Source organism: Lynx rufus, unplaced genomic scaffold, assembly GCF_022079265.1.
Source record: "Lynx rufus isolate CCGP_SWC_20201006 ecotype Redwood Valley unplaced genomic scaffold, mLynRuf1.p SCAF_2, whole genome shotgun sequence".
In the NCBI taxonomy this organism is placed as follows: domain Eukaryota; kingdom Metazoa; phylum Chordata; class Mammalia; order Carnivora; family Felidae; genus Lynx; species Lynx rufus.
Genome location: NW_025814834.1, coordinates 67,516,738 through 67,660,916, shown reverse-complemented (window position 1 = coordinate 67,660,916; position 144,179 = coordinate 67,516,738). Strand labels below are relative to the sequence as shown.

Genomic DNA, 144,179 nt, shown 5'->3' with positions numbered 1-144,179 from the left:
TAAGTTGCAGCTTGGAGTTACTTCTTTGAGGGATCCCTTCTCTGTAGTTCCTTCACTGTAGTTCCTTTGCTCAAAACATGCACCACCTCCAGTGTTTTTACACCCCTTCTTAGTCTTCTCTTTTGTGCAAGGTGTCATAAAAGGAGAGTCCAGTCTAGATTTTGAAATAATTACTCATGCAGTTGTTTGCTTATTATCACCCTCCTTCACCAGTAAAGCTTTTGGACTGTGCATGTGTTGTTTATTGCTTTATGTGCTTAGTAAATATTTTTGAATACATGAATATGGTTACCAGTGTAGGGGCTGTACAGCATTGTTTCCCAGGACTACCTGGCTGTAGTCTTTGCATTTGTGAGACAGAGTGAGAGAGGAGATAAAAGTTCTGATTTGGGTTACTCTTGCATCATGTTTTCTTATCTGAATATGGAGGTGTCAGGATTACTGGGTGTGATGCTTACTCAGCAGGAGTGGCAATCACTCAGAAGATTTAGTGTGACATTGGGAATGGCATGGCAGATACCCTAAAGTGTACTTAACATGTTGGTAACCAGATAGGAGGAACTGAGAAATTCACAGATATGTAGTGGACATTTAAGAACAAAAAGCAAACTATACAGATGGAGAATGACTGACCATGTGAAAATAAGGGCTCCAAATTATTTGGATTCTATTCAGTGACTAGCTGTGAGTCAATGGTATGTTTCTGCCATTTGAAATTTCGATGACTGAAATATGTTAATAGGAGGATAGTATGTAATTACTTCCCATGGTTGTCATTTACTATAATGCATCAGTTCTAGGCCCCTCTCCTTATCATCAAATGGTAAAAGAGAAAAAGATAGACGTAGAGATGAAGAACAGAAATTAATACTGTGAAAACTGTACTTAGAATAATGCAAAGAAGAATATTTAAAAAAGATGTAATCCTTAAAGTTGACTTGATTAAAAAAAAAGTTATTAGGCCTAGAATATCAATCCAACAGTTGTAATTACTACTAAGGAACAAGAGGAAATAGGGTAAATTATCACAGTTGTTAACAAGATCATAAGCATGTGGATAAGGACCACACTGTGTGTTCACTGTTATTGCCTCAATGCCTAACATAGTTTTTGGCAAACAGGAAATGCAGAATTAATGAATAAATGAAAGTAACTGCTGGTTATTTAATGTCTATATGCATGTACTATATGCATTCATAGAAATAATACCAATCAAAATTGTTGATATGTGAGGGTTTATAACGTGAGGCACTGTCCTAAGATGTTTATATGCATTGAATATAATACATAATTGAATATTTGTAACAACTTAAAATGTGGGTTTTATTACTATGCAGGTATGGTGAAGCTAACAGATTAGATGATGGTCATTGATAGGCTAACTTGTTACTCACAGTTCCCAGGAGGAGGGGGGCATACCATGCCACACAGGACCATATGAGGCAGCAGGTCAAGGTCAGTCAGGAGGCAGAGTGGTGAGGGGAAAGCATGGACAATAGCCTTTATTATGGTTTTCACAGTAAGGAATGGGTGAGGCAAGGTAAAGCAGATTGAGCAGGTTTAGGACTGGATAGTTTGAATAATTTCTGTAAGTCCAGGCTATAGGAGTGATTCCTAGTTGTTCAGTACCTGGCCCCACGGTGATTTAAGGCAGACAGATAGTGTCCTAGACTGCAGGAGTCTGATAAAAGGAGGTGGGTGGAGGTATGGATTTGTGATTTGCTAGTTTGCATATCAAAGTTGTGCTCACAGGCAAGTTGTTTGCTATGTCTAAGAATTAACTAGCCCTAGGAGAGTCAGTCCCTTCCTGGGTCCACAAGGTCCCAAGATGTCAAAGTATTATAAAATACAGAAAATGTTTTTAAAAACACAATTAATACAAAACCTCATGAGGTAGGAATTATTATTATACAAACTTGTAGATGAGCATGGAGGCATGGAAAGGCTAAGTAATTTTCCTAAGGGAACACAATTAGTAGATGATGAAGCTGGGTTTCAAACCAGATAGGGAGGCTTCAGAGAGTCAGTTCTTAACTGTCATGCTATATTTCCCATGTGCACAGTGAACAATGATTAAATAAGGCCAAGAAACCTAGATAGTATAAGTATACACAGAACCAAACAACCAAGAACTGAATTAATAAAACCATGAGTATAAATGTATTTAGTTTAGTGATTAAAATCTTGGTGAGACATAGATGGGTCATTAGATTAGGGACAACTTTCCTTCCTTTTGTTATGAGGAAGACTTTATAGATGATGTTAGTTTTTTGTTTTTGTTTTCTTTTGTTTTCTAGAATGAGAAGAAAGATGGGTATCTTTGGGACACAATAAAGGCTATGTTTGTATCTTCTAAAGTATTGCAACTTTTTTTTTTTTTACATGAGTTTCCCACATTAGACACTGGCCATGTATGGCAGAGACTATCTTATTTACCTTAGTATCTACCTAATACCTGCTATATAATAGGCATTGTCCTAGAATGTGTCAAATATGGAAACTCTGGTGATAGAGTAGTCCTATGGGTAGATGATGACATAGGATAGAAATATATATATATATACATATATATACATATATATGTGTGTATGTATATATATATGTGTGTGTGTGTATATATATATACATATATATATATATATATATATATATATATATATATATATATATGTAAATCAATATGAGGTACAGGGCTTTTAAAGACAGTGGCCTGGCATAGATTGCTCTGAACTTCGTGTTCTAAACCTATATTTCTTCCTTATATAATAGTCCAGAAAGTACTATTGGAAGGAAATAAGTACTTAGCCTGAGACTATTTCTTTTATTCAGCAGCCCAACATACTCCCGAGATCATTGTTCCCATGGTCTTTACTCATTAGTTATACAACTGGGAGCTCTTAGAGTGGCCCAGCTGTGCTGAGGCCAAGCTCAAAGAACTTGGAGAGATCATGATGGGAGACAGTTAAATATTTAAAGGTAATAAAAGGAGCAGGGATTAGTATTGCAATAAAATGCCATTAAACATAAAAAAAAATCAAATCAGCATATTTCTGCGTAGGGTTGGTGGTTCATTTCACATCCCTTAATCTGTAGGATGATATTTGTTTCTCATGGGAGAACACGTCACCAAACATATTAGAGTTAATTGCATTTAGCTATTTTAGATTGTGAAATGAATGCGCATTGAATATTAGGCTGTTCCTACCACAGTGTTTTGCAGAAAGTGCAAAGCAAAAGGGCATATTTCCACATGTTTATTTAAATTTTAATTGCATTTTGAAGAAACTCAGGAGCCTGTAGTTAAGATTTGCAGATATGAGAATCTGGGTCATCATAGTCGTGCACAAACTCTATCACTAGGACTTTGTACATCACTGTTTATGAGAAATGACTTAAATAGTTTTTTCTCCTATGCTTAGCCTGTCAATAAAAATACTTCAGAGAATTATTATGCGAGGTAAAATGGATTAATCCTGTTTATCACATTTGATGGATTATTTCTTTTTGGTGTCTGGTTCAGGTGGTTCAAAATGCAGGTTTCATGAATAATTGCTAGAGCTATTAATTGAAAATGTAGACTTTGGAGTCATTTCCTTATATGACCTTGCAGAAGGCTATAGCTTTCGACTCCCTGCTTTATTTCAAGCCAACCCAGTTTGACTGACCATCTTTTTCTTTTATTAATATCTGTGGGGCAAGAAGAGAGCAAAGTCAAAGAAATTTCTTTCTTTTTGTGATCAATGTCAGAACAAACTGGATGTGGCCTATTATTTTTATCATTTATTATTTTTTCAGTATTTCTTTGCTTGTTTTTATTTATTCTCATGCGACTGCTACAGCAGTGGCAGGAGGACAGGAATTTGCCTGAGTCCTGTGTTTACTAAATAATTTTTAGCAGGTGGCCAAACAAAGTTATACTATCAGTTAATTTGTGTTTAAATTTTTGAACTTTTATACTTATTTTCAAAGAAAAATTTCAATAAGAAGCAGGGCATAATAAATTTGATAGCTAAATATACTTTTTAAAGGATTCTTCAAAAATGTTTCTAATTTATACTGTTAATTTAATTCAATTAAATGAAACAATTTTTTGAGTACCCACTATGTGACAGCCATGTACCAATGCTAGGATTACTAATATGAATAACACGTAAGCCTTGCTTCCAAGGAAAGATTGAGTTATTAATTTTATTTTTAGTTGTTGAATTTTATACATGTGAAATAGGCGCTCAGTACAAACTGATGATTATAAAAGTTTGAAAATTTTAGTTGGGTCACATTCCTAGATCTTGTATTTGAATGTTTATGTTTAACTACCTAATACTCCTATTTCTAGAAAATAATAGAAATATCATGTAAAGAAAAGTTTTGTAAAAATAACTTCATCATTTCTAGAGTTTCTTTTTCTGGTCACACCTCCTGACCTGATAAGCTTTTCATTGTCCTTGAAGGTGGATCTAACTTAAGGTAAAACAGCAAGCATTTTTGAGCTGTATGCTGGGGCTGGATTTTAAAGAAGTCCCATCTTATCCTTTGTTGATCAAAGTCATCAAAAGCTGTCTTTGAACAGTGGAAACATAATCTTGATATTTTGGGTGAAGATTTACAGCCTCCCACTCTTAGATCAATGACAGCAAACTTTCAATAAGCAATCCTTAACTCTGTACTGAGTCCTTTATAACCGTTAACACATTTAATCCTCAATACATCCCTAGGAGTTAAACTGCACAGTTTAGGAATTATAAACATACCCTCTGGAGCCAGTTGGTCTGGGTTTGAATCTACTGGTATGTCCCAATAATATCCCACATATAACATTTCACAACCAGAACCTATTGCTTTCGCCCACCAACATGCCCCTGTACCTATATTTGCTATCTTAAACATTGCTAGTGCCATTTTTATCTACTCCCCAACTCTGAAATCTGAAACTCATCTCCAAGCCTGCATTTCTTTTCCTCCTAAATTCTAATACTATTTATTCACAATTCACCCTTATCCACTGTATTCAATGTAGCTAACAGCATGTTTATGGAGGCCCTTCCACTAACCACTTCTTTTGTCTTTTAGTCTTACCCTGGTCCAATCTATGACCGTAGGATATCCCACAAATCTGATTGTGTCAGACCCAGCTCAGAGTCCTTAGATTTCCCCCTTTGCTGTCAGTTCATTTATAGAAAACTTTAGGCAAGTACCTCCATCTACCAGATATTAAGTTAGATGTTGGACCATTCATACACCCGTAGTTTACTATGATAGACATAAAACAATTATAATAATGAAACATAAGTGTAATAAAAGGCATGAATAATATATACAGGTAGGGTATGGCTTATCTGTGAAACCAGTATACAATGTGAGGATTTCGAACTGGGTTTCAAAGATTAGCTGGAGTTTGCCAAGAGGATTGGTCAGGGGACCCTTCCAAGTATATTCTGGGCAAAGGTACTAGAAGGTGCAAATATAGTTTAGACTTTGTTCAGAGCATTCAGAATTCTTCCATCCAAATGATGATCCATCCTAATGATCTCCCAACTCATTCAGCAATTAGTCTTCCATATAGATAGAATGAACCAAGTTTTCTCATATTTTTTTCATTTTCTTAACACTTTTTTTTTGAGAGAGAGGAGTGGGGAGGGAGGAGGGGCAGAAGGAGAGGGAGAGCAGATTCAAGCAGACTCCACACCCAGCGCAGAGCCCAACACAGGGCTCAAACTGACAATGGTGAAATCATGACCTGAGCCAAAATCAGGAGTCGGATGCTTAACCAACGGAGCCACCCAGACGTCCCTCAACACTTTTTTTTTTCTCTGTAATGTTGTGAACCACCTAACAAACTACTACACAACCAGTGGTGTTTCTAAACTCATTTTACTAACTTATTCCTGCTCCCCCACCCCCACCCCAGCCCCTACTCCGAGGCTAAGTTTTTTGTGGCTCCTCTCTGTGTATTGATTTGTTCCAGGGCTAGTTCTGATCTTACAGTGGCTATTTTGCATTTAGGTATAATGCCTAGATACAACTAGGTCTTCCACATGAACTTTTAATAGCTGTGCTTTGCACTCTCTGACCTTGTCCACTCGAATAAGAGAATCAGCATGTCTTTCCTGGAAATGAAATATTTTGAACTATGAGAGGCAGAGGCTGCCATCCCAAAGGGAGATCTACAAGCTTCTGCTCATTACTGGGATGTCGCGGTTTCTCTACTTTCTGAAGCTTGCTTGTTCAACATTTTTTAATTTTATGAGCTACTTCATTATGCTTCTAAATCAATTTCCTTTTTTTCTCTTTTCTTTCTTTCTTTCTTTTTTTTTTTTTTTTTTTTTTTTTTTGCTTAAGCTGTCTAAAATTGATTGCTATTTTCTGCAACTGAAAACAAAAATGAAAAAAGCCCTAGGGGTGCCTTGGTGGCTCAGTCAGTTGAGCACTGACTTTGGCTCAGTTCATGGTCTCATGGTTCTGTGAGTTTGAGCCCCACATGGGGCAGGCAGCGCAGAGCCCACTTTGGATCCTCTGTCCCCTCTCTCTCTGCCCCTCCCCTGTTTACACTCTCTCTCTCAAAATAGATAAATAAATAACCCTTAAATATGACATTCAAACCACATTTCATAAAATGAGTGATTTTCATGTACATGTCCCTTATTCACCTATGAATTCACTGAAGACGGTGATTGGCATGTAATAGGCCCTCAATATTTGCTGAATGAACAAATGAGTGAATTAATGGAATGCACTATTTGGAGTTCAATTCCAATTTTCTGGGAACACATTATTTAAAATTAAGACCCCAAAGCATCAACAACTTAAGATGTATTTATTACTTGGGACTGCACAGTGATCAACAAATGCCATACTATGTCTCCTGCAACACAGACTTGTCATTCTCTGGCCAGATTACTAGCAGCTGGGAAACACCTGCTCTCTGCCAATAGTCTCATTGAGAGGCCCTGGGACTGACTGCACGGTGAAGGCAAAGGAGAGCTTGTGTTATTGGGGATACAAACACTGCAAAGTCAGGGCAGGTGAATTAGGCTCTAGAGAAATGTCTAAGGAAAGATAATTTACCTGGGACCAGAGTGGGGCCCATAGAGAAAAAAATAAAAAGATAAAAAGTGAAAAATGGTGACAGAATATTTTTGACAAAACAGTAAACTTTTGGCCATTTTTGAAATAATTTATGTGATAGTGTACTTAAACTTTCTTGTTATTTTTATTTTTTGGTGTAGTGTTTATAGAGCTGTAAATGCATTTTTAAATGTTGTATGTCATTTTACCTAAATGTGTTTATGTTAAATCTGTTCATATTTTAGCTCTGATGATTTAGTCTTATATCTACCTTTTTATATCTTCTTATACCACCTCGCTGTTATAGCCATTACCCCAGTGAATCAAGAATTCACTCTATTACTTTTTTTTTGAGACAAACTTTAATTTTAAAATGTAGCAATTTTATTTACATTAAAAGTAATATTTTTAATAAGGAGAGTTACACTTTGGGATTTTATTATTTCAGGTGTTACTTCCTTAGATAATCTGAGCTATGTCATTGTTGGATCTATTTAACATTCCCAGGGAACCAAATTCAATTGCCAGTGTCTGTGTATGTACTTGTGGGAAAGTAGATATGAAGGGAGAAAGGACTAATACTTACAATGAGCTCAAAGAAACATCCATGTTATATACAGTAACATTCTTTGTAATTAATATACAGTTACTTTTGAGCACAAATTTATTGCTTTCTTGTAAACATTATTTTTATTTTCATGAAAAAAATGGAAAACTCTTTTTTAAATTCATATAGCTTTTGACCTAAAGCCTTAGGGTCTTTCAGTAAGTACACATTTGAAACAGAGTAGAGGATGTAGTCATGAGAATTTTTAAGGAGCATAAAATATTTAAACGTATGTCATTCCCCATATCTGTGAATGTACCATTAGTGAGAAATATTCTTTACTTGCCAGAAGGAGTAAGAAAATGTATATTTAAAATACTGTTATTTTATCATTTGAAAAACAGTTGACACTCTTCATGCAACCAGAAGAAAAATGTTTTGATAGCATTTCCTATAAGCTCCTCAGAGAAGAAAGACATAACTCCAGTAGTATTTGAATTGGCGTGCACTCATGCATTTGTATTAATATAACTGCATACACACTTGAAGTGTTAATTCTCTTCTCCCTGATTCACTTGAACTGGATACTGTATCTGTTCGCTATGGCAACACTATCTTGATGAAATGCTGCAGGCTCCTTATCAAAATGAGTCATGCTTCTGGTAGTGACAATATGACTCTCTTCCCAGAGCACTGCAGCAACTGATTCTTGTGTTAGGAAAAGAGGGAATGTTTCATGAGTGTGTGGGCTGTAAACAGAACAAAGGGGTTATCTATAATTCAGACTAAAAATAAATTGCAGAGTTAGCAACAGCATTCTCACCAAGGGCCCTGCTCCAGAAAAGCTTTAGATGAAAATTTGTGTTTGAAATTTTTCTAAGGAAGAATCTAAGCATAACACAGAATTGCACCCTTTCTTTTAAAAAAATGTTTTTTTTTTAATGTTTATTTATTTTTGAGGGAGAGAGAGACAGAGCACGATTGCAGGAGGGGCAGAGAGAGAGGGAGACACAGAATCGGAAACAGGCTCCAGGCTCTGAGCTGTCAGCAGAGCCTGATGCATGGCTCAAACCCACGAACTGTGAGACCATGACCTGAGCTGTAGTCAGACACTTAACCGACTGAACCACCCAGGTGCCCTTGGATTGCACCTTTTCTAATATCTTTCCCTAATTACTTATTTTTTCCCCCAAACATCCTATCACTTGTAGTAGTCTTACTTTTGCCATTCACATAATAATAAGATTATAAAAATGTCATAAGGATGTGGTTATAGAGCATTAAGTGTCTGAACCCAGGGAATAAATAGTAAATCCACTCTTCAGGCAGGAACTAACAGTGACGTTTTTCAGGAGACATGCTGTCAACCCAAGAATGACATTGCTATAAATGTGAGGCAGAGGTTTATTATCTAGTTTTCTTGCTCAGTAACAATAGGACAAAACAAAAGATAAAATTTCTTTGTTAGCATCTGAGAACAACTCCATGACATAATATTGTATGTTTCTGAGTATAAACTGTGAAGTCTTTGTCTATAATTAGTATAAAAAGCTTATCAGCAATAAATAGCATTGTAAATAATTAAAAAAGCACTACTCAGGTGTGCCTCTGAAATATGACCATCAGACCATCCTACATTGAATACACTTGTAATTTCTCTTATATGCCATCTGCAGATGATTTTTAATAGGTCTGTTCCTGATTCTTGGCCTATTTCTTTGCTGCCTGGGCCATATGATCTCTTACCTCATAATCAATTTGATGTGTGTGGCATGTGGAATGATGTCTTCTTTTAGAGGAGTGGCTTTCCTATTTTTAATCTCAGGACTCCTTTATACTTTTAAAAATTATTGAAAACCCCAATGTGTTTTTAGTTGTATGGGTTATATAAGTATTACTATTAACTAGATTATAAGTTAAAATTAAGAGGGGCGCCTGGGTGGCTCAGTTGGTTAAGCATCCAACTCTTGATTTCAGCTCAGGTCATGATCTCACAGTTTGTGGGATCAAGCCCCATGTCGGGCTCTGCACTGATATCACACTCTTTCTGCCCCCACCCCTCAAAATTAAAAAAAAATAAACTTAAAGGAAGTTAAAACTAAGAATTTTTTTAAATATGTATTTATTTTAAAATAACAAAAATTTAAGTTACATAGTAACATAAATTGTGTGTGTGTGTGTGTGTGTGTGTGCATGTGTGAAAACAATTCTATTTTCCAGAATGAAGGATATTCAGTGAGAAGAGTGGCACTATTTCAAACTTTCGTAAATCTTTTTAATGCCTGGCTTAATAGAAGAGAGCTAAATTCCCATATCTGCTTCTACATTCAATCTATAGCAGTCTGTTGTTTTGGCTGGAGTGTATGAGGAGTGCAGCCTCACAGAGATAAATTGGAACAGGAAGGAGCATTTTAATAGCTTTTCAGGTAACTGTGGATATTGTTCTTTGATATTACATTAAAACTCAACAGGTGGCTGTTTCTTTTCTTTCCTTTTTTAATGTTTTTAAATGTTCATTCATTTTTGCGAGAGAGAGAGACAGATAGCATGAGTGGGGAAGGGGCAGCGAGAGAGACACACACGCAGAATTTGAAACAGGCTCCAGGCTCTGAGCTGTCAGCACAGGGCCTGATGTGGGGCTGGAACCCATGGACCGCGAGATCATGACCTGAGCCAAAATCAGACCCTCAACCAACTGAGCCACCCGGACACCCCAAGTGGATATTTCTTATGGACTCTTACATGGACTCTGAAGACAAATCAGCAATTTTGGACATTCTCTAACATTTAAAAATGTATTGAACTATCATGCACTTTGAATGGATCTTAACTTTTATGCGACTTTTTTTTTTTTGATGTCATGGATTGGTCAGTTGAAAAATGTTGTTTCACTGAATTAGGCAGATCTTCCCAATGTTAACATTTCATTATTCAATGCAGAAAAATTACATTTCCTAATAGCATCACTGAATTCATCAGAAAACTTTACAAATATTGTGAATCTGTCAAGTTCACCGTGACAGATACAAGTTTTTCAAAAATTTTGTTTCTTGGAAGTTTGAATTTTATCGCTGGCAAAAATAGTGGCAGTCGTTTGACTTGAAGTGACATGCTTATTTCATTTATTTCTAAGAAAATGCCTGTCAAATACCCAAGTCTGAACAGCTATAGCTTGTCTGTCAGTTGTTCTTTCAAGTAAAAATGGTATTCCATGAAAAATGCAGCTAGTGTATCTCCATGCTCAATCACCAATTGCTTTTCGCCAAAATGGCAGGTACAAAGCAGAGGATTTTTTGTGTACTCCCGTTTTGTCACTCAGTACTCAAGATGCATATACACAATGGTCAAGATCCTATAAAATTAATAATTTTTACTGCTTCATCTAGGACATTTTATTTTTATTTATTTTTTTAAAAAAAATTTTAACGTTTATTTTTGAGACAGAGAGAGACAGAGCGTGAACAGGGGAGGGGCAGAGAGAGAGGGAGACACAGAATCTGAAACAGGCTCCAGGCTCTGAGCAGTCAGCACAGAGCCCGACGCAGGGCTCGAACTCACGGACCGTGAGATCATGACCTGAGCCGAAGTCGGACGCTTAACCGACCGAGCCACCCAGGCACCCCCATCTAGGACATTTTAAAGTAATCTTGGATTTTAAAAAAGTTGTGTGGCTGAGTAAAAACATAATGCCTATCATATCGTGTGATGTCACCACCTCGTTTCAGGCTAAGACACCCCCAGTTTTATCTACCAATGCTTTGGTACCATCAGTGCAAATGTCAACATAGTGAAAAAGGCAAATACCGTCTTGTATTATTGGGTGGCTTAGTATTCTTATGAAAATGGTGGGTCCCTGCAGAGGTCTTGTGTGCTACTGTCTAAATCTACCACTTAATAACAGTGTTCTTGTTAGTTGTTGCCATGTAGGACACCACCTAAAAATTAGTGGCTTAAAACAACAATTTATCATTTTCTCTCACAATTCTGCGAATTGATTCAGTTCAGAAGGGAGGTTTTTACTTCAGGTTTCTAAAATAGTTGAGGTCATCATCTGGAGCAGAGTCATGTAAAGACTTTCTCTCTGGGTTAGTCAGGATTCTCCAGAGAAACAGTACCAGTAGGATATGTATAGATATACATAGGAAGAGATTTGTTATAGGAATTGGCTCCCATGTTATGGAGGCTGAGACAGTCTGCCCTCTGTGAGCTGGAGAGCCGGGAAAGCCAGTGTTGAAATTCAGTTGGAATCTGTGAAAATCAGGGGTCTGATGGGATCAATCCCATTGTGAGTTTGAAAGGTCTGAGAATGAGGAACATTGATGGCTGTCTCAGCTCACGTAGAGAGAGAATTCACCTTTCCTCTGCCTTTTTTGCTCTATTTAAGCCCTGAATGGATTGAATGATACCCACTCAAATTAGTGAGGAGACTTTATTACTCAGTCTGCTGATTCCAATCATAATCCATTCCAGAGACATTCTCACAGACACACTGAGAAATAATGTTTTACCAGCTATGTGGTCATCTTTTAGCCCCATCAAGTTGACACATTAAAATTAACCATCACACTTCCTCATATGTCTACTTGAGGTGATTAGACTAGAACAGCTAAGAGACGATTGAGCATATTGCTATCAATGTGGCCTTTCCACTTGCCTAGCTTGGACTTCCTTACAGCAAACTGGGCTTGGGGTGGTTGGTTTTCCTACATGGTGGTTGGCTTTCCCCAGAGAGAGTTTTCTAAGAGGCAGGAACGAGGGCTCCAGTTCAAAAATAGGCACAGTATCACTTCTTCTGTGATCTACTGAGCAAAGCAATCACAGAACCCATACAGATGCATAGACCCACTTTTCAATGGGAGGAGTGAAAGAAATTTATCTCCATCTTTCATTTGCCAGAAACAGTGTGATTTTGGACAAGTCACTTTTTAGATTTTCCAAATCTCATTTTCCTTGTCTGTAAAATGGAGATCACAATCGCTCCTACCTTACGGTGTCTCCACAAAAATTACATAACTCAATTACACAACCCTTAACATGGTGGTCCCCAAGTAGTAGAGTTCATTGAGTGTTAGATATTGTAATCATTTTGCTGTTACTATTTTTATACTGTTATTTCACAATAGGCAAAAATTAGTCAATATTCTCCTTGGTCTCAATTCAGCTTATCCTTTGAAAACTTCACCAGCTTGAGCTTCTCAGAATTAAATGTTTTTTTTTTTTCCTTTGCTTGCCTCTCATAGTCTGTATCATCAGTTTTCTACACCAGTTATTCCAGTGGAGCTAGAGGAGAGCTGGAATGCAGAACAGGCTTCTCTCCAGGCTGCACTCACTATTGGTGACCTTGTATTAACATTTATATAGCAAGTGGATCTCTGTCCAAGAAACTGCCGCCTGGGTCAGGTTCCATGTCATAAACTCTGTTATACATTTGTGGACTAGCAGAGCTTGCATATGATGCCTCTTGCCCTCCTGGACAACCCTCCCAAGAATGCCCTTGGCATTTTTTAATCCTAGTGTTTACTTATTAGCATGCCATTTCACAATGTGATGTTAACATACCACAACTCAGCAGCCTCTTTCTGCTCTTTAATCTTCACTATGAGCTCCAAAATCAAGTGAGACAAAGTCTTGCGCCATATGTGAGTGACAAATCAGAATTGATAAAACATCTTTCCCAAACTGGAAAACATAGGAAACACCGCCATTTAAACTTCCTCTGCTAGACAAGTCACTTTTACTATTTTAGTTCGTGTATTTGAGTACTTTAAGTACGGTTACGTTTGTACTTTTTCTTTCATGAAGAGACAAAAACAGGATATAAATGTTCGTAAAATGTTCAAAACAAAATCTGTGATTCATAAGCAATGAAGAAATTGTGTAGAATAGAAGAATATTACTACCCTTTAAAAATATGCTGCAGTGGGGCGCCTGGGTGGCGCAGTCGGTTAAGCGTCCGACTTCAGCCAGGTCACGATCTCGCGGTCCATGAGTTCGAGCCCCGCGTCGGGCTCTGGGCTGATGGCTCAGAGCCTGGAGCCTGTTTCCGGTTCTGTGTCTCCCTCTCTCTCTGCCCCTCCCCCGTTCGTGCTCTGTCTCTCTCTGTCCCAAAAATAAATAAACGTTGAAAAAAAAATTAAAAAAAAAATTAAAAATATGCTGCAGTGTATCTTTACCAGCCTTGGTCTAAATGGTAGGGATGGGAGTGGCTTAACAGCACCATCCCTCACAGCTCTCATTTAATACCTAATTCCAAGGCTAAAATGTTTGGCTTCTTGCCAACTGGCAAGACAGCACCCAGCCTCTACTTTAAAATTTCCTTTCCTGGAATAGAATTTTAATGGAAATGTCATTTGTATGTATTAGTAGTAGTAATTCTCATTTTCAAATTTGCCCTTATTTAGGTAGTGAAAAACAGCCACAATTGTTGGGAAAACTTCCCATCAGTTAAAGCAACTTTTAAAAATGTTTCCCGGATGTATAATCTTGGTTTCCTTTTTAATAGTTTCACCAGCTATTGCAGTCTTCTGCTATTTGAAGAATAGCTAATATTTTTTTTTCTATTTGGATGTCGACCTTTGAACATTCACAGTCAGAAACCATCTGTAGGCATGCATTCCATCTTTGTCGTCATCTCAAACCCTTGGGTACTTAGGTATTACTAAGCCATCCCTCACATTTGGGAAGTTGCTAATTAGGATAATAGGGGTAAGGAACTTGATCAAATGAAAGAATGCTCTTAGAAGATTGCTTCTACATCCCTAGTAGCTTGTGCATGGATTTAACTATCTTCTAAGAATATGGTTTGATTTCAATTTAAAATGTAACAGAACTTGAGGTGCCTGGGTCACTCAGTTGGTTAAGCGTCCAATTTCGGCTCAGGTCATGATCTTGCGGTTCGTGGGTTTGAGCCCCGCATCGGGCTCTGTGCTGACAGCTTGGAGCCTGGAACCTGCTTCAGATTCTGTGTCTCCCTCTCTCTGCCACTCCCCTGTTCGCATTCTATCTATCTCTCTCAAAAATAAACATTAAAAAAAATTCAACTATTACAGAACTTAGATGACAGTTTCTAAGGCTAGACTAGGTACTTTCAAGCAATCAAATGAAAATCTTGTTTGATTGGCATACTAACCTCACATCTATACACTGTACATATAGGGCAAACCTGATCAAATTGACTTAATCATGATTTAAGTCTTTAGAAATACTAAATTTTATCTTATTTTCCCTTTTAATTAGCATTATCTAAAATACATTCATTAAGATGCAGAGATAAAAGCAGACATTATCTTAGATGGCATAAACTATGCAATTTGAAGCACAATTTGTTTTATTTTATATCTTGTCAAGTTAATTTTGTAGCATTATGAGAAAGCTGAAAGATGCAGATTAGTCTGGTGGTCAAAGCCATGGGCTCAGGAGTCACTTAGCTTTAAATGCCTGCCCTCTATTGGTTATGTGATCTTGGTTCTGTTTCTAAACTCAAGCCTCAGTCTCCACATCTGTGAAGTGGGGATAAAAATATTGCCTTTACCATGTGATTGCTGTGAGAATTAACTAACATAATTCACGCAGAGCACCAAGTATATGGACTTGGGACCTACATGTGAGCTATGCATACTTACAAAAATTAAAACACTAAGGTAATTTTGAAGCTGCAGGTGAAATACCTCTATTTCTATGCACTTATCAGGGGTAGTTTTCCTTTTTTTGTATACAATTATAATAATCATTGTCAGAACAGGAGGCATTTATGTTATTTAGTATAACTAAAACCTTAAACATAAGTACTCTAAATATATTTCTTCTTCAGCAGATTGTTCATCATGATTCATCCATATCAGTGTGTATATTTGAATACATATTCTGTATGCAGGTGTGTTTTAAGGAGCCTCATTATAGGAATTTTTTAAAAATCAAAAATATGAAATAAACATGAAAAAAATAACCATTATAAACCTGTAGGTGCTAATAGTATCAGTTTCCTTTAAACCCTTACCCATAAATATTCTCACATACATGTGTGTTTGTGCTTATGAATGTTTCTATACACAAAGCCATAAATTATTTGTGCATTTGTTTGCTAGACTCTGATCATAAAGTAATGTTATTTTATAACCTGCTTTTTTATTCAATAATATATACTGTCAGGAATTTATGCTACAGATATCCTGCAAAGGAACACCATTGCATATGTACAAGATTAATCGTTGTGGCATTTTTTTGTAATAGGAAAAGATAGCTAATTGTTCTGAATTTAAAATTTCAAAAGTAGGTTTAAAACATAATCTATTAGGATCCTCTCCTCAAGCATAAGCTCTTTTACTGGCTTATCATTCCTTCTTTGGTTGAATTCAAGATCATCTCCCTCTTCATGTGTGTGGCCAGTTTGGTAAGTCACAAATGTCTACTTTTGGCCAGGAATCTGCCAGGCCCTGTAGTATGATATGGTTTGTTCCCTCATGTAGCTTACAGCCTTGCCACCCAGTTAACTCCTATTTGTCCCTCAGGGTCACTTACATATCCCTTGATACAGGAAACTAGTGAAGACTGTCTTAAGCGTCCACTTCTCTGTTCACATAGTGCCCTGTCCAACCCCCTTTACCTAGCTTCCTCAAACAGCACTGGCATTGCTTGTTTGTCTCTGTGCCCCCTGCTAGTCTGTAAACTCCATGAGAGCAGGGACTGTACATTCTTGGCTGACATTTCATCAGCATTTAGCACCATGCTGGGCACAGTATAGCAACATATATGTCAACTGAATCATGCAATATGTATGTTATGCAATATGTTAACTGGACACATGCAATATGTCTGTTAACTGAATCAGTGATCATCTTGCCTGAATTTTGCTTTGATCTTGCCACTGTTCCTATTCGTATTTTTGGTTCATTTTCTAGTGCCTGTGTTTAATTATTTCTTTTGTGTGTATGTCTATCCTGCCTGACCCTAATTGAGTATGACATTGTCTATTTGATCCATTTTTTCCCGTGTCCAAAACAGAACAGTCATGTGATCAAGGCTTTTAACTTAGAACAACTTGTTTTGAAATTAAATTATTTTGGGCTCAAGGGCAGAACAATAGTTTTCTATTCTCTCACGTTTGCCGATTCTCTGCATAACAGTGCATTCAATAAATATTAAGCAACATAACATGTGATTTCAGAGAAAATATTGATTACAGGTATTAGTGGAACAGCTTAACATGTCTAATAGGGCAGTATACTCAGTAGAGCTTGGTTTGGGGGCAGTTTGGCATCAGCCAGTTGGAATTTGAATGTTGGTGCTGCCATTGACTTTGTGATCCTGAGCCTCAGTCTTCTCCATCTTTAAAATAAGGTTAATAAAACTCACTCATTGAGGTCTTATGATGAATAAATAGGATAAAATTTTACAAACATGAAGCACACAGTACAGTGGTCTATCATTGTTGTTTTACTATTTTCTTTCTGGCCAATTTATAGTTTTTATTAGTATGAAATAGGAGATTCTTCACATTCGCATATTATGCCTACATATTTATTGGTTTATTTTCTTCTACAAAAAAGAGATATTAAATACATGTAAAAGCCTCCAGGTTGTTATAATTCTGGGCACAGAGGAGGATGTGCAATAAACAAATGAGTTTTATGTTGCAGCTTCCAGAGATGGAGAAATCCGGAGACTGGACCAGAATGTCAGGAGGATACAACTCTGCAAATAGCCTGTTTTCAGTCAGCTGGCCACTAAGATGTTCCAGTTCCAAAATGAGTTGCAGACTATTTAAGTTAGAGAGAGGCAGACACTTTAAACTGGAATGTAGGATATGTCATTTGATGTTAAAGAAAAGGATTGCTTTAATCATATACTTTTCAAAGCTATGCGATAGAGTTGAAAATGAAGTCTTTTAAAATATGTACTTTCATTTTTTAAAAAGCAGTTCTGAAATCATGTTATTTGGAATGAAGACCTTGAGCTGGAGATGAATTTCCTTAAAACTTACTTCTTGAGCTTTATCATTACATCCCCACGTAAATGAGGAAATTAGACCTCAAAATGATCTTGCGTATAATACACAAACGTGTGCGCACACACACACACACACACACACACACACACAGACACACACACACAACTAGCCCAGTTTTAGTGTTCATATTTCTATGGCATTCTCTGTTTCAGAATTAATTAAAAATAAAATCTTGGAGAGTTAAGTTCTGCTGTTTTGTGCCCCATATGATAACTACAAATTGAAAAATCATTAAATATGTGAAGCTGGGTTAACTTCTTAAAGTACAATTTTAAAATAAAGAGAGGGAAAATTACACCCCGCCCACACACACAGACATTTAAGTTTTGGGGGCCAGATTTACTCTCCTCAGTCACAGACACAGCTGGACAGTTGCAGATCTTCGTAGCTGGAACAAGCCAGCCCACAAGGGTTACTGTAGCTCATAGCAAATCTGACTTTCTCCCTGCAGCAAGATCCAGAAATAGAGCCCAGAAGGTAGAAAGCATGTTTTCATGGTTTCTTCTCTTAAATTCCTATTAGGTAGCTCACTCCTCGCTTGGACAGAGTAAAGAGGTGGGTAGAGCCGGGAAATACTCTTTCCGTATTTTTCCCTCATGTGAAAACATGAAGAGCTTGTGTGTGTGTGCGTGTGTGTGTTACATTGCCTAACACTATTGTGTAATACATATTTTTGTTTAATCTCTGTCTATACACATTATATACATATACATGTGTATGTATATACATACATACCCACGTGTATTTTCTCTTTAATGTTTATTTAAGTATGTTTAAAAGGTATATACATACACACATATACTCCTTATGAGAAAGAAAGAGGATCAAAGAGAATAAACAGAAAATAGAAGGAAATTTTTCAATTGTTTCAAGTTTCAAAGTAAAAAGTTAGAATAGTCATGAGAGTTTAGGAACATCAGCTAATTTGCTGAAGATAAATTACCATCATCATTTCTATTTACCTTGATCTTTTAATGTTAGGATTAATATTATTGTCATAATATGTCACCAAAGTCACGAAGAACTTAAATATTGATCATGACATCATTTTTTAGAAAGTTAGGCAAGTATGAGTTCCCCTAAGAAGCACATTTTGCCTTTTCATATAGAATAAGATCCATTTTTGTATAACAATTATTTGTTTTTGGTTTGTTTTCCATGTTTTTTTTTTCCCAGAAAGAATCAGGGTGGCATTATGTTATAAATTCTTCTATTTATATGCTTGATTGTGCTCTCAGAATCCAGAGGCATAAAGTCTCCAGTGAATAAATATCTGTTTCCTTACTTAAAGGTCAGAAATTCCATTTGTATTATCCATCATGTAAATGTTTTCAAAAACACTGGTAGCTTTAGTGTTGTATATACTTCATGAAAAATATATAAACCAAGGCATTCACAGCATTTTTATATGAGGACTTAAAAAATCCAGGAATACGATTATGTTAATTTTCTTTTGGATTTTTTCTGAGAAGTAGCTTGAAATAATAATTTACATATAAAGTTTTTGTTTATTATTAACTTTTTCATTACATACCTTTTCCCTGTTTTCATTCTCTGGAAAGGATATAGGATGTCAACATAAATTGAAGATGTGACTATAGATTGCTTTAGACAAAGTACCTGTGCTTTGTGTTTGTAAGACTACAGAATAAAAGAAGAGATGTTATTTATGATCATCCTGACAATTGAAACATAAAGAATGCTGTTAAATGCCACTGACTCTCATGTTCACTTTTAATTATCTTTTGAATTCTAGTTGAAATCATTTGCTCTGTGTTATGATACAAATAGGACAGTCTTATAAAATAGAAGGATTCTTTATAAATATTGAAAGATCCCATAATTCTATTTATGCCTGTTTTAGTCATTTTTAATTTTAAGAAATTTGTTAACTTGTGCTTATCTTTCCATACACATTACTGGTATTTAATGAAAGATTTCTGTAACTAAAATGGTACATAACTTTCTTTTTTTAACTTAAATTTTTTTTTAAATGTGTATTTATTATTGAGAGACAGAGATGGAGTGTGAATGGGGGAGGGGCAGAGAGAGGGAGACACAGAATCCAAAGCAGGCTCCAGGCTCTGCTCTGAGCTGTCAGCCCAGAGCCCGACACGGGGCTCGGACTCATAAACTGTGAGATCATGACCTGAGCCAGTCAGAGGATCAACTGACTGAGCCACCCAGGCGCCCTGGTCCATAACTTTCTTGAAGAATTTACATGACATTATAACATTATTTGTTTATTCTTATTTCCAATAACTTTTGTTACTGGAATAGTAGTAGGTTTGCCTTTATTGAACCTTAGAAAAAATAAAGCTTTTCTAAAAACAGCTCTTTGATCTATTTAAATTTTAGCTAAGTAAATAGGTGAGCAAAGAGTATCCTTATTGTCTCTAATATTGTGTTGGATGTGTATGTTGGGGTAGGTGGGAGTGTGGAATTTGTATTCTTTTTTCTTTGTCTCTTTCAGTGGATTAGGCCATAGCCTTGATGTCCACTGCAGGCAGCAAAAGGGCTCACCACTGTGTTCCCTTTCTCGTTCAACCAGCCTGGCTGCCTGTGCTCCAGGGCAGAGGAGGAAGCCTCTTCTGTCTCCATGACAACTGTGTGTCCTCCGGGAAGCTGCTGGTAGCTAAAGACCTTCTGAGAGCTGGGGGAGGGGCCGTTTCTGAGGAAATTCTCACCTCATTTTCCCTCTTTCCCGAGTAATTTGCTTAATTGTGTCTCTTTTTTATTGTGTTTCTACATAATGCTGATACCCAAAAGCCACACACCCAAAACCTTATTTTATAAAACAAAAATGCCCACATAACAAGGATTTTTCTAGCATCTGCTACATAGTTTCACATCCCCCTCACTCCTTTTGTGTTAACTTTAACTTTGTTTCTATTTTCTCCAATTCCCTGAAATGATTTAAATGTTAATGATCATTGGAAAGCCAGACACTGCCTGAACTTGGGAATACTGTTGCTCTTATACATTATGAATATTTGAAAGGAAAAAATGTTCTTTTTTTTACCTTTTGTTTAAACAGCCTTACTAGCATAATTGCAAGTTGTAGCCCCCCATAAAAAAAAAAAAACTGTTTTACATGAGAAAACACAGATGTATGTCATACATTATACAAACCTAAATTTAACAAATTAATTCATTAGGAAGTGTGTATTTGATTTACATTTCCTATAAATTCTCAGCAACATTTAACATACATATTTATTCCTTAAAAAAGGTCTGTTCATAGAAAATAAGATTCCACCCCCGCCCCCTGGCCCCGTGGTTATAGCTGGTAATGGTATAACCAATGAGCTGGTACCACCATTATCTTTCCTCTGTTCTTTATATTTTGTCTCTCAACAGTCTTATAGTTTTGTGGTTTTCAAGTAGCATCTTGAATCAAATGAGTTATAATTGTATCATAATTGTCCCGGACCCTTCTTTAGTAGGGTGCAGTAGCTTTATGCAGAATGAGTTTACATAAGCTGGAACTACGTTTCCCAGAATGCCCCTTTTCACATGGCTTTGTCTCATCATTGCGCAAGAGCCAAACAGAAAGCTGCCATATTACTTTGCTCTGAGGGTGCTGTGTGGCATGGAGCAAGGGGCCAAATTGCGCCTGTTGCCGGTCATCATGCGGGCGTAGAGTAGCGCTAGGGCCTTGGCTCCTTCAGTCCCCGGCAGGTCTCCTTTTTCACCTTCTCCAGGCCCTGGACCAGGCCGATTGTGCATCTCTGTGTGGCAGGGTGCCTGCGTCTCCCACACCTCACCCACCGTCTGCAGCCTCTCTTTTGGCTTCTCCAAATCCTGGGCCAGGTGCGTGTGCAGGAGAAATTTGACCAAATTTAAAAAGAGAAATAGACAAATCCATAATTGCATACGACAGTTTACAATAATTTTCTCTGTAACTAATAGAATAGGCAATCGAAAACTCGGTAAAAACAGAGATGATTAAACACTATGTAGATCACCACCTTATAAGAGCAGAATCAACAATAGCAGAATAGACCTTGTTTTCAAATATATATAGAACATTTACTGAAAATGACTATAGTTGGCCTTCCAACAACTCAAGGCTTTGGGTCGCCCCTCTCACCCCCAGCCAATCTGTGTGTAACTTTGACTCCTCCCAAACTTAACTGCCTATAGCCTACTGTTGATTAGAAGCCTTACTGATAACATAAACTCCCCATTAATACATATTTATGGGTTATATGTATTATGCACTGTATTCTTATAATTAAGCTAGAAAAAAAATGGTATTAAGAAAATCGTAAGGAAGAGAAATGCCTTTGTATATAGTACTGTGCTGTATTTCGGGAGAAAACAATGCATATAGGTGGACTCACACAGTTCAAACCTGTGTTCAAGGGTCAACTGTATATGCCATTTATAAAGTAAGGCTCAACCAAGCTTCATTTGGTTTATTTAGAAATTTGTATTTTACTGTGTTAAGGATAATTAATATGAAATTTGCATACTTAACAAGTTTTTAAGTGTATGATACATTATGGTGGTCTATAGGTACAGAGTTATACAGCAGATCTCTAGCGTTTAACTGAAACCATGCCTGTTCATTAGTAACTCCTCATTTCCCTCCACCCTCAGACCCTGGCAACCACCATTCCAATCTTTGAATCTATGAATTTGATTGTTTTTATATACCTCATATAGGTGGAATTATGCAGTATTTGTCTTTCCGTGACTGGCTTTATTTCATTTAGCATGATATGCTCAAGGTTCACCCATGGTGTCTCACACTGCAGAACCTCATGCCTGAATAGAACACCACTGCATGAATGTAGCACATTTTCTCTATCCATTCATCTGTTGATGGACATCTGGGTTGTTTGCACAATTTGGCTATATTGAATAGTGCTGCACTGAAAATGGCAGTGCTAGTATCTTTAGGATCCTGCTTTAAATTCTATGGGTAAATTCACAGAAGTGGGCTTGATGGATCATATGGTCGTTCTACTTTTAATATTCTGAGGAATCTTCATACTGTTTTCTATAGCAACTGCTCCATTTTGCATTCCCACCAACATTGTGTAGGAGTTCCAGTGTCTCTCTGTTCACCAATACTTGCCTTCTTGGATGTATAGATTAATGTTTTTCATCAAATGTGGGAAGTTTGCAGCCATTGTTTCTTCAAATAAGTTTTCTTTTCTTCTCCTATTTCCTCTCTCCTTTTCACCCTGCCGTTACATGTATGCTGGTGTGCTTAATGATGTCTCACATTTTTCTTCATTTTTCTCTCTGTTCTTCAGTTTGTGCAGTTGCTATTGATTTTTCATTAATTTTGCTGACCTTTTTGTTCTACCAATTCAAATTCACTGCTGAACCCCTCAAATAAATTTTTCAGTGTAGTTTTTGTGCCTTTCAACTCTAGAATTTCTGGTCCCTCCTACCTTTTGAGCTTCTTGTTATTGTTTGTTTCATTGCTTGTTTTTTAATTTTTAAAATTTGTTATTTGGCTGTATGAGGTTTGTAAAGTCTGTTTCCTCTATAGTGTGCGGTCTCTGACTTTCCTGCTCAGATTGTCTTCCCTTATTTTTCTCTCTTAGCCTGGATACCTTGGTGTTGCCGTTGGGTCAGCATTAACTGCTTATTAGTCAAAGGTTGTAATTAAGCCCTCTTATCTGGTTAGAGTTTTGCTCTTTGCCATTGAATGTGTATGTGGCTTGGACACTGTTGTCCCAGTTCAGGGAGTTTGGGGGTTTGGCCTCATGTTCAAACAGGGACTAGTAGCATGGAGTTGTCCTCTCCGCTCCTGAGGGAGTACAACCTTGGACATGCAAACAGTCTTTCAACTGCCAGGAATGATTCTGAATTTATTTTTAGTCTTGGCCTCCTATAAGTTGCCCTTGGGTTCGAATAACTTATTGTTCAGTATTTGGCCAGGGGTTGTATTTAAAAACCCTTATGCAAGTGAACCTTTTGTCCTGTGTTGATGAGTTTGTGTGCATTTTGGGGAGTTCTTTAATGTGTGTCTCATGTCTTGTTCTGATTTTTCCTGAATGGCTGAAAATTTGTGTATGCATATAGCCTTCTTGACCACAGAATTGGCCGTGACCTTAAGAGGGTTCTTTTTGGCCTTCTCTTTCCTTGGTTTACTCTATTAAACTTCTGCCTGTTCTGTTTGTAACATGGAGCTACTAACATCCTCTTAATAGATGTCCACCAAGTTATCTATTTTTTTAAATACCTATTGTTTTCTATAACATTCTTAGACATGGAGTTCTGCACTTTCTGTTCCAAATAAAGCAAACCCCTCAGAAATGTTCCAGATCTCTTTGTGTCCTATGTCCTTCCTTTTCCTCTGGACAGAATTCCCACACTACTGCAACTGAATTGGAGGCAGAGTCCTGCTTTTCCCAAGGTGACACTCTGCTTGAGGAGTGCACACTCTATGGTGAGTGGCAGCCCCTAGTGTAGACTTGCCCCTCCTGGAGAGGAAACTCTGCCCTATGAATAAGCTATAGTGGGGGCTGTTGGGATGCCCATATTTTTGGCCTGCCATGCAAGTAGTAGCACTTCTACTCTGCAGATGGGGCTGGGTTAGGGAATAACTATTTCAGTCCTCTCAGGCCTATTTGGGATAGAATTTCTGCCGTATGTGTCTGGGGATGGGAATGGGGATGAAGATGAGAAATGAAGGCAGCTTATTCCTTCTTTGACTGAGCACTGGGGCAGAGTCAGTCCTGCATTCTTGGAGCACCCAGGATAAAGCTTTTGTAACATGGAACTGTGGCTCACATGCCACAGACCCTCACTTTTCTCACTGCTTTTTAGTGGTTTTTCTTGAAGAAATGTTTCTGTATTCACTATGTACTCTTAAGACAATTTCCAGAACTTATGTAATTGTTGTTAATAATTCTCACCACTTAAATAGTTGCACTTGTGAGAGGGTCCTTTGAGTTTCTTACCTTGCCATTCTAAAAGATGCATCTATTTTGCACTTTTAATATACTGTTGGATTTAATATACTGCTGGATGGATATATATATATGTATCCATATATATATTTATATATCTATCCATATCTGTCTATATCTATATCTATATCTATCTATCTATCTATCTATAATTTGTGTACAATTGTATTTTTCTTTCTGCTACTGTCCTTGTTGAGGTTTTGTATCAAGGTTTGGTTTAGCTTCTAGGATGGGTTTGGGCATGTTTTTTTCAGTTTCTAATCTGTGGAAGAGTTTGTATATGATTATCTTTAACCTGAAATTTATTTACAATTTGAACCATATGTGTCTAGTCTCTTGTATGTTGTGGGGGGTGGGGGTGGGGGGATGGGGCATGATTTTAACTATTAATTAAATTTCTTAAAAATTATAAATTTTATAAAAAATTTGTTACTTTTTTATTTTCAATATTGGTGTGCTAATTTTCTTAGAATGTATTTATTTTGCTTATTTTTAAAAAACTTTTGACATAAAGCAGTCTATTATTGCATTCTATTCTATTATTATTTTTAATCTCAGCAATACCTTTAATTTATATTCCTCATATTGCTTACCTTCTTGGTCAGTCTGCCAGAGATTTAAATATAGGTAGGTAGGTAGGTGGTAGGTAGATTAAAAAACTTAATGAAATTTAAAAAAATGTAATAGAATGAACAAAGAATGAAGCAAGAATATGTGATGGGAAAAAGTTTCTTCAACAAATGATGTTGAGAAAATTGGACACTTATATGCAAAAGGATGAAAGTGGACCACCTTTTTACACTATACACAAAAATAAACTCAAAATGGATTAAAGATCTAAATATGAGACCTGAAACCATAAAATCCTAGAAGAGAGCATAGGCAGTAATTTCTCTGACATTGGCCATAGCAGCATTATTCTAGATACGTTTCCTAAGGCAAGGGAAACACAAGGAAAAATAAACTATTGGGACTACATCAAATAAAAAGATTTTGCACAGCAAAGGAAACAACCAACAAAAGTAAAAGACAACCTACTGAATAGGAAAATATATTTGTAAATGATATATCCAATAAGGGGTTAATATCTAAAATAAATAAAGAATTTATACAACTCAACACCAAAAAAACAAATAATTCAATTAAAAAATTGGCAGAAGAAATGAACAGACATTTCTCCAAAGAAGATACACAGATGGCCAACAGACACATGAAAAGATGCTCAATATCAATAATCCTCAGGGAAATGCAAATCAGAACTACAATGAGATATCACCTCACACCTATTAAAATGGCTAAAATTAACAACTCAGGCAACAACAGATGTTAGTGAAGATGTGGGGAAAGAGGAATCCTCATTTTATTTCTTTTGTTCATTTCTGTTGATCTTCAAGTTCCTTGTCATTTTCTTCTAACATTTTTAATATCCTAGGTTAGATTATGATATCAGATATTGCATTTTTCAATTCTCAAATTTTCTTTTGATTCATTTTATAGTTTCTATTTTTTCTTCTGATATTCCCTCTGTTCCTTCATTATGAGCATATATTCTTTTACAATCCTTGAGTATAACTAAATCACTTTGGAATTCTTGCCTGTTAAATCTAACATTTGGGGCTCTATTGTTTGCCTTTTGTTTTGAATATTGTTAAAGATATCTTGCAGATTCTCTGTCTTCTCTTGTGTTCCTCTAAAAAATATTGGTTGAACTTAACTCCAGACTCTATATTCTTGCAGTGGATCTTAAGTCTTAGCAATGACTACTTTAAATGTACCCCACACATGCAAAGTTCAAGAATCAGCCAAAGAATTCAGTTTATATGCTAAATTTGGGGCTTCCCATCTGTGGTTCTATAACTCTTCAGCTGCTGTGATTGTTTTAAACTCTGTCCTCTGATTTCTTAACAAGTATAGCTGCAGATTTTTTTTATATGAATTTCAGCTCTGTACTGACTGGTCCTGAACTCAGACAAAAGCCATAATAAAGAGAAAGCTTATCTAGTGCCATTTCTTTTCCAGTTTTCTGGCTTTTGGGGGTTACTCTCTAGTGCCTAAAGATAATTGTATTTTGTTCAGGATTTATAGTTGTTACCTATAAGAGCATTGGTCTGATATTAGCTCCCTCACCATTTTCCAGGACAGGAAACTAGAAGCACATTTTTAAGCCCCCAAATATTCCAAAAGTTAGATACCTAATTTCACTGCATGCCAGTCACAGAACATAGTGTTCTCTGCTTGAGTCCAATTCTATGACATTTTTGACACTAGCCTTTTGGCCTTTCATTTAATGCATTTTAATAAATGCAACATGCACATTTGAAAAAAAATCATGCGACTTTTTCAGAATTGCAGAGTTTTTGTGTGTCTAATAGGTGAAGCTATTAATTGTAATCAAAGTTTACATATTCTTTTAGGTTTTTCTATCCATTTGAGCTGTCAATTATTCAAGGAAGTATGTTAAAATCTTTCTTGTGTGATAGATTTGTCTATTTATTCTTGTGATTGAATAGATTTTTTTCATGTGTATTTTAAAGATAAGCTTCATAGGTGTATCCAGTTTAAAATAGTTATATCGTGGTGTTTTAAACCTATTTCGACTCTAATAATAAAAATATGTAAGTATTCATTTTGTTAGTATTTGTCTGGTATTTTTCCAATCCTGTTACTTTTTAACTTTTCTGATTTAGGTTTATTTATTTTAGATAGCTGCAATGTAAAAATCAACTGTATTTGCCTTTTAACTGAACAGTTCAATGTATTTGCTAGTAATTACTGAGATATTATTGATATGTTTTTATAGTTATCACTAATGCCATGGTGTTACATTGGATTATATGTTGGAGTTGTTCTCCAGAGTGTACCATTTTCCTAATACAGTGCGATTTTTCCCGTAGAGTTGTGTAACATAGTCATTCTGGATGTCAAGTTCTAAGATGCAATGATTAAAAGATTGTATCTAGAACCAGATTTCCTGGATCAATATCCCTATTGTTCTTCTTTCTAGCAATGGATTCTGGGCAAGTTAAGAGTATTCCATGTCTCAGTTTCTTCATAGTTCTTATCTTAATGGGGATGATGTGAGGATTATCATGTGAGGTATTTGAAAAATGATTACAACATAATAAGCACTCATAGCAGAATGACTATTATTAATTTTCACCAGGTTATTTGTACTTTTTTCTTATTTTTTCTATTTTTCTCTTCCTTCTTATACTTTTGAGTTTATTAAATGTCAAGGTATTTCATTTTTCTCCTGTACAGTTTTAATCATTTTGTTCTATTTCTTGTCTTTCTATGTATACCCTTGAAATTTTAGTAAGCATTCTAAGTAAAGGTAAAAGTTACTATCTTTATCATGCTGCTGAACAATAAAATTAGAATTCTTGAACTCTCAACAACAAATGTTTTCATTTCTTTTTATTCTTAAAGATATTTTGGAGGCACCCAGGTGGCTCAGTCAGTTAAGCGTCTGACTTTGGCTTAGGTCATCATCTTGCGATTCATGGGTTCAAGCCCCATGTCGGGCTCTGTGCTGACAGCTCAAGCCTGGAGCCTGCTTCAGATTCTGTGTCTCCCTCTCTCTCTGCCCCTCCCCTGCTCACACTCTGTCTGTCAACAATAAATAAATATAAAAAAAATTAATAATAAAAAAAGATATTTTTTCCTGGGCATATATTAATTTTGACAATAATTTGTGGCGTCCATTTTTACTATATACTTTTAAGATTTTTTTCTTATACTTTTTGTTCTGAAATTTTATTAAGATATTCCTGGATATGGTTTTCTTTTATCTTAATTAGGGTTTTTATGATTTTTGAATGTCAGGATTTGTGTCCATTTTCAATAATAAAGAATTTTTAGTCATTTTGTAATCAAATATTGCCTTCCCCCTAATATGTTAATTCTCCTTTTGGAATTGCAGGCATTTTACACCTTCTCACCTATACCAAAATTCTCTTAAGAGTTTCTTACATTTTAGCTTTTTGCCTTTGCTATTTTGCTTGTAAGTTTTTCAGATTCTCAGTCATGACTTCTCTCTTCAGTTCTAAGTAACCTGACATTTAAGTCTTGCACATTGTTTTAATTTCAGTCATTCTTTATTTCTAGAGAAGGCATAGTATGCTTCTTCAAGTATGTCTCATAATGTTTATTTCTTGCCATTATTCATATTTGAATCCCTCTTTTTAAAAGTTATTGAACATACTTATATCCTATATCCAAAGAATTTATGGATATGTTCTCCCTGTGTCATCTGGCAGCTTTGCTTCCTCATTGTTTGTTTTGTTATTTCTCTTATTGTGAGTTCATGTTTCTTGGACTTTGTTTGTGGGAAATCTTTGAGGCCTGGCTTGAGGTGTGTCTTTCAGAAAGGATTTCAGTTAATTTCTAATAGAAGCCTACAACCACTAGCAACTGGTGTCTACTTTAAATTGAATTTTTGGCTTCTACTATTTTGTACTAGACAAATAGTATAAATTTGGGCCATAAACCCAAGTGAATTCTAGGCCAATAGCTATGAGTCTCAAGAAAGACTTTTCTCCATGAACTCAGAACTAAGACAAGACAGAAAATGTGCTTGCTAAGTTGCTTTCCTATTTGCTTTTGTAATAATTGATTTTCAAAAATGCTCTTACTAAGTGTGTAGCTTTTTGAAAAAAAAGTGTATAGATTTTTGTGTGTCTTGAATTTATTCGGGATCTCTGACCCATATTGGATTCAAATCTTTGTCTTCTATTTCTTGTACCTAGGCCTGTTGTTTTTTTCTTCTAAGAGAGAGAGAGAGAACTTGGAAGGGGAGGGGCAGAGGAAGAGGGAGAGAGAGAATTCCAAGCAGCCTCTGCACTGTCCTTTCAGTTCCCACAGAGCTGGATATGGGGCTTGATCTCACAAAATTCTGTATCTAGGCAGTTTAAACCAAGCTCTAGGTCACTGGGATCAATAGAGGCCCACAGAGTATCATCTGACTTAGTGCTTGCTTACCTTTGTCCATCAGCCCCAGGGACTTTCCCTTGCTTTCTTGTAAGCCCAATTATACATTAAAAAGATCTTTTGACAATATTTTATCCTCCATTTTTAGATATTTTTGATAGGAGGGCTTTAGGATAGTATTAGTGTATTATCAGTGTACTCATGAATTGTTTAAGAATATCTAGATTAAAATAGTGAGATAAAACCTGAGTCCCAAAGTCTGTTTTTATCTATGCAAAATATTTCTACTGAAGACAACTCATTAAATTGTTTCACTGATAGAGTTAATGAAATGAAGTTTTTTTGTTTCAGTAGTTTTTGTTAGGTAAAAAACATTATTTGTAGGCATAGTTACTAGCTATATAGTATTTCCAAGATGTTTGTATATATTTCAACTGATTATAAAGGTGGACTGTCTGAATTTAGATGCTAATAAATATGTGAATTGTCCTCCACAAGGACTGAAAAAATTTATTAATATTATTATTTGGCACTTAAATATATTTGTGTGTTCCTGCAAGAATCAGTTCTACTAGCAATGTAACTGAATGCTGATAGTCACATACTCTGCTAGTCACTAAGGAAAGAAGGATGATGAAATTAATGAAACATGTCCCGTACATTGGATGTACTACAATCTATTAAGAAGAGATAAATACAGAGGAGTTAATACAGCACAGTTGAGCCACACCATCATGGATGCACATTAGAAAATCTGAGGAGAAATAATTCTACTTGAGGAACTCTGAGGAAGCTTCCTAAATGTTGATTTTTCTTGAACCAGTTATTGAAAGATAAGCAAATATTTGCCGGGGGGGGGGGGGGGGAAGAGGGAAGGGTGTTTCAGGCAAAGACAGTAGGTGTGCAAGACAGGAGAGATGTCAAAACATTATGTAACTGGCGAGTGTGTGATTCTGAGGGATAAGGGACATGAGTTGTGGAGTGATGGCCAGTGATGGATGATAGCAATGGAATAGGTGAGGGGCAGATTAGGCAGGGATTTATTTGTCTGTTCATTTGTTTCTACTCCATAATTGGAAGGGAAAATTGATTTTTCTGAGCAATGGGGTGCTGTCAGGTTTAGAAGGTTTTTGATATGTACTTCAGTATGTGAACTGGCTGAATTATGGAGAACAGAGAGATTCTAGAGAGAAGAAGACAGAAGAAATACTGCTAACAAAAGAATCCATAGGCGTCAGTAACAACAAAAGTTTTTGAAAAGAATAAAATGTTTTAGATGTTATTGTAGGAAAATGATGTACAGGGGCAGCTGGGTGGCTCAGTTGGTTAAGTGTCTGACTTCAGCTCAGGTCATGATGTCGCAGTTCGTGGGGTTGAGCCCCGTGTTGGGCTCTGTGCTGACAGCTCAGAGCCCGGAGCCTGCTTTGGATTCTGTGCCTCCCTCTCTGCTCCTCCTCCGCTTGCACTCTGTCTCTCTCTCTGTCTCTCTCAAAAATGAATAAACACTAAAAAAAAAAAAATTAAGAAAAGAAGAAAATTACGTGCATCTTTTATTCTTTTGTAATAACAACAGTACTCTAGATAATTTAAGACTGAAGCCCCACTTAAAATTTTGTGGAAAATGTTAATTAATGGCAAAGAAGAAACAAATACACTTGTGGCTCTAGACAATGTTACAGTAAAACTCTAAAGTATTAGTCACTTTGTTTTAATCACTTTTGTTATATATCAGGTGTTGTCTTTTAGAAATCTGTAACACTGGGGTGCCTGGGTGGCTCAGTTGGTTAAGCTTCTGACTCTTGATTTAGGCTCAGGTCATTATCTCATGGTTCATGAGATCAAGCCCCATGTCAGCTCCATGCTGACAGCACAGAGCCTGCTTGGGATTATCTTCCTCTCATTCTGTCCCTACCCCCGCTTGTGCTCTCTCTCAAAATAAATAAACTAAAAAAAAAAAAAAAAAAACACTATAACACTGTAAAGAGGAAATAATAGCCATCCTCTCAGTTATTTAAAGAATCCTTCACTTTGTGGTATGAAATCTTTGAAGACAAGAAAACTTTTTTCTTAATGGGGCTTAAGTGAAAGCCAAATGTGTTTCTGTCTATTTAAGGTTATGTAATCTTTTAAAGGTTTATTAGCAATTCATATTTTCTCATTATTATCCATATAGAAAAAATTACTCAGTTTGACTAGACAATTTGATTTTGAACACAGAATTTTAAAATTAGAGACCTACTATGAGAGACAACAGCCGCATTCAACAGAGGAGGAATCTGAGGGGCCAGAATTTGATCTGCCTGAATTGCATTGCTCATTTGGTACCAGAACTGATACTGAAAGACAAGTGTTAGAACACTTGGTCTGGTCTTTTTGGTATTTTCCATTTTTGCAAAAATGGTCAGTAAGAACGTTGTTTATGATTACTACTGAGTGGTTTGAAATGCACAAAAATGATTTTCATGTTATTTTACTGTATTCTAGTTATTTGAAAACTTGTAAATACCTAATTTACATAGCCATTATCTTTTCCCTGTAATATTTTTAAACTGGAATACCCATTTTTTTTTCCTGCATGCATATGTTCTTCCCTTACTAAAGGGCAGCCATTGGTGGGTTTAAGTTTCTTTAATTTCATAGTTTAATATCTGTGTCTAAGTGGATTATTCCTAATGTATTATTTTAAACAGAATTCTGTCATGAAGTTCAATAACAGAACAGAAGGATTTTTCTTGTGGAATTAGTTATTTTTAAAAAATCTATCAACTTACATTAACAGCTCTATATTCTGAACAGTATTTTCAGAATATCCTTTAGCTAGAGAAGTATATTTTTTAAAGTGTTTGTTTGTTTGTTTGTTTGTTTCAACTGAAGGCTCTTGTGACTATTTTGGAAGATGATCATTTAGATGCAATGCATATCAATTAATAGAATACTTGGTTAAGATTATATGATGGGATGCATAAAAAGGCTATGGGTTTTGCAAGGTAATACTTGACTTCTCTCTTGTATTGGCGAGCTCTGAAAATTGACTTTAGCAGAAAGGAGCCCATGAATTCCAATGAAGTCAGCTTATATCATTTGTGTTGAGGAAATTATGAAATGCATATTTAAATTCACTTCATCTTCAAATAAATATGCCTAACAACTGGGATTTTCCACTAAGACTAAACATTTGGTTTTGACATGACATAAGTCCAAGGGCCCTGAAAAAAATAGTTAACATAAATTCTCAATCATTAATGCTATAATTAATACTACATATATAAATAGGAATTCGTAAGACACATTTAAATAACAATGTATGTAACCTTTGTTAGCTACCAAGAAGTTTGGAGATGGTATAGGGAACACTGAGAAGAACTGAGCCAAGGCAAGGACTTGGAATTGACAACTATTATAGATGATGACTATTAGTGTTATAGAAACCATAAGTTGGAACATGTGGATTTGATCCTTTTGCACACAAAAAAGTTCACAAAAACTGCTTTTCATAGCTTTTATTCTGTAGTACTGTTTGGTAGACTATACATTAGGTTGTTGTAAAATCCATGTGAACTTTTATGTATACAAATGTCAGATCAAGTACAGGTTTCATTAATTATATATATTTTAAACTTCCATCAATAAAAAAAAACAGAGGCCAAGATATTAAATATAAAAAATGAAATATTTATTCTTTTGGCTCAATAATAATGTAGCTCACCATTCTTTTTAGTAATAGCAATTCCCTGCATGCAGTTCATCAGTACACTACAAGTAAATAGTTTTGTAAAAGGTTAACATTAAACTTTTGGTTTGTGCAAAAAACAAAAATTTATATCATATTAGGTAATTGCACAACTTTGCCACTTTGTTCATGGCTAAAAAGGACAGAGCCTGTGTTATTTCTCTAATAGCTATAGTGTAGCAAGAATTAAAAAAATAAGACTAGTCTGCATAAGCAAATACTACAAAAGTTTGAGTAAAAAAAAAAAACTTCCATGAATAACGGGTAATATTGAGGCAACCATAGTTGGTAAAAAATGATCCATGTTTGAATTTTTGACAATGTCTCTCCTATTGGAATGGTAGAAAATATATTATAACAAAGAAATCCACAAAACCCATTGTCTAACTTTTATTTTAGGAAATTATCCATTGAAAAGTCTTATGGATTCAAAAGTTTGGAGTTGTGATTAAAAATAAAAAGCAAAAGCATAAAGTAAAATAAATCGCCATGTCATCAACCTGAAAATAATTTTCTTATGTACAAAATGCAACAAATAAAATTGATCATATTTTTACATTATTTATATTTAAACAAGTTTTAGACATATTTTTAGCAAAAGTTCACAAGGTTTTGACAATAGGCAGTACGCAGTGTGTTTCCTTGAAATATAGAGAGACACCATATGACACTCAAGTTGAATTAAAAATGCAAAAGTAAAGGTACTTTTAAATAACTGCAAGCTATTCTGCTTGACATACTAGATAGAGCTGTTTGAATTCACTCTACCAACATGTGACTGCTAACCAAGGCTTGTGAAGAATGAATTGGGTAGAATAGAGCAGCATAGGCAATATTAACATGCATTAGTGATAGTCTTCAAACTATTTATGTTTAATGAATGGTACAGGATACATCCCTGTTGGAAGATTGCAAAAGACATATACACTGTGGTACATATTTGACTTAACAGAAGTTGTTGATCTGGATATGTGTATCTATATGTATATATATACATTATATATATACATATACATATATATTTCTACCCAAACATGCACCACAGGATAAAATAACTATTTACATAACAGGGGGTGTTGAATTGACATAAAATATCAGCTTTGCTGAGAGTAGAAGATGGCAAAGCAATACTGCAGCAGAAAGTGGGACAACTATTCTAAAGTGACACTTTAGATACACTTTTCTAGATTTTTGTTGTTTTGTTTTTGGAACGCATTCAACCAAATTAAATATAGAGCTCTGGAACTTAGAATAAAATTTGCACTTGCTGAAACAATTGTTGCATAAAAATAATCCTTTAAAAATTAGAGGAGACTTTACAGGCACATAACTGTTCAGATGTAAATAAATGTAACAGACCAAAACACTTTCAAAATTAAAGTCTTCTAGAAAATGGAAGTACCTGAACTTATTGACATTAGAATATTTTTTTTCTGGTTTTAAGCAAGAATTTTATCTCTCAAAACACTTTTGCTCATTGTTTAAGAGATTTATGGAGGAGGAACACAGGGCTCTTATATACTTTTTTCTCAACTTAAACTGCATTTACAAAAATAGTGACATAGTATTATGAATAAACTATGAATTAGGGAGCAAGGAGATCCACCAGAACAAATTTTGTAAAAATATGGCAGATATGGAAGTTAAAAATAGAGTGGATGCAAGTACTGTACTAAAGGTGTTTGGTGTAGTTACAATGATCACTTTGCACAATTATCCCTACAGTCTAGGTAGCCATTGAGTTTCTCTTCAGCAGTGTCAGCTGGTAAGGAAAACAGCAACCTCTTGTCAATCTTGTTGATACCCTGACTCACAGAGTTGTAGTGATGGTGAGGTCACTGTCTTGTTATAGGCACTGACCATAAGTATTTGTTAAAACAGTCAGTTTGGCATAGACCTCCTCTGGGAGTCCAGTTGACACTTAGACTTTACCATCGTAGGCTGTAAACAATTGATCACAAGGATACTTCTTTGTTTCTTTTTTACTTTTGAGTTTCCCTGACCTCTTTCCCTTTGCTTTCTTTTTCTGGTTTGTCTTTCTCAAACTTTTCTTTGTCTGGCTTCGTTACGCTGTCATAGGAAGGAGGAGATGTGGTAGAGGAGCTTCCATCTGTTTTTTCGGGGGTGGAGTTTCCATTTAATTTGTCAATAATCATGTCTTCTTTTATAGGTAGGTCAATCCTTCCTTTAATTGCCTCTTTGTTATATTCACTTGATACTTTTTTTAACCTTTGCCTTAAAAGATAACATCTGAAGTTACGCTGAATGATAGCAGCAGACACCTCCTCTTGCTTGCGTTTCAGAGTGGTTGTGATGGGTTCGTAGGAGACTTTGGAGGGGTTCGATGCCATGAACCGGTCCTCCATCTGTATTCGAAGGGCATCCATCTCTCCACTCTCGCCCAAAACACGCTTTGTGAAGGCAAATAAGATGTCAAGACAATGGATCCGGTCGCCACTGACCATGGGCAGGTCCATGGCAATGAGCTGGACTTTGTTTGGTTTTGCTATGAGGAGAGGAGGATCTAGGGCAGCTGCAAAATCAGAGAGCTTGGAGAACTCTATAAACTGGGTGGCATCAGGATCGAACTTCTCCCAAACCTCATAGAACATCTCAAAGTCATCCTCACTCAGGGGCTCTGCACTTTCCTCAGTAGCGACACTGAAGTTCTCCAGGATGACAGCGATGTACATGTTCACCACAACTAGAAACGATATGATGATGTAACTGACAAAAAAGAAAATCCCCACAGATGGGTTCCCACAGTCTCCCTTAACAGAGCTTCCAGGATGAATTGTGTCAGGATCACAATCAGGGGGTGCACTGTTGAGAATAGGCGCTAGCAATCCATCCCAGCCAGCAGAGGTGGTAATTTGGAACAGGCAGATCATGCTGTTGCCGAAGGTCTCAAAGTTGAACATGTCATCAATTCCAGCTTCCTTTTTAACATAGGCAAAATTGGACATTCCAAAGATGGCGTAGATGAACATGACCAGGAAGAGCAGGAGGCCGATGTTAAACAAGGCGGGAAGGGACATCATCAGAGCAAAGAGCAGCGTGCGGATCCCCTTCGCCCCTTTGATCAGACGCAAGATTCGACCAATCCTGGCGAGACGGATCACTCGGAACAGGGTAGGGGACACGAAGTACTTTTCTATCAGCTCAGCCAGAAACATACCTGTGGAAAATATACAAATGAGCTAAACAGTGAATATCTTATGCTTATATGAATGCTTTATCTTTGCAAGGGGTGGGAAAACAGTAAGATTGTGTATAAACTTTTACTAAATATTTGGGCCCACTCCCTAATGTTAGCAATTAAAGATTACAGAATTTTATTCAATCATTCTATAATGTCATAAGCCAATATAGATTTTTGGAAAATCCAACAAATTAAATAATCTCAGACAGTGTCATGGCAATTTAAGGTTATATATACTCAGTTACTATGAAGAGTTATCCCACACGTGAAATGTGCTAATTACAAACAAAGGTTATTTCTGAAGTCTCCAAGTATATTGTTTTTTTTACTCTTGAATACCAACATTCCTCAGTTAGAGGAAAATGAACAGCAGTGGTAAACGTTAGATTATACACATTATCATTCTCAGATCTAATTTCCATGTTACACAGCTGTCAGACCTTAGGGAACTTTACCTACAACTGTACCCCTCTGTAACTAAACCACTCTTACCTACAATGGAGAGAATCACTACCACAAAATCAAAAATGTTCCAGCCTATGGTGAAGTAGTAGTATCTGAGAGAGACGAGCTTCAGCACAAATTCTCCAGTGAACAGGATAATGAACACAAGGTTGATCCGGGACAAAACTAGAGTCATATATTTGCTCTGGTCGTCAGTTTCCACCATCATGGTGACCATGTTGAGGCAGATGAGGATCATGATGCTGATATCAAAGACTTGCCTGGTTACAAAATCAAAGACCATTCCTTGGAATTTGTTCTAGAAAGAGAGAAGAAGAGAGAGGGTTAATATGCATATTTCATAAATAATGATCCATTAAAATTCCAGGTGAAGTCCTTCCATATATGGCCATGAGATCTACACCCTTTTCACATTACTCCAAATAATTTTTCATGCTACATTTCTCTTCACATTAAAATACAAGAAGGAAATGAAAAAAGTCATATGATAAGAAAAAACATATTTGGTTTATTTAAGTTCCATGGAAAAACAAAACTCAGTAAAACATAAATTGGTGACAATTGGCTATTAATATGTATGGGCTTTGCTTGATTTCAAATAACTATGATAGTTTTTACAAAAAAATCATGACAACTAATAATGAAGATTTAAAAAGTGAGCTGATACAGACAGACTTTTAGATGGATGAATACCCTAATTCATTTATCAGTACTTCAGGAATTTTGGTTTATATCTGATTTCCATCTCTCCCTTCTTAAAAATATTCATTTTCTATTTAATTATACCTCTTCTAACTATGTGTGTCTGTGTGTTCACTATCACTTTCTTCATCTCTTCATGCTTCAACAAAAATGTATGATTTGTTTTTTGTCTTATTATTAACAATCATCTCAGGAGTCACACACTTTTAAAGATTACTTATATGGCCATTAAATATAGTTCTATTAGGGAAATAAATTTTTAATAATTTAGACTAAAAATACAAAATTTCACAGGTTACTGAAAATCAATTTCATGAGTTGACCAAGTTTCCTTTTCTTAAATATAATATTTAAACAAAATATTCAGTAAAGCAGGTTTATGCCCTTCTGTGTATCCTGCCCTACATCTCCCCTTGACTGTCCCCAACCTCAACTCCAAAACTCTTAAAAATATGGTAATGTGAAGTCATTTATAGTATTCACGAGGCCTTGTCAAGTCCCAGTTCTGGCAATTATAAGCTTATGACTTTAGGTACAATATTTTACCTTTTGGGGGGGGCCTCAGTTTCCTTATTCCTTACCCATCTAAGAAGATAGATAAGTTAGAGTACAGCTCTTGAACATAATCCATCACTATTATTATTATGAAGCTCTACAGAATATGCATTCTAAATAAGTCTTTTTCATCTTTATGTATTCGGTGAAACAAACTATTTTGATGACACACTTTTCCTTTCTAAAAAGGTTAAGAATATTTTCTAGTCCTACAAATGGAGAGAACAAATAACATAGAGGGAAGTGATAGGGCAGGATGCAGTTTTCCAGACTCCATATTTTTTTTGTAAATTTTTTAATGTTTTTATTTATTTTTGAGAGGGGGGAGGGGCAGAGAGAGATGGAGATACAGGATCCGAAGCAGGCTCCAGGCTCTGAGATGCCAGCACAGAGCCTGACACAGGGCTGAACTCACTAGGGAGATCATGACCTGAGCTGAAGTCGGATGCTTAACCAAATGAGCCACCCAGGCACCCCTCCAGACTTCATATTTAAATGGCAAAAAGTGCCATATAACAAAATTGGGTGCATTCCTGACAGCAGCGGGTGGCAGCAGGAGTATGAAGGCTGCTTTGGAAGCAGTTATTAGGACCTCCAAGTTGGATGTTTTCAATTGACAAACTGTAAGAACATTATCTCCTTTTTAAGAACTTAGTAACTTTTATTAAGTGTAGTGATTGTGAAATGTATTAAACAATGAACTTTACAATTAGGGCATATTACATATTAGTGATTATCACCCAATATGTTCTCATCCCGAGCACTGCCAATTTCATCATATGGAAATAAGGCTTTAGAATATTAAAGAAGATGAGTAGTTCTTACTGCTGGCCGAGGTATGGGCTTCTGTGGTTTCTTGGATCCAAGTTTCTTCATTGCGTTGTAATACTTTTTCTGTTCCTCTGTCATAAAGATATCTTGACCTCCAAAGTAAAGATAAGTATAAAACTGGTTACAATCCCAACATGTGTTATAACAGCACTTGTATAAAAATATTTCTGACTCTATCTTTTAGTCTTTTCTCAGGTTTTAAATGGAAATTATATATATATATATATATATATATATATATATATATACATGTATATATATGTGTGTATATATATATACGTATATATGTATACACATACACACACACATATATATACACATACATGTATATATATGTGTGTGTGTATGTGTATATATATATGTATATGCTTTCCTCATTTAAATGAAATTCTGAGTACTTTATTATTATATAAAACCTCTAATAACGTAAATCTCTGATTAGTACAGGATCCTAATATGATTATATTATGTTTAGAAGGAAGCTCAGGGATCTCAAATAAATTTCCATGAAAGGAAAAAATGTTTTCTTAGTCTGTTTCACTGTTGACAGTTTTCATTTGTTCAATAATTAGAAGTCATTTCTGTATGCTAGAAAATGTACCTGGTATCAGAATTACATAGGTATATGAGACACAATGTCTTGTTGCCATAGGAGCAGTAGGGAAATGAAAATGGGTGGAAAATGCATAAGGGTATGAAAAAAAAAGTATTACAGAAATCAAAATAAACTCTTAAGACTCAGAAACAGGCTTTATATATGAAGGTGCCATTAAGCTAGGCCTTAAAGGATGACTAGAGTTGTACTAGGCAGAGCGTTCCAGGAAAAGAAAATACCCTATGTAAAGTCGTGTACAAGTCATGTACAAGAGCATGGCTTGTTCAGAAAGGGCAGAATATCCATGTAGCTATGTGTGTAGCATGTGATAGTAGTGATGGTAGGTGTTGACTGAGGAGTAGGGAAGTAGATCCAGAAATGTAGAAATGTGGTGTTGTGGGAGAAAATAAAGCTGGAAAACTGGGTGGAAATAATTCCTGAAAGATCTGTAAGTAAGGGTAAAGCTTTAGAGGAGGTCCCCTGGATGTTCTGAAGCAGTGGTCACATTTATTGTCACAAAGACACTACAGCAACTCTGCAGAGGATGAACCTGGAGAGCAGTCACCAACGAGGCTGGAAACCCTGCAGCTGCACTGACCGTAAAGTGAACTGAGAAGAATAGAAAACTGATGTAAGTCTGTCCTGACCACGAGTATCCTGATGATTTGGATGTACAACAAACAGAACCTCAGAGTGGAGAAAGTTGAGAGCTGAGGAATACTTATCTTCTTTTTCTGTTGGTTGAAGTTATCTATGATTACACCAATGAATAGATTCAGAGTGAAGAATGACCCAAAGATGATAAAGATGACGAAGTATAAATACATATATAGATTTTCTTCATATACAGGCTGAAGTTTTACCTAAATAGTATTGAAAATATTAAATAATATTTAAAAATGTAATAAATACTTTAAATTATTAACAGTTTGGTGAGTGTTGTTACTTAATATAAAGCTATTTTCGCCTTGCGCTAGATACTCTTCTGCAAAAAAAAAGTTCTTTTTACAAACTAGTATGACCTAGGATAATGAAAGTTTGTAATTTTTATGATTGTTCCTGAATCTCTCTTTCCATTGTGGCTTACCTATACACATTTTTAGAATAAATAACTGATAAAACAAGAAACATTTGAACCTATTATTAGTCATATCATTTTTTTTGCAGTACTTTAAATTTGGGTTTGGAGATGTTGGTTCTTTAAGATATGGCTTTAATAATAGAACATCAACTTCTAAAAGGAAAATGCAGTATAAACAGATGCGTTCTGAGAAATTTTTTAATTCCTATTTTCAAAATTGAGTTTCCCTGAAATTTCCTTGCTTTTTTTTGTGATATTTTTGGAAGCTGCTTTACAAACTCTGCTTTATCATACTCTCCAGGGAGAGGGAGAGACAAGTTACTTTCCCATGAGCAACATTTCTAATCTTGAGCCTTATTTATGGATCAGTCTGATGTCTTCTGATCTATGTATATTAGATATATTTACCAGACATATATTAACGAAAATATCATTTTCATTTAAGTACTTTAGCTTACGAGGATCATTTCTGTATGAAATTATAAATGTTCTTATTGCATCTAGTGTAAAATTCTGGGTCATTCACTTAAATTATTGCAAATGTTCACTATAGAAGAATCTAGTATGTATAAATAGTATGAGTGATACTTACATCTCTTGAGTCAACGGCTGCGTACATAATATCCATCCAGCCTTTAAATGTGGCCTGTGAACAATACGTGTTTGAATTCTGCATTAAAAACTTAATCTAAGAATATGGCGTTTCACTATATGAAAATCTGATAGTGTTACTATGAGTAACTTTTTGTATAATATTGTAAAATTTTCTACAAAGAGGTTGAAATGTGAAAAAACAATTTTTTTAAAGGGGCGACTGGGTAGCTCAGTAGGTTAAGTGTCTAACTTCAGCTCAGGTCATGATCTCACAGCTCGTGGGTTCAAGTGCTGCATTAGCCTCTGCTGACAGCTCAGAGCCTGGAGCCTGCTTTGGATTCTGTGTCTCCCTTTCTCCCTGCCCCTCCCCCGCCTCCTCTCTCTGTCTCTCTCTCTCTCTCTGTCTGTCTCAAAAATAAATAAACATTTAAAAAATTAAAAAAAATAGATTGAAGTGAATTGAATGAAGAAATTAAATTGAAATAGAATATGATTTTATTTAGAGTCTGGAACTCATTTTCTTTGTTTCTCTTGGAAGATACTGTATTTTTTTTTCTACACTAAAATTTATCTGGAGGCTTGATTCATAAAATTGCCATCTTAGTCTCAAGTCCTTTTTATACAAAAACATAAGCTCTGCGATTCAAACCTGTGGGGAGTTTAAACACAACTCAATGGTTTTCATTAGCAAATAACTGATTAGTTAATATGTGGTCAACTGAGTCAAAATTATTAAACATTGTACATTTTGAAATCTACCCATAAGATTTGTATTCCCACAAATACTAGAACCATCCTCCTTAGATGTTGGTACAATAAATTTCCTGGCTAATAATTTAATTTAGCACTAAAATATATTTAATTCATCAATAAACTATACATTGTTATTTTAACATATAAAATTGCTCCTTTGGCAATGACTGCCAAAGAAAACTAAAAACAGTATAGTGCAATAGTCCTCAATATATAATAAGAGAAAACCTAGCAGTGTGCCTGGGTGGCTCAGACGGTTAAGTGACCAACTCTTGATTTTGGTTCAAGTCATGATCTCATGGTTCATGAGTTCGAGCCCCACATCAGGCTCTACGCTCACAGCGTGGAGCCTGCTTCAGTTCCTCTGTCTCCCTCTCACTGCCCCTTTCCCGTCTCTCTCTCAATAAATAAACATTAAAAACATTAAAAAGAAAAAAAAAGAAAAAACCTAGGAAACAAATACAAGGCCATATTAAAACATACTAAAAGCAGAACACTGCTGTAAATACATAATAAGTTAACTGCAAAACATCTTAAAATCAAGTTCAGTTGATAATATAGGTGTTATCATCAACTACTTTTATACTGTCAGATATTAATTATTCAATCAAAGACCATCAGAGAAATGATCTTTTGTGAAACATTTTGAAAATGTTTTCAGAACTCATACAGTGGCAACTTACCACTTGAAGCAATGCAAGATAGCCAGCGCCAACGTTATCGAAGTTTACTTTGACGTTTTTCCATCGAGCTTGCTTGCCAAGAGCCTGACAGTCGCTCAGATTGTTGACTTCACTAACTTCAAACATGTTACCCGTTGTCGTGTTAACACAGTGGTAGAACTTGCCAGCAAACAAATTCACACCCATAATGCTAAAGATCAGCCAGAAGATGAGACAAACCAAGAGCACATTCATGATAGAGGGAATTGCTCCAACAAGAGCATTCACAACAACCTAGAAGAGGAAACGAGGGTAAGACGGCCGACAGATCGTTACAATGGAAACCATTCCTTTCATGTACTTATTTAATATTAAAATGGGCGTGAAAAGAGTTAAAAATCTAGGTGAGTAAGTTGTTTCTTGGATGTTTTCTAGGACATGTTTGATAAGGGAAAACAAACAGTGACACAGCTAAAGAGCTAAAGGATTTAAGGAAACCAAAATATGCCAAAGTGTGAAAAGAAATAAAAACCTGATATAGTAAGATGGAGTCAGAAAATGTTTGTATGCTGGGGAGAAAAGAAAAAAAATGCATCAAATACCAACAGAAGAAGTAATCGTCATTCAGCAAAACATTTTCATTTTCAAAAGTGTTAATGAATGACTGATGATTTGAAAACAAGGTTAAACAAATCCTTTACAAATGAAGTATTAATAATGCCTTAAATCTGCATCCACAGATCAAGTCAACTTTTTATGACCATGAAGAATAGAGTTAGGAATTTACAAGGTTCTTTTTTTTTCTCTACTGGTAAATCCCAGTTTAAAAAAGTATATTAAATGAGATGGAATTTATCTCTGGACATAAAAGTACTGAATATGTCCTCATTATTATTCTAAATCTCTCAAATGTTCACTTTGGGGTACATGTTGCTTCATCAACCTACACTGACCTGTTTCATGAAGGAGAAATCAAGTTACCTTTCCTCTTGTTAAATTCAAAAGAGCTTAAGTTGTATTTTGAAATCTCTAGGGAGGTTGACAGTATCTTTTCTTGTCTAATTTAATCTGATTCATATTGGACTATTTTGTTAGGCATGTATATTAAATAAAACTATTGTTTTATTTTAAAATACTGTAAAAGTGGGGCACCTGGGTGGCTCGTTCGGTTGTGTCTGACTTTGGCTGAGGTCATGATCTCACTGTTCATGGGTTCAAGCCCCACATCAGGCTCCATGCTGACAACTCAGAACCTGGAACCTGCTTCGGATTCTGGGTCTCCCTCTCATTCTGCCCCTTCCCCACTTGCTCGCTCTCTCTCTCTCTCTCTCTCTCTCTCTCAAATAAACGTTAAAAAATTTTTAAATACTGCAAATGTTATGTTAGAAATCAACACCAAAAATTTTTTAATTAACATCAAAACCTGAAATTCAAAGTTGTAAAAATTTCATATGCTACTTGTTTTATTTCTTTTAGAAATTAAGTCATATATATTATACTTGCCACATTTCTTTGTTACTAAAATTTGTGTAAAATGACCTGCACAAATTTTCTTATCAAATAAATATATGATACATTTACCATATTTTATAGTGGGAATATTAATTCTGCCATATGGTTGAATTAAAATGCCAAACTATTTTTTCAGATTGGAGCAAATTTATAAGTTTCTTATTTTGTTCAATTGCTATCTCCCCTCAAAGAGGAATTGTTAATATGCAGCTGTGGATTCAAGACGAGGGCTTAAGTCAATAATGGCAAAGATTGGTTTGAAAAGAACTTGAAATTATATAATTTTTATGAATTTTATCTTGTCCTGTGACTTTTTTATCAAGTAGCAACGAAATGAAATTAGAATGTAAAACCAAATATTTCTTTGCTTACAGTGCTTCTGGAAAGTCTGGAGAGTGGTTTCATTCTCCCTGATGAGTGAATCTCAAAGTCAAGGCTGAAGTGTTTTTATTGCTCCAAACAAACCTTCTAACATAAAAGCCCTACGGCCAGGGAGAAATGTAATAGCCATGTGCATTTGCATGCTGGGTTAAACAAAGCTGGCCTTTGCTAAATAGTATTTTGAGGGGCATGACAGGAGATTGTGTAACTAAATAAGTGTGTACTTTACATGTAGGTGCATAAAATATACACTAAAGAAGAGAGCTGGTGAGAATGATACACATGCTATGGAAAAAGAGAACCTCATTCAGAATGCTCTGTTAAAAGAGCAATCTTTAAAACAAACCCCAGGGGTTGCCTGAAATGCCAACTTTATTATTCTAACCCCCTATTTTGGTTGCTTAGGATGTATAGATTTTATCAGAGGCTACAATTTAGTGTTGTTTTCTTGTACAACAAGTGTTTTTTGTTACTCCTGTTAATTGAAGAAGTAAAGCACACAAAAACTCTTTACTTTTCATTCATTACCAGTGATTTCTGAGGAATCAAACTGCCCATTGGGAGGAAGAAACACCCTTACTAAGATGAATGTCAATAGTAAATAATCATTTAAAAATGCATAAGCAATGAAAAGAAATAAATGGCAGCACATTTTTTGGATGTTGTAGAAACATCCTTGAACTGTTATCAGAAGACTTGAATTCTAGTCCTGTTCTGCCACAGTTTCTGAGGACCTGATTGTATAAACCTCAGTTTCATGAGGCTGGCCTTAGTGATCTCTAAGATTCCTGCTCTGAAATTCTGTAACTCTATGAACTAAATATCAGAAGAGTGTGGTACCCCTCTGTATCTAAATGATCACCTACATTTAATTCTGACATGAATCATCAGAGTTTTTTTCTTCTTACCCTCATGCCTTCAAACCGGGATAATGCTCTTAGAGGTCTTAAAGCTCTTAGTGTCCGTAGGGATTTAATGGCACCAAGTTCTGAGTAGCCGAGAGCGTTGGCTACCAAGCTAACCAAAGAAACCTACAAAACAAAAGATATTAATCAGTCCACCAAGAAACAAACTGTTGACTAAAGACATAGGATATGGTGTCTCTTCTTTAGTACCAGCCACATAAAATTCAGACGTATCTTGGCAGCCTTCACCTTCCACATAGTGGGATCATCTTACATTGCCAGGCTCATCTGATGTCACTGCTTTTCTTACCAATGGAAACAGAGTCTTTGCTCATTTTTATAAACATCTGTAAACCCTTCAAGTTAGATATTTCATCCCATGGAACCCCTTTCAACCTGTGTATGTATAACTGATGATTCAGGATTTGATTCAAAAGCCAGATTCTCTGTGGATCTGTGCTTTATATCATTGATTGGAAGTTGTATTTCTCTCCTGAATTTATATAGTGTCTTGGTTATGTGTCCTGGAAGCATTTACCATTTAATAGAGTCAGTTGCTTAGATATCTTCTTTTCCCCTTCCAGGCAGGTCACATAAACTTTTCATGGACTGGCATGAAACATTCTTCTCTTACGGTGCCTAATGCTATCTGGTTGAATATGTTTTGTATAAATAAATAATGGGATAGTTTTACCTGAAAAAAAAATTTATCAAACTGTGTTGTAGTTTCACAATAATGAAGAAATATTTTCCCAAACTTCTGGACTTATAATTTAGTGAAATACATCTTCTGATATTTACACGTAACGAAATTTTAGTTAAATGTATGAAAGGTTAAAGAAGGCATGTCCTTTTTTGAGAGGAAGATACTTTATTTGCTTAGATTTTCTTTCAATATAGTAGCATATATTGAACATTTACTATATGTAAGGTTCTGTTCTTTTTTTAATTTTTTATGTTTATTTATTTTTGAGAGAGAGGCAGAGAGAGACAGAGACAGAGTGCAAGTGGGGGGAGGGGCAGAGAGAGAAGGAGACACAGAATCCAAAGCAGGCTCCAGGCTCTGAGTGGTCATCACAGAGCCCGACACAAGGCTTGAACTCACAAACCGTGAGATCGTGATCTGAGCCGAAGTCAGATGCTTAACCAACTGAGCCACCCAGGTGCACTGCAAGGTTCTGTTCTAAGTGCCTTATGCACATAAATCTCAAGATGTAGATACTATTACTATTGCCTTTTCACTGGTGAGGAGGTTAAGCCCCCCACCTCCCCAAAAGAAAAGAGATGAAGAGGTAATAAGAGGTGGAGTTGGGACTTGAACCCAAGTGATCTGACGTCAAAACCATACCTTATCCTTTTGCACACCTTATCAAAAATTTGTTTCTCGTTTTGTAACAGGAAGAGCTTTAAGACCTCCAAGAAGATATTTGTTTGTCATCTGAGCCACAAAATACAGAAAATAGTTTGAGTGACTATCTTCTCAATTCTCAAGGACTGTACAAGTGCTTTCCTTAATGTGTAGGGAGGGAGGAGTTAATTCATTACATCCGCTGGATGCTTTAAAGGCATGTGAACTTAATTTCTTGTGAGAAAGGCTGTTGAAAATGGATCTGAATGAATCCTCCAACAGTCTTATGAGGTAGAATGGAAACAGTCATCTGCCCAAGAACACATGGTACAAAGCATGACACAAAAAACAGAACTGAGCCTTTAAAGGCAAATGGAACCACTGTTCCCTCGTTGTTTAATTTAGCATACATCTCACAGAATTTAACAGAAAAATAAATGACTAGTGGCAAGATAATTTATTGAGCTATTCATTTCTGTCTAGTGTTTGCTGCTACAGAAGACTGGAAAGATGGGAAAGGTTATTAGAGAACATGCAATCTTCTGTATTCTGGGCTTCTTTGCCTCAGGAAGCATTCACAGTTTCTTTAGTCCTCTGGAGCTGCTTTCAGAAGAGTTCCCTCATGCTCTCCAAGTCTTTTTATTTGAGAACTGGGAGTTTAAAGGGAAGTGGCTGGAAATTCCTCAAGACCTCAAGTAAGGAAGCTTATGCTTTGAGAAGAAAAGAAAGGCAATAGCCAAAATCAGAGAGTACTGGATGGATCGGAAATTCTGGGTTCAAAGACTAGGAGGGACCACTTGCATATAACTACCTCACCATGCCTGACTCTGAGTTATTAGAGAAGTGGGGCACAAGTAACTGAGCTTCCTTTAATGGGCCTCATCCCATTTTATGTAGGATAAAAACTAATTTATTGAGGTAACTAATGTGAAAAACTTCATATACTTTAAGGCAATATTGAAAAAAATAATTTTAAAGATTTGCCATGCACTTAAAATTTGAAGATAATATCCTATATTGATAGCATGCTTTACAACTTACAATGGTCTTTTTTTTACTTATTTACCTGTCTGAGAGTGGTCAAATGACTAGCCCAAGAAAAGGTAGCAAGGGGCAAGCCATGGCAGGAATTTAAGCCTTCTGTTTTCAAGGCCAATGTGTTTTCCACCTCAGCAAATATGTCCCCAACCTTTCAATGTATATTATTTTTGGTTTCATCTCTTTTGTGATAAATACAAAAGGCACTCCTGCTAATGTGTACAAAGTGTAAGAGAAGCCCTGTGACAAAAACTGAATTTTTAGTATAAATTTACATGAATCCAGGTGCCTCACAATACAGCAAATTTATGAACCTGTTTGTGTTACAAGTTTCAGGAGGTTGGTTTAGTTGTCTTCCATACCTTTCCATGTTTCTGTATCAACGAGACTGAGAAAGAGAATTAATGCAGGAGGGATTTGATGATTTTGAAGAAGACCCTGGGAGTTCTGTGAGTGGTTAATGAACCAAGTAATGTGAATGTATTTCTCTTTAAAATAGCTTAAGATGATTTATTAAGTTCAGTATGAGCAAGTTGAAGTAAAAACCACAGTCACCTCCATGCATTCCAATGACACATTTCATTCCAAATACTTGCATGATTTTTGATGGCAAAATCCAGAAGCATTCTCATTAAAGTGGACTAAAAGAATATGCCCACTACCAACATTTTTTTAACACTTTCTGGAAAAAGAAATAAGAGCTATATGCATTAGAAAAGTAGTAGAATTCATTATTTGCTGATATATTATTGTTGACCTCAACAAAACAAAGGAATAAAGTAAAAAACTATTATAAGAAATAATACAATTACTTTAGGTGCTAATATATGTTTTCATATATTTTTTAAAAAGTTGTATAGGAGCCTTTGGAACTATATAAACTTTAAAATATTAACATGAGAAAGTATAAGTATAATTTATTATTGTTTTAAGAACAGAGAGCACTGACCCCACCAGATGTTAAAACCAATTATAAATCTGCAATAATTCAAGTTGTTATGTTAATAGACAAAGAAATGAATGAAATAAATAAAATCCAAATTAGACCTAAGATATGCTGAGATTTACCATGTAGTTAAAGGTAGCGTTTCAAAGGAGAGGTTAAAAAAAGAGAGAGAGAGAGAGAGAGAGAGAGGCAGGCAGAAATCATTTTGAAAAAAATAGTGTTGGATCCTAATCTCACACCTTACACCAAAATAAAAATTAAATGGATGAAGAAACAAACAAAACTCCATCTATAAAACTGGGGAAAAAACATGAAAAAGTGTTTTAATAATCTTTACATAACAGGGTCTTCAGAAGCATGAACAAACCAAGAAGGGGAAAAAATGAGACTGATAAGTTTGACCAAATCAATATGAAACATTTCTACGTGACAAAAAAACAAAGTCAAGAAACAAAAGCCCAAATAGGCAAAACAATCATACCACATGCGACAAAAGATCTTATTTTTATTTTTATTTATTTACATATATTTTAAATGTTTTATTTTATTTTTGAAAGAGACAGGCAGAGACAGAGTATGAACAGGAGAGGGGCAGAGAGAGAGGGAGACACAGAATCTGAAGCAGACTCCAAGCTCTGGGCTGTCAGCACAGTGCCTGATGCGGGGCTCAAACTCACGAACCATGAGATCATGACTTGAGCTGAAGTCAGACGCTCAACCGACTGAGCCACCCAGGAGCCCCCAAAGATCTTATTTTTAGATTTTATTTGTTTATATCTTTACTGTTTGTTCCTTCCTTCCAGAGGGTGTAAGCTCTAACAGAGCTTGATCTGTTCATGTTCACACCTCCTTTGTTTAAAATGGCACGTGGCCCTTTTTAGGTGCTCAGCACGTTTATTAAATAAATGAATGAATGTTAGGAGGTTGGATAGGTAGCCCACTGCAGTCTACATTTACTTTTAGGTAGGGAATTGAAGAGATCACATTTTTACACAGATACATTTTTCAAGGTTTGAAACATGTTCCTTCTGGTTTGAAGTACTTCACTTACACCTCAGATTTTTTTTTAACTTTCTGTGGCTGTTTATTTATTTATCTTTTTAACAGCAATTTACCTGATGGACTGTGAAGCCCTTTTAAGTATGTTTTACTTGTACTTTCAAGAACAGTTTTATCTCTATGTTTACTTTAGCTTAGTGGACCCAGTGGTCTGAGAACAAGTTAACTGAGGTTATATTAATTCACATATTTCAGCCCTAGCTTTGTGAAAGATAGACCCTAGACCCATTTAAGGTAACATAATTTGTCCCAAAGTAGAAGGCTTTAATTACCCAGTTCCAGCCTACTAATTGAGACTCACTAAAAGGGAAGTAATTTTTTTTAGCAACATTTTTTGAAATTAAATTTATTCATTTAGACATTACTCAATAGATACTTATGTATCTATATTAGGTGTCTCTAAGGATACAAACATGATACAAAACCCCTGCTATTGAGAGATTTTAGCATCTTATTTATATTTCCTATATGGGGCAAATATATGGAAATACTTGAAGTACAATGTAGTATTTTAGTAAATGTAAAATTTTTAGTAAATGTAAATATTTCAGTAAATTTCAGAATTCTCTGGATAAGTTCTATCACATTTGTAAATGACCTTCATGCATGACAAGATCTTTCTGAACCAGAGAGGATTCTTAAATGTATTTAAGTGTTCTTCAGGGAGAAGCTGGAGATGATAATAAGTGGTAAATCCCAAAGCCACAGTCTGAAAATACAGTATTACATTTATAACAGATAGGAAACTCATGGGGTAAAGGAGAACTGAATTGAGAATCAGGAAATTTGGACACTAATCTCAGCTTTGTTACTAAGTAGTTGTATTATCTTAGGAAAATTATTTAAACTGAGGCTTCAGTTTCCTAATGTCTAGAATAAATCCTAGATATTCTTTGAGGCCCATTCCACCGCAGATCATAAGAATATTAAACTTCCCTTATGGATAGCTTTTCAGGGTAACATTGAGACTCATTTCTTTTGTCCATTAAAGGCCAACCATGGGAATTAGAAATCATTTCTGGTCCATTGAAGTGATCTGGTAGCAGATTTCTTATCAACTCAAAGGGTTAAACTTACATTGGTTATAGTATTATAAGTTATGCATGCGTGGGAAAAAGGGGAGTAGAATTTAGATAGGCCCACACTTGTCAAAATGATAAAATGAATGCACACATACAGCAATTATTCATTCATATTGGCAAGTGTTAGGGCTAAAAAGTGCTTTCTGATTGCTAAGGAACAGCTAGAGATGGTGCTTGAAGTACCTTGTTTTTTTGGGGAGGCTGTGAAGCTTTGTGCAGTGGAATATCAAAGACTACAAAGAACCAGATGACTGTCATTTTGCTCCAGTGTTTCTTCATCACTTGGAATGAGAATAGGGTGCAAGTCAGACAGATCCTATAACTGGTGATGTTTTTATGACTACTGACCCCAGGGTAGTCAGATTCAGAGCAGGGCTCCTATACCTAACTCTCTGCATGGTGTATGTCTGAAGAGCTACTGGGATATCTACTTACTGATTTAAGAGTGGAAATGTATTTTATTGTCTCTGTGGATATGTGGCTGAATGAATACAATCAATGGGTTATTTTAGCATTATTTAGTAACAGGTAGTCTAGAAAGGAATTAAAATGCAATCTCACAATCTCTGGCCCCAAATCTATCTTAATTTTACCTCCTGGAGATTTTTTTAAAACTGTTAATAATTTAAGAGCTTAGATCTGTCAACTAATAGATTCTTAGCTATTCCTTACCTTGAGGTCCTTAAGTTTCAGAAAAAGAGCTGTCTGCTTATGGCACAGAACACACACTTTCTTTTACATTTATTGTAGGTTTTTTTTTAACTGCATAGTTGTGTCAGCATTAGGGAGAGTAGGTTCTCAAAAGTCAAGGTTTTAATATAGAAATATGTGAAATGTCAAACTTGCCTTTTTAAAAATAATTTCATAAAAATCACTCAGGATACTTACGTCGACAATCAAGAAATCTAGCCAGCACCAGGCATTGGTGAAATATGTTTGAAATCCATAAGCTACCCATTTGAGGAGCATTTCCAGAATGAATATATAAGTGAAGACCTTGTCAGCGTATTCTAGCATGGTTTTGATAGTCTTTCGCTGTTCGATGTATATATCTTCAAAAGCCTGTGAGTCAAAAATACTTTTATTTTACTTGAATTACTTGCTTCCCTCAAATACTTGATAAAATTGCTTAGTATAATATTGGGCACAAAGCAGTAATTTGATAAATATGGGTTAATATCTGACAAACAAATTCTGAAGACTAAAACTAACAGAAAATGTTGGCAAGGAAATGTCAATATCTTTACTGATTTAAATGTTCTTTCTTTCCTGTCTCTCACCCTCAAATCTCTGTCTCAATTACTGCCATAAAGACATGCTTTTAGAGAAGTAATATGAACTCAGGAAATAACTAGAAGTTCTGTTAATGAGGGATCGACTTGGCCTATTCCAACATTACTTTCATTGATTCCCTGAATGATCTGTCTTATTTTGAAAGAATAAACTGATTATACATAAAGAAAACACAATACACTTTTAGTCCATAAATGTTAATATAATTATTAGGGAGAACTGGATGGTATTTGACATAGAAGTTAACGTAGTTACAGAATGTCTCTGTAAGTGGTTGTCTCAGTGAGGAAAACATCTATTAGATAAACACCAGATGAGAAATTCCATCTGGCAGTTCATAGTTTTGATTTATTCTGTGCTGAGTTTTGCATAGTTAAACTCTGGGTGCCAAGCTCTGCAAGGCATAGATATACCTCCTTTTTTGCCTCTTAAACTCAATGTATGTTTGTGGTATTTTCAGAGCATTAGCTATTTCACTAGAACCTGATTCTTACCACTTTGCATTTTACTTACCAAAGCACCACTGCTGAGAAGAATCATGAAGACAATGAAAGTCTCAAACCAGTTGTGTTCAACAATGCTATAGCAGGTTTTCCGAAGATTCCACCAGACCTTTCCTTTGCCCTCTTCTATACTTACTTGACAGAATGGAAATTTTTTAATACATCCTAAAAGATAACATTAAATACAATAAATTAGAAATGTATATATATTTTGTACAAGATATTGATTCAACAATCCCATACATTATTGAGTGTTCACCACAATACGTGTAGTCACAGTCTGTCACATACATAGTTATTACAATATTACTGACTGTGTTCTCAGTGCTATACTTTTCATCTCCATGATTTACTTATTTTATAACTGGAAGTTCATACCTGTTAATCCCATTTTGCCCATCTATTTTGCCCATCTATTTTGCCCATCCCCTTACCCATTCTTCACTTTCCCACCCACCTCCATCATTCCTAGAAAATATATTTTAATCTTAAATAGGAAAAAATTAAACTTTGTTGCTTTCTTCCCATGCCAGTCTCAGATCATCATTTACAGGGGAACTGGCTACTTCATTCCCTAGTTATCTTTAGCATCTTTCCTATAAAATGAATCATTCTCAGACTTATATATTCAGCCAGCCACCTGAAATTCAAGGAATTACTTTATCAAGAGTTGCATGAGTATAAATGTTTTAATACTAGTTAGAATCTCTCTTTGCCTCAAGGCCATTGATGGAAATAGGTTTGGGGGAAAACTGCACTTTCAAATTGTTTATTAACTCCTTGATGTGATCCTGAATTTTTTACTTCCTTCTTTTCATGTACAGAAAAGCCCCCTGTTGTCCTAGGTATCAGCCACTGTCATTTTTCCCAAGCTAATTTATTTTCAGCTTCAGTGCTTTTCTTAGTTACACTATGACTCATCTTGTCAGTTAGTATCTCTGTTCCTTTGTCCTCCCCCTCCTAGTTTTCATGTTATTTCTAATTCTCATCCATTCTTCTGCTCTCTCTGAGCTACTACTCATTGGATTAAATCCAGTCACAGTGAATCAGCAAATCTTTATTGATCTGTGTGCAAGACACTATACTGGTCTCTGTGAGAACAACTACTGTTTTCCCTGTCAAAACTCTACAAAACATCCGCATCCCCTAACAGCTCTGGTCACAGCACAAATTAACCACATTTGAAACTGTGAAGGATGGGGTATAATTATTGTAGCATCTATAAATCAAATCACAACATTGTCAATGAGGTCTGAAGGGACTGCAGTCAGTATCAATAAGATGACATTCCAGAACGCTATTTATCTCATAGGGTTAGCCTCTCCACATTCTGGAGGATGAAACGAAAAACAAAAGACATGTCAAATCACTGCTATTCCACTGTAATCTGGAAATATAGATAAATTAACTTTTCAGAACAAAAGAAAAAAGCAAAGATAAAGTGTCTTTACCATTTCTTTAAAATAGTTCCCTTAAGTGAAGTATTTTCAGCCACTGTAAGAAAAGAAGGGGCATTGCATTTGAATCATATTAGAAATTATTTACCTTCAGTAAAACAAGCTTCTGGTTTAAGGTCTTCCTCAGGCTCCATTTCAGCTTGTTCACCTTCCCGTGGGGGAGCAACATCCACTGTGCTTCCTTCAGATGAGCTGGTTGCATTTAATTTCTGGAAACAAAACCCCATTGCAAATTGTGATTTTTCTCCCCTTTTATTCAGCTAATTTGGAAACTCTTTGTCATGGTGTGAAAAAATGATGGTGATTACATCTGACTCTATTAACGTTACTGACATTAGGTACTAATAATTTAACGTAATTAAAGACCTACTATTTAAAACAATGGAACTGCTGACCTGATTCAGACAGAAGAAAGTAAGACAGCATTCAGCGTGGGTGATTTGGAAATGATGGGTCATACTGATTGTTTTATGATCTCCATTTGTATATGAGTGCCATATGAAAATAGCTTAATGCATTAATACTCAGACCAAATCAAAAATAGTTTGATGAAATTTTGGTATGTTGACATCCACTACTGATTATATTAGTTAAAATGCATCAAATTAGATTATAATTTCCACCTCTTATGATGGAATTTTTCAGAGCAAAGAACATTACCAGTTGTCTCAAACTACTGTCCATGTTTCTGTAATTTTAGAAAGGAAGAGCAGCACATTGACATTAGTCACAGTCATTATATTTCAACTTTGGGCTATATTTTTCCTCTGGCTTACATAATCTTCTTATTTTACTAGCAGAAAGATGATGGATCTCTCTCTGTCTCTCTATCTCTCTCTTTTTGAACTGCTTAAATGACTTCAATACTTGCCAAAGAATCCTAAATCAAATGGAAATTTCTTCATAAATGGCATTGGGCAGAATCTGTATAGACTTTTATTAGGAGCACATTCTGAATTCAACATGTTACCAAGTTGTGAATTTTTCCTGTAAATAAATCATTGTGACATGCCACATGGCTGGGAAGAGCCACTTTAATGTTACAAGAATAAACATTAAATACTTTGAGATCACTTGGGAAGACATTATGGATTTGCAGTGTTTTATGAAAACTGATGCAAAGACATGACATACAACACAGCCTGGCCAATGTAAAGATTTTAGGATGAATAAAACAGCACATGGACATGGTAATGGTTCCAAAGCCCCCCTTAACTTTCGTAGCTAAGTGTTAGGGGTCGCTGTGCCCTAGCCTTCTGAAAGAGTTAATGTGTTACCAAAAAAATCCCCAAATGACTCCCTAAACATTGGTCATATTGGAGGAAATTTGGCTTAGGATTCTTGATTAACTGGAATCATAATGCAAATGTAGTTTAATATTTTATATTGTGAACTAGTTGAAAAGTACTATCCAGATGATACTTCCTGCGATGTTACTTTGAAGGTGAGGTTAATCATGCCCAACTAAATATATTATGAAAATTAAATATATTATGAATATATATTATGAAAAATACTTTAAATCAAAATACAATTCTATAATAAAATACCTCCTTGTCTTGCGTATGCTAAAGAGAGAAACTAGGCCATCATATTCAGCTGATGGTTCTTAGGATCATTATAGTACAAGAATTTTTATCATTAAATTTCTCTACTTTTTGGAGAGCTGAAACACTGAGACATATTTTCTTCCCGCAAGACTTTTCTGCTTCTTATAACCAGAATATCTTTATTCTTTTAAGAAAATCCCAGAAAAGCTACTACTGGATAGAATTGCAACAGCTTCTGATATAACAAAGAAAATACTGGATACTTGTTTGAATTCAGCGACTAACTCTTCCCTTCCAATTTCACTGGTGACTTATGGGTTGAACACTATTATATTTGATGAGTGGCAGTGATAATATCCACTGTATAAATAAAACCAGTAAGAAACCAAATTATTTTGAGGTTAGTTATAAAACATTCCATATTTCTTCTTCCTATTGGCCAAACCAAATTCACCAGTTTCTTCTGAGCCTAGTCATGGATCACCTCTTCCATGAAGCCTTTCTTTCTTACATGATTTCTTTATGCTAAATTTTATAGAATGTTAGGCCATTATACATGATTGCTTTGATCAGATATTCTCATGAATATATATAAATTATGTATGTACATAAAATTTTACATAGGTACAAATTATATATTTATGTATGCATACATAAACGTATATACCAAACACACACACACACACACACACACACATATATATACCAAAAGACCCAAGAACAGAATAAACACTAAATATTTATATCAAATTTAGAGAGTGCCAATAAATGATTGAATGCATTTTGTATTACTTTTATAGAGAGAATTATAGTGTTTAGGTAATTTCATCTCTCCACTTTGATACATAATTCAACAATGGCCTTGATAGAAGTCTATTTAATTGTATTAGAAAATACCTTTTTAATGAATAGGAATTATTTAAAATTAATAATATTTTAGCAATAAAAACCCATGAAATTTCCAAATGTTTTTCTAAGATATTGGCAGACATTCAATAAAGAAATGTTCTTCTAAAATATTGGCAGACATTCAATGAAGGAAGAAAGTAATCAGCATATGTATTTGTATAGATATACAAATACATGTATACTTTCCCATTTGACAACTCTAGAAAACATACTCTTCTCATTTTACCACTGTTAATATAATTGTGAGATGTTCAATTTTTCACATTATAGTTGTCTGCCACATAGTCTACAGATGGTCTTATATTTAAATACAAACACTATACTAACTTAAACCTGAATGACACAAGTAATAGTAGCTGCTAATCTGAATGACAACTGAATCTACCATTGCCAAGTATTGACCATTGGATGTTCTTTTGTTATTAGTACTGTCTTTAGGTTTTAAATGTTTTTGTGAATGTGGTTAACATGTTTGGATATAAATACTTTCAATTTTCTAAATAGTTATGGAAGTTATGCATTGTACATTGTAAAGATTGTAAAATAGAGGGTCAGTAGTGAGTTAGTTTGTCTCTATCTGCCTGGCATTATTATTTTAAAACATGGGTTTTAAAAACAGACAAACCACCCTTCCAAAATTCCACATGTATTCTACTCTTTTCAAACAAGCAGAACCCATTTTACATAGAGAATTGCTTCACAGTTACTCAGGAGTTTTTCTGATTTTAAGTTTTTCTGATTTTAACTTATACCTTAGAAAGTTTCTTAAGGAATATTCAGAGTCTTGTAGACCCTCATGCACCAAAGCTGAAAAGTTAGTTGGTAGGCTAGTGTTCATTTCACTAAGAAGTGTTTTGTGGGAAACTCCTTTCCCTGTGGAAGTTGACATAAGTTAATTCTTCTTAACTTGGAGTATCAGGCTTGTTCTGTTGTAATCTTCATAGGCCACATTTTTTTTGTCATAGGGAAATACATACATTTTCTTCTATGAAGTTACAAAAATCTTGTGTCAACCATATAAAATTTCAAAAGTTGTGAATTTACTTATAAAGTAAAGCTTAGAATGTGCTCTTATTAAGTTACAATTTACTAATTATGATATACTGCCTGATATGCTTTAGTCACTGTATACATAAAGGATTTTACTGCTGTCTTTTTAAAGAATTAATTTGTACCCTAGAAACTTAAATCCTAGAAATTTAAAATCCTGTACGTTGATATAATGCCATCTATGTAATCTAAACATTTTCTAGTTATTTCAATATTTGGCACTCATACTCTGATAGAGCATAGTTTGTGATACATTTTATCATAGCCCTACCAAAATGACTTCCAAATTTATTTAAAAGCATGTAACTGATTTAAAAGCAAGTGACTGATGATAAACACAAAGAATAACTTACTTTCTTTATATTGCCATAGCTGTGATACTACAGTGGTATTAAAAAAAAAAAAGCCAAGAAACCTGAAATGAAATTTTCCATATTAAGGAACTCAATACTATACTAAATAATAAAATTAATACTTTTTTAGAAGTAGTTAGAAAAATATAATTAGGTATATAGGCATAACTGTAGAAAACTTCCATATAAACCATATAGTACAAGTTCAAACTTGTGTTCTTGTACTATTTTCTCCTTACCCCTCCAATATTTTATGGCACTTAAAAGTTCGATTCTTCCATCCCTTGTAGAAACTACTGAATCTACAGAGGGATGATAGCTTATGCTCTACAAATGCACACTGGAAAGCAGGTTTTAAGATGCAACATTCTCCAGGCCTAATTCAGCCACAGAAAACATGCCTGGCTGTAGCAGAAGCCTGGCGCAATACTGTGGAAGCTGCACGCTGATCCAAGAACCATGTTCTCAAAGACATGGTACCTGAATATGTAGTTTTCAAGAAGGTTGACTACAAATACCATTCATAAGAAATGACAGAATCAGCACCCATAAAGGCCATGAGACCATTTTTCCCTCTAATAACATGAACTCATATAGAAATTCTCCTTTGTGATGAATATTGCTCTTGATTTTTATCCAATTAAAACATGAAATTTAACTTTCAGAGATAGAAGAGAATGTTAGCAACTGGCCTACTTCCACTGAAATGCGCTTACATTTCATTTATTTTCAGTCAGCTATCAAATGCTTGACTCTCACAAACTGCTATATGGTTCAAGAGGCAAAAATAAAAGATTCAGCCATTACAGATTGCCTTTAAAATCTAGCCATTTCTCTCATAACTTCTGAGTTTTGTCTTACAAGTAGAAGAGGAAAATTTTTTGATCACACATACTATCAGGGCCTTAGTCTGATCTTTTGGATATGCATATCCATATCTTGACTTACGATCTTTCACTTGAAGAATAGGTAGACACACCAGTAGGCCATTGGGCTGCTTGTCCAAGGCAGGGAGAACAAGATTAAAACCAATAGTTCTCTTTTCTAGGCCACTTATTGAATGGCTAAAAATATAAACCACGTGTATGTGGCTTTGCCTCAACACATTTTAAAAGTGCAACAGCCCTGGTGCTTCTTTAATTTCAAAACAGCGTTAATAAGAACATGATATTTGAAAGTGAAAATAATTATGTGGTAGTTGAAAAGTAAGGTAAAAGGGCATCAAGAAGCCAAAATAAAAAAAAAAAACTGGCTTATCTTGAGAAGGTATACAAAAATTTCCATCTAAACTAGCCTTAATTGGGTTTTATTTCAACAGAAGTACGCTACCACACCAAAACAGTTCTCTAAAGGTCACGATGGGTTTAAAATGGCTATTGACGTACCCATCTGTGCCTCTGAAAGAGTTGCCTCACATTCAGTTTCACAAAGAGAGTGTTTGGAAGACACTGAGAGCAAGACAGAGAAAGCCCAGAGGTACTTTCATTGCTCTCCAGATTCTGAAAACAGAGCACAGTGCCTTTTCCAGAAGAGCATGTGCTTGGGGTCTTCATCAAGTATCTATTTACAGTTTCCATGAAGACTTTGAAATGGAGGGAATACTGTTATAAACATGATGTAAAAGATAATTCTCCAGTACCATTTAATTCTGTCCTGCTTGTGAAGAAAAAATAAATCAGATTTTTTTCACTGGCTAATGTTGGTCATTGAAAGTTAATAGTCATTGTTAAACAAAAATTGTATAAATCAGCAGGGACCTGTATTTTTTCCCTACTTTTCATTAATAATTTTATTTCTGAATTGATTTCATTCTCCAACTAATTCTCAGTTATCCCTAAGGAAGAAGAGAGCAGGTATAAATTAAACCTAGAGACAACTCCATACTCTAGTTAGATTTTTTTTTCACCAAAAGTATTGAAACTGCCAATACTCAAGAACTTTATACTTCTGCTTTGTAATTTCCCTCCCAGAACCCCCTTCTGGCTGAGAGTCCAGCAAGCACTGATATCAACAAGAGAAAGCTGAGTGAAGAAAATAAACTAAAGACTTAGTTATGTACAAACCTGTGGCAGTCTTGGGAGATGCCCTTTACTCCTCATAAAACTATATTTAATAGTAAAAAATAGGACATTTTCTATGTCTCTTTTTTACCTGCTCAGTTTTGGGTAGAGAGGATATTTAGGGAAAATTAATGTAGATAAAGGAATTTTTTTTAAATGGATACACTGGACCAATTATTTAATGATAAAAATACAGTGAACTTTTCCTATCCCATATCACGATGCTTCCTTCTTTATGTTCCAATGAACACTTACGGTTTTGCAGACATATGACTCAACAACTTTCCTAAACTACATAAAAATCCAAGATATGTGGTGCCCAAATACATACAGACTATGGCCCTTCATATCCAAAAACTTATGATCGCCTTGCTTTTGTTTTTCACAGAGCCTTAAAAACAACATGAAAGCAAACATTTCCATCTGGAGCAAATGAATTATAAGGGTTGAAAATTATATTCATGAATCTGAATATAATGATCTGAAAATGGCACTATCAAAAAATCCTGTGAGACTCATTTTAGTATACAATTTACTTATAAGGGCTGAATCAACAACAACAAAGAGTTGTGGTCTTATTTTAATGAAATAAAAGCAGAGAAATAAAAAAATGCATGCTCTCTTAAATTCTTGACTACATTGAACTTTAAACATTCCTATCATATTTTAAAATAGATATAAATCCTATAGAGCATGCAATCATTGCTTTTAAAAGTTTAAAAGGCTATACTGGAAAACTCATTAGCAGAATCAAATATGATGTGGGACTGCCCGTGTCTCCTGACCATGCTGTGATGTGTCACACGATTCAGCAGAGAGCAGCTGGGCACATCTGGCACTTCCTTGCCATGGCAGGGGAAGGAACAGAGCTGAGTAGCATGCAGGCCAGTCAAAATTTACTTAGAAAGTGATTGTACATGTACAACTTGCTTGGGTAACCCGGGTAAAAGTGATGGCACGAGCCTCTGGCTGGTTAAAAAACACCAGAGTTGCATTCTTGATGGCTCCAGCTTGGTTTTACCCCTGTGAGAAGTAAGAATGGTAAGCAGTGAAGGTCAGAGTATGATATTGCTAGATTGTGCTTTGGAATTCAACTTCAAATATGATTCTTAAGAGCATTTATTCTATATCCTCACCTCGGAAGACAATAAAACCTTTTATAAACAAAATTGTAAAAACTCGGTTATATAAATATTCCAAGAAATCATGATTACGTGAACTTTAAAAATATAAAAACAAAATTCTACATTACGATCTTGTCACAAGATTTGTATGATTCCAAGTTTTTCCAATATAAAAAGATCACTGTTTTGAAATCTATACCTTTAATTCTCTTACATTTTTTCATGCAAAGCTTTATATTTGTTTCCATACCATCTCATTTATGTTAGTGACCAAAATATATAGATATAATGGATTTAGATATAGATGTATAAATATATATGTTACAAATATAATAACAGCAATTCATATCTTTATCTCTAACAAGTATTTTAGGGATCATTTCTCCCAATTGTACTTTAGCTCATTATACAATATGACAAATATGAATGTAAGGAGCAGAGTGACTAGAGTTTTCAAATACCATCTAAGTTAATGATTAATTTATTGCTTCTTCTTAAAGCAGAAATATATTGCAGGGATTTTTGTTGTTGTTGTTGTTTTGTTTTTTAGTGAGAAATGTATCACTCTGTTGGTTAGGTTGTATGATTTCTTACTTTGTCAGCAAAAAGAAAGGATATTCTGTGCTCTTCAAAGCATAGCTCAATGTTCTTTTTCTACTTGTGGTCAAAAACTTAGAAGCATGAACCAAAATGTCACTTTATGGATATGTTACTTTTCATTTGTGTGTGTGTATGTGTATGTGTATGTGTGCAATAGTTATTAAGAAAGAATAACCCAGCCAACATAAATATGCATGTCAAATGTGACCTATGTTCAGTGCCAGCAGTTTTGAGAAATTTCAGGTTAAATCTGAACTTTGCTGGAATTTAAACCCACTGTATTATGTTAGAACATGCTAATTTTTTGCTTTTATTTTGAAGAACAATGTACTTTTAATCTTTGTGTGAGCATATATGAGAATTGCCCTATTACTTTTTCAAGGGTTTTTTTTAGTACTAATTTAAAACATCATCCATATAAAATGTGTTGAATTTATTTCTACTTTTTGAAATAATCTGAAATTTTATCCTAGCTTTATAAAAGTTTTTAGTTTTTCTATTTAGTTTGATGAATTTTTCCAGCTATTTTACATAATTTTAATTTCATTACATTCTATTATTGGTTTCCATGTATCCAAAATTTAGCTTGGAAGAGGATAGAATGGTTATAAAAAGAGTCACCAAAAAGGAATTTTTGTTCAGATGATAAAATGTTTTCCAGAACTTAATAATGAAGTCATTGTGTCTCCACACACCAAGTGTATGATTTTCTAGCAATTAAGAAGATATGACAATGAGGTGATATTCTTCTAAGCAACCATTTGAAATATCTGTGGGCACTATAGAGTTTTTGAAATATTCTGGAAATCAACCTTTTGGTAGAAAGAAATTAAGATATTCAATTTCCATAAATCCAATGTGATAAAATTTATGACATTAATGTAGCAAAAGTTTCTCTGCCTCTTTTTTTTTTGTCTTTTGTTTTTTGTTTTTTGGGGTTTTTTTAACCTCTTCTTGACCCCAAGCTACTCTTGTCCCTAATCTTACCTTATTTTCTCTTCATTTTAACTTCATTGGTAAGTTCCTCTATTTTCAGGGAATCAGGTAATTATGAAATCTGCATTATTAAATCTGTTTTTAAACCCTGATTTCTCCTCCAGGGTTTTACTCCCAATACGATCACTTGTAATTCAGGATATTCCAATTGAATTCTTCCTCTTCCTACTTAAACCTGGTAACCTTTCTAAGAAGGCCATTTCAGTGGCATTACTGTTTTTCCAGTTTCCCGGAGTCTTTCTTTACTAGTTTGTCAAACTGCCAGGTCTCAGTGCCCATGCTTATTACCTTAGCCCAGAATTTCATCACCTCATTGCTATCAAATGATTGTTACCACATTCCCCAAGATAAATTCACTGATACCAAACAAACTTGCCTAAAACATCACTTTCCCCTGCTTCAGAACAAATAGCTCCTTATTGACTGTATCGCCAATTCTAAACTTTTCCACTTCAAAGATTTTACATTCTGAAACACCTTACTCACCCAAACATATTTTCCAGTATCTTCTCAGCCAGTACTTTATTCATGCTGATTGTTCCACTGTTACACCTTAATACTAAGCCCATTCTCAACTGTGAGTTTCCTTTGGTAGGGTTTTGCTTTGGCTTCCTGATCATATATTTGACCCAAACTTGGACGCCTATTTCAATTTTATCTCTTCCGTTTAGCAGCTTGCTATGTTCTTGCTGTTTCTCACTATCTCTAATTTTTATATTCAGTCCTGCAGGATAAAACTTTTTAATAGGTCTTGAATGATTTTAAGAATTAATGTTAGCTTCCTCAAAGATGTTGAGATTTCCCAAAAGGGGTTATATTATAGAGTTCTCCTTTAACTCTTCCTTACTCTTAGTAGCCCAGCAGAGTGCTGAATTTACAGAAAGTGCTCAATAAGTGCTCATTAATTAATTGGTGTTTTTTCTTAAATAGGTCTATTTTAGGGATGAAAAATAAAATTAGAATTAAATTCTTATTTTATCAGAATGAGCAATTTGTAAATTAGAATTGAGCTCATTAAGCAGACTTTGAGTGGAATTCCAAGAATATTATACCTCATTTTGCATGTATTTGTACCTCTTCAAAATATTTTCAAATTTGGTATTATAATGTATCTCAGCAGTGCTGAAATGCCTGAAAGAAAGGATCAGGAGCTATGAGTTATGACATTGTCAACTACTTATTACTTATACAAATTCTATTGATACCATTCTTAAAAAGAGAGGTTTTTAAAATATGCTCACAAAATCAGACATCATTGGTCTGATTCCTGTGGTGCTAAATATCATACCCTTAAGCTAAAATCTGTCTTTTATAATTCTGTACTGGACTTACTTCCTACTGGGATGTTAGAAGTCCAAAAATGAATAGTAGTAAAAATTTTAATGTTGTTTTTCACAATGCAAAACTGCAGAATTAATACCATTAAGTGGCTATTGTGGGATCCTATTAATTCTAATCACACAGTAGGAGCAATTCCCTTTCTTCTTTGTTTTATTTTGAACAGCAGTAATATAACAATAAGAGCAGATTTTCAACTTTTACTTCTTAACTGTAATCCTCAAGTGGAGGTTCTCTAAGTAGCTCTTAGCATTTTTCAAGTTAATCTGGAATACCTTATAGATTTGCTCACCCTTGGGAAAAATGTAACCAGTGCTTCTTGCACTGTCCTAATATGTGTAATACTTTCATAAATGAATAACACTCTGTCATAGTCAATAAACCTTCAGAGGTGAACAAAAGCTACACAAAACTTTCACATTAAAAAAATCATAGCAAAACCTAATATAGAAGGTAAGGAGATGACACTTTCACAATGATCAATAAAATACGGTTCACTGATTCATCTAAAGAGCATAACGTAGTGTAGAATAGAATGTGTTAAATAAGGTTGATGTTTTGACAGGCCACAATTTTTAGCCAGATTTTCAAACTGTCAAGAAGATGAATATACTAATTACACAGAATGATGATTTCCTGTGGAAAGTTGGAATTTGCATGAATGGATTTCCCAATAAAGAATATCTCATAATTTTCCAACATTGTCATATATATGACTTTCAGTATACTTTTTAATAATGCATATAAGCACAATGAAAATACTAAATAACCATAATGCATGGTTATTATAGGAAATGCCACAAAAACTTTAAAGGCATTCTTACCTCTTTGCTTTCTTCTAGTTCTGACTCACTGCTAAACTCTTCGGTATTTAAGTTTTCGAAGTCAGACTCTCCAACAGCAATTGGCACTGTTACAGTGAGGCTGGGGTTGTTTATGAATGACATATAATCATTTTCATCGATTACATATTTTTCAACACTGCTTCCGGTACCTACACCACTGGTGGTTCCATTCCCATCTTTAAGATAATTAAGTTCTTTGCTGATTTCTATTCCAGTATTATTGGAGATGCAGCTGTCTATTTTGTTGCCTTCATGGACCTCTATAACTTTTGGCTTTCTAAAAAAGGTTTTTCTGAAACACTCCCGTATCTTACTTTTCACATAATCAATTCCCTTTTGCATCCTTCCTACTGCAATCTGGAGATTGTTCATTTCATTATCATCATCAGTAGCAGCAAGATTGTCTGAGCTAAATGAACTCAACAATAAGGCCAGAAAGAGGTTCAGAACCTAAAAGAAAACAGGAAAATTTGCTACATTAATATGAAGTATTCATAAATTAATAACTTAAACAGGGAATTCATAGATCTTTACTAAAATTAATTCAACGAATGCTTACTGTATTTCAGACGCATGTCTTAATCACACACTATTTAAAGGACCTGAAATCTTCTACCTGCCGTAAGGGTGAAACGATAAAACAAGTGCCTTTTCTTTCGTGAAGAAGGACAATAAGAAAACTTCTAAGACTTTAGTTGTCTACTCAGGGTTGCCAGTGAAGAGACAAAAATCCCAATTTATGGTTTTAGCCAATGAGAAAAAAAGATCATTTTAGTCATTTTATTTCATTTTATTAGTTTGTCTAGAGAATGTGTCTAGCTTTGTGTGTATAAATAATGAATTTATTTATTTGATAGCCTAGTGGTATGTGTTAAACAGTATACTTTTAATATAAATTCCTTCATCCAATGGCCACAAATTTATAACAGCAGAGATTTCTAAATGCAAACATATAAGGTTAACACACTTCCCATCAAAGCAAGAACCCTAGTTTGTTTCCTTATTTCTGTATCAGATTTTGTTCATAATCTAGAGCTTCCTAATATACTATTCTGAAAAAAATGCATGTCTACAGTTATTGCATAAACATTCTTAAATTTTTTTTTAATTTTTATTTATTTTTGAGAGAGAGAGACAGAGTGAGAGCAGGGGAGGGGGAGAGAAAAAGGGAGATACAGAGTCCAAAGCAGGCTCCAGGCTTACAGGCCATGAGATCATGACCTGAGCTGAAGTCAGATGCTTAACTGACTGAGCCACCCAGGCATCCCTCCACAAGCATTCTTTTAAGCAGTCTAACTGGAAATGTACCTCTCAAAGGAAAGGTTCAGTATGATGGCATAAAGAACACTTTGTCCACACATAATTGAGAAACTTATGCATCAAAACACATAAATATGCAAATTGTGCTTTTACATTTGTGCTTTTAGGTCAGAACTGAAAGTAAGCTTTTAAAATCTTGTCAGTGTCCATACATATGAAACCTTAAACTGCAATAACTTATTTTCTTTTAATAAAGTAAATTCAGGGAAGGATATATTTAGACCATTTCCAAGGCATTTGAATAATTACAATACATAGCTACAATACAATAGCCTATTTTATTGAAATTTATCTTCAAAATTTGGTAATGTGCAACTTATGCCTCTGAGTGAGCCAACAATATGAACTATGAATGTGCAAAGATCAATTTCAATATAAAATAGACAGTTATATTTTTAGATTTACTGGAGATCATTTTCTTCTCAAAGTAAAGATAGGATAAAAAAATAATTCAAGCCTTAACAGTAATATGGGGATTAAATTATTCTTCATAAAAGCATTTCTTTGAAAAAGAAAAACAAAGAAAAAAACTAATATTTTTGCTCCCAAACTTTCACAAATGTACCTCAGTTAATCCTCACACCAGCCGTAAGATTTCAGCTCTGTTATTCCAGTGTCAGAGTTGGGAAACTTTGGGCTCAGAGAAGCTAAGGAACTCCCCCAAACTCAGAGTGCTAGTCCTGGGATTTGAGTCTAAGTTACTGAAGATCAAACCAGAGCTGTCTATTGCATCAGGCCACCTTCCTTGCTACAGTTTGATCTTGTTCTTAAATATGAGCATTTGTAATACATACGTACCACAAGGTTTCCAATGACCATGACCAACATGAAAACAATAAGGCACATGGTTTGGCCAGCGACCTCCATACAGTCCCACATGGTTTCTATCCACTCTCCACATAGCACGCGGAACACAATCAGAAAGGAGTGAAAGAAGTCATTCATGTGCCAGCGTGGAAGTTGACAGTCACTGGAGATCTTGCAGACACATTCTTTGTAGCTTTTACCAAACAGCTGCATGCCAACCACAGCAAAAATGAAGACAATAATGGCCAACACCAAGGTGAGATTACCTAGAGCCCCCACAGAATTGCCAATGATCTTTATCAGCATATTCAGGGTGGGCCAGGATTTTGCCAACTTGAAAACTCGAAGCTGTAATTAAGTGAAAAAATACTCTCAGTATAATTACAATATACTTTTAGAAGTTAGTTAGACATTGTTTTATTAGTATACCGTATTATAGACCTACTTCTGAGGGATATGAAAATCTCAAACCATACTAAAATTCAAATCCAGAAAAAAACAGTTAACAATACTAGAATTGTAAATCAAGTCATATCGTTTAAATGTAAAAGTAAAAGAAAATATTTCAGAATAAATAAAACATTCTGATTAATCAGCAGATATATCCCTAGAAACAAATTAATATTTTGTTTACAGTGTTTTAAATTGGATTGGGTAAACTAATGTCACCCTCAGACTACATTTTAGAGTAAAAAGAAATATTAAAAATCTGAGTTATATATTTTAATGGATATTTATAAAATAAAACTAAAATAAACAAATTTGATTTAAAAAACTTACATGAAGTCTTCCTTTCAATTTGAAAAAAAATACACATTTTACTTAATTTCCAATAAAATTTTACATATTTTGAAATAATTTTTTTGACAAATATAAAAACGTTTGTTACACCATTGTTTTAAATACTAATGGTATCAAATATTTTCCTACATGTTCCTTTAAATTAGTTCCCACTAATATAAGTAAGGTTGATAAAAAGCTAAGATTATGGGCACCTAGGTGGTTCAGTTGGTTAAGCATCTGACTCTTGATTTCGGCTCAGGTCATGATTTCACGGTTCGTGAGATCTAGCCCTGCATTGGGCTCTGCACTATCAGTGCAGATTTGGGATTCTCTCTCTCTCTCTGCCCCTCCCCCACTCATGCTCTATCTCTTTCTCAAAATAAACATTAAAAAAATAAGAATATTCACATATCTTAAAAAAAAAAGCTAAGATTAATTGAGGCCTGAAGTTTTTATTTGCATTTCTTTACAGAGTTGAAACAAAAAAAAAGTTAATGAATTTAAAACATAATTTTAGACGCACATGTGTTTTTAAATTTGCCCTCTATAACTAATCATTATGAAATGCTTCAACCGTTTTTATCATTCTTAGTTTTAAAGGGAATATTTATGTATTTTCTTAGAGTATCATGCATATTGATGTAGATTTAAAATATTATTAAAGTAAATATACATATTGATTCATTTTCAAAATAAATTTTATGCCAGTGACAGAATATAAACATAGTCTAAGTAGATACCAATCTGAATGATCTCAGTACAGACAATCCCTCCACATTGGCCAGGCCAAGCTCCATCAAACTAAGGCTGACAATAATTCCATCAAAGATATTCCAGCCCTCTTGGAAATAATAATATGGATCCATGGCAATAATCTTGAGAACCATTTCTGCTGTGAAGATCCCAGTGAAGACCTAAAGTAAAATAGAGATCACAGACATTGAAAAAAACTTTTGACACTGCAAGAATCTGTAAAGAATATTAAATAGTCATGAGTAAAAATACTTAAAATGGAGAAATGTGATAAACTGTTTAGCATTTTTTTCCAGTGGACTATTTATTTTATTTAACAAATATGCTTAGACTTAACAAAACTGCTAGCTATCCAAGAAAATGCTGGTTTGAAAACATTTCCTCATTCACATTTTAAATCTGATACTAAATAGTAACTACTGAATTCCAGCCCTTTTTGGTACATCACACTTCTCCCATAATCACAGTGAATTTTGTTTTTAGTATTATTGCATTAGGAACAAACCTATATATTATTTGAAGTTACTGTAAATTTATTTTAAGTTTGGCAAAAAGCATATTTTATACTTGATTTTTGTGTGTTTTTTTCAGGGACATCATCTTTTTTCTATAATTTAAAAAATATTCCTGAAATAAGAGTGAGGTTGCCACAAATGTTTTATAATAATGATCTCTGGATGCATGCTTCAGAATTAAGGTTAATGGATTAATAGAGCAAGGAGCTGCAGATTTAATTGAAAGCAGCAGGAGAACATTCTCAGTGTGCATACACTCACAGTAAAAATTAATAAATTACTTGAGTGGTTGGAAGAATGTTCGACAATAGAAAGAAAATGAAACAAACTCAAAAAAAATTTTAACTCAAAATCACAGGCAAAGAGACCCAGGGGCATGAAGAGTTATGAAATTACTCTTGCAAATAATCTTTTAAAGCAGTTATCTTAAATATAGGTGATAGCTGCATTTTCTGACTGTAAAGTCAAGCTTACCATTTACAGGGTAAATCAGCCTCTACCTTGAAGGAACTCTGTCAAAATAACAGTATCCAAAATTATTTGGTTTCCTAAAACATCAGGTTAATTAGAAAGAAATATTGATTCACTCTTAGAAATGTGTAAATCCAGCTAATATGTTATTTTCCTAAACACAGAAAGATCTAAGGGAAATACCCCTTCCCGAAAAAATAGCTTAATTTCAGTTCATCTTTCATTCACTCAAGTGGAAATAAAATGTATTTCAAGTAATCTTAATGCATGAAAATCCAGATATATGGTGGAATGCACATTGAAAATTATTTCTTTTTTATCTTATAGAATGACTCACTGTAAGATATTTTTCCCTGGTGAATGTAAAATAAATTTTGATTTAAAGAAATTTTATTTCTTATACGAAGTCTCAGGAGCAGCTAACTATTTGAATTAGCAGCCTAATTATAGAAATACATTAAACTGAGGTAGAAACTCTCCAGGTAAATCATCTACAAATATTTCTTTCTACAGAGAAATAATAAGGCGATCTTTTCAGCTCTTTTGAAATGACTGAGTCTTCTGCATTATACAAGCTTATACCTTAGGGGTGCCTGGGTGGCTCAGTTGGCCAAGTGCTCAAGTCTTGATTTGGACTCAGGTCATGATCTCACAGTTCGTGAGATCAAGCTCCATGTCAGACTCTGAACTGACATTGTGAAACCTGCTTGGGATTCACTCTCTTCCTCTCTGTTCCTCTCCCGCGCGCACGTGTTTTCTCTCTCTCTCTCTCAAAATAAATAAATAAATATTTTTAAAAATCCCTATACCTTAAACATACATTCTTTCATCTAATGTAACCCCAACATGAAACTCCTTTCATTTTAATTATAGTTTGCAATTTAAAATTATATCTATTTATATCCTTAAATGTTTTCAATTTAAGCCCTAAAAATCATTTGTATTGTTTTTTGGTACATTTTAGTCTAGTTTAGCATTGTCAGTGATTAGGAATTCTTAAAAATTCCTTCTCATTCTAGCAAAGGTCAGTCTAGCATACTGATTTAATGCCTATGCTTACATGATTTTAAAACTCCATCAAAAAAATTCTAAGGACAAAAAGAACTGGCAACCTCTAAATCTGTATTAGATTATGTAAATAATGCCCATGTATGGTTTGTAAACAATACTAATGTATGGTTTATAAATATACATTCAGCCACCTTTGAATTTTCTACATCACAAAAATTTTTAAGACTAAAAACAATTAATAAAAACCTTACTGAATGTTTATTGTTTGGCCTTAGCCTAATTCTATCTTGTTTTCTGCAGAAAACAAGTTTGTCTTTTAAACTTTAGATTATATGCTTCTGTGGCCACTCATTCATTCAGAAAAAAACTGCTAAACACCTACTAAACGGTAGACGTTTTTCTGGGCTTTGAAAATATAGTAGAAATTAGGATATATAAACCTGAGACTGTATAAACCAAGTCATTTAGGCTGATACATTTCCTTTTTTTTTAATGTTTATTTATTTATTTTGAGAGAGAGAGCACAAGCAGGGTAGAAAATCAGAAGGGGAAGGAGAGAGAGAGAGAGACAGAGACAGAGACAGAGAGAGAGAGAGAGAGAGAGAGAATCTCAAGCAGGCTCTATGCTGTCAGTGCAGAGCTGGACATGAGGTTCTGTCTCATGAACCATGAGATCATAACCTGAGCTGAAATCAAGAGCTGGACACTTAACAGACTGAGCCACCCAGGTGCCCTTAGGCTAATACATTTCTTATGGACAATGAATTTATAGGCTTCCTAATCCAGCTTCTTTAATGAGTAGATAAGTTCAATAAAAAGTTCCTAACGCATTGTAGGTGATGACACATGGTAAGTAGTAAAAGTCTAAGTGCTAAGGATAGAGATGAGAATCAGCCTGGGAGTCTAAACCAAGAATAAAGAAATTTGGAGCATTTTGAGTTGTTTTGTGGGGCACAACACTTAGGATGCTTAGGATGACCAAATATTAGAGTTTAAGGTCTTATTTCGGGATGAGAAGGCTTCCTTATTGAGTATTTACTTAGAGAAGAAGGTTATGTTGATGTACATGAAAAAGAGAAATGTTCATCCTAAAAGCTGAAGTTTGCCTATCAATCAGTTTGCTCTCCAGAACGTCTGCTTGCCCAAACTGATGCTCCGTGTTTTTTTTTTTTTTTGTAGTGAATTTGATGTAACTGTAGCCCACTTTTGCTCTATTGTTATTAGCCTCTTATTTTAATGGTTTTAGTTTTATTATTCCCATGCCTCTTGGATACACATCTTTAAATATTTGTTGTTGTTGATCGGTGGGGGAGGTGAAATTGAAATACACTTAAAGAAAAATTATGGGAAATCATTTAACATTTATGGTGTTCCTTTCCCTCATCTGTCAAATGAGGATATTCATTGAGATGACTCATCAGGTCTGTATCTAAAATTCTTGGATTTCTGTCAGCATTGTATTGCCTACCAAATTTTATTCAGAAATTGGTGACAACAATTATTACACAAGAGCCTCATGATAAGTTTTCAGTTTGGAGACAAGATAGCTTTGTATTATATTAGGAAAGGAGCTAAATGGCCAGATAGCACCTTCATTGATGCAAAATGCCTCTCAGGTAAATTTTAGGATTCGGCTCCCAAGTGTTTAATCTTTCAATAAGCAAAAGTTGGTTTTTTTTTTTTCCTTCAAAGAGTTATCATGTCCCTATCCTGAGATTTTAAATTTATACTCTATTCCACACCATTTAATTTAAATAATTTAGCTAATTGTGTTTCTTTAGGCTTTTATATGCAAATAACCTGTGAAATCCTTAGTACAAGTACCATGTTCCAAGTTCCCTTCAGCATCCAGCAGAATAAAAGGATATCATGGACTCTTAATCATTGGTTAAAATGAGAGTTATAGTAAGAAAAGTAATCAGTATAGGAGCTACAGACCTCTATCTGTATTCGTTGAAGAAAGAGTTACAGGTTAGTTGGAAATGTTTGTATGATGAAGAAGTTGTCTAATCTGCTATGATTGATGGAAGATTTTTTGCTTATAAAATCTCTTAAGGTGGGTGCATTAGTTTTATAATGGTTAAAACAAAAACAAAATAGAGCATCTTAGAGAAACTCAACAGATATTTGAAGTCTCTCGATACTCAAGTTTGATCAACCCAATCAGTAGAGAAGTGATGTGCTTTTTATGTGCTCCAGAAACAGGATACAAATGGGGCACATTGATCTAAATAAAGCTGAAAGTTCCACAAGTCTTTTATGGTATGTTCCTTTGCTAACAATTCAACCAAAACCTAAATGTCCTTATTTATAAGGTATTATATAATCATTTGAGGACTAATAACTCTCCATAGAAACTAAATTTATTTAAATGAGTGAACTATAAACTCCACAAAATACACAATATAACCATGCATGGTGTAAAATAGAGTCCAAAGTCAACTAAGTACCCAAGATATAAAGAATATATTCTGTCCTTCTCTCCCTCCCTCTCTCTTCCTCTCTCTGTCTCTGTCTCTTTCTCCTTATATAGATTTTTTACATATTATTTACATACAATTAAACATATAAATTTTCATATATAAATATTTATTATAAAGCTTGTTATAGGTATAAAATATGATACTATATGAGAAGCTATGAAATGGCTTATATATGATATTAATAATAACAAAGATATTTTGGTTAATACAAATAGTCAGTTTACAAATTCTCCTACTTTTATGATTGGTAATAGTTAACTCAGGTCTGTTTCCTGTCATGTGCACTTTGTATCTTGATGAGCCTTGTTTCCCCAGTGTTAACCTCAGCTTACCAATGGTTTTACCACAATCTATCAGGCATCTGTCTTCTACCTCATTTCTATACCTCATTATTTCCATTGCTACTCATAAAGTTACAGAATTTTAGAACTGGAAGGGACGTGAAAAATCATCTAGTCCGATATATTCTACTCATTAGAGAACAGACCCAAAGATCTAAATGACTTTTTCAAGAGTACCCAATTATTTAGCACGGACAAGTGGACTTCAACCCAGATTTGGTGCTTTAGTCTAGTGCTTTTCCATTCAATCATCCTATAATCCAACCTCTCTTATCCTGTGCTTCCAAACTAGTGCTTCAACATGGGAATTCCATGAAACCTCAATTTCCTGCTTCACTCTGGAAAATTTCCAAAATTTCTTCCTAACTGTTCAACTTCCCTGACCAGTATCTTGGGAAAAATACAGGAGCTAGACCAGAACTGTTTTCTATCAGTATTTCAGAGAAAGGTTAATAGCATATATTAGAGGAAGGAAATTGTTTATTGAGCACATGCTAGATGCCAGGCATAGTATTATTTTCACATTACCTCATTCAGCCTTCACAACAACTCCAGGAGATGGGTATTAGTATATCCGTTTCAAAATAGAAAACAAAGACTCAGATTTTTTATCAGACTTGTCCAGATGCTACATTATTAGTAAGCATTGGCAATGAGGTCAAACCCACTTCCACCCAACTCCAGAGCCCATGTTCTTTCCTGAAAACATGCTACTCAATTGAAGCAGCCCATTTGATTAGGAAACAACCAGTTAGTTATTTATTGAGCTGCAACCATGTAAATACTATAGGAGATACAAAAGAAAAATGGGACATAACCTTGAAGAATATGAAGAATTGAGATGAGGTAATTTTAATCAGAACACTCTAGATGTGAATGTAGAGAACAGTGAAATATTTTTCCATATGTAAGCATATAAGATGTAAGCATGTAAGCATATGTAAGATGTGGTGTTTGTGTAGTATAGTGACATAGCTCTTCTGATGGGCCAATAGTGGCTGATTTAGGAAACAGTGGACAATAAGATGGTATAGAAAGGATGGGGAGTCTTGAAAACCAAATAGGACTGTTGAACCACAAATACAGATAACACTTTAGCAAAGTGCAAGCATACTGAGTGCAGTGTGTTAATATTATTTTAATAGTAGTTATAGGATTAAAAAAGAGAAACCTTGAAAGAAGAAATAATGTCTTCATGTCAACTTGTATATAAGAAATAAAGGAGAAGTAAGTCAAAATGGCTATCCGATTTCTATCTTTGAAGTTGAAAGGCTCTTTGAAGCTGGGAGGTTACTACTAGAGGTAACACAAGACTACATTGAAATTGTTAGGACTTTCAATAAGCTGTGAGAAAGATGATCTTTCAGCTGTCACATACTGTGTTTAAAGCTATCCTTGAACAACTATCTGTAACAGTTGGAAATATAGAACTGGGATACAGCTTATACCACAATAGTAGATAATTCCTATCGTTGTTGAGTACATAAAAACATTGAATGGAAAACATAGCCTTAGTAGACATAAGAAGCCCAGAAAAGAAGGCAAAGATAGAGTGATCGGAAAGATCAAGGAACAATCATTTAAGAAAAATCAGTATCACAGGTGTCAAGGATGAAGAAAATCTCAAGAATCAGATGTGTGTTTTACTAAGTCAAATAATGTAGTTAAGTTGAGGCCACTTACTGGGTAGACTTTTACGAAATCGTCTGCCCAGGATTCCCTTTTCAACTGCTGTTGGGAATTGCTCCTCCACCTGTATGATTCCTCAGATCTGTCATGTTTTCACATGGCTCCACCCTGTGCCTCTGATTAAGCCAGAGGTGAGCATCTGACTCAAGCTATACCAAACAAGAGTCCTATCATGAGAGTCTTTGAACTGGAACTGAAAAAGAGATCCAGTCTTTTTCTAGTGCAGATATTACAAGATGTAAAACCAGTGAGGTATGCCTAAACATGTTCCCTGACCCAGAGATAAAAGACAAAGTGAACACTTGGGCTACATCTAAGTCCTTGGTTAAAGCATTTCCTGAAGCCCAACTGCAGAATTACCCTTTATATGGTTTGGTAGTTCATCTTTTTCTTTCCATTTTAGGGGTCACTCTTTTTATTTTCCTCTTAAGGTAGTTTGAGTTTATTTCTGTCTTGTACCCCGAAGGAAGCTCTTGAATAATCCTTTCGTTACTTGTTTATCCATTTCAATTTTCTCATATAGATTAAGGAGGAAATGTACTTGTCAACACATACATACACAGATGCCTGCTCAAGTATTTTGAACCAAAAGTATGACTAAATTACAAATGCGTTTTTACTGTTTCTTCACTTATGTGAATACTACTGAAGCATTTTATTAGGTAATTCAATTTGAAACAACTATGTCTTCTTTCGTACAGAAATCAATCTTTATATATTCCCTTCAATGGACATGATTTCTTTAGAGGCTGTGTATATTAAAACAGCATTTTTGTGGAGCTGGAATTAGATATCATGGTTTTTCTAGACCTATACTTCAGCAAGAATGACAGTAAAGATTTAAAAAGTTTACAACTGGTAAGACACTATGGTCAATCAGCATGGACATTGTTCTGACCAATCAGCATTCATACCAGTTGACTTTTAGATCTTATCACTGAGATTCCCTACACAGCACAAAGGGATTTTTTTTCCTTTGGTCTATATCCCCCATCCTTGTCAAAGGGAATAAGTAAACTTCAAATGAACTTACCAAGTTTCCTACAGTTAATACACTACTGAATTGACCGGTCATTGGGTAGTGCTCCATAGCCATAAAGAGGGTATTTAAGACAATGCAAATAGTGATGGCAAGATCAACAAATGGATCCATGACAATTAAATTCACAAGATGCTTTACTTTTAACCATGCATCACAGCAGTCCCAGATCAAAAACACATTGGCAAATCTGTACCAGCATGGAGGACATTTCTGTCTAGATTCTTCAAGTTCTAGGGGAACAATAAAAAGGAAGAGTAGTAAATAACAATAAAAATGAATTATTGTTGCTCTAGATTATACAATATTTGACAAAATCAGTGCTTCTACCTGGGGATGAAAGTTCATATTACTTAGCTTAAGAAACCTGAGAAGGCAATCCCATTAAATATGTTCACAAATATTCATTGTAAATTTCATATGAAGATACAGACATTTTTTCTTTCTCCTTTAATTAAGTACAGAAAATAAATACCTTCAACTTAATGTTTTGCTTCAAATAAGCTAACTTCATTAGCTAATAACTAGGTAATTATTGATTAAATTGCTCTATTCTTTTTATGAAAACATTTTTTTTTTTAAATGTCAGTAGTGGATCCACCCTCTTAACTTGCAAAGGGTGAACAGAAAGCTACTGTATTTCGCTAGGACATTTACAAAGAATTATCTTCACTTTAAGAAAAAACTGAATAAAAATAAATGTCCACCATCAAAACAATTTTTAAATAACCTTTACAGAAATAATTAAATGTATCAAACATGTATTATTTCTTCTGAAAGTGCCTTTGTAAGAACACTGTCTAAAGCTATGATTCTTATTAATGTGTGACCAGCTCTCTCCTCTGATTGTCTCCACATTAGCATTAATGAGAATGTAGTGTGCCCTTTTTAGTATAGATTCAAACCGAAATCTATTTATGTTATTCATATTTACTCATGTTTTTCAGAACTTTAGCCTAAAATATTTTTAAAAGTTGCTAGTAATTTTAATTTGTGAAACCTGTTATAATTATTATGTGACTGTTCAGGTATCACATACACCAACAGGACAAGAGACAAAATGTAACTGATATTTTCTAAACACATGTTAAATACTACTTATATAAAAGACTTATAAAATTGCAAAACTAATGGAATATCCCTCCAGACTTCATGAACTGGAGACTTATTTAATGAATAAACAGAAGATTAATACTTGCTGCCCACTCCCATGTGTCAAAATTAACAAGCATTTGTGTGAGCTCTCCTTTGGAGGAATGTAATGGTTTCTGTACATGTGGAAGATGGAGGAGAGATCTTTTTTTAGGGTCAATGTTAAACACAAGTTTTTATTTATCCAATTTATTTATATGCCTCCTCCAACTACGTCACTACCTCCCTGCCCAGAGAACTGACTAAAGCTTGAAAGAGGTGTTTCCTTGTTCTTTTACATACCAAGACTTAACAGGGGAAGTGTTTAATTGTTTAAGGATAATGTAACATAAAGATAAATCCTCACTGACATAAAATCCAGTGGAGTAATACCACTCTGCAGACCAGATAAGGTGTCAAAAAGAAAAAAGGGACAATATTAGTTTTTGTAACCAGTGTGATAATACCATATTTTACATATCATCTACGTAGGTCTGTTACACAGTTCTGATCTTAGGTAATTGACTTTATTAATTCTATAGCAAGAAGAGATAGTTCCACAAAGCATATAAGCATGTAAAGCTGACTATCTTGTGGCTCGCTTCTTACCCTCCATTGTATTAGTCAGGATGCTGGCTATGCTCATGGCTCTTTGCCTTCCAGAGGAATCCTCTAGCATCTCCATTGAAATCTGGTAAGAACTTAGCCTTCTCTTTCTGACTTCTGTTTCAGTGGTGGTGCCCTGCAAACCAAATACTGATGGTTCAAACCACCCTTTCAATGAATAATACAATACTACAGAGCATTTCTTTGGAAAATCATGCTACATGCAATTTTTCCAGTTAATAGTTTTCAAGTAATAATAAAATATTAAATTTATTATTAAGTTAAAAACACCTTTTAAAAATTATCACAAGTGATAGCATTTAAAGAATTCACCAGTTGGATGCAATTGTATAGGGCAATTTTGTTGCAGGAATATTTTAATTAACCTGTTAGAATTTTCAGAGAAACTTCATAAGCATGCTAAAGTCATATATTGTTTCATTTCATTCAAATGCAGATTATTTTCAGCTTATCTCCATGATTAACAATCAGATCAATCTTCCCCCCCCCCAAAAGTAGTAGGATTATAATGTTGCAAGGCAGAGTTATTTTCTTTGAAGCTATATTGACATATATGGGCCAATTTTTTTTTCCATGCACAAACACAGATGTACAATGAAATGTGTGTGCTTTCCTGAGATTTCTTTGATTATTTCTATATGCCATCCTATAAGAATCAAAACATTTTAGGGTCATCTTAATAGACATCAAAACATTTTAACTTCCCTGTAATATTGATATTTGTGTGGAAACTGCCTATTATCAGTATATTGGTCATTATAACATTTAATTTTAAGTGTATGAAATTTCCATTATATTAATAAATTATTGTATAATTCTGTGTGAACATACATTTATAATAACAATTTGGTTGTCACAGTGTCCATTATTTTGTGTTGGTACGTCTACCGAATTTGCAGATGTTTCTTCTCAGACTCTAAAAACTCTAATGCATTTGAAAGCTAATGGTCTTCTACAGTTCAGTTGGTTCTAAAGATTCTATTGTTTTTCATTCAATAAATCATATAGTATTTTTGAGGCATTTCATTTGGGGGAAGCAGGATGGTATAACAGGCTAAACCGCCCAGACTTTGATTATTTCAAATTGGTGTGTAATGTCAGTAGTAGCTAACTTATCTATTATCACCTCTGGCAGAAGTTGTCCAGTAGGTGAGGTTAGAGCTGACGGTCCACCCACCAAGGAAACCACACCATTGCAATCCACAGTGCTGTGCATCTTCCCATTTGCTGGAAGCCCTGGCACCATCCTGGATGACATACTGGCCTGACTAACGTTACTGTTGCGTCGCTCTCCATGTCTGTGCGGCACAAACAGTGAGTCTCTCCTGCTCTCGCTGTCTTCAAATGTACTGTGCTCATCATCAGCAAAGTCATTTTCAGAACCGACATCCTTTGCCCGGCCTCTGAAGCTGAAAATGCTTGTTTTGCTATTGCGTCGTGGGGAAAACAGGGAGCCACGGATACTTAACAGAGACTGAGGAGAGAGCAAGGGAGAAAGGAATTGGGAGTGGGGGGGAACACAGTTACTTAACAAAAGTCTTAATATTGCAGAATCTGTTTGGATTAGAATAGTCTTGCTCTTAAACACAGGCTCTTAAACACTTGCTCTAAACAAGTTTAGAGAGAACACATATGTTTTGATATTTTTATTAAAGACTACAATGCAAATTTGGGCATAAAGGGTGTTTTTCTGATTAAGAATTGCGATTTGTAATTTACTAAGTGCATGACCATTTATTTCATTTGTTCTTAACTCTAATACTATGAGGTGGATTTTGTTATTATAATGTTATAGGTGTAGAACTGATACAAGAAAGGACAAATGATTCTTTTTGGAGGAAGTGGTGGTTAAACAAACAGTAGGTGGCTTTCACTATGAAAAGCTATGATCTGAAGGGCATGCAACTTGGAAAATAAGTTATGGCTCAAGAGAGATTGTTGGCTCAAATTTAAAATATGTATGCCAAATGTGTTACTTCTAGATAATGATTTAAAAACAAAACTATTATCTCTCTGTTTTCTTTTTTTTGGATTCTAAAAGGAAATTAGTTTACTTTCTTTCTGGATCTGTTGGTCTCTGTCCATGTGGGAATAAAAGTCACGAAACTTACCTATGATGCTGTCTTGCAAATTTGCTAATAGTTTCCCAAATATAGCTACTAGTGATTCACCATGAGAGCATATATGTCATAGCAAACACAACAGAGAGAATTCCTAAACTGCCATATAAATTCTATTATCACTTAAAATTCAACACTAGTAAAAAAGGCAAGACATATCTACATGACTTTACCAAGGAGGATGAGGTAGAAGATAGCTTATCCTTCTGATCTCGCTTCAATTTTATTAAAAGGAACTGGATGATTCAGAACTTTTTTATTGCATATGTTCTCAAATAAATTGGGTAAATGGTACTGGAAAATGAAGATTTAACATGAAATCCCTTCTTTCACCCTTTTGAATGAATTTTAAACTAGCAACACCAAATATCTCTATTCTGGACTTGGCGATACTTTTAAAAAAAATCTCTATTCAGTCTGTAGAATCTTTGTTTATTCTCCTCATCATTAACAATGACATTCCCAGGAGTGCCTGGGTGGCTCTGTCCATCAAACGGCTGACTCTTTGTCTTGGCTCAGGTCATGATGTCATAGTTGAGCCCTGTGTTGGCTCTGTGCTGACAATGTAGAGCCAGCTTGGGATTCTCTCTCTCCCTCTCTTTCTGCCCTTCCCTTGCTCGTGCTCTCTCTCTCAAAATAAATACGTAAACTTAAAAAAAATGGCATTCCCCATTGCTCCCCCTGCTTAGACTCTCATAACCTCTCCTATCTATCTTCATTGTCAGGGTTTTATATGTATGTGGTTGTATACACACACACACACACACACACACACACACACACACACACACACGCATATATATCCATATGCCTGCAGCAGACATGCCTGGACCTTCCCATTCTTCCTCCAAACTTCAGTATAAAGCCAAATAAAATAATTTTAGTGGGAAAAAACATAGGAAAGGCAGACTCCATCAAATTTATTTTTGGTTCCTCTGCCTAATTAGGTCATGCTGATTTTCTTAGGTCCCATTTTTAGCTTTATTTTTATGGCTTTTCCCAGACTGCAAAGCACCAGAATAATTGCTGTTGCCCTCTGTCATAGTGATGTTCTGGAAAGATATTTTTCATTAAGAAATGTGCTCTTGCTTTGGACTTACTTAGACTATCCACAGGAACTATTGACTATCCAGCTTGTCCAACTTGAGACTGTGCCCCTGTGACACTCAGTTCACACATAGTTGGCTACCCAGTGCCAGACAGTGGTTAGACTGATTTTCTAATCGATCAAAGTGATCAAGAAATCAGATACCATGGGGACATAAACTCAGCCCCCAGTAATAAAGAATGTTAATGTTTTAATCTCCTTGGACTCAATTTTAATTAGCAATATAACAGTGGTTATTCTCAGACTTGTGTTTTGAAACTTTGGTGTGTATTTTTAGGTCCCATTTTTTTTTTACTATCCCACACATATTCCAGGTGATTCTAATGCAAGTATTAGAAGAAAGCTAACTTTTTCTTACACTAATCCCTAGGATGGCTCAGGGTGATCATCTTAATGTACCTATGTTCCACAACTGACTTTGGGAACTGAAAATCAGTCTACAGGATATTGGTTGGGAGTATGTGATATGTGGTATGTGTGTACATTATAATGTATCTGGCACATTCATTTAATTTGCATGTTTTTATGTTGGGGTGTTTCAAAGGCTTTCCAGAATTTTGAGTTTATTTGAAATTTCTATTCACTCTTTGGAAAGTATAATAACGGGTATGAGCAGAGCTTTCAAGGCAACAGAGACTGAAAAAGAAGATAACAAAAATAGTATTCAGAGAAAATAAACCAAAAATAACACACTAGAAGATGCAGCAAAGTAGAGGGAATACCCACAGCTGTGGCAGCCCTTTCTCAAAGAAAACAAGCTCTTATGCTTTGAGGACCAAAAGGCCATTTTTCTTTGCCTCAGACACAGCACAACATGAGTCCCAGGTATCTTCATTATTTTTCTTTTGCCTTGTTCCAAGAAGATAAATATGAACTTTTTCTCTTATAATATTCAATAACAATTGGGAAAATAGAAGACATTAGGTGTGTAAAACGCAATCCTGCATGTAGGGGGATTGAACTTGAAGTCAATTGGGAAAAGTCAAGATGGAAGATGATGCAGAGAATTTAAAGATGTTCTAGTGGGAACATGTAAAGTGAGTGTTGGCAATACTCAATAGCATTTCAAATTCAGTATATGTACCTGTCAATGTTTTCAATAAATCAACAACTATACTTGGTTATAACTACAAACCTGGTTGAAATAAATCATCTGTGTGTCCAAACAACATAGCTAAAATCTTTGGAGAGGATTCACTTTCCATTGTACATCCTTAAGTACCTTTTCATGTTATACTCTGAACATGATTTATCTATTTGAAAATAAAATAATGACTAAATGTAAAAAAAAACATTTAAAATTTATGTTAGTATGGGGCAGTGTATCCATAATTTATGGCTTCTCTGCCTCGACATTTTCAGAAGATAAATTTGTTTTGAACAGTATGCCATGTCCATTTTATGCTTCCTATTCCCACTACTTTCACTGATTTTCTTTACTATCAGAGAGTCCTTTTTTGTTTATACAACCAGAAATTGTAAACTGCTTCTGGTATATTTTTGCTTGTGAGTTTTGTTAATGCTCCCTGTCTGTCTTTACTGGAATATGTAAATTATCAATGTTAATAGGATCTTTCTTTTACTTTTAAAATCTCTCCCATGTATCTATCCATTTATCTATCTCCCTACCTATTTATCTACCTACCTACTATCCCTGTATCTATAAATACTGGAAAATAAATTATATATAGCATGTGTATATACTGATTCTGTTTTGAGTATTAAAATTCTGGATGTTCCCCAACTTCCCTCTGCTATTGCCTCTCCGTGGTTCACTCAACACAGGCTCACAGATGCTCCTTGAGCATTCCAGGCATACTGCCATGCCAGGGCCTTACACTTGGCTCTTCCACGAGTCTGGGATGCTCTTTAATGAGATAGTCCCTTTTCTTGCCTCCTTAAAATCTTTGCTGAAATGTCTCCTTTACAGTGAGAGCATCCCAAACCACCCTATTTACAATTTTTACATCAAGTTAGTGCTCCTGATCCCTTTTTCGTGATTTACTTTTTTTTCCCCATAGCACTTATCACCTTCTAACACAGTGTATAACTTATCTCACATATTGTCTGTCTTCTTCTTTAGTATAAATTTCCATGAAGTCAGTGAATTGTATTCATTCACTGAAGTATTTTCATTACCTAGAACTATTTCTGCCACTTAACGGGTGGTTAAAAAATATTTGTTGATTGGCTGAATGAACTAATCCGCAGTTTATCTTTGAGCACGGTGATGAAACAATGATGGAAGTAATACTGTTTTTAAAAACATATAAATGTGCTCACATAAATACTGCTACTATGCATATACATTTGCGATTATTGAAACTACTCGAAAGTTCCCTCATTTTGAATAATTCACCAGCTTAATAAGAGCTTTACTATTTGTCACATAAGGTTTCTCTGTGGTGCTTAATCTCACACAACTCTTTAAGGTAGACATCATTACCCTCTTTTACGGAAATTGAACATAGTACAAGTGACTAGAAAGGTCACAGAACTCACTTGGAGTTGACATATGAACACAAGCTTCTGTGACGTCAATCATTATGTTAGTGTCAAATAATCCTAATCCTAATGACTCCTAATAGTCTTAATAATGCTAAAATATCAAGGGTGACAGTTTAAGCAAAAAAAAAATCTGGTCACAGAAATAGACAAATAGAGCTTCCAGTTAATCCCAAATGCGTTGTGCTGATATAAAACCATACTTTCTATTTGTATTATGCAAGACAATAATTGGATCTCTTGGTACTGACATTATCTGAAGGAAAATGATTTTTATCTTTTAACTTTTTGTGTGTGCACATCTATTTTGTTCTACTAAGAGAATTCAAGTTATTAACATGGAGTTTATTATCGATTTATTTTTTATTTTATTTACATCTTCAATATAAATTAAAAAATAAACACCCATTGATGACTTGCATATGCCCTTTCCTGTCAGCCAATAACTAAACACTGTATTGAATTTTGTGCTTATCCTTCTAATTTTTATAAAAGTTTTTGTTCTTTATAAGAAAGATGTCATACCTCTTGGTTGATACAGAGTTTTTTGCTTTATCTCAATTATATAATGCCCCCTAAAACATTATTTTTAAGGTATAATTCTGACCCAGATTAATATGATTATAAGAGTTAATGATTCATGGCACATGAAATTCTAGAGGAACCAAATAATGTTCAAAGCCATACTGTACTTATCACAGATTTCATAATTATTTACTCTTTACATTATGCAACCCATAAAATGTATTAACAAAGATTTAAAACTACTTTCCCTCATTGGCTTGAAGATATGCTGCAGAATTGTGTAGTTCATATTAAATCAGAGCAAACATATACTGTCTTCAATTTAGGTCTCTTCCAAGAGCACTTAGGTCATTTCATTCTAATGTTTCATAGAGCAACACCATGTCAGCATAATGGAGACTTATGACAGCACAGTTCTCGTATCAAAAGAATAAGGCAAAATCCAGTAACATTTCTTTTCAAAATTCATACATATGTTGCAGTGAGAACCTCAAAAAATAAAAGGAGACACCCATATGCAAAGATAGTAAGTTCATTTGAGGTCTCAAAATGAAAAAGGTAAACAAGAGATTGCAAAACTCTCACTGAAGAGAAAAATTTGATAGGTGGGTTACATACCCTCACCCCCCAAAAAGAGGAGATTAAGAAACAGGGTCTCAAATTAGTGCATGTGTAAAGCTGATTACCTTAAAAGTTATCAATGGTTTAATAAAAGTCTTTTAAAGACAACTTATGATACAAATTAAATAACCATTAAATGTTAGTTCCCTGTCCCTCATTTATATGAGATATTATAAAAATATGCCAAAATCAGTAAATACAAAGCAATAGCAATGACAAAACAAATGGAACACTTCATAGAAAACCATACCTGATGAGGGGAGTAGAATTTCTTGTCGCTAGTCAGTCGATTTCCATCCATGGAGAAAAGAAAGCTTCTTCTTTTGACACTGTCCTCAGATTCTGATTTGGGAAACCTGTCTCCCTCTCCTTTGTTGTTTCCTTCAAGATGTTCCCTCTGTCTTCTTTTTTTCCGTCGGTTCCTCCACTCCTTAGCACTTTTGGAACTTAACTTCGATGCTTCTGAAGAACTTTCCAGGAGCTCTCCTAACCCACCTATTCCACTGAAATCTCTTGAAGCAGCTGATGCGGCTGCAACTGCCTGTTTGAGACAAAGCCAGGCACTGTTTATAACAAGTCATTTTGGAAACAGTTGACTGTGGTACACACATTGCCATGTAAGACTATTAAGCATATGGAAACATTCTGGTCATTTCGTTGTGTTTTACCACAAGAGAGTTTACTTAATAATGACGATTTAAAACAGTACAAAACAATATGGTAACCTATGCATTAAGGCAAGAAAAGTCAGGTTTGGTACATCTCTTGGAGAGTCTTTAAAAAAAAAAAACCCTGTTGAGATTAGCTTAATTTCTAGGCAAAATTGCTCTCTTAAAAATATCTTCTACATTTTAAAAGCAAATGTTCACTTTGCGGTGGTTGCTGATCTGATTACTATTCCAATTCCATCCACAGACTTGTTCTTCCCACATGTGACTGTGAACAACTGAGTGATATTTTTTCCTTCTAAATCTAGGACTAAGATCGTTTCTTTTCCTTTGGTGATGAACTCAAATCATTTGAAGTGCCTACTGCTTTACCACCAGATAAAAAGAGTGGGAATATATTGGCAAGTTTGACCTCTTCCTTCATTTGAATTATATTCAGTACTATAGTTCACATCCCTAGGGTGAACTGAGATTAACATGACTAATTTATTACATAGCACTTTTAGTTTTAAATTTTTTAATGTTTATATATTATTTATTGTTATTATAAATAATAAGTGATTAACATAGCAATCAGTAAATGTCTGAAATGATCATTCAAGGGATTATTAGATCTTCAAATATTTTCTTTTTTTGTTTCAGCACTAAGTATACTTAGTTGTTTTGAATTTCTGTATATACTAAAGAAACAACCAGCTCTAAGATGACACATGACAAATGTGTTGTAATTTCATTTATATGAATAGTATTTTTTTTTTATGAAGTTTATTGACAAATTGGTTTCCATACAACACCCAGTGCTCATCCCAAAAGGTGCCCTCCTCAATACCCATCACCCACCCGCCCCTCCCTCCCACCCCCCATCAACCCTCAGTTTGTTCTCAGTTTTTAACAGTCTCTTATGCTTTGGCTCTCTCCCACTCTAACCTCTTTTTTTTTTGTTCCTTCCCCTCCCCCATGGGTTCCTGTTAAGTTTCTCAGGATCCACATAAGAGTGGAAATGATTTAGCCATGACTAGAGAGAATATGAAACAGCGATATGGTGCATATCAAAGCTGAGTTCTCATTAAGTATATTCTTGTTTTTAAATATAATCACAGAAGTGGAAATGATTAAATTATAAGAATGTTGGTTCAACTTTTTACATATGTCATTACTGAATACAAACAACTCTAATTTAGCCACTCATTTTGTTCTATCCTATCTTCTCTACTAGATAAATGCTAGATAAGAATTTAGTCATATGTGTTTGTGCACATTGCCTATTATGCCACCTGACATAAAAAGTGTCCAGTAAATGTTTGGTGAATAAAGACAAAAAAGGTATTAAGCTGTCAATTGTCTTAGACACTGGGGTAAGGGTGGGAAAAGAACAACACATCATATTTAGACTTGGATTTTGAAGATCTCCTAAAAGACTATGTGTCACGATGGTCTGTATAACAGAAACACATTTTAGGAAAGAAGATAAAACAATTTAAAATGAATTTGATAACACATGCTTTTTGTTTTTTCCTTCCTGAAGAGAAGCAAAGCCTCCAAAATAACTTCTATTTCTAAATCTCATCTCAACTGCAAATAATTAAAAAGAAAAAGAAAGGCTTAAAATTAAAGGTGGTATAATACAAATATTCTAGGATTATCATGATCCCAGGGATAGGAATGATAGTACTCCATATAGAATTAAATATGTGTGTTGGGCTAAGCAATGTAAAATGTATGTAAAATGTAAAACAGATTTTTGTTTATATTGAATAGTATATTCATTATGGAAACCTAGATCTAAGACTCAGTATAAGTCATTGTCTAGCAATTTAATGGAACAGTAATTCAGAGTTTGGGTATTTATAAAATTACATAGTGTCAGAGAGCCAGATTTTTTTATTGGATTCTTGATTTTAGTATCACTTCTAATATCATTAGTAATGGAAGATGAGAAATATTAAGGGCCCTTTGTAAATATGAATGAGTCCAATGTAAATATATATAAAATAAAGTGAATAAACGAAGCACTTATTTGTAGCAAGTTAGAGTTGCTTAGTAGTTGATACATAGGAGGTACATAATATACAGCATTTGTTGAACTAATGAATATACATATATTTATTTTTATCCAAATAAAGTCTTTAATTCTCCTTTCCACTTTGCATACACAGTAACACAGTGCAACACACAGTGTTAATCATTTATTGACTTGTTTGCAGTTAGAAATAAAGGAAGTGGTGGTAATATTCCTTTGTCATAATCCTGAAACTCATGTTCATTTAAATCACTTCCGGAATTTGTTTTGCATAAGACATGATTTCCCTACGTATTCTGGATAACAGTTCAAATAACTCAAAACTAAAGCATTTCTAAGGCAACAACAGTAACCTCCCGACACAACACATTTTCTGTGTCACTCATCAACTCAAATCTGTCACTTGTTCCACTGCCAGTGATTTGCCGATTCCCTCAAAGGCAGATGTTTCCTGTCACCTCTCATGTCTGTGTACCTGTTTCTACCCATCTCTGTGACAAGACCAATGTCCTGCTTACTTAGATTGAGAGTATTGCATTGATGAATTCCTCCTATAACAAATAACAAATATATGCTTAATATTTACTCAAGGAGTAACATTCAGTTCTTCTTATAACCTTTCTGTGTGATTTAGCGTATATAACTCACTGTATACACACAGTCCTTAAAAAATAAAGCCACATGGCTGCTTGTAATTATACTTCACTTTAAACATAAACCCAGCATAAGAGACTCTTAAAAACTGAGAACAAACTGAGGGCTGATGTGGGGTGGGAGGGAAGGGAGGGTGGGTGATGGGTATTGAGGAGGGCACCTGATGGGATGAGCGCTGGGTGTTGTCTGGAAACCAATTTGACAATAAATTTCATATATTTAAAAAAAATAAACATAAATCCAGTTTGGGGGTGTCTGGGTGGCTCAGTGAGTTAAGCGTCCAACTCTTGATTTCAGCTTAGGTCATGGTCTTGCTGTTTGTGAGTTTGAGCCCTACATCAGGCTCTGCACTTGGGATCCTTTCTCTACCCCTCCCTGCCTACCTCTCTCTCTCAAAATGGATAAATAAACTTAAAAAAAATTAAAGACATAAATCCAGGTTTAAAAACCCATTAAAATTACAAGACATTAACTATACCTGTTTCAATTTTACCTCTAATTATTTTGGATCTCTTAAATACCACTATTTCTAATTTTGCCCCAAAGTTTACTATTAAATTTTTCCTATCAGATCAATATACATTGTTATGGGATGTGTTGTATGGGGCACTATTAGACATTTAAAGATCACAAGTTAACTGCCAAATAGTTATGGTGACTTAGGATAAATCTTTTTGTTGTTGTTGTGTTTTGTCTTTCATGATCTTTTAAAGTTATACTTGATTTGTGAGTTCACTGAGCTTACTACATTACTTTTTCATGTCTAAACAATGACTAGCACTAGGAGGTCCTTCAACAGATACTAAATGAAAACAGAAGTGATGCTAGGCTTCATGAAGTCATTGACTAAATGGTAAATTTGAAGAGTCACTGGTGATTAGCAAGATGCAAGTTTACAGTGGAGCACCAATGATCTCATGGGTAGACTATGTCTCCCTCTGTGTCTGCCTCCAACCCCTTCCTGTGTTTCAACACTGGCTATTATCTGGGCATTGTTACCTCTACTCTCAATAAGGAAGTAATATTGGATTGGTACTGTGCCATCCTAGTCCCTATTAAAATACTGGGATTAGTTACCCTAGAATCAGTTTAAATTTTTATATGCATGAAGCTATCAAATCATCATTTGTTCACTGGAATCCAATAACTGACACTTAAGTGAAAAGAATGGACATTTTTTAATTGACCTAATTAGGTCAGATAATTAGATTCTTTAAACTTCTAATACACATTATACACTTTCACTTCTAACTTTAAAAGATTATACTCTTTTAATTGATGCCATATTTTACCCTAAAATGGTAGAATTTCACAATGCATTCTTACTCCTGTACTATGTATCTGTGTAGTATTTTCAAGCACATTGCTTTGTCTGTTTTTATAAATGATACTATAATAATCCAATTCTTTAAGATACATTTACATAAAATCTACAAATACTACCTCCTATAATATTTATTTAAACCTTGAGATAAATAATTAGCCCTGTAAATAGATAATGCATTTCATTATCTTATAAATGGGTTTTATTTACAGTGATCTGAAGTAAACTCTTAAGTACTTGAAATGTAGTAGAACTTTCTGCCAACCATGAGGTATATTTTCATAAGATTTTCAAGTGTCATCAAACTTGTTTTTTAGCTTTTTTTGTAAAATCAATAAATATAACAATGATACTACTCTGTACCCAATGGTAAGATGAAAATAGTAAAGCCAGCATGTTCAACAAATGCTAAGAAAATTGTTGGTTTGGGTAACCAGCTAAACAATCATTGTCAAATCCCTGTCCCACCAAAAAAAAAAAGCCTCAAAAAAAGGACTTAGTGCTATATGTTGTGCATCTTCAAAGTAACTCAGAATTATTAAGAACTTAAATTTTGAATCTACAAATTCAAAGATCTGCTGTCATTCAAATAATGCTTTAAATACCTAGAACCATCCGTCTGAAAAAAAAAATCACTATATATATCAAAAAGTCACTATGTACAAAAGTTATTTGGACTTCTGCTTCTGGCTAAGATATGGTAATAGGGATTTGCTCTCCCTCCTGCAATAACCACTAAAACAGACAAAATACATGTAACAGTGGTTTTGAAGACACTGCGTTAATGGGGCATTGGATACTATTTAAAAGGATCTTCGCTCAGTGGTAGGGAATAGTCTGCTTTACACTAGATGCTCCACCACTTCTACCTAATAACTCTTCAAAGGTTTCAAGATGCAAAAGAATCAAACTGTTTATAAGTAATGTAAGTAATGTCCCCAAATAAGGATCAAGAATTTTTTTAGGAATACAAAAATATCCAGCACCCAAAAAAGGTAAAGTTACCAGTGTCTGGAATTAAATTGAGAATTGTTAGGAATGCAAAAAAAAATCAGTTATACATGAACAGTAATGAAGAAAAAAAATAATTAAAACCAACTAAGATCTGATACAGATTTAGAATTAGCAGACAAGGACTTTAAACAGTTATTATAACTATATTGTGTCTGTTCAAAATGTTAAAGACATGGGAAATATGAAAGAGATGCAGATCAATGTTTTAGAGATGAAAATGGCATAAACTGAGTTGAAAAAGGCACTGGATAGGATTAATGACACATCAGACATTACAGAAGAAAAGATGATGAACTTGAAGACATAGCAACAGAAATTAATGTAACTGAAATTGACAAGGTGATTCTAAAACCCATATAAATTTACAAAGGGCTTAGAATAGTTAAAACAGCTATGAAAAAGAAAGTTGGAGAGCTATAACTGTCTAATTTCAAGACTTATTAAATAGCTGTGGTAATAAAAATGTGTATTGGTATAAAGAGAAACAAATCAATTGAACAGAACAAAATCCAGAAATAGACACATTCACATCTGGACAACTGATTTTTGACAAAAGTTCAAACGCAGTTTAGTGGAGAAAGATATTTTGTTCAACAAATGGTGCTATAGTAATTAGATATACATATGCAAAAGAAAAATCTCAACATATAAATTACACCTTACACAAAAATTAACTTAAGATGGATCATTGACCTAAATATAGGACATGAAACTATAAAGCTTCTAGAAGAAAAAATGGAAAATCTGTATGATGTTAATTTGGCAAAAATGTGTTAGATACAATGCCAAAACATGACCTAACAAACAAAAAAGGCTTGGTAAAGTATATTTCATCAAAGTTTAACTTTTATCCTAAAAATATTATTAGAAGAATGAAAAGTAAATTACAGACTAGGAGAAAATATTTGCAAAGTATATATATCATTGAAGACTAAAGGACTTATTTTGAGGATATATAAAGACTAAAAACTCAAGAAAACAAAAAACCCAGTTTAAAAAACAAATGGGCAAATGATTTAAACATCCACTTCATAAAGAAGATACATAGACAGAAAATAACATGAAAATATGCTCAACATCATTAATCATTAAGAAAATGCAGAATAAAACAGTGAAGGACTTAGTAGAATGGCTAGTAAGACTGACCATACCAAATATTGGCAAAAATGTGGAGGAACTGTAAGTTTCACTGCCCTGAATCAGAATTTACTGTCTTCCTATGATTTTCTTTTAAGCCAATACTGTTCTTCTGTCTGTTCCCTCAAGACATGAATACCCCATTCACCATGACCTGTGTTCAAATAGCCTTTTAATATTAATGAGAATTTAAAGTTGGAATCTAATGCAGATGCTTTCGTGATATCCTGATAGGGGCTGTAGAAAACACATTTTAAGCTACAGAAACCCCAAAGAATGGTTAAAAGTAGGTATACATAAAGTTCTCTTGTTAACATTTGAGCTCAATTAACTTTAGAATAAACCCTCAAATGTTATAATTAGGAGTGAAACATGAATAGTTGGAAATACCAGTTATATATCTTTTCACATTAAACTGAATATCAGATTCCTCTCTCAGGTTTCATGAGACACTTTCATAGTTAACCTTCTCCCAACTGTGTTTTCTACCCCAAGCTAATTTCTATAGATAATGTTCCTTTGATTCCAACTTGAGAAACAATTTTAGGTTTGAATAGCTTTATCTCTCTCTCTTTTTTTTTAAATTATGTTTATTTATTTTTAAGAGAGAGAGACAAAGTGTGAGCAGGGGAGGGGCAGAGAGAGAGGGAGACACAGACTCCAAAGCAGGCTCCAAGTTCTGAGCTGTCAGCACAGAGCCCAACATGGGGCTCAAACTCCTGGAACATGATGAGATCATGACCTGAGCCAAAGTCAGGTCATGCTTAACCAACTGGGCCACCCAGGTGCCCCAGCTTTCCCTTTTCTAATGACAGTGCTTGTATACCAAATGAAAAGCCAGTTCCAGTTTGACCTCTGTGCACAACAATATTCCTACTTAAAATTTACAATAAAAAAATAACAACAGTAACCATGAAACTTTATCACTTAGTACCTGAGCTTCTTCCTGTTGTTTTTTAAGCTGTTCAAGCATTTGCTGAAATTCAGCCTCTTTCTGTTCTGCCTCTTCCAAGGTGGCCTGATTCTGTTCCTCATAGGCCATGGCCACCACAGCCAGTATCAAATTCACCAAATAAAAAGATCCCAAGAAAATCACCAGGACAAAAAATATCATGTAGGTTTTTCCAGCAGCACGTAACGTCTAGAGGAAACAAAGGGTAATTTCATCAGTATTTTATATAATGTCCCAGGTAAAGATTTTATTTCCATAATTAGATAGTGAGGAGATGAATACTTTTTATCATCCTGTATTTTGACCAAGATTTGTTTGGTGTTAAAACGAACATTGATTCTGTTGTGTTTCTTAAATTCCACATATAAGTGAAATCATATGATATTTATCTTTCACTATAGGGGAAAGGAAGGAAACATAAGATAAAAACAGAGGGGGAGGCAAACCATAAGAGACTCTTAAATACAGAGAACAAACTAAGGGTTGCTGGAGGGGAGGGGGATGGGGCGGATGGGCTAAATGGGTGATGGGCATTGAGGAAGGCACTTGTTGGTATGAGGACTGCGTGTTATATGTAAGTGATGAATCACAGTTCTCCTGAAACGAATACTACACTGTGTGTTAACTAACTTGAATTTAAATAAAGAAAGAAAGAAAAAGTGAGCATTGAGCTTTTAAATATTTTCACGTGTTCCTTTTATATCTATAACTAGATTATGAACTCAAAGCCTTGAACATTATTTGCATCTTCTATAGTTCCTAGCGAAATGTCCTTGATATAAAAAGTCCTTACTGTACATGTACTGACTGAATGAACAATTGGGATTCTAGGCAAACTTGCTGTACTGGACCCTCCTCTGTATTCTAGTGTGTTACTAACAAGTATTGATATTTTTCAGTTCATATATGTTCATAAAATTAAATCCCACACATGTTGATTTGAACCTTACTCCTACGGCCTGAATGCTTATGTCCCCCCAAAATTCCTAACTTTAAATCCTAATGTCCAAGGTGATAGTATTAGAAGGTGGGGGCCTTTGGGAGGTTTTGAAGGTAGAGCTATCATGAATGGGATTAGTGCCTGAAAAAAAGAGCCTCCAGAGAGATGATGACACAGTGAGAAGGAATCAGTTTATGAACCAGAAAGGGGCTCTTGCCAGAATGGAGCCATGCTGGTGTCTTGTTCTTAAACTTCCCAGTCTCCAGAACTGTGAGCAATAAAATTCTGTTATTTATAAGCTACCCAGTCTGTGGTATATTGTTGCAGCAGCCCCAATGGACTAAGACACTTACCAACTGGTAAAGATTCTCCCAGTAGTCTTGAGTCATGAGTCGAAATAGAGACAAGAAAGCCCAACTAAAGGTATCAAAGCTTGTGTATCCATAGTTGGGGTTTCGACCAGCCTTCACACAGATGTATCCTTCTGGACACTGGCTATAAGAGAGAGAATTGGAGCTAAGGTCAGCATAGCCATTATAGTTATTTCAATTGATGTTGATATAAAGGACTTGTCAAAACCCAGAGTTGCTGTCTATGATGAATTTTCTTGCCTGTATTTGTAGAGCACTTTCAGTAATTGCATACAGTGATACTGTTATTATATGAAATTTATTAGGAAAACCAATAGAAAATTTGGATGCAAGGAGTCAGATTTACAGACACTTAGAATGGCAAAGAGGCAGCAACCACACACTTTTGCCTCTAACATCATTAGTCTCCTGCTCTTTACAAAGTGTCAAGCAAGAATCAATTATTTAAAATGAAAGGCCAGAAGGGCCAGTAGGGAACCACTTAATGAGCTGCTTCATTAGCCACTTCTATAGAATTTTATAAAATAAAACTTATATTTTAGAATAACTTGAGATTTACAGAACAATTACAAAGAGGGCACAGTGACTTCCCAAATATGCCCAGTTTCCCCTATTATTAACATCCTATGTTGATATGGTACATTTTAACTAATACTGATACATTATTATTAGCCAAAGCCAATGTTTCATTCAGATTTTCTCAGGTTTTTTCCCCTAATATCCTTTTTATATTCCAGGATCCCATTCAGGATTCCATGTTCTATTTAGTCATCATGTCACTTGAGGCTCCTCTGAGAAAGTTCCTAAGACTTTCCTTGTTTCTGATTACTTTCATAGTTTTGAGGAATACTTTTGGGTATTTGGAAGAATTTCTTTCAATTGGTATTTGTCTGATGTTGTTGTTCTCATGATGAGATTGGGGTTATGGATTTTTGGAAAGAAGACCACAGAGGTACAATATTATTATTGTCCTATCATATCAAGGGTACATACTATCGATATGACTTATCATTGTCGACACTAACTTTCATCACCTGACTGGAGGTAGTGTTTGTCAAGTTTCTCCACTGTAAATTTACTCTTTTTTTCCCCCATAGTGCGCTCTTTGTAATGAAGTCACAATGTGCAGCCCACACATCAGGAACAGGGAGTTATGATCCATCTTCTTAAGAGCAGAGTAGGTACATAAATTGTTTGGAATTCTTCTGCATGGGGGATTTGTCTATTACCTCTCATTTATGTATTTATTCAATAATTTCTTTTTTTAATTTCAAGTTTTTATTTAAATTCTAGTTAGTTAACATATAGTATAATATTAGTTTCAGAAGTAGAATTTAGTGATTCATCACTTACATACAACACTCAGTGCTCATCACCAGTGCCCTCCTTAATACCCACCACCCTTTTAACCCATCCTCTGCCCACCTCCCATCAGCAACCCTGTTTGTTCTCTGTAGCTAAGAGTCTGTTTCATGGTTTGTCTCTCTCTTTTTCCTTATATGTTCATCTGTTTCATTTCTTAAATTCCACATATAAGTGAAATTATGTGGTATTTGTCTTTTTCTGACTGACTTATTTTGCTTAGGGTAATATAGTCTAGCTCCATCTATGTTGTCTGACACCAGCCATAGTAACTTCTTACTAAATGCATCTCCAGAGCAAGGGAAATGAGAAAAAAAATGTACTATTGGGACCTCATCAAGATAAAAAGCTTCTGCACAGCAAAGGAAACAATCAACAAAACTGAAAGGCAACCTACGGAATGGGAGAGGGTACTGGCAAATGACATATCTGATAAAGCGTTAGTATCCAAAATCCCTAAGGAACTTTCCAAACTCAACACTCAAAAAACAAATAACCTAGTTAAGAAATGGGCAGAAGACATGAATAGACATTTTTCCAAAAAAGACGTCCAGATGGCTAACAGTCATGAAAAGCTGTTCAACATCGCTCACCATCAGGGAGATACAAATCAGAACTCCAACGAGATATCACCTCACACCTGTTAGAATGGCTAAAATTAACAACACGGGAAACAACAGGTGTTGGTGAGGAAGCAGAGAAAGAACCCTCTTACACTGTTGATGGGAATGCAAACTGGTGCAGCCACTGTGGAAAACAGTGTGGAAGTTACTCAAAAAGTTAAAAAAGAACTCTCCTATAATCCAGCAATTGCACTACTACGTATTTACCCAAAGGATATAAAAATACTGATTCAAAGAGGCACATGCACCTCAATGTTTATAGCAGCATTATCAACAATAGCCAAATTATATAAGAAGCCCAGTGTCCACTGACTGATGAATGGGTATTCAATCACTTGTTTATATGAGTATTTACTTATAATACTAATTTTCACTTTGAATTCTAATTTGTTTTATATAATTTGTTGCTTAAATTGTTCCAGTTTTGGTCATTGAAAGCTTTTTCATTGACTTCATTGACTACTTCTCTTTGATTTAACCTCATAATTCTGTGTGTCTTGTTTTTGTCTTTTTTAGCACTTTCTAACTTTGTGGCACTGCAAGATGCCACAGACTCATATTTCCTGCTCTAGCATTGGCCATTTGTCCAAGAAGACCTTGTCTTTGATTGGAGAACGGTACTAGAAACCAGGGCAAACATTTCATGCTCATGGATTGGAAGAACAACTGATGTTAAAATGTCCATACTACCCAAAGCAATCTACACATTCAAAATGTGTAGATTCTCAAAATAACACCAGCATTCTTCATAGAGCTAGAACAAACAATCCCTAAAATTTGTTTGGAACCAGAAAAGACCCCAAATAGACAACGTAATGTTAAAAAGAAAGCCAAAGCTGGAAGCATCACAATTCCAGACCTTAAGTTGTATTACAAAGCTGTAATTATCAAGATAGTAATGGTGCTGGCACAAAAACAGACACAGATGAATGGAACAGAATAGAGAACCCAGAAGTGGATCCACAAATGTATAGCCAACTAATCTTTGAGCAAGAAAGGATTATCGAATGGAAAAAAGACAGCCTCTTCAGAAAATGATGCTGGGAAAACTGGATAAATGACATGCACAAGAATGAAACTGGACCACTATCTTACACCATACACAAAAATAAATTCAAAATGGATGAAAGGCCTAAATGTGACACAGGAAGCCATCAAAATCCTACAGGAGAAAGCAGGAAGCAACCTCTTTGATCTTGGTTGCAGCAACTTCTTACTAGACATGTCTCTGGAGGCAAAGGAAATAAAAGCAAAAATGAACTATTGGGACCTCATCAAAATAAAAAACTTCCACACAGCAAAGGAAACAATCAACAAAACTAAAAGGCAACCAACAGAATGTGAGAAGATACTTGCAAATGACATATCTGATAAAGGGCTAGTATCTAAAATCTATAAAGAACTTACCAAACTCAACACACCAAAAACAAATAATCCAGTGAAGAAATGGGCAGAAGACATGAATTTATATTTTTCCAAAGAAGACATCCAGATGGCCAACAGACACATGAAAAGATGTTTAACATCACTCATCATCAGGGAAACACAAATCAAAACCACAGTGAGATACCATCTCACACCTGTCAGAATAGCTAAAGTTACCAACTCAGGCAACAACAGATGTTGGCGAGGATGTGGAGAAAGGGAAGCCCTTTCACACTGCTGGTGGGGAAGCAAACTGGTACAGCAACTCTGGAAAACAGTATGGAGGTTCCTCAAAAAAATTAAAAATAGAACTACCCTAAAATACAGCAATTGCACTACTAGGTATTTATCCAAAGGATACAGAACTGCTGATTGGAAGGGGCACACGCACCCCAATGTTGATAGCAGTACTATCAACAATAGCCAAATTATGGAAAGAGCCCAAATGTCCATCGACTGACGAATGGATAAAGATGTGGTACATATACACAATGAAATACTCAGCAATCAAAAAGAATGAAATCTTGGGCGCCTGGGTGGCGCAGTCGGTTAAGCGTCCGACTTCAGCCAGGTCACGATCTCGCGGTCCGTGAGTTCGAGCCCCGCGTCAGGCTCTGGGCTGATGGCTCAGAGCCTGGAGCCTGTTTCTGATTCTGTGTCTCCCTCTCTCTCTGTCCCTCCCCCGTTCATGCTCTGTCTCTCTCTGTCCCAAAAATAAATAAACGTTGAAAAAAAAAATTAAAAAAAAAAAAAAAGAATGAAATCTTGCCATTTGCAAAAATGTGGGTGGAACTAGAGGGTATAATGCTAAGCAAAATAAGTCAGCCAGAGAAAGACAAATATATATGATTTCACTGATGTGGAATTTAAGAAACACAACAGATGAACATAGAGGAAAGGAAGGAAAAATAAGATAAAAACAGGTAGGGAGGCAAACCATAAGAGACTCTTAAATACAGAGAACAAACTAGGGATTGCTAGATGGGAGGTAGATGGGGGGATGGACTAAATGGATGATGGGCATTGAGGAAGACACTTGTTGGGATGAGCACTGGGTGTTATATGTAAGTGGTGAATCACTGGGTTCTACTCCTGAAACCAATGCTACACTATATGGTAACTAACTTGAATTTAAATAAATGGAAAGATAAAAAAAAATGGCTGCTTCCATCATCCGCTATCTATATGCTTAGCTGTTCAATACCAGTACACATGCAAAGTTGTTTCAGGACTGTTAATCCATACTAACATGGGAAACAACTTTATTAACTAGAGTACAGGGTTTTTGCCTTTGTCTTACAGACTCCACTCATTTCCAAAGTTGCTTAGATAGGTACTTATTCTCCCACTCCTTCCTTGAGTTTTTTTTTTATACATTTTAAATATATTTATATCCCTTTGTCACATTCTGTATTTCAACCGGAGATACCCAAACTGACAAATTATTTTTTTAATTTGCATAGAGTGTTAACTCATTGTACTGTAAAGTTCTGTGGGTTTTGACAGATGCTTGTGTTCATCATTACAGAATCATGAAGAAATTTCTCCACCCTAAAAAATTCTGCGTGTATCACCCAGTCAACCCACCCCAAACCTTTGAAAATCTGATTTTTTAAATCATTTCTATTGTGATCTTTTCCATAATGTCATGTAATTGGAATTAGACGAATATAGCTTTGTTTATATGGCTTTTTTCATGTATTAATATGTATTTAAGGTTCTCAATGTCTTTTTGTGGCTTGATAGCTCATTTTCTTTTTTATCACTGAGTAATATTTCACTGGATGAATACAGCACAGTTATCCATTCACCTGTTAAAGGACATCTTGATTGCTTCCAGTTTTTTGGGTTTTTTTTAAGTTTATTTATTTTGAGAGAGAGAGAGAGAGAGAGAGAGAGAGAGAGAGCGAGCATGTGTGCATGTGTATGAGCAGGGCAGGGGCAGAAAAAGAGGGCGAGAGAGAATCCCAAGCAAGCTCCATGCAGCTTGGAACCTGATATGGAGATCAATGTCATGAACTGTGAGATCATGACCTGAGCTGAAATCAAAAGTTGGATGCTTAACCACTAAACCACCAAGGCTTCCCAGTTTCTTGTGATTATGAATACAACTGTTATAAATATTCACATGAATGTTTTTGTGTAGACATAAATTTCAATTTAATTGGCTAAATATCTAGTAGGGCAATTGCTGGATCATATGGTTAGACTGTGTTTATTTTGTAAGAAACTGCCAGATTGTCTTGCAAAGTGGCTGTACTGTTTTGCATTCCCACCAGCGATGAATGAGAATTCTTATTGTTCTGCATCCATCTTGTTGTTCTGCAATTTGTATTGCCAGGTTTTTTTTGGATTTTTAACCATTCTAATAGGTATATAATATATAGTAGTAACTCATTTTTGTTTTAATTTTCAATTCCCCAATGACAAATGTTGTTTAGCATCTTTATATATCCTTATTAGACTTCTGTATATATTCTTTTATAGGGTGTCCAGATTTTTGCCTGCTTTTAAATTGAGTTATTTGGGTTTTTTCTGTTGTTGTTGAGTTTTAAGAGTACTTTCTTTGTATATTTTGGATATGAGTCTTTTTTTCAGATACATGTTTTGCAAATATTTTCTTCCAATTATAGCTTGTTTTTTCATTCCCTTTATAGTGTCTCTGCAGAGCAGAAAATTTTAATTCTAATTAAGTCCAAATTAATCAATTTGTTCTTTCATGGATTCTGTTATTGGTGTTTAAAACTTATCACTAAATCTGAAGTCATGTAGATTTTATTCTATGCTTTCTTGTATACATTTTATGGTTTTGTATTTTACATTTAGGTCTATAATTGATTTTGATTTAGTTCTTGGGTAGGGTGTGAGATCTACACCTGGGTTCATTTCTTTGCATTTGGATTTCCAATTGTTCCAGCACCATTTGTCAAAAAAAACTTTCCTATCTCCATTGCACTGCATTTCCCTCTTTGTCAAAAATTAGTTGACTACATTTGTGTAGGTCTATTTTTGTGTTTTGGGGGGCAGGGTGCTGTCTCTTTTCTGTTTCAGTGATCTATATATGTATTCTTTCCCAGGTACCATAGTGTCTTGATTACTGTAGCCTTATAGGAAGTCTTGAAATTAGGTAGATTTCTTCAGAATTTTATTTGACAATTAACAATAGTGGCCATCAATTTTACCATATAAATCACCTAATGCATACTAACTACCCAATAAAGAGAAATGATAATTATGGCTTAATAGGGATAAAGTATGTATCATCCAACCTTCTCTAAAGTTTTAGCTAGGCTTTTATATTAACAACAATAATAATATATAAAATAATAATACCTAAAATGCACTAAATGCTCATGATAGACCAGGTGCTAATCCAAGTGCTTTATGTGTACTACTTAATTAATCACCATAACAACCCTAAGAGACAATATTACTTTCCACATTTTAAAAATAAATAAACTCAGATACAGAGAGCTTAGAATATTTTTCCAAAGTCAGGGTTTATAAATATCAGAATTAGGGTTTGATTCCAAGTATATGTAAACTCTAGAATTCATGCTGTTATTTACTACATTCTCCTAAAAAAAGGTTAGGAAAAACATCAGGAAAACAATTCTCCCCCTGTCAACACCATCTCTGGGACTGACACACTTTTTCAATAATGCGCTTAGATATTTATGGCCATACAAGTTTCCCATTTTCTGGGATGACTCAAAATATGTTCTGTGTAAGTTTTGTGGCTTAAGAGTCACTTAATGTTGCTGTCCTTCACTTCTAAAAAAAATTATACCCTGACCTAAAATCACTTTTTAATCCTCTTGGGAAAATATGTTAAGTATGAGAGACCAGCAGGATGACTAAGATATTAAAGTGCCCCTTATTGTAGAATGTGACCAAAAGAACTGTAAGGTATACAAATTCAAACTTGTACATGGCTTTGACATATATCTGTCCCTTGGCTTTTTTGCACATGCTACTTCAAGAACAACCAACTCTCTCAAAAGCAATTTGCCAAATGAGCTTTTGCCCTGAAGATCATGTTATATTCTGGATCTTTTCCAGCCACAGCAAAGCTCATCACATCAACACATACCCATTATCAATCAAAATGTGCCCATATTGTGTTTTCTTTCCTGTATTTATTAAACAGCTCTGATGGGCTTACAGAAAAAAAAGACTATGGGTCTTCACACTTTGGGGTAATAATCAGGTACATCTTAACTATGGAATTCTAGGAAAAAAGGTCTTCACCCAGAGGGGTGATTTTAATGGCTGTGAATTTAGAATTAATAGCAATCCAGTAACATAGAGAAGGTACTTCCTAGGTAGGTAGCGCTACTCTTTACAATCTACATGTAAGAATACCCTTGTATTTTTTTTCCTATCTGCTTTTTCTCAAAGTGTTCTACATTTTTTATATGATGTTTCTTACCCTGCATCTGAGCCATTTCCACAGAGTAAAGGGTCCTTTTGTCCATCCAAAACATAAAAGTGACCTGTTAATATAAAGAAGAATTAGCTAATTCATTTCATATCAATCCTACTGACATTAGGAATAAATTAGAGTTTGACTATCAGTTATTTTCAAAGTGGACACAATAAAGTATATTTACAAAGATGGCTTCAACCCCACAGCCTCAACTATTTATAGTTGAAAAATCATTCAGCAACACTCAGGTTAACAATGTAGCAATATTTCTTACTGTCATCTTCAATATAATCCTTCCAGTTAAATGTACTCATTGTTACATTAACAAATATTCCATTTGAATCCATTGTGCCATTAAAGTAGGATGTGGTGTTGGTTTCAAAAGCAGAATCGCTTGGGGGCCATTGCAAGCATTTATTCCGCAGGTTGCCCATGAACAGCTGCAGACCAATTAGAGCAAACACGCTCAGACAGAACACAGTCAAGATCATGACGTCAGAAAGCTTCTTCACGGACTGGATTAAGGCCCCCACAATGGTCTTTAAACCTGAGGAGAGACAACAATAGGTCATCCAAGGAATAGTTTCATAAGCCACAATGTGTATCTTCTTAGTCACACACATTCTCATTTCCCATAAACTGTTGCTTGGCTGTTTAGACACCAGAGCTTAATGGATAGCCAGATGATTTGGGAAATGGATGAAAAGCAGGTTTTATTTATGAATAGTATGCTTTCTGGGGATTTTAAAATGAAAGTGTAAATATCTAGGCAAGAAGCTTTCTTTTTTTTTTCTTTTTTTGCTTATTCATTTATTTTTGAGAGAGAGAGTGTGTGAGCAGGGGAGGGACAGAGAGGGAGAGACAAACACACACGGAATCTGAAGCAGGCTCTGAGCTGTCAGCACAGAGCCCAATGTGAGGCTCAAACCCACAAACCGTGAGGTCATGTCCTGGGCCGAAGTTGGATGCTTAATTGACTGAGGCACCCAGGCACCCCTAGGCAGGAAGCTTTCTTGCCTGTGGTTTTACATGTTGCCATGAGCACCTAAAGATGAACTTGTAGTTACTTTTCATTTCAGATTTTGTGTTTCATGAGGCTGTCTCCCTCCAACCCATTCTTTATACCAGCCTCCATGTAGCTATAATCAGAGGAGAAAAGAATTGAAAATACTAACAATCCCATGCCAGGTACATGCTGTTCAATAATAATCTTTTCTCCTTTATAAAAGGAGATCTATTTTCAGAATAGACCTGCAGTGAATGGTTAAACCCAAATCAATTACTAAAGGCATGCTAGCAAAGCTTTTTCCAGATTGTACAAGAGAAAACTTTACATCATAAATGCAAAAAGGAAGAGACAGAGAGTGCACACATGTACTAGGGCAGACTAGTACTTTTATAGACACTCATGCAATTCTCCGTTAAACTCAGCTGACTTTATAAACAAGTATGTAATTTCTAAAATTTTAGGAACTGAACTGCATGGAAACATCATTTGGCATTCTTGAAGTTGACAAACAAGAATAATAAACAAGTCTAATGTCATAAGTGTGGTTTCAACCTGAATATTACAGTGTATTTAAAGTCCACCCCAGTGTTTAACCTAGCTCTCACCTGGAATGACTGAAATTGTTTTCAGGGCTCGAAGAACTCTGAATGTTCTCAGTGCTGAGACATTGCCCAGGTCCACGAACTCTGTCACATATCTGTAATAGGGAGTTCACACACAACACAATAATACACAAGAAAAGTTGGAGGTAAAAGGAGCCTATCGTCTTACACCAGTTTCTTCTTACCTGGAATTACAGAAATAGTTTTCAGAGCTTTCAAGACTCTGAAAGTTTGAAGGGCTGAAACATTGCCTAGGCTTACAAATTCTGTTACATACCTGTAGAATTAAATCAGAGTTACTGATAATTTTGGCAAAGTTTATTCCAAATAAAGAATGAAAGCTGGGTTTGGCATATAGAGAGCCTCTTGACTTTAACAAATGGAATTGCTACAGAACTCAGAGTGCCTCAGCGGTAGGCTGCTTTATTTCAATGTAATTTTCACTAATATGAACAAGTTTGTTTATAAAAGCAATCAAAATACAGTTGAAGGTGTTAGAGTCAATGAATAACTTCATTTTGATGATGTGGAAGACTCTATGACATGAAAGTAATTCTGTTTATTTGCTCATTTACCAGATATATTTACCTTGCAATATGTATTCTAATGTGTATTCTCAAAACATATGAGGCATATAGTTAATTTGGCTAATAAGAACACTCTACAATTAAAATATGTCACAACAATCTGGTTGATGCTACAACTATTTTCATTCCTTCGAGTTTAACAACTTTTCAAAGATACTCACGCCATCACGATGACACTGAAATCCAGCCAGTTCCATGGATCACGAAGGAATGTAAAATCTTCTAAGCAAAACCCTCTTGCCAAGATTTTTATAAGCGACTCAAAGGTGTAGATTCCAGTGAATGTGTACCTAGGAAAAGCATCCAAACAAAAATTAACAATTTCATTTGAGCTGTAAATATACATATTTTCAACATGGCAAATCTTATCCTTTTGTGGTTTTTAATTTGCTAAAATCTTGTTTCTTATTTCCACTTACAAAGACTTGACTAGTTTAATTAATCTTACAAGCCTGAGTGAAGGGTTAAACTGAAGAGATAATATCTTCTCCCAAAGAATCTGATCTTGTTTAACTATTTAGATTTTTAGAATAATAGTTTCATGTGTTTTATGCATAACGATCCAGCTTGGCCCTCTAGAGCAACGCTGTTTGACTAAAATATCATACAAGCTACATATGTTGTTTGGAAATTTTTAGTAGCCAAATAAAAAAGTGAGAAAAAACAAGTGAATTTAATTTTCATATTATATTTTATTTCAACCAATATATCTGAAACACTATTATTCTAATATTTAAGACTAGACAAATTTCAGGTTTCACATGTGGCTAGTGTTTCCCTCATTAGACAATACAGCTCTAGAGGTAAAATTTCTTGGATTTGTTTATTTATAATAAAATATTTCATTCAAATTTATTAATGAGTAGAATTATTTTTAGGAATATATAACATGTCTAATCTAGAAAATATGCTTCCCCTTTTTAAGAGTCAGGCATAGACTTGTAAAACTGTCTCTCTCTCTATGTATATATATGTGTGTGTGTATATATATATATATATATATATACACATATATATGTATGTATATATATGTGTGTGTATATATATATATATATAAGAAAATTTTCAATTTATTAGTATCTTATGTATGTGCATTTACACAATTACCAAAATTCACAGATAAACAAAATTTCTGATTCTAACCTTGCATCAGCTACTATTTCTATACAATTGGGACAAATCATTTAAATATGCTTAAATTCAAATTTCAGCCTCCAAAATGGTGAAAGATTTTCCATTTACTGTTTGATACAGTGCATTTTTAGCTCTCTCTCCTTTGAGTGTTGACAATATTAAGTTATTTCTGTTTCTTCCAAAAATAGTTGAGAAAGAATACTTGTTTTTCAATATTGTGTTCTTTTAAAAAAGTACAATTTACGATTACCCTTCAGATTAATTCACCCAAGTCACAAAGATTCAACTTACTTATATTAAAAACAATTATATTTGCCTGCCTATTAGTATTGTATATGTGAATAAATTTAGGGGAGTTATTTTTGCATTGTTTTCTGCAGAAATTTCTCTTAGATAAGGGAACAAAGAAATAAGAGAAAAATGTATACAGAGATCTTCATATCAGGTTTTCCTAAGAATATTCCTCCTCCCTTTTAAAATAATTCAGCTTAGTTTTTGAGGAATAAGTGTAATTGCTATATTTACTTATGAAGTAGCTGACCTTATTAGGAAAAGGTATACTTTACAACGCCACGCTTATATTTACTTGTGTTTTAGTTTGGATCTTTGCACATTACACATAACCACCATGACATTTCTGTTCAAAGATAGCTGCCTTGTAAAAAGCCATCAGAGACAGCTCAATGTGTGCTTTATTTATCACATTAATGGTTAATGTCCTATGGTCTATGCTTAGGCAATTCTAAGTTTTCTGCAGATTTACTAGGGGTAAGATGAAAGTCCCTACTCCTATCCCTGTTTTTTAGAAAAGTAAGAAAATTTGTGACATTTGGAGTATATAGTGAGTGTTGATAGCTATTCAAGGAAGAGAGTCCCAGAGCTTAACATCTGAGATAGAGCTTTGCACAGAACAGGTGTTCAGAAGTACCTCTAAGCAAACTAGATTGAACAGGGAAGTGAGAATCAAGGGTACCTTGATCTTTCTTGGCTCTGCCCCTACTAGACTCTAACCATGCTGTTGATTCTGTCCATGTCACCGAGGTTTTCTCCCATAATTATGACGTCTATAGACCCGCCTCCCTTTCATAACATGACCCTCACTATACAATATGGTTCTCAGCCTATTCTGTGTGTGTCACCGCTTTGTACAGGGACTGCTTATGCTACCAATGTCCTGTTTCTATGTCAGAACTGAGTTATCTTCTTTTGGCTTTGGACTCTGTTAGCTTTATTTGTTGGCTGTAACCACTGATTTTGCTTGTTTTCCTGCCTCTTTACTGTCAAGTGAGTAGGGATAAATGATCAGGAAACTTGTGCAAAGTTTCTCACTGACTGATGAAGTCAAAAACTTTGTGGGGGTAGGACTATTTTCATAATGTATATAGTCATCTCTAAAAAATGACTTTAAAACGAGAGACCTGGGGCACCTGGGTGGCTCAGTTGGTTAAGCGTCTGACTTCGGCCCAGGTCATGATCCCACACTTCGTGGGTTTGAGCCTCGCGTCGGGCTCTGTGCTGACCGGCTCAGAGCCAGGAGCCTGCTTCAGATGCTGTGTCTCTCTCTGTCTCTGCCCCTCCCTCACTCTGTCTCTCAGTCTCCCAAAAATAAATAAACGTTAAAAAAATTAAATAAATAAAATAAAATAAAATAAAATGAGAGACCTGCATAGTCAAGTAATAATATTCAAGTGTCCTCTTTGCCTATCTTTTAATAATGTTTTACAGATAAATGAGATTTACACAGGTTTAAATGCTTCGGTAATTTCTGCTAGGAAAAGTACATACAGAATAGTTTTATATAGGTATGTCCATTTGTTAACCCACAGATGATAAATAACTAAAAATTCTGTTAAATTGCTTGCTCAACATAAGAACTGGATTCTTTCCTAAAATGATTTCTAGGGAGCATTTCCAAGCTACTACCAAGGAGAAAAAAAGTCTTTAATGTGTTAGATCACTGACAAATGATGGCTTAGAATAGTGCATTAAATCCTCAAAGAAGCCTACAGAGGCAGAAATAGAAGTGGCAATGTTTGTCATAATAATTTATCTCCTATTGGGTATTATTTTTAAAAATATGACAACAAAAAGAACATACTAAAAACTTCTTTTCACTAAACCTGATCATTGTATTATACCATACATAAATAGCCTACATACCCTAAACACCTTCTGTTTCACTAATTAATATGTTGCTTTGTCATGAATAATCTCATATGTGACTGATAACTTAGGGAATAATGTTGTTGTTATGATGCAAAAATTGTGTTAGTTAATGCAAAATTTTCCCCATATTGATGTTTTGAATCAATTAGTGCCATCTTTTTCGTCATACTGAAATAGAACATCCTTAGCATTAAAAGAAGACATTAATACTAATGCAGAAAATTGACCTAAGAGCCTTCTTCAGTGCAAGCAGAGGCTAGTTTAACATGCCCCAAAACTATTGTGCTTACACTTTTCCCTTTGTATTAAAATAATGAATCAAATGTTTAATTTGAAGACATGATAGAAATGTCCCCAGGGTCTTCATCTTAAAAGAAAAAGGACAAGACCTGGGGTCTGAGACTGCAAGGAGTTGTTGGCTATGACTTCTGGTACAAACATCTATAGACGTTTAACTAGGCCAGTATTTTTTTTTTATTGGGATTGTTACTGCTTTTATTAGTGTTCTAATTACAAAATCTCATAAGTTTGAATGATCTGCTCTTAATCATGTTTTCCCCTTAAGCCCTATTATTTTTTTTTTTGAGCTCTGATTTTGTAGAGACATTTTGTTTCTTTTATGGAACACATCTATGGTGTTTTAGCACACATGCTGTGTCTAAATAAACTACATATCTGACTGTAAATAAACATCTAAGCTACTTTCCTAAATATAATGATATATAACCATGATACCTAATATAATATATAATGCTAAACACCTAAATTTGTTTTATGAAAATATAGCAATAATAGTAATACACTAGAATACAATAATTTTATTCATATTACTCAGATGGTCATTGTTTTTTATCTAAAATACATAACTATGATACTTTTATGCTAAATGACTGGTTTAGTACAGCTAATTGTACAGCTAAATGATTGGTTTAGTACAGCTAATGTGTACTATTTATAACCTTTCTTAAACAGGTACCGTCATGAATTTGTTGGGAAAAAATACTTACCTTATAGAAGAAAAACTCCCCTAAAGAACTTCCCTTATCTTCTTTCATGTTATGGAAATAACTTTTTCTTAGAAGCTTTTAGCCTGACTCCAAAAAGTGGAAAACTTAAGTCAGACCATAATCATAAGGAGACTGTGAGAGAATTTGATTGTGCATTTCTCATTCCAAGAAGTCATTCCTACTTACTCTACATTCTTCGTCCAGTCTGGAGGGTTACTCAAGGTCATAAATACACAGTTGGTCAAAATAGTGCACATGATAAGCATGCTGAATAAAGTAGATTATAGTTAAGGAATAAATGCTAGTATATTATCACGGCCATTTACAAACGATCAAATACCAAAAAAAAAAAAAATCATCAACAAAGTTACCTGTGAAATTAGTCTTACTTATTTGTTTTAAAGCAATGGCAAAAATAATAGTAATAAAGTATTAAAATAAAATAAGAAGTAAGAAATTGTAAAGCCTGTCATACATCCTGAGTCTACTCCTTTTCATTTTTCTCACAAAACCGAATTTAATAGAGAAATGTATTTGAAGCAATGGGAATTTTACATCCCAAGCAATTATGTGAAATAGAACTGCAATGGGAAATGACTGTTCTTTACTAAGTTCACAGTATAAAAGTATAAAAAGTCTGAGTTTGATTATATCTGAAGTTGTACTTCAGATTGTACTTCAGATATAATTTAAAGTCACCACTAACTGACAAAATGTTAATGGGTACAATATAAAAACCCTAGGAATGTATAGCCCAGTATATTCAACAATGACACTGATTGAGCATTCTACTGTAATTAGGTACTCTTAATTCATTTATTCATCATTTATTCATAATGAATGAGTACTATGAATCCATAGAATGAAAATAATTCAAATGAACCTCAAAAAATTATCAGTCCTGTCTGTCCTGTCTCTAGGTTAATCAGTCTTTTGTCTCTCTTTTAGTTTTTAGAAGGCCATTTTGAATCTGTCTATATAAAATGCCCATTCTTGATTAAAGAGCTAAATGTGAGACAGGAAACCATTAAAATCCTAAAGGAAAACATAGGCAGTAATCTCTTTGACATCCACTGGAGCAGTGTCTTGCAAGATATGCCTCCTGAGGCAAGGCAAACAAAAGCAAAACTAAACTATTGGTACTTGATCAAAATGAAATACTTCTGCATAATGAAGGAAATAATCAACAAAACTAAAAGGCAACCTATGGAATAGATTATATTTGCAAATGACACATTGGATAAAGGGTTAGTATCCAAAATCTATAATGAAATTATCAAACTCAACACTCAAAAAACAAATAATCCAATTAAAAAAATGGGCAGAAGACAAGAATAGACATATTTTCCAAAGAAGACATCCAGATGGCTAACAGACACTTGAAAAGACTCTCAACATCACTCATCATCAGGGAAATACAAATCAAAACCCCAATGAGATATCACCTCACACCGTCAGAATGGCTAAAATTAACAATACAAGAAACCACAGGTGTTGGCAAGGATGTGGAGAAAGGGGAACCCTCTTACACTGTTGGTAAGAATGCAAAGTGGTACAGCCACTCGGAAAACAGTATGGAGGTTCTGCAAAAGAACTCTCCTAGAGTAAGAGTAGAACTACCCTACAATCCAGCAATTGCATTCCTAGGTATTTACCCAAAGGACACAAAAAATATAATGGGAAGGGATACATACACCCCAATGTTTATAGCAGCATTATCTACAATGGCCAAATTGTGGAAAGAGCCCAAATGTTCATCAACTGATGAATGGATATAGAAGTGTGGTGTGTATATATACATAGACATACACATGTACATGTACATGTACATATACATATACACACACATAATGGAATATTTCCCAGTCATAAAAAAGAATGAAATCTTGCTATTTGCAATGATGTGCATGGAACTAGAGAACGTTATGCTAAGTGAAATAAGTCAGCCAGAGAAAGACTACCATATAATTCCACTCATGTGTGGAATTTAAGAAACAAACCAAACTATCATGGGGCTAAAAGAGACAAACCAAGAAACAGACTCTTAACCTACAGAGAAAAACTATTGGTTACCAGAAAGGAGGTGGGTAGGGGAATGGGTTAAACAGGTGATGGGGATTAAGGAGTGCACTTGTGATGAGCACCAGGTGTTGTATGGAAGCACTGAATCACTAAATTGTACACCTGATACTAAAATTACACTGTATGTTAACTAACTGGAATTTAAATAAAAATCAATGCCCATTCTTGAACACAGCCTCTGAATACCTATTTTATCATTACCTGTTTGAGAATACTTTTGAACTCCACAGCTATTTTGTCCTTTTTTGTGTACTTTTTGACTATCATTGTAAGTAGTCTTAAATTCAGTGATATTTAAATATATACTATCAGATATATAGGCACATAGTAGTTTAATAAATATTTAGTGAAGGAGGATGGACAGACCCAGGTGCTGAAGATATAGAACCAATTAGGGCATAAAAGTTTGAACATTGGTAATACAGATAATGTTTCTTTAGCAGTGGTTATGTATTGTCTAACTGAGGTTAATAAAAGTGTGAAGTAGCTTTGCTGTTACTCCTTCTACACAGTGCGTTTCATTTACACATTTATTATCATCATTCATTTTTTTACTTCTAGAATCATAGTAGTAATTCCATGCTAATCTTTTTATAAATAGCAGAAAATCAATGAGAACAGGTTAAATAACAATGTCACCATTAATCTCAAAATAATTATATATATATAACATATAAAGGAATATATATAAAATATAAATATATAAAATATATTCATATACATATGAATGACATTTTCTTTAAAATCAACCATAGGCATTCAGTCACATGAAAAGGATATGAATGTACCAAAATCTTAATAGCAATTTTCCTAACAGGGTTTAGCGGAGTTAAAATATACAAGGCAGAGGTGGCACTGAATCGGAAAATTGCCTTCCCTTTATTCAATACTATAAAAGTCTGAAAAAGAAAATATGAAAAAAAAAGTCACTAGATTAGACATGTGGTTTATTTGGAGAGTTTACACACGTGAAGAACTTTTTACCTGATTTGTTTGTTCAAACCTGTTTGTTTAAACAAGTTGGTATATCATAACTATAAACACATTAGATGTTTCTCCCCTAAATTAATATATAGCTACAAGTAAACATATGATTTACTATTACCTAATTTGTCTCTAAGGTTTCAACTTGCTGATACAAACTAATGATCCTACACAGAATTTTTTTTTTATCAAGTTGTAACTTTACAGATTCCAACTTTATTTAAAGCTTACCATCTGTCTCCAGCTTTGGTTAACTTTTCAGATTATTCTGTACATATTGCTACCAAAATAATCTTTTATTTTAATTATTTAAAGTCTTGAACTCTAAAGCTTATGAAGCCTTTGTATTTTCCCTGTGGTAGTTGTCCTATTTTAAGATGTTTAAATAGGCTGAATAACCTGGTTTTGCTGATTCTATAGATCTGCTGGTAATACTGAGAAGGGACAGCTGCATAGAGAATTAGGCTTAAAGACATCATTTCAAAGGGCATTCCATAGCTAAAATCCTATGACTTGAAACCTATAATCATCAACTTAGCATTTAAGCTATGCTACCCAGTGATTACCTACCACATCTCTCTAAGATCATTTACTTTTTACCACCAAGGCATCTCTGCTCCAACCAAATCAGTCCACTTGTCAATCCTGCTCACAGCCTGTCAGCTTCTCCTTCTGATTCTGGAAATGAGTGTCATAAAATCCTAGAGGAAGGAGGTACCTGTGAGGTCATCTAATACAAACTCCCCCCATTTGGGGTCCGTAACAAGCCTGTCAGTGAGGCCCCACCCACTATTATTTCAAAGGTTCTTAGTCCTGTCTGCATATTAGAATCTCCGTAGGTGATTTTAAAATTGCCAATATTTGAGTTCTACTCAAAACCAAATGAATCAGAATTTCTAAAGGATGGGCATAGACATGGGATTTTTTTTAAGTTTCCTCGGGCAATTCTAATATGCAGCCAGAGTTGAAAAGCCCTACCCTCAGAAAATGTCCTCAGCTATCAAAGTCACCTCCTTCATCATGTCTTTCCAGATAAATCACTGCCTTCTGATCGCTCCCTAATTGTTTCCCTTTACCAGTAAGTCTTAGTGTATTTATTTGCACACATTGGCATGTTGCTTGTAATTATAGTCAAGTAGCAGTTTACATGTAGGGTTCATTCCACTGAGGACTAGGTTAGAAGTTGTTATAAACTATTGAGCATAAAAAGCCTGTAATCTACTTTTTCTCCATTTTTTTCCACAGTATTTAATAGTGTGGTTTGTACATAAATACTTGTTTTAATTAAATGCAGGCTTACCTTTAAGATGCCATTTACCTTTAAGACATCTATATATCCATTTGCTTAATAATATGTTTTTACTCTTTAAGAGCTGTATCCCATACAATCATGTTCACTGACAACACGGTAGTGTTTGAATAGGTAGAGAGAAATATTTATATTGTGAGTATTAAAGGCAAAGAAAACAATTTCTGTGTACATTGCCCTTTTGTATTCAAGACCATGGAGTCAAGCATTACCTAACCAACCGTTTTCCATGAACTGCAATCTATAAATTTGAACAATTGTATAAGAAGGACAAGGAAACTTCTTTCTAGCATTGAGATCATCCACACAGGACAGTGGACATTGAGAAAACTGCCCTTCAAGCACAAATGCATTAAAGGATTTTCTTAATTTTACAGGATTAGGTTATTTACATTTCAAACAATCTAGATCTATTTAGACATTCAATAACATGTAAAGTTCACCATAATTTAAAGTGCATTTACTTATGCTTTTGTGAAACAATTGCCATGAAAAAATAGTTAACACTTGCAACATTAGGAGGGGAATTTATTTTGAAAATCTCCAAAAACAGAGTGAGAGGAATGAACTGGCCCTTTAAACATGGAATCCTCTGCTCCCCTGAAAGATTAGCCTCTGTGGTACTAACGGGATTAAAAATGACATGCCAAGGGCATCTTCAGTGAATTTACACGTTCTGGAACACAGCAGGCCTTTAGGACACAATTTCAGTTTATTTCTGGGGGAACAACACCTGGTATAAAACCTGAGTTCTGAGAAATGAAGAATAAAATACTACTATCCTATATAGTGAAATAATTACAAGGAAGATGTTTGAAATTTGGGGCTCTGATGTTATTGAGAGATGTAGCTAAACTGAAAATTATTTGAGTGACAGATAATTGGAAGAGGAGTAAATAGTGTCAACTCCAGAATCTGGTCTCCAAGTCATGATAAATAATGATGTGGCTAAAAAACAATTACTGCATATTGCCACTAAGATGATGAAGGTAATAGCTGAAAGCGCGTCAAACCGGTTATTGTTCACTCTGGAATGCTACTTGCTTTTTCAGAGATAAATACGCATCATATAGGTTCACTAAAATTTTTACTGCTTGAGGCAAGAGGAAGCTTTCCATCTCTTAGTAGGACCACTTCAGTCAGAGAATTCAAAAAGTTATACGAGCAGTTTTTAACATTATCTTTCATTTTATCAATAAATGCCATATATAGCTTTGCTTAGTACTTAAGAGCTCTGACTGCTGGGTTCAATCCCAGAATCGACCTCTTATGGAGTATAACTTGGGCAAAGTTACGTAACCTCTCTGGGGTTAACCCATGTGTAACACTTAACACTAACACTTAACCCATGTGTAAAATGAGGCCAATGGTACCTGCCTTGTTGGTTCTTGAATAATAAATGAATTCTGCCACCTAAACACCCAAACAGTGCCTGAAATCCACACCTATTTTGTCTGAGCACATTATTAGCTATCATTATTATCACTGTCACTATTCTTAAGTTATTACCTGGCCAACTTAAATACCATTAAAATGCATTGTGATGTGGCTCATCTGATTATCTGATTAAATTAGGCATGCAAAATATATCATTAATTAATGGCAACAGACTGTTACATAATGCTTTACGATTTTAAAATGTCTTTCACCTGCATTATTCATATAATTAACATAAACTTCATACCATATTCTTAAATTCCAGAACTTCTCCATTAGCTTTTAACATTAGCTTCTTTAATCCTAACAATCACAAACTATCATCTTTTTCAATAGCATCACCTAAGTCTTCATTTTTCTAGATACTTCATAAAGAAAAGCAGTGCACCCACAGTAAAGAGTAAATAGATGTCTCCTGAGATGGGTCATGGCCACCATGAATAAATCAATGTCCAAATCTGGTTCTCAGATAGGGAGGCAGTAAGAACTGACTTTGTTAGCACACAGAGAACAATTCTGTTTCTTGGCAGCAGACTCACATTAACCAAGCTTAAGAGCATGACATACAAAATCAGAATGCAAATCTATTTATTTACAACAAGATTTATTTCTGTCACGTGGCCTGAAATAATTGTAATGGCATAACCAGCATACTCTTTCCTTTCAAGCAGATCTATGGGAAGACAAATTCTAGTAAGAAGGTTCTTTGCTGAGTCAACTTAAGTCAACTTAATCAAATGCAGAATGCTTAATGCCTCCTCTGTTCAGTAGCCCAGTGTAGCCCCTCTGCAATGAAATGGACTTGATTTCAGGAGGAAAATGCTTTCAGATCTGTCTCCCTTGAAAAATGCCAGTGTTTGTCTCTGTTATTTTCCCCATCCTTTAATCTTACCAATTTCCTTCCTTAAGAACACTTCCTTTCTTTAAGTAGCAAATACTTTTAACCATGTCAGAGTAAGCATTCCCCCGTCTCTTGAAGATATCTTTTCAAATATATACTTTGAATCAGTAATTTTAAGGATAATTTTATTATAGTTTCTTGGGGGATGCCTCACTTATCATTGTGTATAATAATACAGTAACTAAATTTCAAATTTTTCTTTAGTGCTTCTGCAGTAAAGTTCTGGAATAAATTACTTTTAAAAACATATGAATCTATATTGAATGCCACCTTTCATGAGACTAATTTCAAAGGGAAAAGAAGGGCCATGCTTAGCTATTTAAATTTGTTTGATGATTTATAGAAAACATTTTAAAACTTGCTACTCAAAGTGTGGCCTATGCATTAGCAGCAAGAATCTCACTCGAGGACTTATTAGAGATGTAGATCTCTAGCCTCCTCTCAGACCTGTGGAGTCAGAATCTATATCTTAACAGGATCCTCAGATAATGTGTATAAACATGCAAGTTTGAGAAACCCTTCTTTAGAGCAATAGGGCTAGCTCCATGATTGGATGGTTAACTGCCAGGCTCTTTAACATCACTGATCTTCTCTGTTTAAATTGTGTACTGCTTAGAGAATGCAATTTCCTTAGCCATTCCTTTTAAAAGGACTGGCTCTAATTAATAAAGGTGTTTAAAACCTTTTTTAATCCACAAACCATCAATTCATGGTGATACCTATTTATCTTTATTTTCTACACATACCTGTTTTTATTCTTATGAATGTGAAATATAAATTGTGGTTATAAAATGCCAAAATACCCAATTACATCATGCAGAATCTATAATCTATTTAAAAATATTTACTATAAACTCTGCAAAGCTGGTTATCTTCAAAAACTAGTTAATTCTGACAGAATTTTGTGGTTATTATAGCTTTAGGAAGGCATAGTCATAACTTGATTTAAATCATATGTAGATAGAGAAAACTTGAGTATTTTGTTTTTGTCTTCTGTTTTTGACATTTTTTTCATGGACTGATGTTTTAACAATAAGTAATTATGACTGTGCTTGTCAATGTATTCTCTTCCTATAGGAGGATGCTAAATAAAAATATTACCCTCTGGGGGTGCTTGTGTGGCTCAGTCGGTTAAGCGTCCAGCTTCAGCTCAGGTCATGGTCTCACCATTTGTGAGTTCAAGCCCCGCATCGGGCTCTGCTCTGACAGCTCAGAGCCTGGAGCCTGCTTCAGATTCTGTGCCTCATTCTCTCTCTGCCCCCACCCCCCACATGTGCTCTGTCTCTCTCTGTCACTCAAAAATAAATAACTGTAAAAAAATTTTTAAAAATACCCTCTAGAGTACAAATCTATTGTGAGGAAACCTCAAGCTAATTAAAAACTAAAAAATAAGAAGTACGTATGCCCACAACTCTTCTTTGGCATGGCTGTTCTTCTGTTCTCTACCATGTGCTTAAGTATGTCAGTAATAACAGATATTTTGCTTTGTTGGCGTCAGTTTTAATTCTGACTATCTCAGTTACTGTGAAATTGTAGAAATCGTTCGCCTCTCATATCTCTTCACTGTAGCCAAATCTTGACTTCATTTCTTGTAAATATTTCTGCTTATACGTTGCCTAAAAGTAAGTGGAAATAAAAAGTATAAAATCTCTAAAGGTAGAAAACTTCTGATGCAGTATGTGTATGAGCCAGGAAAAAGTATATTAAAGTTAAGTGTTTAATTGAAGACTTAACTTTGGAAATATCACTTAACTTTAAAATCAATAAAATCAACACTCGCCTTCTTACTGATATAGTACGGGTCCAGGTCCTCCAGAGGCTCTGACACCATCTCTGGAGGGATGTCTCCATAAATAAACGGAAGGTTCTTTCCAGCTTCCAAGTCACTGTTTGGCTTTGGTTTGTTCTCGTCATCATTGTCTTGTTCTCTCTTGGGCTTTTGGGCTTTCTCTTCTGCAGCACGTTTTTCGATAGCAGCAAGAGATTCTCTAGTAAAAAGGCGGAAGCTTTCAGGCCCCGGGGGTACCAGCAGTGCCTGTGCCATCTTTTCATCCTGCACATTTAATTACGTTTAGCTTCTTGCATAAGAATTGCCTGCAAAAAAAAAAAAATGCATGAGAGGAAAGCCAGTGAATGAGAGGGATTGAGAAAATCAACCAAGATGTCATTTAATGTTTCTTCTAGTAACTTTTTTTGCTAGTATATTAATAAATGACCATTATTTTTGGTGAAAAGCTCTTTTCTTCAGTACGCATGTTGCTCTTTTCTGCATGCTGTTTCAGCATAAACATTTTACAGTGTCCCTTTGAGGATTCTTCTAGTAGCTTTTTAAAAGTATAAACATTAATAGTGCTTTTAGTGCTGCACTACAAATTTTAACCTGGAAGCATCATTATCCAATCTGAGTTTCAATAAGCCAAGTATATAGGTCTGTCAAAGTCGAGTCAGAGACTTTTGAGCCAAAATATAGTATACATTTGGTGAAGAGAATAATGTCATTGATGCTTGTCTGTAAAACTACTTAAGGACCCATCATTTCTTTCCCTGCTCCTTTTATCACATCATACTGATTCCAAATAAAGAAACACAGTAGTATATGCCTGACTTACAAAATCTCAGGATAGGAAAAGAAGTTTTGCCTAATCCAACCACTGTTCTGGTTATCAGCATCATTATCATTGACCATGGGTTCTCCAAAGTTTGACCATCAGCAGCGACAGAGAAATCAAAACTTCTCTCTCAACTGTCACCTTGGATCCTTCTGAAGCATCTTCTGAGGCAAGGCGGAATATATTTCATTTTCTAGTCTGCTGTTATTCAATGATTCCCAGACACTTTTCGTATTCTTTCTGAATCTTCCATTTGATGTAGTACTTGGAAGCATGGACTATGGAGCTAGACTCTCTCTGTTCTTAACCCTGGCTCTGCCATTTATGAGCCACATGACTTTGCAAAATGTAAGCCCTCAGTTCTTCAGTCTCCACTTATAAAATGGGGAAGCTACGAGAAATGACCTCCCAGATTATGGTAACGAGTAAATGAATTAATTTACATTAACTGTCTAGACTGTTCTGGAATTAGTCAGCGCTGTGTTGGTGTCAACCATCATAATCTAATTATCTTTCATTCCTTGTAGCTGTGTCCTCTGTTGTGGTTTCAAGCATCCTCACACTTCCAGGCATTTCGCTTAAGTGAGGTCCTGATTTGGTGGAACCACAACTGACCACAGAGCTCCAAGAGTGGACCAGGAAGTACAGGGCCATATTCACATGCCATGCAACTGGCTGGGATTAGAAAGGAGAAGAAAGCAGACATGTGGAGTGACCCTGATCAATTTTCCAGGGAAGGTAAAAAAAATTCTGCTAGAAGTGTGACAGAACGGTCAAAAATACTAGAAATCAGCTACATATATTTTGAAACATAAGTTAATAGCTATTTTATTTTGCATCATGTCAAAAATCACATTTAAAAAACCTAGAAAATAGAAACAATAAACAAATTTCAATGAGCACATCAGTCATCTTGTAAAACAATCTACAACCATGGCATTGGGGTAATCATCAGAGTCGTCTGACATTTTTTCTAGCCCAACCACCTACCCCATTTCTGCCCCTGCATTTATTCTAGTCTCCATAGTCATTTATCCCTAAATGGCCTTCTAATTCTTAGCTGTTTGTGGCATATATATACTGAGCTTACAGACAATAAGAAACTCTAGATCTTATAGTAACATAAGAAAAATGATATAGATTAAAAATGACTATAGATTATTACATATGGTTTTTTGGGGTTTATATCTGAATTCCTAGTGTCCTGGTCTGTTCTAATGAGTTAAGTATTTTAATAGCTTTTTCTTTTCTTTTTTTTTTAATGTTTATTTATTTTTGAGAGAGAGAGAGAGAGAGAGAGGGAGACACAGAATCCGAAGGAGGCTCCAGGCTCTGAGCTATTAGCACAGAGCACAACGCAAGGCTTGAACCCACAGACCGTGAGATCATGGCCTGAGCCGAAGTCGGACACTCAGGCACCCCAATAGCTGTGTCCTTTCATTTAACTAGTATTTATAATATGACATTGTTATATTTTCTTCTACTATGAAGGTATATTCTAAGTAAGTTAAAAAAAATATCAGATGTCAAAAGCTGTGCCATTTTCCCTACTAGTTCTGAAAAAGAATTTCTGGTTTGTGGTGGGACTGGGCTTTTTTGTTTTGTTTTGTTTGCCATCAAGTAGCATATGAATTAGAAATTTTGAGAATAGTTATTCTATTTTAGTCAAAAATTAATCACTGTTTATTTTGTGCCTTCTAACTTCACGACACATGGCACAAAGTAGAATTAAAGTTTTTTGCCATTTTATGTTCATTTTGACCTACACATGGCCAGTCAAGTGCTAAGCTGTTATAGAATAATCACCTTAATACTTTTGAATGTGGAAGTAGTTTGTGCATTAACTGCAAGCCTTAAATACCCAGAGATGTGTAATCCATCTATCTCTCATCACCTTTCATGAACTAAATGGATAAGATTTTTACTAAGTGCTAAATGAAAATAAAACAGCATGACAAAGATATCTTAAGACATTTCTATGAAGCATGGCTGCTTTCTTAGGGAAGAAGAAAGTTTACTATTGTATTTGAGAGTTTAGTTAAACTAATTTTCGTTTCTTTATTAAAAATGGAATGAAAAGCATGCAGCAGTCAGAATCCTGAGTTCTGGGTCTGTACTGAGCCTAACCATTTGCTTATGACATTTAACTTTCCTCAACCTCACTGTCATTGAAACACTTTACCATATATGTGGCAACACTTTGCCACAAAGAAATAACCAGTTATACTCATTTAATTGAAATTTCCTGGTTCCTAGGTTTTAAAATGAAATTAGGTTAAAAATATCTAATGTGGAGGGGCGCCTGGGTGGCTCAGTCGGTTGAGCTTCTGACTTCAGCTCAGGTCATGATCTGACTGTCCGTGAGTTCGAGCCCGCATAGGACTCTTTGCTGACAGCTCGGAGCCTGGAGCCTGTTTCAGATTTTGTGCCTCCCTCTCTCTTTGACCTTCCCCCGTTCATGCTCTCTCTCTGTCTCAAAAATAAGTAAACATTAAAATTTTTTTAAATATCTAATGTGGAAATATTTCAATAATCTGTACAGATTACTTTGATTTCTCTGAGATGACGTGGAACAGGGTACCATCACAAAATCGTAAACACATATTTAAACAAATCATTCTCTACCTTCCTGTTCGCAAGGACTAGCACAACGAATGTGAGTCTTGGCCAAAAGAAAGTAACAAAGTCTCTTTGAAACTGCCACACTATTGTTTCTAAATCCTAGGAACATAGATCAGTTCCAGACTCAAGGCTTTTCCTTGAGTAGGGTTTGCCCAATATTTGGATAGGTTGAGACATTAAAAATCATAGCAAGGGGAGCTTCCTTCTCATGGCTTCTCCTGCAGCTTTGCTGTTTAGAAACCTCTCATAGTTCTAAAGCAGTTCGATTTTAAGTTTTCTTCCTCTTCCCTCTTGTTCTTTGTGAGCCAATTATATAGACCTCTTACATAATTTTACATTTCCATTAGAGCAGACTTTTAAAAATTAATTCCTACTGATGCCTTGGTGTGGGATATATATTATTAATGAATATATGTGCATTATAATTTATTAAAATATATCAAATTTAATATGCCAAATTTTCTCTAGAACTGTCCTTGCAAGGACAAAAAAGATTAAAAAAAAAAAAGACCTGAGGAGATGATCTCTTTGACTAAAAACCAAAGTGTGTGTGTGAATGTGTGTGAGTAAACCAAATGCATCTCTGTTAATCAATAAAAATACTGTAGTTTCCAAGATCCTATTCTAGGGATGGACCACAGAATTTATAGCCTGGAAGGATTAGGATCATTTATGCAAGAAATATTTATTGAGAGACTACTATGTGTCAACACTATGTTTGGACTAGGCACCCATGGTTCTTACTCTTAAGAAGCTGACAGTCCAGGGGAGCCTGGGTGGCTCAGTCGGTTGAGCATCTGACTTCAGCTCAGATCATGATCTCGCCTTGGTGAGTTCGAGCCCTGCATTGGGCTCTGTGCTGACAGCTCAGAGTCTAGAGCCTGCTTCAGATTCTGTGTCTCCCTCTCTGTCTGCCCTTCCCCCACTCATGCTCTGTTTCTCTGTCTCAAAAATAAATAAACATAAAAAAAAAAGCTGACAGTCCAGTGTGAGAGATGTTTACACAAATAATTATAATACCATTGTACATATATGACTGGTTATTGTCTGAGCTCCATAAATGAGAGCAATTTATTCTGCCCAGGCAAGGGTGAGGAGGTTTATGGTTCAGAGAAGTTTTCCTGAGAAAGTTTTATAGACTAATTGTGATTTGACCAACTGGCATGGTGGTGGTAGTTGAAGGAAAGTTGGTAGGAAGACAAATCAGTAGAGATAGTATGTGCATGGGCCCAGAAATAAGAAAAAGCAGGGAGAGCTTTGGAAGAACTAAGAAGTTCATTACTAAGAAGAAGTTCATTACTAAGAACTAAGAAGTTCATAGAGACCAACCTGCTCAAAAGAAAGTGGTTAGAGCAAGGCTGAAACGCTGGCAGGATATAAATCACAAAAGGTCTTGTACAGCATGCTGAGGTAAACCATGGATGGGGAGTGATGGGATTGATTTGAAGATTAGAAAGATAGTGGCAGGATAAAGGACAGACAAGTGGGGGTGATCCTAGAACAATGGTTTTCAAACATTTTGATTTCAGGATCCTTTTTTTTTTTTTAGGTTTATTTATTTATTTTGAGAGAGAGACAGAGCACAAGTGGGGAGGAAAAGAGAGAGAGAAACAGAGAGAGAGAAACAGAGAGAGAATCCCAAGGAGGCTCCACACTGTCAAGTTTACGGCCCGATGAGGGGCTCAAACTCACAAACCAAGAGATGATAACCTGAGCCAAAATCAAGAGTCAGAGGCTTAACCAACTGAGCCATGCAGGCGCTCCCTTTTAGACTCCTAAAATTATTGATGATATCAGGGCACCTGGGTGGCTCAGTCGGCTGAGCATCTGACGTCAGCTCAGGTCATGATCTTGGGGTTGATGAGTTTGAGCCCCGCGTTGGGCTCTATGCTGATAGCTCGGAGCCTGGAGCCTATTTCGGATTCTGTGTCTCCCTCTCTCCCTGCCCCTCCCCCACTAGTGTTCTGTCTCTTTCTCTCTGAAAAATAAACATTAAAAAAAATTACTGATGATATCAAAGAGCTTTTGTTTATGGGGGGCTTATCTATTCATATTTATCATATTAAAAATTAAGATTTAAAAACTTTTATTAACTTAATAATGACAAGCCCTTGTGTGTTTACATGCAAAACACATTTTTAATAAAAATAACTATGCTATCCCAGATGAAAAAAAAATGGTGTGAGAAAAAGGAATTTATTTTTTTATTTTATTAAAAAAATTTTTTTAATGTCTATTTTTATTTTTGAGAGAGAGAGAGAGATTCAGAGAAAGAAGGAGATACAGAATCTGAAGCAGGCTCCAGGCTCTGAGCTGTCAGCACAGAGTCCGACATGGGGCTCGAACCCATGAACCATGAGATCATGACCCGAGCTGAAGTCGGACACTTAACCGACTGAGCCACCAAGGTGCCCCAGGAATCTATTTTAAATTTGGGCAAATCTCTTTACTGTCTGGAATACAACCAGATTCTCCTATCTGCTTCTAGGTTCAGTCTGTTGAGATACGTTGTTTTGATTGAAGTAGATGAAGAAAATCCTCATAATAATTATATATGTAGCTGGAAAAATGAGTTTTTTAATTGTTTTTTTCAGGCTGTTTTGAATATTCTTTGATACACACCAAAACTCTACAAATAATAATTGCTTGAATTAGTTTCAATGTGAAATCTGAAACTGTATCAGGAGTTATTTACTGATCTTGCCTTTTGGATGGATTCTGTACCATGTATGGATCATTTGGAAAATATTGGCACACTGGTAGGCAGATTTCCCAAAATTTGGCAAATTTCATTAAATAACATTCAAAAGTCACGTTCGTTAATGTCACTATTGATCTCATGAGAAAAGTCATAATGTATTGGGAGGCTGTCTAGTTCGCAGTGGCAGGTAAAAGTTTTCCACAATTCCAATTTCCACTTGAAAGCTCCAGTTTTAACACTGACAACAAATGCTGTCATTTGCTTTTCCTGAAGTGACAGCCTTTTCCTTTGTTCATTTTTTAGAAAATATCTGCTAAATATCCGAGTCTGAATAACCATAGTTTGTCACTTCTTCTTTCAAGTGAAAATGGTGTTCCATGAAAAAAAGAAAAAGTGGTTTATTCAGCTTCTGATTCACACAGTCACACAAATGCTTTTCCCTGAGACAACCATGGCACTTCAATATGCAGTAGAAATGCTCTATGTATTTTTTCCAGTTTCATCATACAGAATACTAAAAACACATGTCCCTTAGGTCAAGATTTAATAAAATTAATAATATTTCCTGCTTCATCAAAGTTGTTCTTATGTGAACTGGTACTTTCTGCTTACTGAAAGTGTGTGGGAGTGAAAATGTCAAAACTTGTCCTACAGTTTGATGCTGCTGCCTTGCTCCCTGCTAAGACATTAGCACTTTCACTCCGTGACTTTTGCGCTATCAGTGAAAAAGGCAAAGGTCATCTTGGTATTACTGTTCGGAAAATAGTTGGACCTCACTGCCCCCCTGAAAGGGACTGGGGAACCCCCAGTTGTCTGCAAACCACCCTTTGAGAACTGCCCTAGAAGGAAACAGTTGGGCACCAGGAATCTAAAGAAGAGGTCAAGAGAATATGACTACAGCTGTACTATTTAAGGGCCTACAGTCAGAACTGTATTCAAGCCCTGGCTCTGCGACTTTCTAGCAGTTTGACCTTGGGCAATTTGTTTTATCCTTTATAATCTTCAGTTTCCCTGTCTGCATAATAAAGATAATGATAGCAATAATAGCACATATTTCATAGAGTTAATGTGACATTAAATGAGAAAAAGCCCCTAGAGGGTGAACACCATGCTTGGAAGATAGTAGACCATCAAAAAGCTAGAGAGAAAACAAACCATGGCCAGAGGACTGTATTTAATGCAAAATTAGGAGAGAGAAAATCAATGAGATTTTATGATGTTTTGATATGAGGATTGAAGAAGTGTTATGAGGTTAAGCTCAATCCCAGATTGGTTTAAACCACAAGTTGTCATTAACCCAACAGAAAAGCGGAAAGGGTTTGTAGGGCATGATAATAAATTCTGTTTGGGATTTATTTAGGTTGAGATGCCTGTTAGACAGCTGGGTATGTAATTAAAATATGGGTCTGAGAATCAGGAAAGCCGTCTGGGCTGAGAAAATGTTGATTAAGGAATCACTGGTTGAAACTGAAGATAAGAATATGCATTACACTGTCTAGGAAAAAATCAGAAGATCAAAGGTAGGACTCTTGTGACTACCAGTTTTTAAGGAAAGGAAAATTAGACAGTGAAGTCAGAACAGTTACATAGATGCCAAAAGAGGAATTTTGAAGATGCTAATTAAAAGGCGTATATTGGATTTGACAATTAGTCAACTAGTTCATTTAAAATGAATGAACAACAGGCACAGAGAAGCTAAGTAACCTTCACTGAAACGTCTACTGACAACACAAATTGTTGTTCTGAGGCAAAACATTTTCCACACATTCTATTCTTGACTGACTTTTCCTATTACAGTTGACATTTTTATCTTGAATCTTACTATTGTGTGATTTGATTTTAAAGATCTAAGCTATATGTAAATAACTGCATAAAAATACATTTATGTAGTTCGATTCAGTTTTCCAGGCTCACATATCTGTATGCTGTGATACTAACATAAGCTTCTGAAACTCTGTGAAACCAAAAAATATGAATACAAAGCGACTATTTGTTAATGAATCAGAATCTGAGGAAAAGGGCATAGTAAACAGTTGGGATATGCTGTGGCATTACTGAGGCAAAGACAAAAGTATTTTTTCTCCATTACTCATATAGCCTGGGAGTTCTTACCTTGACTAATTTCCAGAATAGCGGTTGGAAAATTGCATTGGTCTATAACCTGTTAATATCAATAGTTTCTCTTTCCCTTTGTAGGGATTTTTATGATTATGTTACAGACCAAAATCAATTAGTTCTGGTCTGTTCCCATGGAGACAAAATTATGTCAGAGGCTGTAAATTTGCCATCTTCAAGGATGGAAAGCTGTATCATACAACTTGAAAGATTAGAGGGGAAAAAATCCACAGTGTATTTTTATGTCCTTGATGATGAGACAGCAAATTGTTGGGGAAAGATTGTGTCCACTGCTGAGGAAAAGATGCTGTGTTTTCTTGTTATCAGTGAGAAACTATTATAGAAGGGCATAATCTAAAAGGCAAAATGGAGCTGACTACCCTTCCTTTGAATAAAGTTATTAACATTTTCTAAAGGGCTTTTCACTTTGGGATAGTAATTATCTGGTATTTACTGTATTTTCAGGCCACGTATGTGACAAAGAGAATAATGATTTTTTAAAGGCATATACAGAGCATTTGGCACATTATAATAATAACCACTGGGCATTCTCCAAGGCAGAATTAAATGTTATTTTCTCTATTTCAGAAGATCTTTGAAATAACATCTGGTTGGTATGCTTACCTAACTAGGTGGCTTTGAGAATTAAACAATAATAGACAAAACTCTGTTAAACTGTTACTATGTCTCAGGTACTCTGTCATATAATTTATATATGTTAACTCACTTAATCTTATGAGGTTTAATCGTTTAATTTTATTTAACCTTGTTATTCCCATTTTAGAGATCAAAAAACCTAGGTGCAAGTAGGTTGGATAATCTGCCCAAGCTGTAAAAGTGGTGAGTCAAGAAGACAGGTTTTGAATCAATATAGTTCAGGAAATAGCCTGGGCCCCAAAATGGGATTTTTAGTTCACGTGTTCTGAAATTGAATTAGGATAAGTCTGCTACCTTACTGGGAGGTTACTACGTATATAGCCCCATGTTAGGAATGGAGTGGTGCAATCTAAGAAATAGAGCAATATAGTCCTCACCTTTGTTTTTAATGTAGAAGATAAACAGGAATGAATTAATAACAAGCATAAAACTCACATCTAATGGATACGTACTGACATATTTTAAGCACCTTAGAGTTGTTTGAAGATAAATTAAAGGCCTAGGCTAGCTTCTTATATATCATTACCTCTTGCTCTCATTGTGATGTCAAGGAATGATGCAGTACTCTTGTCTGAATTAAACCTATTGAGAAAGTAACTCTACAGCAAGGATATCACTATTATATGGCCAAATATAGATGAAATTTAGACTTTTTCTACCACTGTTCCCTTCCTGTTAGCTAAACTCATGATTGTCCACACATAAATGCTATTTATTGATTTGCTGTTTTAATAAGAGGATCTATTTCTGTCTTTACCTGGACTCAATGGCATACCTCTGAAAAAAAATAGCTGAGTATGAAAGTGTAAGCTCGTCTCTGTCATCAGAACAATTTTTATCCTGGAATAGTTTCTAGGAGTTGATGTTCCCAGTGACTTTGTCTTTATCAGACAGCTATAAGCACAGAGAGACAACTGCTAACTAGTAACAATTAATAACATTGTAATAGACAAATTGTTGGCTTTATTAGCTCCTGAATTTTTGTACTATATGTTTGCAAACTGGAGAAAATTGTGTGTTCAACTCCCCAGCATCCATTCCACTCCACACACCGTCTCTAAGCCCCTTGCCAATCAATGGTTCAGGAATAGGCCTCAGGAATAGGTGAGGGGAAGCCTGCCAAAGAGTGTCTATAAAAGGTTTGTTCACTCCTAAGAAGGAGACCAAGGAAGAGACAGAATTCTCTGTCCCCTGGACCTTATTGCATCAGGGTATGATACGTGGCACTACTTCAGTCAACTTAAAACCAGAAGGGATGTCATTCTGAGGGCAAAGCTGGAACACTGAGGGTGGCAGATCACAGAGACAGATCTCCCCCTGGGCTCTTGACGGATCGCTCAGCTCTTGGACCCAAACAACCTCTGCACTGCCTGTTATATTCAATAAACATCCTCCTTGACTAAGACGGTTTTAGACAGTTTTTCTAGCTAGTTGCAGCAGATACGCCAAACAAGTAAATATTCCTTGGCCGGTTCAAAAACTTGGCCAGTTCAGAAGCCAGCTTTCAACCAAATACTAACCATATATTTATTTGGATGTCCTTTACCCCATGCAAACAGTTAAGCTATGGATACGATCACCAAATAAATATAATAAAATTCAAGTAAATACAATCCTGGGTAATTTACTAAACACACAAGATGGATGTTTCTTTCAAAAGAAAAATAACTAAAAAGCTGGGTTAGTCTCTCTTTCTTACATCAATAGCCTTTGGCATCATTTCACTCCCTGAGGTCATCTCTGCCACATCTCTAAGTGTTTGCCTCTTTGGAGACACATATTAGCAAGGAAGGAGATAATCAGTCTTTTGCCTTCTTCTTTTTTTCCCCCCCTCATGCAGCTGCCCTTGTTAGCTAATAGAGATTTTCGTTGACCTTCCACAAACACAAATTTATACCACTGGTAGTTTAGGTACCTTAGATAGTTACAGCACCTTTCTCTGGAAAAGCTTCAGGCCACTTCTGGAAATTATCTCATTTGTTCTTATACTATCCCTAGAAGAAATTCTGTGTTTTTATTCCTGTAAGCGACTCTGCCACAAATCCTTGACAGATATCTCATCCCTGATGAACACTGATGTGGCTTGGTGTCAGCTTTCTTGCTCCATAATCTGTGTAGAAAGGGAAACAGGTGAAGTTAGTCCAGCATCTTTGGTATTTGGAGTGAAATGGGTGGTGTGGGTCTGGGTCTGGGTGCCCTGGTGTGCTCAAGGAAAGATGGGGCCGGGAACCACTGCCAGGATCCTGGGGTGGGGGTGGGGCCCTTCTTTCTTTGGCAGCCTTGATTTAATTACTCTTTCTGAAGGCATGCCAGAGCTCCAGAGCATCTTTCTGTTCTTCACCTCCTACTTCCTTGCCTCCTCTCCCTCTTTTCTTCCTCTTTGTTTCTTTTCTTCAAATACCAGAAAGGCCAAAGAAGTAGACCAATGGAACGTGTGATCTGCATTGGTGTTATGGGTCATCATTCTAGTTCCTTTTTAGCTCCTTTTCCTCTCCACCTAAAACCCCATTTGACTGGCTAAGATAAGACCAATAAACCTTATTCAGTGGCTTCTAAGGTAAATTTTAGACAAGGAGAGATGAAAAACTAGCATGTTAAACCAAGGCATAATATTAACCTAAGAATAACAATCTGATGTCATATTCCATCAGCCATAACCTTTAGCAATAACTTAGCCCAGTTAAACCAATAATTATTTCAAAGGGCATTATATGTAACTTTTAAATCAGCAATTGATCTTTAAAACAATGTTTACATCAATTCGCTCATAAGCCAAACTGGTAATGGATTCTCACCAATAGATCTCCTTTTATAATTTACTATGACAAACAAACAAACAAAACCATTAAATCTCACTTTTTAATTTTATACATAGACTTTTAAAATATAACATATATCCTACACCCTTGTTAAAATTTGTCTGTGGCCTTCAGTGACTTAGTCACTTTAGCAAAGTATGCAGGTACCTGTACGATCTTCCTTTCAGACCTGTATGATCTCACTTACCTTTCATTTGGTGGTAACACGGATCTTGCTAACTATGTAATGTTGAACATGCTACCTAACCCATTCAGTTTTTAGTTTCCCATGAGATAATGAGGTTTACAGTGCCTAGTGGAACAGGGCTGTTGTTAGAACTAAATGAGATATATTATTTCATACACACACACACACTCACACACACACACACACACACACACACCTATAAGTCACTCATACAATAGCGGGCATAAAGTAGGTTTTCCATAAAATCTGAAAGTTTTAGTGGTATTAGAAGTAGCAATAATTATAATAGTAGTTTTATTGTTATTATGCTACTAACAATACCCATCAGATACACCATGCATCAGAGCTTGAAATATTAATTTGTAAAATAAATGTATAGCCCTTCAGTAAATGTTTCCTCTACTTTACAGCCACAAGCCTAATAAACACTACTTCCCTTCCCCAGGACATAAGTAACTGTGTTTAAATAGCTTAATCTATCTACATCCTGACATAAAATGAGCATATGTTAAAAAACCAAAATGTCAATTTAGGTATATTTCTAAAATATTTGTCAACTTTATTTTGGGAACATGGAGGGGGATTAGGTACAGAGGGTGAATATCCAAGAGAAACTAAGGACTTAAGGAGGAGCAAGAGAGTAGTTTGAGAAAGCATCCCAAAAGGTTCTGATTTGCTTGGTTTCTCTCTCCTCTTCCTATTCTTGTAAAAAAAAAATCACTGCTTCGTGGATCAGAGAAAATATATTCTATGGCCTGGGCTCCAAATGGGAAAGATTTGCCAATCCCAAATAAACATGCCAATCCCAACTATACAAATAATCCCAAATCCCCAGTCATAGTGATTTCGGTATATGGCTTCATGCTCCAATTTAGGCCTCATACTTCAAGTTACATTGTGCCTTAATAAGAGTTCTGTCTCAGTCATCTTTAAAAGCAGACCATGGCTTACAGATTAACTAAAATATAAAACTGGTGTAATTGAATTCTTTAGAGAATGGGGATTCCTTAAAGTAGCTCTGAACTAAAGCAAGCATAAGAATCATTTGGCTACTTGTAAAAGACACAGATTTCTGGGTTCTATCTCTGGAAATTCTGAAAAAGTTGATTTGGGGCATGGCCCAGGAATCTGCATTTTAAACAAGCTCCCTAAATGAATTTGGTGCAGGTGGCACATAGATTACAGTTTGAGAAGGCTGCTCTGAAGGAAATGAATAGCAGTTACTAGAAATAGGCGATTGATACTTTAAACAATCAAGGCTGGAATTTAGATCTAATGTTCCCAATAAGTAAGAAAAAGCAGAAGCACACTGGATTACATGGCTTTATTTTGTTTTAGGAAGAAATAAAAATTCCTAAAAGCTGTGTATAAAAAGGCAAACTTTCTCCAAGAACTAAATAGAGAAAAGAAACTTTGCTTAGGACATAACAGAAGGGACACTAGGTAACATGCTTAACAGATGTCCTAAATTTAATTGCCCAAAAGACCCATACAAGGTTAAATCAAGTAAGACTTCTACTGATGGCTAAAATTAGTTGAACTCAGTGAATTCCATTTAGAAGGTGATGAAATAGGATGGTTCAGAAATTTTACTTTCAGATTATCTAGTATACAACTATTGGGCCTGGAGACCCCCCCAAATTTTGAGCTTATGTTAACAGAATTTCAGCATTTTGGAAATTAAGGGGAGGTTCTCTATGCCACAAATGAGGAAGTGATAGCTCAAAGAGCATGTTAAGGCCTTACCCTGAAAAAGGTAGGTGTCATCAGCTGAGGAACCTTGGACAAAGTTGCTTCAATTTTATTTTTCTTAATATATTTATGTTAACATTATTAGTTATAATACTAATATCAACAATTGAATTTTTAAAACATTTTAATGTTTGTTTATTTATTTATTTTGAGAGGGAGAGAAAGAGCGTGAGCAGGAAAAGGGCAGAGAGAGAGGGAGGGAGAGAGAGAATCCTAAGCAGGCTCCACAGTATCAGTGCAGAGTCCAGTGCAAGGCTTGATCTTACAACTATAAGATCATGACCTGAGCCAAAATCAAGAGTCAGACGCTCAACCGACTGAGCCACCCAGGCGCCATCAACAGCTGAATTTTGTAGAGGTGAGCTCAATCATTTATATTCACTTTTGTGGTATTTTAGTTTATCCTGACAATTTATGTGTTCTTTAAGACTGAGTCCCATTGTTTTTTAAAAATTTTTGTCTTATTCCAGGTGCATTGTTTTTACCATCATTTTTCCTCTTTAGTTTATCTTGTAACTGTTTCTGGCCATTTATGCTATTTTCTTTTCTCTCAATACATCCTGTCCTTTATACTCATAATATGATATACCTGCCTTCCTCTCCCGACCCCACCCCGATCAAAACCCTTTCTGCCAGGCATTAGGCTATAAAACTCTGGGGACTTAGCTCTTTGTGCAAGGGCCGAAGCAGATCCAAAGCCTCTTTCTGAGGAACTCACAGACTTTGCCAGCCTGTCTCTGGCAGCATTTCCCCACAGGGAAGGGGCAGCATTCCATCTGGGTGGGAATGCTGGTTGGCTCTCCGATGTCTGTAATCATCCTACCCTACCAGCTGCTCATTTGGTTTTAAGACTTCAGGCCCTTATCTAGGGGACAATACCAAGTGACCAAATCACCAGTGAAGTGAAATACAAGAAGTTTGTCTGGAAAGTAAACCATACATCTACTCCCTTGGGTGCTCCAGAGATTCTCCTGGATCATATTTGACCACCAGAAAGCTTCATGGTGATTCACATTAACCTAAAATCTGGGATTTGTTTCTCTGAGTTGTATAAAATTCATTCCTGAGTTCACTCTAAAAATGTTGAGCCCAAGAGGCTCAAAGCTAAATGTACATTCTAAAAGAGGAACTTCATTAATCCCCAGTCTTGGCGGGTTTATCATCCCCATTTTCTCCATTTTCCTTTTCTTCAACTTTCTATTGCACATGGATTAAAAAAAATAATATACCACTTTCCATAGTATTTTTATAGAGAAGTGGGATATAATTAATGTCAAATTTTTCTGTTTATTCATAAGCATGAGACTATGCTACTTATAAATTTTCTATTTATTCGTAAGCATGAGTCTATGCTGCTTATAAATAATTACTCTCAAAGACTATAGTTAATTTTAAAATGAAATGAATGTAAAAAATTGAACTTGGAAACCCAGTATCCTAAAACTGAAAAGAATCTTTCAGTCCATCTATTTTCACCATCTAAGTTTTATAGGAGTGGTTCTTCATATTGGCATCAAAGTCACCTGGAAGGCCTTGCCAGTTGCCTCCCTAGAGTTGCTAATTCTATAGATATGAGTGAGGCCCCAAATTTTGCATTTCTAAGAAGCATACAGATGATGCTGGTGCTTCTGGCCCAGGAATCATACTTTGACATGACTGGCTTATAGAAACCACAATTTTATTTTTCTTGAAGTTAGAAACATATGTGCCATTAATATTGCTCTCATTTGTTCATTTGCTCATTTGTTCATTCATTTAATGTCCTGTGATATAATTCCTCTGAACCCAGAGTCTTGGAATGATTTATGGCAGTATTCTACAAAAGCCTGCCATAGCTTCCTGTCTCCCAGCTCCCAGCCTATTTTCAACAGCAATCAGATCAGTTTGGGAAAAATGGAAATCAAATCATGTCATTCCTCTGATCAAAAGCCTTCAGAAGTTACCCAGAGAAAGGGCCAAACTCCTTTCAATTGTCTATAAGGCCTCACGATATGGCCTTAGAGCAACCTAGCTGAACTTATCTCCTCCTGCTCTCCCTCTCCCTCACTGCTTGTTAGCCAGATTGGCTTCTGTCTGGCCTCTGCACCTGCCAGACACATATATACTGTTCCCTCTCTCAAGAATGCTCTTTCTCTAGATAGCTGAATGCCTAACTCCCTCATCTTCCTCAGGTCTTGGCCAAATGTACACCTTCTCAAAGACACCTACTGTGCTTCCCCTCCAGTTTATTACCTCACTTTATTGGTGTCTAAACACCATCACCTTATTATATACTACATCATTTACTTATTTATAATGTTTATTATTCATTTTCTTACTCTCCTGTGTAGAACATAAGCCTTGTAGGGGCTGGAATATTTGCTTTTTAGGTCTATTTTGTTCACCAACAAATCCCAAGTGCTTAGAACAGTACATGACACATAGTAGGTGCTCAGGAGGCATTTTTGAATAAACAGATTATTTAATTTTGGTTTTCCCACAAAATTTAATAATTTATATTTTAATTTACTGAAAAGAAATTCAACCTACATGTACTCTTTAAAAAGGCTTGCATTCTATTTATGGCAGCATATTTTATAATAGCAAAGTCTAGAAAAAAATGAAATGTCCACTAATAGGGGATTGGTTAAGTAAGTAAAGTAACTTGGGTTTGTATCATACAGCCATTAACATGATAAAATTAAAAAAAAAACAGTAAAAGCCACATTATCTATGGGTACTATATTTCCTAATTTTGTAGTCCTATTTAATATAGATTAAAATAACACACATTGAAATCTTGTATACCTTAAATTGTATAAATAAGCTAAGTTTACTAGACTGTCTTTAAACAGAGCAAAATGAAGACTGAATGCTTTAGTCAAAGAGTTCCCTACAATCAATATTGTAGAGGCGTAATAATAATGATTATATAGAACATTAACTAAGCACTTGCTATGCAATAGGCACTGATCAGCTCACTTAATCTTTACAATAACCCTGTGAGATAAATGTGGTTATTGTCCTCATTTTTCAGATAAAGGAACTATAAGGTCCAGAGAGGATAAGTAATTTGGCCAAGATTGCATGGCTAGTAAATGGTGCCATCAAATCAAGTGGTTGTTTGTTTTTTGTTTTTTGTTTTAGAAAAAGTAATCAAACTCTCTCTCTAAAACTATTTTACAATCTGCTTCTGCAGTTTCATCTTACATACTTACCTACATATATGTCAAACTGATCTATTTGCCATTCCCTGAAAGTCTCCAGTCTCTGGCCTCTGGACATCAAAAACATTCCTTATGCCTGAAATATCATTGACCACCAATCATTGCTTGTTAAGATCCTACCTACACTCTAAAGTTAGAAGTGATTTTGCATTCCTCTAAACTCCCATAGCACACACATATTGTCTTTAAAATTCATATAATAATTATAATATTCTATCATCTGTTGTTCTTAAGGTTGTGCCTTATTGCTTCTACATTTACTGCTAAAGTCCTGGAGGATGGGATTTTACTGACTAGCCACCACAGTAAGCAGGCAGTTATTAGATAATTATTGAATACAATTACCTAAAACAAATTTTATAAATGCCCTGTCCGATGTGGTAGCCACAAGCCAGATGTAGGAGTTGAGCATTTAAAATGTGGCTAGTGCCAAAATTTGAAATGATGATATTTGAGTATGTTGGCTTTAAAAAACATAGCATCAATAACATTAATTTCACTTGTTTATTTTTCCTTTTTTTAGCATCTAGAAAATTTCAAAGTACATATAGGGGTCTCATTATATTTCTATTGAATAGGGCTGCTGTGATATATACAATTACCCTACCCTCTCACCCTCCTCCAAATGGTCAAACCCCTAAACAAACACAGGAATTAGAAAGGGGGACAATCCCCTATTCTGAGATGCTCAAAAAGTGAGGGGGGGGGCTCTCTCTGGATGGATAATTTTTCTATTTTACTTGGTCAGATTGTTATTTTTGTCCTAAGTCACAGGATTTGGGACCAAGCAACAATATAGTGAAAAACTTATTTGGTCCATAAGCAAACATTCTGTGTGTGGGGGTGTGTGCCTGCACGCACATGTGTTTCTGGAGTGGAAACCACATTTAAATCTGAATACAACAGAATTATAGAAAGCTTTCTATTTTGAGGTAAATTGGCAGCATGGCAAACAGAAAGCAAACAGCGATATAATCCTTGATCCATACTCCTACTATAACCTCAGTGCTGCTTCAGCCATTACAGAGAGCCCTCCCTGTGAGTGCCCTCCGCCACATTTCTCCTACTGCTGCTGGTGCCGTGTGCTTTAGGCAGTTTCTTTCCAGGCAACCACAGACTGTTTACTGACTGTAATCAAAATGACAGCACACTGTTTTCACAACCGAGTGTTGAGAGTTGATTGCCTTTTTCACTTGGCAACCTGAGGGAACTTTAGAACTGGGATCCTGAGGTACAACTTGTGTTACTTAGATGCAGAAAAACCATTTGACAAAATACGACATCCATTCTTGATAAAAACCCTTAACAAAGTAGGGATAGATGGAGCATACCTCAACATCATGAAGGCCACATATGAAAGACTCACAGCTAATATCATCCTCAATGGGGAAAACTGAGAGCCTTTCCCCTATGGCCAGTAACAAGACAAAGATGTCCACTCTCACCATTACTACTTAACATAGTACTGGAAGTCTTAGCCTCTGCAATCAGACAACAAAAAGAAATAAAAAGCATCCAAATCAGCAAGGAAAAAGTCAAATTTTCACTATTTGAAGATGACATGATACTCCCATGTAGAAAACCCAAATGATTCCACCAAAAAATTGCTAGAACTAACACATGAATTCAGCAAAGTTGCAGGATATAAAATCAATGTGCAAAAGTCTGTTGCATTTCTATACAACAAACAAAGCAGGAGAAAAAGAAATCAAGGGATCAATCCCATTTGCAATTGCACCAAAACAATAAGATACCTAGAAATAATCCTGACTAAAGAAGTAAAAGATCAACACTGAAAACTACAGAACACTTATGAAAGAAACTGAAGAGGACACAAAAAAATGGAAAAGCATTTCATGCTCATGGATTAGAAGAACAAACATTGCTAAAATGTCTATACTACCCATAGCCATCTACACATTTAATGCAATCCCTATTAAAATACCACCAGCACTACACATTTAATGCAATCCCTATTAAAATACCACCAGCACTTTTTTTTGCAGAGCTACATCCTAAAATTTGTATGGAACCACAAAAGATCCTGAATAGCCAAAGCAGTTCTGGGAAGGAAAAAAAACTGGAGGCATGATGATTCTGGATTTCACGCTATATTACAAAGCTGTAGTCATCAAGACAGTATGGTACTGGCACAAAAACAGACACATACATTAATGGAACAGAATAGAAAACCCAAAAATGGACCCACAACTGTATGGTCAATTAATCATCAACAAATCAGGAAAGAATATCCAATGGAAAAAAAGACAGTCTCTTCAACAAATAGTGTTCGGAAGACTGGATGGCGACATGCAGAAGAATGAAACTGGACCACTTTCTTACACCACACACAAAAATAAATTCAAAAGAATGAAAGACCTGAATGTGAGACAGGAAACCATCAAAATCCTGGAGAACATAGGCAGCAACTTCTTTGACATGAGCCATAGCAACTTCTTACTACATACATTTCCGGAGGAAAGGGAAACAAAAGCAAAAATGAACTATTGGGACATCTTCAAGATAAAAACTTCTACACAGTGAGGGAAACAATCAACAAAACTAGAAAGCAACCTGTGAAATGGGAGAAGATACTTGCAAATGATGTATCTGATAAAGAGTTTATATCTAAAATCTATAAAGAATTGTCAAACTCAACACCCAAAAAACAAATAACCCAGTTAAGAAATGGGCAGAAGACATGAATAGAAGACATCTAGATGGCTAACACTCACATGAAAAGATGCTCAACATTACTCATCATCAGGAAAATACAAATCAAAACCACAATGAGATTGTATCCCATACCTGTCAGAATGGCTAAAATTAACAACGCAAGAAACAACAGGTGCTGGCAAGGATGCAGAGAAAGGGGAACTCTCTTGCACTGTTTATGAGAATGCAAACTGGCACAGCCACCCTGGAGAACTATTGTTTCTGTAGGTTCCTCAAGAAATTAAATAGAACTATCCTATGATCTAGCAATTGCACTATTAGGTTTTTACCCAAAGGATACAAAAATACAGATTCAAAAGGGGTGCATGCACCCTGATGTTTATAGCAGCATTATCAATAATAGCCAAGCTACAGAGAGAGCCCAAAGGTCTATCAACTGATGATGGATAAAGAAGATATGGTGTATATATAATGGAATATTACTCAACCATCAAAAAGAATGGAATCTTGCCATTTGCAATGATGTGGGTAGAGCTATAATGTATTATGCTAAGTGAAATAAATCAATCAGAGAAAGACAAATACCATATGATTTCACTCATATGTGGAATATAAGAAACAAAACAGGTGAACATATAGGAAGTGAGGGAGAAAGAAAAGAGAGGGAAACAAACCACAAGAGGCTCTTGGTGATGGAGAATAAACTGAGACAGATGGAGGGAGATGTGTTGGGGATGGGCTAGATGGGTGATGTATATTAAGGAGGGCACTTGTGATGAGCACTAGGTATAGTATATAAGTGATGAATCATTGAATTCTACTCCTGAAGCCAATATTGCACTGTATGTTAACTAACTAAAATCAAAATTTTTAAAAAGGTGGGGGAAGGAAAATTAATGGTCCCTTCCCTCTTGTGCTAAAAGAGGACAGGCATTAAATAAAGCAATCTGAGGCACAGAAACAAAACAAAACAAGAACAAACCACAAAAAAACAACAACTTGCATTACTTCGAGATGGCAATGCTTTCTTCCTCAAATATAAACTGAATTCCTTTGAGGTTTAAAATTAAGAGGTTTAAGATTTATCTAGCCTGGAACAGAGAGGCTGTAATCACTCCCTTCCAATCAGTTCTAGTGGAATTGGTGTTTGATTTAGATGGGGCTGAGGTTCAGCTGTCACGTGATTCTTCACCAGTGAGGACCCGGCCACGTGAGGGAGCTTCTCTACTAAGCATGCCCCACAAATAGATGATTATAATGCCATGCACTCTGATCACCCTGGCATAGTGCCACAGAAGACAGTGTAACATAATGGATAAGTTTGCCCTGCTCTATCTTTTTAGAAAAAAAGATTTAATGAAAAGGTTAGGAAGAGAGGGAGGAAAACAGGAGACAAATGGAGCCTGCCATTCAGGTAACCTGTATTTTAGGCTTGTGTTTGCCATCAGTTGTTGTGACATATTGAACACTCAACATCTTAGGTGTTCATTGTCCACATCTGTAAACAAGAGGGAGAGGAGGAAAATTGACTAGCTCATTTGTAGTGCCTTTTTTGTCTCTAAAACTCTAGTTCCCGTATCCAGATTCTGGGACTCTGTACCAGACACACTCCAACATCCACAACTTCTGGGAGAATTGAATGATGGGTACAACAATAGTCTTCTACTCTGAGCAACAAGGACCACTGCATACTGGACCAATCATGTAACTGAGCTAGGCTGTGCTATACTTACTAGAGGCTACCTTCATCTTCAGAATACTTTAGTGAACTTGGGACTTGCTCAGATTTAAACAATGTTTTTTTGATGAATAAATACTATGAATGCCTTGACTAGAGCACAGCTGGAAGGTTGGTTGCTGAAAAGAACGATCCCTCAAATCCTTTCTAACTCTACATATTCAATCCTGTATACATGATTTCTTCATGAAATGGTAATATGAAAAGTCTTCTCATCTGGGGAATTCTACACAAATAGCAGGTTTAAAAAAAACTCACAAAACTATGTCTAATTTTCAGTGAAATATGACAAGTCACTTGGCTAAGTTCCCCCCACCCCCAGCCTCACCACCACCATCCCTGCCACAAAAATAGGGTCTTTTAAAGCCAGAAAAGCTGAAAATATTTCTCCTAGGATCTGAATTCAGGACCCAAAAAGTCAGTGTTTGTTTTTTTCACCTTTCCAGCCACTAAGCACATCATTGGCACCAAAAATTAGAGCAAGGGCCTGTGTGCACCGCCCTGATTTAGGTGTCAGTGATGCCACTCACTATAGCAGGAACACACAGTGGAAGGCCTCTGCATGTAAAGGCAGGAAGGATGCTGTTCAATGCTCAATTCCTTCGAGGCTAAAGACAACCAGAATGCCTCAGGTAAGAAAAAATTACATGTGATGCACGACTTTATTTCAGGAAAGGATTTGCAGCAACCAGCTTGCTCACGAGAGCCAAGACTGGTGTCGCCTGTCTATCCTGGCTCTACCCAGGATGGACGATCTAGCAAGTGAGCCCCTGGCTAACAGAGGGCAGCGATCGTGAGGAGAAATGTAAAAGCTAAAGGGAAAAGATGCTAGAAAGATGCTAGAAAGAACTGGAATCTGTGGCATTCCTGCAATGTTTCAAGCGTGCCACCCGAAATGTCTCCTCAAGGATTTGGGTAATTGAGGATTCTGATAAAATTGCTTCGGCAATATTGAGCATTGAATGCACTCCTTCTTCAAGTGACCCCCCCCTTTTAAAAATTAATAGACTTTATTCTTTCAGGCTAACAAAAAATTTTGATTGGAAAAATACGAAGAGTTACCACATCAAGTGTGCCTTTTTCAGCTTTAAATATTTAGTCCCGAAACCTTTTATTCCGGAAGAATTTAAGAGAATAAGTAGAAAATATTTTCTCACACATAAAAGTCTCTAAATTTAGCTTTCTTGAGGGATATGGACTGTTGAAAAAGTGTGTATTATTTTATGATTAAATTAATCTCAGAGAGGGGTGCTGGAGACGTAGCACCACTATTGTGCACTTAATGGATGTTTAAAAGAGATGTGCCTTACAATGACTCAGAATAATTTTAGGACACCTGGCAAACAACATGTCCAACAAAAGTATAAGAAAGAGCTCACTTTTGTGGCTTTGGTGGTGTAGCTTAACTCTTTTGTGTTAATTTGCATAGAGATCTGCATCGTGATTTGATGTGCTGTGCCACTTTTTATTTATTCCTGAGCATTACCCTTTCCCTTTTCAATTGATCTAATTGCTTTTGAATGACAACTTGGAATGGTTTTCCCCAAAGAATCAGGTTAGTTATCACACTTGTCACCATGTTGGTAGAGAGAATGTTTATATCAACAATAAATTTTTCACTCTCTATACTCACTGAATAATTTAAGGTGACCCTTCTTTGCAAAATATTTCTTCTCTGGTTCAGGCTTTAATTCCTATCAACACTTCACTGGTTTATTTTTTTATATTGTCATTGTTGGCTAATCCTAAGTATTTTGTGTATAAAGGTAGGATGTTGATTATTTTTAAGTAAATGATCCAATCCCAGTTTAAGGACCCAAGCATGGTTTTACATACATCCATCATAAATTGAGCCTCAAACAAAATATTGTATTTCTTCTGTTTGCCATAGAAGCACCAGCCCCCTGCTTCAAAATACGGATATTCTCAACCTGAGATTTAACAGATCTTTCCTATCGGGTGGTAATTTTACTGACCAGATTGACAGAATGGTAGGAGTTGTGAAGAAAACATACTTAAGTAGTAATATTAAGTGATACTTATCTAGAGGAAAGACTTTAGGATATAATTTGTCCTGAAGCACATAGAAGATTGTTTTATTAATGGCTACCGCAGTCTCCTCCCAGCTGTGGAAAGGACTGCTGGAAAACGACATAAAAAGCAACTGGGGTGTTAACCCAGTAAATGTCTCCTTAAAGAGTTGAAAAAGCTGACTCATCTTGGTAATGGAATTCCTTTTAAGAAATGCAATTCATTATTAATTCCGCTTAGCTATTAGATTAATTCATTTCTTTCTCATAAATATCACTTTCTGAAAATACACTTTTAAATGCATTTGGCCTTAAGAAATTTGTTGGTTTACAGGTCTGCCTTCCCTCTGAATCTACCACAATTGCAGTTTCAGAAATTAGAAATCAATGTTTTGTTTCCAGTTGGATGACCTGGACATTCAAAGAGTATCTTTCACCAGAAACTCTTATTCGATTATTGAGGGCTTAATTTTCAAAGGAGCAATTTACGAGGTACAGAATAAAAAGAGAACAAAATCTCTGGTTGTAAAAATTGCAGCTCGTGGATGCTTATTTCTGAGTGTGCACAACTGTTTGTATTGTTAGTTTGCACAATATACCATAGCCAGCAGCTGGGTCAACTTTCAGTTAGAGGGAAGGGTAGGAAATTAACAATTTGAAATATAAAACTGCTTAAACATATGGAATAAATACCAGCCTTTTTAACCAAGGAAGAAATGGACAGGAATATATTTTTGTTGTTGTTGTTATTTTCCTAAGCATTTGTGTGTCTCTTTACTGAACACACATCCACTTACTAGAATTTTGAAAGTCATCTCTCAGCTTTTACTTTGCTAGCCAACCTTTCATTAGCTTCTCTTATTTTTCTCTGCCTTCCTTTAGTCAGCTGGTTTCAAGGCTGGCCACATATTTGAACTATACTTGCAGAGCTTTTAAATAAACACTGATACCCAGACTCAGCCCCAGAGAGTCTAATTGAATTGATCTAAAGTGGAGCTGGCATTGCTCTTTTTTAAGCTTCCCAGGTGATTCCACTGTGCAACTAAAGCTTATCATGTTGTACCTCTGTTTTCTCTCAGGATGTTTACGTATCTATTTCCCTTCAAGTGTTCTTTTCCTCTGTCATTTTTATTAGTGAGTTTTCAAAAATCTAATTTTTTTTCATTTCTCATTTTGTGCTTTTGTCCCCCTGATTTCCCATTTACTGGACAAGAAGTTCTCATCCCAAGTGCATGTATCTGAGGTGTATTCTTATCTAATACTACCAGATTTTTATGTCCATGAAAGAGAATGCGATATGACTGTAAATTATACTTTTGTCTGTTCTTCCAATGCTGATGTAATAATACACTTTAAATTTTGGTATACATATATAAAGATTGATAGTGGACCCCAACACGATTGTTGAAAAATAATATAAGAATGGATTTACTTGAGCTGTAATCATTATTGACTATTACTAAAGATAATTTGATAAGATATTTTAGAACTTTGAGGCCATATGGGACTCAAGGACATGTAAATATCCTATTAATAATATTTTTACCATTTCACAGCTAAAGGATCTATTTTTGAGTTGTAATGTAAAGACAAATTTTAATAGTTTCAGAACAGGGCATAAACTATCATATCAGTAACATGATAGTGACAGTAAAGAAAGCACTAATAGCAACAAAAAAGGGGGTAAGAAGGATCTATGATGATTAAAATTTGGTGATATAAATATCAGTAGGAAAAACAGATATATGGGAGGTAATGTATAGAACATTCAAGGATTTGAAATGAATGTAGTAGGAAAATCACAGGCAGTTGGTTGAGGCCTGGAATAGTAGATAAGAAATGTGTTATTGTGGCTGTGCCTCGAAATGCAGTCAAGCCATTTCCTCTCCATCAGGTTTATTTTCCCTCACTGGTAAAAATACTGGTTGGATTGGCAAAAGGAAAAAAAAACCCAGCCAAACTCTTTTGGCCATATCCTGCCTGTAGGTATGTTTTGTTGAATCTATCTAGTATTATAAATAATTTGAAATAGATGCCAACGTTTAACAAAAGAGATAATTCTAAAAAAAAAAATCTGGATTTTTTAGCTTCTTTGGAGAAATCGTCTGATTCAACAGTCTCCTAGCCCTAAGATGGAGTTTCCCCTCTTTGTAAAGGGTATGGGCTGTCCAGTTCCTTACTTCTAACCTGGCTGACTTCACTCCTCTTCTTATCCATTTTGCCCATGTAGAAGTTTGGGTTTGTTTCCTTAAGAATTTATTTGTAAGATTATTTCTAGCCATGATGTAAGTTCCATGAAAAGAAAATGCTCAATACTTTGTTTAGGTAGAATAGAAATAATTTACAAAGAGGAAAATGAATGCCACAAGCAAAAACACCGAGGAGACAGAGAAACTAACAAACAGGTGACTGGTTCTTAAATAGAGGCGTAAGCCCTTAAAATGTGTTTTGTTAAGACCTATGCAAGAATATTTTGGATTATAGATCAGAAGCACAATGTCACTTAGGAGTAAAAACTGGGATTTGGTGAATTATTTCAGTCATATCTCTTGGGAAAGGAAAAGGACACAGTGTTCTGTACAACCCAAGTAAGAATAAAGTATATTCTAAATATTAAGAGATTAAAATTCCCCAAAGTAAGCTTCTTGGCAGAAAATGGCCAAAGTTATTTAAAGAGTGACTTCCCATCTTTGAATTCACCCATTGAATAAAACAATATTCAACCACTGTTTAATAATTTAAGCACCATCATTTCTTTCACTTTGTGCCAGCACAGAGCTTAATCACATGAAGGGCTCCCTATATGCAGTCTCCAAAAGGATGAAAACCTAATTCAATTATTACAGAAATAACTCCAGACTTTTAAAAGACTTCTCTGAACTGAAACAACCTCTGAGAATTATCTTCTACAAACCACCACCTAGCATATGCACTGTATGTGTGTGTGTGTGTGTGTGTATATATATACATATATATATATATATATATATGTAAAATATTGTAAACTTGTATATAAGTTACTTTGCAGTTTTTCTCTATTCATATATCTTGGGAAGAAATATCTTTAAAATTCTTTTTATAAGGTCCTTTATCACTTCAAATTCTGAAGAAAAGAGGTAGAGTATAAAAAAAATCAATCAATAAATAAGGCACCTTAAAGCTTGTGGTATCCAATAAGCATTCATATAAGTTTTGAAGAATTCTTCTACTGTGGCTAATTATATGTCTGGATATAGATTCAAGTTTTAGGTACCCAAAGAGTTGATACTTGTCAGGCAGTTCATAGAACAAAGCATGTCTTTGCATAATAGGAGAGCCACATTTTCTTTATTGCCATATTATCAAGTAAAATTAACACTAGTCTGCTCTGAAATAGGTATCTACACTCGTTATATCCCATTAAAAGGTACCACAGAGTGAAAACTATCATCAGGTAAAACTGAACTAAAAAGTAGCTTCCTAATCAAAGATAAATATATGACCTTGCAACACAAGCAACAATACAACTGGATTTTATCCTTCCCAAATTTTATAATCACCTCAAACAAGAGTCTACCTCAAGAAGTAATAGTTCAGATACGAGGTTCTATGGTGAATTGCCATTAAAGTTGCTTATGGGGTAAAATTCAAGTGGAAGCAAAGATAATTTAGAATTGAAATTAATCAAAATTTAAAACAGATCCTAAAAGTGCAGAAGTGTACTGTTAATATTAAATTATACTTCAGGGGCAGGTAGGTGATTAATCTTCATAGTTTTGGAAACTTGTAAATCAACCATGAATATTAAGATAGAATGAATAATACGTTTTTAGATGATAAACAAAATACTAATTCCCAACCTTCAATGAGTTCACAATGTTCCTATACATGAATGATAATGAGAAAAAGTAATCTGTACAGCCACTCATGCAAAGAAATTTGACTGTCTAGCCACATGTTCATTCTTTAATGGAAAAGAAAGCATTTATCTTCATATTCTTTTACTTATGACTGCTTTCAGCTAATTTCAACCCTAAATATAAGGAATCACAAAAGCTGGAGTTACCTAGTTTCAAGGAAGATGGACTACCAACAAATTCC

The 144,179-nt window shown here is 35.2% G+C and overlaps 1 protein-coding gene and 1 non-coding gene across 10 annotated transcripts; both read right to left on the bottom strand.

The window, feature by feature from the left end:
• Positions 1 to 35,194: 35,194 nt before the first annotated feature.
• LOC124515211 (sodium channel protein type 3 subunit alpha) lies at positions 35,195 to 117,031 on the bottom strand. Of its 9 annotated transcripts, none has more exons than XM_047083880.1 (26): positions 116,768 to 117,031; positions 111,137 to 111,255; positions 108,461 to 108,550; positions 104,129 to 104,257; positions 103,384 to 103,475; positions 102,044 to 102,316; positions 101,773 to 101,836; positions 93,913 to 94,054; positions 92,595 to 92,808; positions 85,101 to 85,387; positions 79,098 to 79,445; positions 77,954 to 78,086; positions 76,208 to 76,446; positions 68,652 to 68,825; positions 67,120 to 67,476; positions 64,981 to 65,451; positions 54,265 to 54,385; positions 52,730 to 52,884; positions 51,812 to 51,985; positions 45,454 to 45,576; positions 42,674 to 42,946; positions 41,236 to 41,289; positions 40,288 to 40,425; positions 38,962 to 39,066; positions 36,907 to 37,177; positions 35,195 to 36,390 (listed from the first exon to the last, which is right to left on the bottom strand). In XM_047083880.1, the coding sequence occupies exons 1-26, from the start codon at positions 117,029 to 117,031 to the stop codon at positions 35,195 to 35,197; spliced, it is 6,006 nt and encodes a 2,001-aa protein (XP_046939836.1). The 9 variants fall into 9 exon arrangements, with proteins under 9 accessions (XP_046939836.1, XP_046939840.1, XP_046939834.1 ...); XM_047083884.1 differs by having other exon boundaries at positions 79,149 to 79,445; XM_047083878.1 differs by having other exon boundaries at positions 79,041 to 79,445; positions 85,101 to 85,391; positions 92,602 to 92,808.
• On the bottom strand, positions 76,794 to 76,919 carry LOC124516834 (small Cajal body-specific RNA 24). The gene has a single exon (XR_006963222.1). It is a non-coding gene; the product is annotated as a small Cajal body-specific RNA 24 (non-coding RNA).
• Positions 117,032 to 144,179: the final 27,148 nt, after the last annotated feature.

Bases quoted from the DNA above. Each gene is read 5' to 3' on its own strand.
- LOC124515211 (XM_047083878.1), bottom strand. From the start codon at position 117,031: ATGGCACAGGCACTGCTGGTACCCCCGGGGCCTGAAAGCTTCCGCCTT. The intron at 102,317-103,383 runs GTGAGAGCTAGG...GTCTCTCCTCAG, and splicing joins AACAATTTCAGTCATTCCAG to GTTTAAAGACCATTGTGGGG. The intron at 45,577-51,811 runs GTAAGTATCCTG...TTTGTTTTGTAG, and splicing joins TAGATTTCTTGATTGTCGAC to GTTTCTTTGGTTAGCTTGGT.